This window comes from Uranotaenia lowii, chromosome 1, assembly GCF_029784155.1.
Source record: "Uranotaenia lowii strain MFRU-FL chromosome 1, ASM2978415v1, whole genome shotgun sequence".
NCBI lineage: Eukaryota > Metazoa > Arthropoda > Insecta > Diptera > Culicidae > Uranotaenia > Uranotaenia lowii.
Window position 1 is genome coordinate 55,376,390 of NC_073691.1, and position 144,179 is coordinate 55,520,568.

The following is a 144,179-nucleotide window of genomic DNA, read 5'->3' on the forward strand; positions in this document are numbered from 1 at the left end:
TTTGGTCTACTAGTGTTTGAAAAAAGTGGCATAACAATTTAAAAAATCATTTGAAACAGCGTGTCTGTGCCCAATAGTTGCACAGGCAAATTTTATGTCGTACCTAATGTTGTCCGAATTGTTTTTCAATGGTTGCACATTTTCAAAACCATCTTAAGGCTCAGCCATCATGTGGTCAAAGAAGCTGATATTTGTTACGAAAGCTTATCATGAGAACATCTACACACTATTAATTTTTTGGTGTAAATTTATGTCAAATTGGATGCACAAAATTGAAGCATCATTTTTGACGTAAAATTACACTCGGGAAAACAGAAACGCTTGAAGCCATAAACTCTCAGACAAAATTGTATGACACATTTGACAGATTATTGAATCATCGATGATGTAAATTTATGTGAAATTGGACGCACAAAAGTGAAGCCTCGTTTTTGACATAAAATTAGATCGTCTCAAAAATAATAATAAAAATTTCTTAATTTAGATTCACATGATGATTTCTTACATTCCAAGTTAACTTATTGTTCTTTTAAAGGGCTGTTCTGCTCATTCATTGGTGGCTTATTTATTCTGTATGTTATGTTAGCCACCAGAATGAGCATAACAACTTCTTAAAATATCAATATGTTCACTGGGAATGTTTGAAATCATCAAGTGAATCCAAATAAGGAAATTCTTATTATTATTTTTGTTAGACGATTAAAGTGTATATTATAAAATATGCTTCACCATTGTTCATTCAATTTGATATAATTTCACATCATCACATGACATCACGCAAACAGCATTGCGTCGTACCAATTTATAATAGAATGAGCTTTCGGAGTCAATTTTTTTGAAACATACTTTCCTTATATGCATATCCTTTTATTTCTAAAATGGGTTTTTCCAGAGATCACATTATTATTGAAAATATTGTTTTGAGAAACAATTGAGGTTATAATTTTCAACTTAATTTGAACAACGAGCTGGGGCATTTTGAGGCCACATTTGGTTGTTTAATTTTATTTTATTTACATGGTTACATTTACAAGCTTTCAATAATTATTTGACTCATTTCAATCGATCCGACAGCTTTACTCGCTTTACAGAAGCACTTTCTGAGGAGAAGAAAATTTAAGCGATTGCATTTGTGCGGCACAATCTTTTGGTGCAGTAAGGATTGTTTCAAGGAATAGTTGGTCGTCAAGAGCAAGCTAACAAAAAATAACCGAATGGCTTAGCACTGAAAGCTTCACGTAATAGGTATACCTAATGTAGGCCTTTATTTTCGATTAAAAAAAAGAACGTTATACCTAATTGAAATAAAAAGTCGGATACGAATTCGAACAATTATTAATAATAAAAATTACAAAATGGAATTCACCAGAACAAATTGAGCTAGTTGATGTGTCTCCCTATGTTCTATTAAAGGTTGTGTCTACTTACTAATGAGGGCTACCATCGGAAGTTGGCTGTTTTTGATCTGCCATAAGTTTTTGAAGTTGACAAGCATGTACTTCTTTTGGTCAACAAGAGAGGTTGATTGCCTGCGTCATATGTTCAGCTGTATCCACAGCCGTATATATCGTAATCATGCAACCACTCGCCAACAGCATCTGCGATCCTGAAAAAAAATTAGATCCCTTTGTAAAAGATTGTTTTTCCAACAAATTTGATAGCACTTACCGAAGCAGTATCCTTAGTAGAACTCCGAGTACACAGCTGAAGGAGCCTCACCAAATCCATAGCAGTTGTAGTCCACACTCGTCTCTCAAGTCGAACTGGGTTAGAATCGAGGTAACAGGGCAGTTAAGCAGAGGTGCCAGGTGTCCTGATTTATCAGGATTTGTCCTGATTTTCGAGGGAACGTCCTGATTTTCCAAAAACTCTCGAGTTGTCCTGATTTTTGAAAATTGGTCCCAAAAATGTCCTGAATTGTCCTGATTTTCATGAAAACCTTTCAAATGTAATCAAATTTGTAGATTAACTATGAGAAAATCGAATAAATCTGTTATAAAATAGTTAGACCCATTTAACAGATGGTAATCTTCAGTTCAGATGATATTGAAATGGTGTTTTTCAATATGAGTTTTAGACCAGCTAAGAAGCTGCGTACTGTTTCATAAATCAAGGCATTTACAGCATCTGTATTGCGCCTATATTTATGAAATCTATGCAGAGCTGCTTACTTTTCTATAGATTCATATATGAATCAAGCGGTGTCCTGAATAATCCTGATTTTTGGCTACGCGGTATCCTGATTTTTAACAAAATCACCTGGCACCCCTGCAGTTAAGTTCTTTCGATGTTTTTCGTTTGGAAGTCAGCCAAGGTTCATCACGAAGCTGGGGGACGTGGAATTGCCTTTGTGTCGATCCTTGAACCTCCAACCGGCAGCCAGTGACTGGGGCTTTCTTCTAAATTGCAATCTACAGACAACTTTTTCTTGGATGCTTGGATGCTCAGTGTCTCGTCCGGTTACGAGCATTTTTAGAGCATGGTTCCAAAAACAAATTTAATCACAATTTCATATTAAATTTCAAAGACCAACCTTGTAGTGAAAGGAAACATTCTGCAAAAAGTGGAGCATAAAGCCTGAAACTCCTCCGGAGCGGTCGCATGGTTTCAGTCACTCGGTGATAGATTTCTTCTCCGGATTTTCAAGTTTGGTGACGGGGGTTAGTTGTGGAGGCCTGGTTATTTTGTGGAGCCGCGGTTTCATCGGATCCTTGCTCCGTCTTGATAGTTGTTGGTCCAGTGATGCTCGCAGTTTGCGTATTTATTTCCCGCCGGTGGATTGAAGGTGCCGGCAAGACACTTGGCCACCTAGAGGTGTACCGAAAAACCCGGGTCGTTAGGGGTAGCTCCAACAACATGGATCATTTTTTACTTACCATCGCGATATCGTTGGTTTGACGACCGAAAGTGCAGCGCGAGATTAATGCGTAACCGCGAGCCAGTTTGCCTCTTGCGACGAATTTATCTAAAAGATCCGAGAACCGAAAAACGTAAACAAAACATTTGGTGTCAACTGTTACACACCAGGGCCGTAGGTAGAACCGACTCATGGGGGGGGTTTTGGTGACTTATTTTTATCTATGATTTATTGCCCAATACTGCACGAAAACAAAAAAAAAAACAAATTAGGTGTGTGACTATATGATTATTTATTTTTAAGTACTCTGATATTAAAAATTTTTGTATTAAAAAAAAAAAGTAGGAAATAATTATCATTAGATTTTCGGATCAAATTTGCTTGATGAAAAACCTGATCCTAACGGTGTGTTCGTAAATTGATTTTATCTATTGAAGTGTTTTTTCGTATCGATGCTGGCGTTCGTAAATTTAATAATGAAACCTCATTCTACTAAATTTAACACAACACTGACCCTTACTCAAATATATGAAATTAGCAAAATTTTGACTATTGGTTTCTGAAACATAAAATGTCGAATTTTGGGCGTCCTTAATATGTTAATAAGGTAAGAATGTTTTTTTAACAGCAAATATTTTTCATAAAGAAGAATCAATTCCATAATGAAAATCGTGTGGATGATTTTTAAACTGAAATTAGGGGTTTTCGGATAAAACAAATAACTTAAAATGAACCTTTTATTTGTGATTTTCAGCTGAACTGTGCTTAGAAAATAATTTTGATTGAAAATTTGAAATCTCGAAATTGAATTGACTAGCAATCTTAACACATTAAGTACCGCGAAGAAATCTATGACGAGAAACACCGAAATTCAGCATTCTATATCTCAAAAACCGTTGGATTAAATTTTACAAATTTAGCATTTTTAAGTTACGGTAAATCTTGTTTTCAGTTTTTTCAAAAAAAAAAAATGCAATTAAATTCAGTCCATTTGAGCTTTACTTCAAAGTGTAAAAAGCACACTTTTGCAAGTGAAAAAACGAGATATCTCGTATTTAGTCCGCCATGTGATAAATTCATGATCTATGGAATTCCTCAATAATTTATGTTGAATGTAAAATTTATTTACCAACTGGTTTTTTTCTGAATTTTTAACCTGCATTCCGAATCTTAATTCTGAACCTGAATTCAAAAATTGCAAAATTTGAATCTGTATCCGAATTTCCATACGATTTCTGAAATGTACAAAAAATTCGATTTTCCAAATCTAATTCCAGATCAGAATTTTATGAGCCTAGTTTTTGAGCTCTCATTCAAGAATCTATAATTTATATTCTGTAGTTTAGGTTTAATCTATATTTTTGTGAATCAGCATTAAAATATTAATTTGCAATGATCTGAATCTGATTTTTTAATTTTGGATTGCCATTTTGAAGCTTTAAATGTTTGAATTTTATGTATGAATCAAGTTTAAGAACTTCGAATTTAAATATTTTTCTTTTTTCATATTCGGAAAACTATTATCAAAATAGTGAAAATGCATATAATCTCGAAAAGCGTGATTCAAATTTGATGTGAAATGCAAAACCAAATTTGAACCAGAATTTCAAAGCAGCTTTTATTTCTAACTTCTTATGATTATCAAACTGAAAATCCATAATTCTAAACTGGATACAGAATCCGAAATACGAAAATAGGAATACAATTTTGGTTATGGGAATTATGGAATCAGAACCTACGAAATGGGTTTAATTTAATTTAAAATTTAATATTCAGACCTGAATTTATATGAACAAGTAAGAAAATTTTGAAAAAGTGGGATGGATTTTTGAGGTCTCGGCATTAGTTTTTATTCGAGATTGATAATCTTGATTCACCTTACTCTATTATTATAATTTGGTTCTGAATTTAAAATTTGGTGTGAAGAGTAGAATACCTCGCATGCTTTTTTGGATCCTCATGGGGGGGGTTTAACCCCCAAAACCCCCCCCGTTCCTACGGCCATGTTACACACTAATATCTTTCACAATCGAACTGCGTTCTTTCGTACATAATCTTACGTCATTAAAGAAATAAATTTGAGAATGTATCTTATTTTCGCATTTTCGACTTAATTTATAGCTTTGCGCATGAAATATCGATGAAAAACGATGTAAAATCAGATCCTTTTCAATTTAGATCGAATAAAATAAGGTGTTTAAGCGTTTCTGGCTCGTGTAATTTTATAAAATTTTTGGTGTGTAGTTCAAATGAAATCCAATTTGGAGACGGCCCCTTTTGAGAGGATCTTTTATATAAACCGTCCAATGCACAATGGGAAAATTTGGACCCAAAATCGAAAAAAAAACACGAAGCCTCCTCAGAAACTCACATCTGCCGCTGAATTTCCAGAGCCATCTGAGTGAAGTGTTATTTGTACTTATTTACTCAGTCTTGAGCTTTTTTCTTTGTGCGTCCTACCAACATAAATTGTTGTGTCATTTAAATTCCATTGAACGAATTGAATGGTATTTGAAACCTTTTTAAAGTGCCTATTTACTGGTAAAAGAATGAAAGGACGCGTTTGTTTTGCCTCCCTTTACCCCTTTGAAGAAGATGTGTTTTTATAAAAAGATTGCTTGCACACCAAAAAATTTTCAAAATTACACGAGACAGAAACGCTTGAACACCTAATTTTATATGATCAAAATAGGAAAGATCGAATTTTAAATCTGATGTTATGTAAAATTGAATTTCAAAACATAAGATTCTGAAGATTATTTTTTTATGACCAAAAGCTCGTGATTGTTGGGCGAGAATGTTAACAGATTGAAGAGATTATAGATGTTATCGTAATAAAGTGCTATCGAAAGTCTTAGTGAATATTGAAGTAAAAAAAAATCTCATATGGGCCTATATGGGCATACGATTCGTTCAGTTCGGTAAATTTTCGTCGTGTTTGTTGTTTTGAACTTGACAACAGCTGACAAGTAAAATGAATGTTTTGTTTGTGTTGTTTCAAAACAAATTTCTGGCAAAAATAGTGAAATAGTGCACTCAGGCCGCAGTTGTAAGGAAAGTTCAGTGGCATTTCGGCCGGGTTCTCACAGGTTGGCGGCATCGGCACCGAAATTTTGAACCAGAAATGACGAAGGGCCTACACCCTAAGCAGAATCCGAAAATCAACCGGTACCTGCAAAGAATCAATGGCTACCGATGATCATCTGAGGTTAACAAAGTGGATCTTTCTTCGATGTGTCATAAACATTATACTCCCGGATTCCTAAATGATCAAAACGGGAGAGTCATTTAAGAGGTAAGCACTATGTCGACGCCTTGTACATACATACTCTTAAAAATAATTCTCTATTTTCATTTTCAGAACCACACATCACTTGATACGGAGGATAGGAGATGAACAAGAACAACGAGAGTTTCCAAATCCCGGAAAAAAACAACAACAACTTCCAGAAGCTTGAAGCACCTCGAACTCTTCACGGCAATCGGTCAGTTCCCTGTCGGAAGTACATATTGCAATTGATCGGTGAGTTAAAATACAAGCATTGAACGAACGGAAATTGATTTGAGCTACGCTGTTGGAGTCAATACAAATGAGTTGTCTTTGCATGGTAAATAGTTTTAGATTAAATACCTACATAATTACCAGAAAAACGAAAAATTCCAATGGCACTAAAATTCGGATAGAACGCTAACTATTGCAGTTAGTTGTATGGTTATGAATATCAGTTTTATGTAGGCAAAGGCTACCAGTATGCAGAATATGTTCTGCCATACATAGTAAATATTGAAAAATTTAAATGGATTTGCAAGAAAATCTTTAATTTATTTCAGGATTTTACGTAGCTGCATAACTCCATACACCGGCCTAAAATATTTGTTTGGGAAGATGACAAAGTAGTTCGTTAGATACACCGTGTAAAACGCCCAAATGTAGTTTAACAGCGGAAACAAATATCGTCACCGGTAAGTACTATTTCAATTTTTCGATTAGGTTACCCACAATCCAGTAGTTTCAAATTCTGGTTGAATGCAGGTAGGGGAGATGAGGGCATAACGAGCACCCGAGGCATAATGAGAACTACGCTTTTCTACGAAAGTGCGTATTTTCTTAAATAAATTTTTATGAGGATTTGTTTCGTACTTCCTATAGTATTAATTTTTCACAAAAAAGGAATCTCCTTATCATCTTTACAGAGATATTTAAAAAAAAACTAGCTTGGTTCTCAAGTTACGAAAATATTATAATTTTTGAGCACCACGAAATAAGCTCTTATGATCTTAAAATAACCTTGATCTATAATGTACGCACTGCAACATGATGTACACATTGTTTTTCAATTTTTACCATCAAAAATTTTTTGATTTTTCACTTTTATCAATTTTAAAACACGTTTTTACTTAAATTTGTTGACTAGAGGCATATAGAGCACCATATTATCGAGGCATAATGAGCATTTTCTGCCGTAGAATCTAGCAGCGAATTAAAATTGATTTATAGCGCCACACCTTGACTAGTTTTCATCCGACAATTTAGCCTATTGGTAAGGTGTCGGAGAGGTAATCAAAAGACTAGAGTTAGATTTCTGTTCGAGGTGATTTTTTTCCATTCACAATTCATGATCGATTTTTTATTGTTACATTATACGGCTAGTAGCATCATCCTCCGAACAAAGCACTTAATGTATGAGCGTGCGTGAGTTGTTTGTATTCTACAAACAGACCTAGATTATTTTGTTATTGCTTTGTTTGATGAATCTACGACTTACCTGACTTCATCGAATTGAATTCGCTGCTAGATTCCCCGGAAAAAACGCACATCTTGCTCTGATTAATGGTGCTCATACTGCCTCAGGGGGGGTTCTCATTATGCCTCCACAGTGGCTGGTTTTCAGCTTTTTGCAAAATTTTTTAAAATGCATTTTTTAACGTTTTCATCTAGTTTTTCACGTTTCAGCCCGTTAGGGAATAGGCTTTTCAAGTGTCTGAACACGAAACAATAATGTAACCTCCATATTATAGCTATTTTCTATGGTTAAATAACCGTTTTCCTTAAGGTGGCCATTATGCCCCCATCTCCCCTACTTACTAAAATTTGCGCGTATGACTGAATACCTTCAGTGTAGCTTAGCTTGAAATTTACTTTTTTAGTTGTTCCATGAACGCAAGGTCGCAATCAGCATTTTTTCTCAAGGGTAAAACGCAATCAGCAAGGTTTCGTTGTATCAAGATATTATATCGCTTTAGAATCAATGTTAAACATTTTACGTCAAACGTCATGAGCACATTATAGTGAAAAGATCTAATATGCTGCTATTCGAAAGACTGTCCCATATGCATTTTTATCATTTTTTAAACTATTCGAACTCGTTCTTATAGCAATAGCTTTTCAAAATAGACAAAAACAAATTCACGAGTTTTTAACAAAATTTATTTGGAAACATTTATCGAATGAATCAGACTTTAACGTAGGTTATTTATCTTTAAAGTCATTTTTCGCGATTCGATGTTTTTACATTAACATACAGGTACCGTACCGGCCTAGAAATAACTTTCAAAGGTTGGTGTCATTAGGGCTGTATAAATAAAGGCGCTTTAAAATGCGATGCAGGGCTCAAATACTTGCATTCACGATAATGTATTGCGAAATCGCCTTCACATATGCAAATATAGGTTTTTAAATCTAACGTTTTTAAAGCAATTTAATGAAACTTAACTCGGCATGTGTAGGCGATATTCGTATTACACGCTCAATTTTTAAACCAATAAGACCTTTTATCAATCGTTCTATGATTTTTTTTTATAGACTTCAAAAGTTGTGCTGATTGAAAAGTGAATTCGCTGCCTCCGCAAACTGAATTAAAAGCAACGTATGCAGTGGGACAAACGCAAAGGCAGTGGTAGAAATACCTCGGAATGGAACAAGAAGGATCCAGTTTTTGGGCTTTTGTCCGAAGTAAAATCCGGATGTGGGACTTTTGTTCGAATAAGTATCCGAAGCGTAAAAGGTGAGTTTTGTTATTGGAAGCTCCGTAAATTTCAGCTATCATTAAATGGATCCGAAGAGCAGATAACTAATTTACTTTATTTCATTTCTTTTCTTTGAAGGTCTATGCCGGGCTTTCAAATTCCGGAACTAGTGTTACCAGCTAGTGGAAAGTTTAGAACTGAACCTTTTCTCAGAACTGACGGTTCTTTGCATAAGAAAATTAGCAAAAATTATTTTGAACCTCGGTTTGAATGAAATCTTATCAGCTTAGGCAGTAGAAGGTGACACTAAAATGAGTCCTAAATGCAAGGAATTGAGCAGCGCAGCGACCAGGGTACAAAACTATCAAGCAAGTTACGGTTTCTTAATTGAACCCGACTAGCAATTATTTACACTTGCCCTAATTTTGATTATTCATCGTGTTAATGTTCGAAGTTTTGCATCAAGATCTCGTGCTTGCCAAAGGGACAACAGTACCAGGGTAACAATTGTAAAAAGCTGTATGGAGAATCCAGGTAACAACCTATTTTTTATCCGTTTCAGAATGTGTTGGCTTAACTACCGTACTATGATGCTACCGGGTGGCTAAGCAAACCTGGGAATGATTCAAGTAGGAATGGATCTGATACCGGAAGTGGCGGCCGTCCAAATGCTGCCGTGGAGATGGTATCACAACGGATGTTCGTTTTTTTATCCACAAGATGCTTCATTCCTCCGAAATCCTGTCTTGTTATAGTTAAATGGTTCTTAAAACAATCGGACCTGCTTCTCAAGATTTCGATTTTCCTAGTGAGAAAAATCTGTGCACAGTGCAGTTTCAAAAGTATCGAAGAATCATCTTCTACTAATGATCAACAATTATTTTAATCGAATGTGCAGGGCTCTCAGCAAATGATTTTAGAAATATGTAAGTGCTGAAATGATAGTTTCGAGAAAACGTGCTGAACTGTTTATTCTATTTTGTTTATTCATAGAGGATACATTTCAATTGGAATTGAATATCATAACGGTTCATATAAACAAAAATGTAACACACCAAAAACAAAAACTGAAATTTGAAATGTTGAATAAAAGTAATTTATAATGAATGAGAACTGGCTTTATGTATGTTAGAAATTATATTGTTTTGTGTAAAATGCTGGAAAAACAAGCATCTGGAAACATACATTTTTAGAGAAATAATAGCTGTAGCTGTTATTTTTTTTAAAATTTATGGTTCCGAAATCGTATGTAACCAAAACATTACACAACACAATATAATTTCTGTAAAGATCTAAATTTATGTCAAAAGAGATGTTTAAGTTTTGTGCGTCCAATTTGACAGATATTTACATCCTCGATGGTATAATTTTATGTTGAACATGCCGTTTAATTAATGCATGATAATTTATGGCTTTAAGCGTTTCTGTCTTTTTGTAGTGTAATTTTATGTCAAAAGTGATGCTTCAATTTTGTGCATCCAATTTGACATAAATTTACACCAAAAAATTAATAGTGTGTGGAGTTCGATCGATTTTAACATAATGAATATCAATTCAAAGCTTAAAAATGGACTCAACCAATCCCAAAGTTTCAGATCGTTCGTTTGATTTATTGAATAAACCTTTTCGAAAATGAATATATTTCGAATATCTTTTTCATGAAACATCTGAAGCATTCCATAAATCTTCAAGAAACATTCATTTCATATTGAAATCTTTCCCAACAATTTTCCGGCTGAAAAACTGTTTTGATTAAATTAAGTTTCACGAAGTTAAGACTGTTTATTTTTCTGAATAATAAGAGCCAATTAACCCTTCAATCAAATATCTTCGACTTCGTCTTCGAGTTTTTTGGGATTTAGGGTCGAAGTTTTCCTACTGTACGATATTTTGACAATATTATTATCAAAAGCAAGGGGTGCGTTGTTGACATGAAATATAGTTCTTAAAGATTTTCCGTCTCGAAATTTGAGAAACAGGGTAATATTTGAAGATAGAAATATTTGTATTTATGGAAACATTAAGTGTCTTTGAATAAAGATTGAATTATTGAAAATCAACATTGGGTGCATAAAATAAGAAAATTCTGAGTGGAAAACAGTATATTAGAGCAAAGAATTTACTGAAAATAATAATAAATCCACTTATTTAGCAAATAAAAATATGTCATATTAAAAAAACAATCCGAGTTTTTTTCTCAGTTGCATGTAATCAATGAAGGTGTTCAATTTTGTATGAAAATTTGTATGAAAGGAGAAATTTTTGCATAGAAAACCATCCAGGAAATTTAAAAAAGCATGAAATGAAGTTTTTCTTCGATTAGATATTGATTTTACCTATTCTTAACCTTCATTTTTAGCCAACGTGAGAAGACGCAAAGTATTTCACAAAAAAAGTTATAACCATTTCAAAATAAAAATCGGAATCCATTGAAGAGTAATTTCAGGCTTAGCTTGCTGGAGCTTTCAATAATGTCATGTTTTTGCGAAGGTTTTAGAAATCAACAAACTCATTGGCTATGCAAAGCAGTTAATCGCGATTTTTTTATATTCATCTTGCGGTTAAACAGATTTCAAATTAGCAATCAAAAAATCTGGAATTTAAATTTTCTGTAGGACATCGAATATCGTGTCTGGGGTACAAGTAAGGTTTCGGTTATGTTCACATGAAAAGTATTGCAAGAACCAAAAAAATATACCAAAAACCAAAAGAATAGGTTTTTTTAATCTTTCAGTACATCCATGGTGATTATTGAATGAAATCCATTTCCCGTACAAATCAAAACACTTTACGCTAATTTGAGTCATTCTGTACAACAATGCACAATGGGGAAAAAGTGTATAAACCACGAAGAAATTCAATATCTTCCCTCTTAGTCGAAACAAACCCATGAAAAAGTACTTTCCTAATTTTCCAGAGAAGCGATTGGATATTGTTTCAGACGACGCACCAGCTTACGAACGGAGTAATAGTGCCTTTTAACCCCTAATTCTCCTATATTTTGTAAACAATCCCGAAAAACACTTATTTAGACTTGGAAATTTTGAACAAAAATAGACCTATCTTGTGAAACTTTTTTTGAGAAATCGAATGGAGGCTGTTTGAGCGACCGCACGCTTTGAAAAATGGAGTTATGTCGGTTTTTACCCTCTATTCCCCTATATTTTTCAAATAGTTCATCAAAAGCATATTTGAACTTCAAAATTTTGAGCCAACTGAGACTTATCTTATGCAAATTTTTCCGAGAACCCAACGGAGGCTAATTGAGCCACCGCACGCTTCGGAAAATGGAATTATGACTGTTTTACTCTCAATTCCCCTATATTTTTCAATTATTTAAAAAAAAAGCATGTTCGGACTTTAAAATTTTCATCCAAATGATACGTATCTTGTGTGAAATTTTCGAAGACTCCAACGAAGCCTAATTGAGCCACCGCATGCATTGGGAATGGGAGTTATGGCTGTGTTACCCTCGATTTCCCAAAATGTTTAAATTAATTCTGAAAATCGAGGGTAAAACAGCCATAGCTCCAGTTCGCAATCAATGCGGTGGCTCAAATTGGCTTCGTTGGGTTCCTTGGAAAAAATCACACAAGATACGTCCCATTTGGTTCAAAATTTTGAAGTCCGAACATGATTTTTTCTGAATTAATAGAAACATGTAAGGGAATTGAGGATAAAAACAGCCATAACTCCATTTTCCGAAGCGTGCGGTGTCTCAAACAGCCTTCATTGAATTTCTTGGAAAAAATCCCATAAGATAAGTTTCATTCGGTTCCAAATTTCCATGTCCGAACATGCTTTTCTGACTTTTTAAAAAATGTAAGGGAATGGAGGGAAAAACAGCCATAACTCCTGTTTTCAATGCGTGCGGTAGCTCGAAAAGGCTTCGTTGAATTCCTTGGAAAAAATCACTCACGATCTTACTTTTCCTGAACTATTTGAAAAATGTTAGGAAATTGCGGGTTGGAGGTCGTTGGATTCCTCAAAAAAAATCACATAAGTCTCATTTGATTCAAAATTTTTAAGTCCGAACATGCTTTTTTTCAAATAACTGAAAAATGTATTGGAATTGAGGAACAAAACAGTCATAAATCCATTTTCCGATGGTTGCATTGAATTCCTCAGAAAAAATCACACAAAATACGTCCCATTTGGTTCAAAATTTGAAAGGCAGAACATGCTTTATTCTTAAATAATTGAAAAATATAGGGGAATGGAGGGTAAAAACCGCCATAATTCCATTTTTCAAAGTGTGCGGTCGCTCAAACAGCCTCCAGTCGATTTCTCAGAAAAAGTTTCACAAGATAGGTCTATTTTTGTTCAAAATTTTCAAGTCTAAATAAGTGTTTTACTGGATTGTTTACAAAATATAGGGAAATTAGGGGTTAAAAAAGCACTATAACTCCGTTCGTAAGCTCGTGTGGCATCTGAAACTATGTCCAATCGCTTCTCTGGAAATTTTCACTCTAGGAAAGTACTTTTTCATGGGTTTGGCAAATCACCATACATGCATTTTTGCGTCGCACCGAACAACAGTAGGCTGAGTTGACTTCCATCGACTTGGTCTTTCCGACATTGATTTTGAGACCTGTTGCCTAGGAGCTTTCAATGAGGTCGCCGAGTTTGCTCTGCATGTCTCGTTGTCTTTGGGAGTGCGTGTCCCAGCCGATTTTGAAATATTAAAATGTGCTAAAACTGTCATACCTAAAACCAATATTTACGCCCGTACCGTTGCAGTTGCTCTAAGGGAGAAAGAATCATTTTGCAACTTAACAAGACTATTCTTTCGTAGCTGACATCGGGGGGTTAGAATCGGCTTAAAGTCGCACGTTTTACGCTACATGAAGGGATTTATTTGCAACTCTGCTCCCACGCCGTAAACTTGATTCATATTTGAACTTAAATTTCTATTGAAAGGCTACAAATCGAGCGTGTTTTGAATCTAACTTTTACAGTTTTTATTAGATTGTTCAGTTCATTGTAAAGAAAAAAACATGAGAACATATTGACACACACAGATTTCCATCTTGTTAAAAACCATCTGGAGAGTTGATTACTTTCCATGTGTATTTCAAAAAACTAGCAAAGGAAGAAGTTGTTTCCTATTTAAATGTTACACAGTGTTACCAACGGCTGGCTAGAAAACGTTTATGAATATTTTCAAGAAAAATGAACTTTTTCACTCAATGCGCCCGAAAGCTTTCTCAAATGAACTCAAGTTAGGTAAGAGTTCTTGGAAATAAATACGAATAAATCCCTTAAAGTTCAGTTATGATCCACAAAAATAGGCAAAACTACTTAATCTATTGACATTGAATGATAGACCGTTAAAACAGCTAGAATATATCATCAAAACAATTTGAGATACAGCGTGTTTTATGTAGATGCTGCGCATGTTGCAATTTCAAACGCCATTTCCAATAAAACATTAAATTTCTACGTGTTTTTTGGAGGATGTGCAACAAAATTCCTTTAATTGCAAGTAAATTGCACGTTAAATGTTAAAAGATGCTCATTGGTTTGGTTGAATGAAACTTTGGCTTACTTTTTATTTCTCCTTTCAAACGTAACGTGTCCATCATTTTTTGTTTCGCTCATTTGAATATAGCATCAAAGACGAAGCATTTTAATATAATATGTACTCATCATCCGCACGGGTATTTAAGATGATCATCATCAGCGCGAAAAGGGATACCTCTCTCAACATAAGTAATCACCCAAACGAACCAACTAAGCCGGACTTCATCCAGCAGCATTCCAAATAAACCAGCCCATGTCATTTTGCACTAATGCCCGCATGATCGATGGGATGCAATTAATCTTTCCGGGAGAGATTGTGTGTTAGTACGTGCAAATCCGACAACGAAGGGGTGCTGAATGGCGCAAGAAACCTCGTTCGGATTACATGCTCACCTATACATATTATGTGAATGCATGGGTATTTTTGTTTGGAATTTAAGTGAATGAGTTCAGCTGGAGCCGGGGTCTGGCACATGTTGCACTAATGTGTGTCGTCGCGTTTTAGGGCCGGTCATTTGGCAAAAGCGGTAATCAAATTGGCAACAGTTTTGTTATGACGAAAGTAAGAAAGTTTGTACGTGCCAGAAGAACAGTTTTCGTCAACCGTAAATCATCTGCGTACAATCACTTTCTGCGTTTCTCCATCGGCGATTCGCGTACTTATTTAATGTCCTTTCGGAGGAAGAACAAGCGAAAAGGTAAATTGATTCGTCCAAGAAGAAGAACTTATTGGCACCATCGCATCGTCGTCTCGTCAGTCAGCCAGTAAGCGTGTGGAATGGTCCCATTGGAGCATTTTGTTGGAATGTATGCCCCCGCAGGGCCTCTTCTTGTCAAGAAGCCCCTTCAGAGCTCCTACGCGTAGGTCCTGCGTTTGTCCTACTGACGCTGAATGGTTGCACAGCACAGTTAATTCATGGGATTGCCAGCAGTGGATCGTTAAATGTCTGCCACTTAAGTTCGGGAATCGATTGAACAGGGCTGCTGGATGAGAATCCGCGCTTCTTTAACATATTTTATTGTTTATTGCAGCATAAAACTGAAATTCAAGGTTACAGTGCTAAATTTCCTAGAAATAGCTGCAACTTTCCGGTACAAACAACTTGTTCACTAACTTTTATAGAAACTCGGTCTACAAAATGGAAAAGACTTCAACACAAAGAATTATTTCTTGCAATATTGTCGTTAAATCCGTTAATAAGAGTTTTCGTCAAAATTAACGCTTGCTTGCGACTATCACTTTTGACATATAAGGTTAACCATACATCTATTCAACATCTTCGAAGAATTTTTTTTTCAAAAAAGACACGAAGAGAGTTTTTCATTCCAAAAGGCATCTTTATATAACAAAATTTGTCCACTTTTATTAAAAATTATCGTATTATGGAAATAATGAACAACTGTTAGAAATCATACCAAATATGTCATATTTTATGATGAGTTTATAGAGGAGCCCGCCAGCCCACAGTCAGGCTGTGTATTCACAGTACACATCCCAAGTAACACAGATTAAGCCAACTAGCATTAGGAAGTTATATTATGGTTTAATTATGAAATTTTTTTGTGCAGCTCGTTTTATCGCGGTTTGGTAAAAGTCATGGAAAATGCTTACATTTTTGTTTCGTCCATATGTTTTCAAATAATTTTGAAAACGCTAATAAAGCTTTCATTAAACATATTGTTTTAGTTATATTTAAGGAGTTATGGATGCTTTGTTCAAACTATAATAAAACACAAACTTAGAAGTTTGCTCCAAGCTTTCTTTTGCATGTTTTATAATAGCACTCAGTGCATGATTATTAAACCGCCATAAAACTTGTGACAGTTCTCGATCAAGATGTCAAAACAGGACACGCTCAGATTAGATAGCACATATTTGAATTGGAACTCCCATTTTTACACATTTTTGGTAAGTTATTCGTGTTGTTTTTGAGTTAAAATTAAAAAAATACATCTTTGAAAACTTGAAATTACCGAAAGTGGTATGAATATCTTAACAATATGAGTATTGAGTGAAAGGGCCCAAATAGTATGAAAAAAATTTGTTGCTTGACGTCATCATTAATCCAAGATGGCGGCTTTCGTTTTTATTTTAGAAGATGTAAATTACTGAAAATATCATGAAACCTGATAAAGAGTAGAAGTCGAATTTCGTTGTCCATCGCCATCTTTAATTCCAAGAAATACTGTATATGACTGAAAATCGCATAAAACCCTTACAATATGGGTGTAAGTTGAAAGAGAGCAACAGGTAGAAGCAAGGTTGCCGAGATCACAGAAAAATCTGTATTTTCACAGAATTTTGAGCAAATTTTCATCACAGAATCTGTGACACAGAACACAGAATTTTGGAAATTCACAGATATCACAGAAATTTTGAATTTTGAATGAATTTCCTAAATTATGATTTTTTCGGCGATTGGAAAACCTATTTTTTTCTTGAATCAAAAAGGTATGATAATCTTGGTAATTTTAATTGATTTTTTCCCAACTTAAATGTAAAATTGGCCCAATTTATCATGAAATTTCAATGAAATTGAAGGAAAAAAACATCACAGAAAACCCTCACAGAATTTTAGGTTAAAATCACAGAAATTCAGTTTTTTTTTCTCAAAAACACAGAATTTTTTTCGGCAACCTTGGGTAGAAGTCGAATTTCGTTATCTGACGCCATCTTAAAATCCAAGCTGGCGGCTTCTGCTGCACTTTGTAATGTACTAAATGAATTAAAATGACATGAACCCCATGGTATTGGGTAAAAGAGCTAAACGTTTAGAAGTCGAATTTCGCTACCCTCTGTGGAAGCCGCCTTCTTGGATTTCGAGATGCACCTGATAGCGAAATTTTACTTCTTCTAATTCAGCCCTTTAGCTTATACCCAAATTGTTGGGGTTTCATGTGATTTTTCGTTATTTACATTTTTTTTTTAAAATTCAGCGAAAGTCGCCATCTTGGATTTCAAGATGGCATCTGATAGAGAAATTCCTCTTAAACTGATTAATCCATTTTACCCAATGACCATATTGTGGGATTTTCAAGTGACTTTCACTAGTTTAAATCATTTCAGTTCAGTTCAGTGGAAGCCGCCATCTTGGATTTCAAGATGACGCTTGAAAGCGAAATTTGTATTCTACTCGTTGATTCTTTTCAACTTATACCCATATTGCGGGAGTTTCATGCGATTTTCACCATTATCAGCATTTTAAAGTTCAGTGAAAGCCGCCATCTTGGATTTCAAGATGACGTTCGATAGCGAAATTCGACTTCTTCTAGTTTAGTTCTTTCACCAATTACAATATTGTTGGCTATTCATACGATTTTCAGTGATTAACAGCATCTCAAAGTTCAGCGGAAGCCGCCATCTTGGATTTCAAGATGGCATCGGAAAGAAAAAAAATATCGACTTCTTCTAGTTTAGCCCTTTCACCCAATACCCGTATAGTGGTGGTTCAATGCGACTTTTTTTCATTTATAGCATTCAAAGTTGAGCGGATGCCGCCATCTTGGATTTCAAGATGGCATCTGAAAGCGAAATTCGACTTCTACTCGCTTAGCCCTTCCACCCAATACCCATAATTTGTTGGTTTCACCCGTGTTATTTGTTGGCTGGCGAGTGAAACGTCAAATCGAAGCTTTTTTGGGGTCATTATTAAATCATAATAAAACTAACTAGCCATTTTTCTGAACATAAATATACTATTAAGCATTGAATTGACTAACGCCATGTTGGTTGCAAAATCGAAGGGCACAAAATGACGCCATGTTGATGGATTTACAATGCAAGCATTGGAAAACATTTTGTCAGGCCTATTTTCCATCAATTCCATCATGATTGACCATAAGATTTGACGAGGCGCATTTATTTTCTGATACTATTTCATACACATTTTACCTAAAATCTTGACTGGCAGTAGAAAAGATGCTCATAATATGTTCAAAATAATGGTTTTTTGGCTATTAATTTTACCAGATATTCATCAACCATTATGGTTGCTGGAAAAAATAAAAATAAAGCTCCGAGAACTCACAGAATCGAAAAAATACAAAAATTGCTCACATGTTTAATAATAGCTTTTTAAAAACTTTGGTGACCATTATTGATGACCAATGACGTTTCTAGGATAGGGCCAAATAGCCTTATTTTGGCTTTATTAGAGTCCAGGTGATGTTATAGAATGCGCTTTAGCTTTTTATGAAGCTTAATGCTATAGTCCAAACGAAATTTTGCTGACCATAATAAATATAAAATGGTTACTTGGGATTAGGCTTGGCAAAATTCATCGTCATGAGGCGTGAAACTGTGACTGTGAAGCCTCTTGGTCCGTCAAACTCAATTGACTGTTCCTTAACGAACAGTCACTTCGTTTTCCAGTCATTCATTCCCCAGTCATTTGAAGCTAAAATAATAACCTAGTCAAGCAATCGCATTCAAACGACCGATGACGAAAAAGAAACGCATTTATTATTATTGTTGCTCCTGCCAGCAAGCTCGTTTTCAGTTTTTTATTGCTATTGTTGCTCTCTGCCAGCAAGTCGTTCAATATACCTGCCGTCAGCAGCCGATCGAAGTGTGAAGAGATTTGCCAGTCACCCTCAGGAGAAATTTTGACCATGTGTAGGAGCTTCGCCAGTCGATGATGGAGAAATGTTGATTGTTGTTGTGCTTTATCCGTCATGCGAGCAAGGTTGCCGAAATCACAGAAAAATCTGTAATTTCACAGAATTTTGAGCAAATTTTCATCACAGAATCTGTGTCACAGAACACAGAATTTTGGAAAAATCACAGATTTCACAGAATTTTTTAATTTTGAGTGGATTTCCAATATCATGATTTATTAGAAAATATAAAATTCAAATATTTTCCCTTTGAATTAAAATATTTTTATAAGATATGTAATTTTAATTGATTTTGCCAAACTTAAATATAAAAAAGACCCAATTTATCATGAATTTTCTATGAAATTAAAATAAAAAGCATCACAGAAAACCCTCACAGAATTTTTGGGTAGAATCACAGAAATTCAGAATTTTTTTTCTCAAAAACACAGAATTTTTTTCGGCAACCCTGCATGCGAGTAGTGAGGCTCCGTCAATTGAGAACAGTGCCAGTCGTTTGATGAAACAAAACTAGTCGGGTCAAGCGTGACGGGCGAAATTTACCATCACTGCTTGGGACTCCAGCGGGCCTGCTGTGTTTAGGAATGTGTGATCTAAAGTCGATCACGCTTCCTATCAAAGAAGTCTGTTGTACGGCAAAGGCGTATCACCACACTTTCTTGCTTCCAATACAAAAATGCCCTAGACTTACAGTTTTCAGCACCTATCCAATACTTTATCCTACGAAGCTCATCTGATGCTTGCCTAACCGCCTGTTCTTTATTCCTTTACAAATTCTTCTACTTAGCATTTCATCTCGCCGCACGTGTCAATGAACATACTTTAATAAAAAAAAATTAAATAGGTATCCAAAAATTATCACAGAATGTCTATAAAAATAACACTAAAACTGTACCTATACAAAGGAGAAAAAAAGTTAAACTTTCACACGAAACAACCCATTTGCTTCTAAATGCTATCGTTTTATCAGGAGAGGTGTTTGTTTGTGAGTCTTCGAAAAATCCGATATTTTAAAACTTTAAAATTTCATTTAAAGGAACATGAAAATTCTTCAACCACAAACTAAATTTAGCCTAATTGAAACTCAATTTAATGGCTTTCAAACGTGTAAAACAGTTTCCTGATATTTCAACTTCAGATTTAATTAACGATGATTATCAATAGAAATTTCACTTTGACCAAAGTCACCCCGGTGATCAAAGTTCCCCCAGTTTTCACCGATGGTTAAAACTTTTGAATGTGCTTCAGAGTCTAGTAGATTTAGTTTATTTGATTTGAGCGTAAAATAAATTTGTATAAGTCTACATTTTTTGAAAAATAATTTCTATTCACGAATCAAATAAACTGAATCTCTGGAGCAAATTGAAACATTTTGAACATCGATGTAAATAAATAAAAATTTTAAATATTAAAGGAAAAAACAAAAAAATGCAGTTTAAATCTGATGATAGCAAACTTGATCCAAACTTAAAATTTTAGTATTAAGATTGGCTCTCGTAAAAACTGCAATAATCAATAATCATAAATAAAGTTAGCCAGAAATTTTTCAGTACGTATCCGAGCCAGACAAATCTGGGCAACTTTATATAAAAACTTGTTAAATCTGCCAAAACTCAGAAATTACTCAACAATAATCAAGAAAAAAAATTGAAAAAAATCTTTTATCAAAATTTAATGACAAATTTTAAATCGTATTTTAAGCTTTAAAAAACCTTTCATGATTATGTTTATAAGTCTTGCTGAAAACAATTCGTTTTTTTTATTGTTTATTGTTTATTGTTTATTGTTTATTGTTTATTGTTTATTGTTTATTGTTTATTGTTTATTGTTTATTGTTTATTGTTTATTGTTTATTGTTTATTGTTTATTGTTTATTGTTTATTGTTTATTGTTAATTGTTTATTGTTTATTGTTTATTGTTTATTGTTTATTGTTTATTGTTTATTGTTTATTGTTTATTGTTTATTGTTTATTGTTTATTGTTTATTGTTTATTGTTTATTGTTTATTGTTTATTGTTTATTGTTTATTGTTTATTGTTTATTGTTTATTGTTTATTGTTTATTGTTTATTGTTTATTGTTTATTGTTTATTGTTTATTGTTTATTGTTTATTGTTTATTGTTTATTGTTTATTGTTTATTGTTTATTGTTTATTGTTTATTGTTTATTGTTTATTGTTTATTGTTTATTGTTTATTGTTTATTGTTTATTGTTTATTGTTTATTGTTTATTGTTTATTGTTTATTGTTTATTGTTTATTGTTTATTGTTTATTGTTTATTGTTTATTGTTTATTGTTTATTGTTTATTGTTTATTGTTTATTGTTTATTGTTTATTGTTTATTGTTTATTGTTTATTGTTTATTGTTTATTGTTTATTGTTTATTGTTTATTGTTTATTGTTTATTGTTTATTGTTTATTGTTTATTGTTTATTGTTTATTGTTTATTGTTTATTGTTTATTGTTTATTGTTTATTGTTTATTGTTTATTGTTTATTTTTTATTGTTTATTGTTTATTGTTTATTGTTTATTGTTTATTGTTTATTGTTTATTGTTTATTGTTTATTGTTTATTGTTTATTGTTTATTGTTTATTGTTTATTGTTTATTGTTTATTGTTTATTGTTTATTGTTTATTGTTTATTGTTTATTGTTTATTGTTTATTGTTTATTGTTTATTGTTTATTGTTTATTGTTTATTGTTTATTGTTTATTGTTTATTGTTTATTGTTTATTGTTTATTGTTTATTGTTTATTGTTTATTGTTTATTGTTTATTGTTTATTGTTTATTGTTTATTGTTTATTGTTTATTGTTTATTGTTTATTGTTTATTGTTTATTGTTTATTGTTTATTGTTTATTGTTTATTGTTTATTGTTTATTGTTTATTGAGCTTTTGGAAAGCTTTTGAAAACGGCCATACATTTGTCCTTACTACAAAACGTCAAACATTTACCTGGTTCACTAATTCATTGTCTTAATGTTTTTTTTGCATTTTTTTTAGTCACGAAAATTTCACCGACCTAAATTTGCCAGGACTGTTGAATTTTCTACACTCTTCGTTTTTTAAAAACATCATTTTCCAGAATAAAAGGGCACTGAAAGAAGCAAAGGAGTGATTGAACTGAAAGCTTATTTTTCAATCAATCGATGATTTATGTATGTAAATCACTCAAAAATGCCGATGAGCATGTTATTGACAAAACGTCTGACCAACGAAATTGCCCAAATACTTTCGACAACCAGCAGCCAATCAGTCACTCAAAAAGCACAGTGATGACAGGCCCGTCACCAGAGCCTTTGTCAATCTGTCCATGATCCTTACAGCTCTGCAGCTCCTTCCTCCGGGATCGATCAATGGAAAGATGAATGAATATTGTTGTTGTTGTCATTTTGGCGAATGAGTGCATATGCACATTTTCGAAGGTTCCAAACTCGTGTGATGTGACATTCGGACGTGATTTCTTACATGGGACCGAATCGGCTGTCAGAAAGCAGATTTTCAGACCATCAACAATATCTAATTAACCTGTCGAAGCCAGAAAAACGACTCCAATTGAGCATTCTTCCTGTCTCGTTTCGGTCAGTTTGACAGCTGATTAAATGTAATTTCTGCGGCCGTGGCCCCATCTCGGACAACCTGGACAGCCCGTGACTAATGTAGGAACCAGTCTTCATGCATTGCATGGCAATTTTACGACCGGGGAGCGCAGAAAATCGCATGAGTTCCCGAAGCTTCACGGTGATTTCTTGAATTCTTCTACAAATAAATGTCTTCGGGATCGAAGGCCAACGATTGTGCGCGATTTTTAAGTAATTTCTTTCCGTTAATGGGATTTCTTGGTTCGCGGAATCGTTTGGGATAATTTTCGGGGGGGTTCGAATCAATTTGGGGTAGCAGTGTTGCTAACTTAATCAAATTTACATTTGGAATTAGCCAAAGATAATATGAAATTTGTCATTTTAATTTTGACGGCATGATTATCTACTATACATTTCAGAAATTTGAGCTACGTAATGAAATGTAGAAGATTTTTTTTCGAAAAATTGTCAATTGTGTATCTTTTATACCAAAATTAACACGAGCAAATGGTTATGATTTTCGTATTTGCTTCAACTTCAGAGCTTTTCTGAGCATTTTAATTTAATTTTCAATTTGAAAATTTAAATAAGTGAAATGTTGAGTGAATCAACATAGCTTGGTGCTTCTAAAAAGTTACAAAGCTGTTGGGTCTTGAAGTGTTAAGTTGCCTTTATAGTAAGAAATTTAAAATGCATTGTTATCAGTTTTTCAGTATGCACTTCAGAATCTTTCTTTTCAACATTGTAACCATCATTTGATGATTATGTTATTCGATTTATGATTAACAAATTAATAACAGACATGTATAACAAAGACAGAGCAAAAACATTTTTCCTCATTTTTTTTCGGTTGGCTCATATACTTGTTTGTTTAAAGTGATTGAATAGAAAATTGAAACTTTTCAATAAAAAGTTTTAATTTTTTTTCTTGTGATAACTTTACAAATTGAAAAAAAAACATTAAATTTCTTGATATATTTTTTGTTTCAAATTCCAATTTTTACAGAATGTATTTCAAAAATTTATTCTATCATTCATTCTTTATTCTATTTTTCATTATACTAAAACTTTCTTGACGATTTCAACTAAGAAGATACATTAAAATTTTGGAATCAAAAATTTATTTAAAAAAATGAAGGAATCAACAATAAGCTTAGATCGAGCAAGTACGCTGCAGCCCATAGCGTAGAGGATAGCGTCTTCTAAGCCAACGGTCATAAGATCGAATCCTAGTCACGGCATACATACAGTGAGCGAAATAAGAATAGAACCACTATGTGTTTTGTTTGTTAAAATATGAATTATTGAAAATCACGAACATTTTTTTTCTACCGTTCGTTCTGAATTGTTTAACGGATAAATTAAGCATAAGTTTACTTTTTTTGGACGTAGCAATTGGCGTTGAGGGCCAAAAATGTGAAAAAAGGGTGCGAAATAAGAATAGTACCACTCGAGTTCTTCAACAAAAACAAGATTATTTCTAAAAATTGAAGGACTGAAAGGTAGGCGTTGACCGTTGACGGGTGTGTTGTTTTTTTCCGCAAATTTTAGCTCCCGAAAAATAAATTCGATATTTGTGGTTTGTGGAAGAATTGATAGTTTTCGACTTGAGTCCAGTGCCTTTGAATTCTAAATCAAGAAAAAGTGAAATAACGTCGCGATAGTTCACAATTTGTGAGTTTGGGGCTTTTTTTTGTCGAACTATCTAGCCGCTGGTGCTAGCGCTACGCTTTCCGGGCTGACCCAGGAGAGCTGTACAGAAGATGGAAAACTGATGCAGATTTTACTTCAAGATAAGTAGTTTGATTCTAATTCTCATTTTGTACAAATTAAAGATTTAAATGGGAGTTTATGAAGAAAAACTTTGAGAACTGAAATTTCCTGAGTAAGGGAAGAGGGCATGGCAAATGAATCATCTTTAAAACTTGAATGCAAGTATCTTTTAAGGAAAGCCTTTTGTGCAACTCAACCAATTTTTTAGCTAGCTATTGTAATGCATGTAGGCGTTTGCAAAGGTCTGTTTTAATTTTCGAATAGCTTATGAAAGCGGTTGGCGATTCAATGTACAGGTTTTAAAGAGTAAGCAGGTTGTGAGTCAAACTGAAACTTGTTATTTCATCCGTTTATTCGAAGATTCGGTATCAAAATTAATTTCGTTTCACATAATGAAAGAATATGATAGCATATTTTGCGGTTTGAATCACATTTATCTATCAGGAAAACTGGTTGTCTTTTCGATGGTTTTTGTCGTGATTTTGTGTTGGTACATACACAATTTAATGGAAACTAAAAAGTGATTATACTTAATGGGTGATACGGTCAAAATTTGGTCAATATCAACTTGACGTATTTATATTCAATTTTGCATTTAAAAAACCTGAACACCCCTCATTTTGAAGGTGTGTGTGTAGAATGTTGCTCCTATTTTGATTTTGGAATTCATTCTTCAGTTGTCAAAATGCCGTCCAAGGAAGAAGAGCAGCGTATCAAAATTTTGCACGCGCATCGCGAAAATCCGAGCTACTCGCACGCAAAGCTGGCAAAATCGCTAAAAGTTGCCAAATCAAATCAATTCAAGCGAAACCCTAACCTCTCTCTCCGAGATGCCGCAAATAAGCTGGGTGTATCGTCTACAACCGTGCATCGAGCCGGACTATCGACTTACAAGAAGGAAGTGTAAGCTTGCCAGATTGCCCGGATTTATCCGGGTTTGCCCGGATATTTGATGCGAAATTTCGAGAAAGTCCGGTCCGGCCCGGTTGCTCGGATATCGCTAAAAAAGTCCGGATATTGCCCGGATTTTTTCACAATTTTCACAAAGAAACCAAAAAAAATCAAAGTTTTTGAGTAAGTTTCAGCAAAATCGATTAACGGTATGAAAATTTTCAACGGTTGTTTCAAATAATTTCGCCGATTTACTTTTATAAACCTTTAAATATTTAAGTGTTCCAAAAACTTTTTGGAAGTCTGCAATTACATTAATAAAATATTAATTTCATTTTTTTGCAATTTTTTATTTGCTTTTATATATAATAACACCTTAATTTTGCCCGGTTTTTGCCCGGTTTTCGGATTTGAAAAACCGAAATCCATGCCCGGATTTTGCCAGGTTTTTTTGATAAAATGCCCGGAATTGCTAGGCCCGGATGGGAGTGAAAAAAATTCTGGCAACCTTAAGGAAGTGACTCCAAATCTCCAAATCCAAATCCAAAGGAAGTGATAAACAAAATACGACGCCAAAGCGCGATCCCGGATGCTGTACACGACGATGCTGACGGAGTTTGACTGCGTGGTAATGGACGACGAAACCTACGTCAAAGCCGACTACAAGCAGTTTCCGGGACAGGAGTTTTATACGGCAAAAGGAAGGGGAAAGGTAGCAAATATTTTCAAGCACATGAAACTGTCAAAGTTCGCGTAGAAATATCTGGTTTGGCAAGCCATCTGTGGCTTGAAAATCAGCATTTTCTTAGCTTCCGGGACTGTCAACCAAGAAATTTACGCGAAAGAGTGTTTGAATAAACGTCTGCTGCCTTTCCTGGAGAAACACGGTTGTTCCGTACTGTTTTGGCCGGATTTGGCATCTTGCCATTACGGTAAAAAGACCATGGAGTCGTACGCCGCCAACAACGTGCAGGTGGTTCCCAAGGACAAGAACCCTCCCAACACGCCAGAGCTCCGCCCAATTGAGAAATACTGGGCTATTGTCGAGCGGAACCTAAAGAAGACCAAAAAACTGCTAAGGACGAGCAGCAGTTCAAGGCAAACTGGCTTTCTGCGGCGAAGAAGGTGGACAAGTTGGCTGTACAAAGGCCTGACAATTCGGATTTGGAAAAGCGGAAGCCTAACTGAATATTTTTCCTGAATTTTATACTAATTAAACTTGAAAAAGAAATTAAATTTGATTTTTTAAATAAACGATTTCACCGATTTATACACGTTTTCCCTTGACCAAATTTTGACCGTATCACCCTTTACATACCTTTTTTTTCCTCAATTTCAAAATTTAGATCAGTATTTGTAAACTTGTTAAGCAAAAATACTCATCTTACATAATATTTCTATATTGACGCTTAAACTTATGAAAATTTAAAAAAGGTTATCAGCTCCAGAGCGTTTTCAAGTTAATCTGTTTTGAGTTGATTTTCGATTAAATAAACCTTTTAGTGGTTTTGCAGCAGTCTGTTAGAAAATATGAATACAGGCTTTTTATGAGCTATTATTAATTTTCAAGTTATTGCGGGAGAAGTTGAAAAAAAACTATTTCAAATAAATATCCCATTTGTTTTCTCGACGCTTTTTGAGTCACCAAGCATCAGTGTAAAATTTAAGATGATTTGGTTGATTCCTGAGTTAGCGGAACGCGTTTCAATTTTGTATGGAAAGGAGAAATTTTTGCACACTAAATCATCCAGGAAATTCAAATAAGCTTGTTATGAAGTTGGTCTTTGGTTTTTGGTTTTAGACTGGAATTGGACTGCAAAAATCAAGGAATATTTTTCATCTGAAGTTATATATTTTTTAATTTTCCGGACATCTCTGGCGATTTTTGAATGAAAAATTTTGTTTTCTCATACAAATATCCATACAACTTTTAAACTTGTTGCGCTAATTCAGGACTGGATGGATCGCTTCCAAAAATTTTATTGCTATTTCTAGCAGCCAAAACAACCAAAAAAAAATTATGAGAGGTGTAAAATTCAAGAATTTGAAATTTCTATGCAAATCTTGCAGCGGTCTATTGCTCACTCCTGCGTTAGAGCATTCACTATAATTATTTTTATCATTTACTCTTTGAATTTTTGAAGTATTAACCTAAAGTCACCTGCTCTATGCAAGACGTAACAAAAAAAAACTAAATATCCAAGCACCCAGGACCCACTAAGACTTTCCCAAAAATATAAATTAAGCGATTTCGGTTATCCCCTTACGCCTTTAAGAGAGATTGGCAATAACGCGAGCAAAATTATCCCGTTCTGTTGATATCACTTTCATCAATCATGACCGTGGGCGAAAAGTTATAAGATGCTCTCCTGCGTCCTCCGTCATGTTTCTTGAAAGCAAAATTTCTTCGGAAAGATTGAAAAAAAAACCCCAAAGGAATTAAGGACATCCTATCGAACAATGTACCTCAACCTCACCACAAATCCGTGAACGTGTCACACCCAATGCCCGGGAAAGGTAAAGTTACCCCCCCTGACTTATTTTGTACTGCCGGATTGCCGCAATCTACCGGGCGGGAAGCTTACACTACATCAAACCCATCTTATCGAGGTAATCCGACCGAGAATCCCCTTCCCTGAGCATGGATGCAAGAAAAAAACTTACAAATCCCTATCACGACAACGACGGTATAAGTTCGATTGATACAAAGTGGGACGACGACATTCGGTCCAGAAATGCCGCCAGTCGCTGCTCGGATCCATTTGAAAGTCCTTTCATTACCATGGTCATGATGGGTTTTTTTCCTTCTTTTTTCCCCCGTTTGTCCATTGACCGAGAACTAATTCTCGGTCCTCCCCGGGTGTCACCTTCTCCAGGTTTGACAATCATTTATCATAATTGATGGTGGGCTAAGTAATGATCGCATAATAAATGATGCTACAGGAACACTCACTCGTGAGTCCCGGATCGGCGCCCCAAGGGTCAACTCAAATGTCCCGCAAAACAAGTGGAAAGTTTAAAAAAAGATGAACCCATCGAAGAGTAGATGTTTCGCACGATCAAAATCATCTTTTTTGGATTGTTTTAACTAAGCCGCCGTCGTGAGAAAAAACTGAAAATATTATTTGATTTAATAAGTCATTTTGGCATTTTTAAGACTAGAACTATTGAAAGCACCTTAATAATGTCACCTAACCTCAAAGAGAGAAAACTTTAGAAATGTTAACAAAAACACTTTATGTTGTCGGTGAGCTGTGAGCGTTCACTTTCTTTTTTCTTTTCTTCCTGACACTTGTGCTCCAACTTGGATTAGGTACTAAAACTTTTCCAACTCTGACGATTAACGGTCGGATTCTACCATCTTGTCTAGCCAAAACGTCCGGACTTCGCGCGCTAAGAATGCCACGTCTGCTGGCGGGCGTGGACAAGCGGCGCGGTTGATTTGGACAATCGGGTGCGACGACAAATCGGATATATTTGTACCGGCGAGCGATGGATTCCGGGACAACCAGGACGCGTTCGGTAAGCGCCAGACATAAATCAGCATCTTTCAAGGTTTTGGGAACAATCGTTTGAAGGTTTAATAATGATTAGAAAATGGAATAAGAGTGTGGTTTTGGACGCCTCCATCATGTTTGTAAAATGTCCCTGTTCCGACGCAGTCACACGAGCAGCGATAAACGATACGACAAATTACAAAAATATGAAGATGATTACGAATGTCAAGTGAACTAGTTTTAAGGGAACAAATACTATGTAAATATTTAACACAAACATGAACTTCACCCTACACTTTTTCACTCAACACAAAACATAAACATATTAAATGAATTACCAACACTGCACACTCACAACATAGAATAAGAGTGAGAATATTTGACAGAAAAGTGATACGTGAATTGAAACCTTAGATGTGTAAGTGACATGTAAATATTTATTTGCTTCAATAAATTCACTTTTGCAAATCTACTCGCGCGCATCAGACGCTTTTTGCCACCGAAAGTTCGTCAGTTCTCGGCCTTTTGTTTCTGATCCGCCATCGCTGGTCAAATTCGATGACCTAGTTGTTGCTGCTTACCCGGATTTCGTTCACCGTTTGGGACCCTAATCGTTGGGACATCGTACAACGGAACCTACGTCCGTACAGTCCCTATCCCGAAAAACAGCTTTTATAGATTGCATTTATGATTTTAATCATTTAAACTTGAATTTTGCACTCTTATCAATATCTATAAGGAATATTGAAGAGCTCCAAAATAATTTGATCATGTTTTTCTTATAGATTAACTGATTTCGTTACAAAATTCTAACATTTATTTTTTCCGTTAAATTATAAAAGAAATCGTGTTTTATTACAGCAAATTTTTTTAGAAGAAAAGTTATAATCCAAGCTAAGTATTTTCATCCCGTGAATTTCAAATGGAGTAAATGAAAACCGTCAAAGCGAGACCATTCATCAATGGAAATTTCTTAGACCAGACAGAACTGGGATCGGAATGAAAACGCCGTTATTCAAATTCAGTAAAACTTTTACATTCATAAGTACCGGCAGGACCAACAGATAAGTATCGTTCTCTTAACCTGAAAAGTGTAGCTTTTGCTGAAATGGTCCTAAAGTATGAAATGAAATCATTTAATTATAAAATCTATAAATACACGCGACATCAATCAAATCTTATGCAATTATCATAACCTACATAACAAATAAAAAGTGACAAAAATAGGGGACTTAAATAATTCATCCTATAACAACACTTTAATATTTTAGAAATATCTCCTTATAAATATTCTTCGAAGTTTGATAGAAGCATCTTTGCTCTGAATGGTCCTTTTTGAAAATACATTAGCTTATCAGGAATAAGAACAATTAAGGCGTATGTTTGAATAACATGCTGCGACTAAGACTCCCTCATTCTGACACCTTAAGTTTAAAGAAAATTTAAACACATTTCTCACTTAACTACAAACTCCTTATCACTGCTTCAAAAATAGAAAGAGGAGTTTCCTTAGGAAAAATCTAGGAGCAAGGGATGTGGAGGAAAACTCGATCGCACCATTCACCAAAATGGATCCTGATCTATAACCTTTCTCCACTAACACAAACCTCTACTTGGATATTTAAATATAGATTCGCAGACGTTTCAATAGTTGCTGATATTGACTTACCTTTGTTCCTGTTTTTTTTTTTTCAAAATAGGACTTTGAAACATTTGTTTTGCTGTTTCAGATCTTCCTTAATATGATAATTTTTTTTATTGGGATTTTTATCGTGTTTGATGATTTATCCCTAGAATTACTTTGACTTGTCGCGGTGGTCAAATGAAGTTCCTAACAAACTGGTCATATACTTCTTTATTCTAATACAGGCATGTCAAACTCGTTTAGGTGTGCGGGCCGCATTAAAAAATTTCTAGACGTAGAGGGCCGCAGCCAAAATCAGTTAGAAAACATAACATATTAGTTTCGCGGAGATTATATATATATATATATATATATATATATATATATATATATATATATATATATATATATATATATATATATATATATATATATATATATATATATATATATATATATATATATATATATATATATATTGTCTTGATGCTTGACATCTTTTCTGAGATACTTGTTTATTAATATCAGGTTGAAGTTAATTTGTCACTGACACTTTCATTATTGATGATAAATTTGTATCAGATAATCTCGAACGATACGAAGTTTTCATGGCTTTCATTATGGAAAACACTCCTCACATAGATAGGTACTTGCAAACATAGCAAGAATTCTGGCAACAAATTTCCGTAACTCAACGTAGCGTTCAGGCAAATAGCTGTAAAAATTCGGTACAAATTCGGTATTTTGCTTTTAAAAAAGAATTGCACTGCAGCTCTATCAACTCTAGTTGCAAATTATCAGCAGCATTTTCAGAAGCAAACGAAAATGGAGATACAAACAACGTAAATTCTTGCTCGTATGAATTTTAGTCAAGAAAACGACTTTTGAATGCATCTAGTAACGATTCTAGGTGAAGTACGTATTTACCAAATGATGCAGCCTCATTTGATCTTTTCAGTTCTTGACACGTAGAGAAGTGCACAAGGTTTTCTTTGGAAATTTGGTTGATCAATAACAGTAACTTCACTTGAAAGTTTTTTACATCATCACAAGCACTTATGATTTTTTTTGTTTTCCTTGAAGTTTTAAGTTCAAATCTTACAGGTGACCAGTGAGATCAACGGCAAATGTCAAATCCTGAACCCAGTCGTCTGCTTGAAAATGTTCAACAGGTTCACCTTTCATTTCCAAAAATAATTTTATTTCCTCTCGTAGCAAAACAAAATCTTTTAAATATTTTGTGACAGAAAAGCCAGCGTACTTTTAGCACATTTTGAAACTTTAATTGCTTTGCGCATAATGCCTCTTGGTGAATAAAACATTGAAAATAAGCAAATTTGAAATTGCTATCGGTGTCCCTTATTTTCGCAAACAGATTTGCACCATTAGTTGTATTAAAATCTTTATTCAGTACTTTTTTCAGATTTTTATAATTTTATCTTTATATTTCTTTGAACGGACAAATACTACAACTTTCCAAAAAGTATATTGAAAATCGCACAACAAAGAAACTTTGAAGCGTGCTATCTCGAAAGTAGCTTTTGTGCACTTATACCCCTTTGGCTCTGAGGGCCTCATATTGTGATAGCCATTGTTTACAAAAAACTGAACTTTATTTATCGACGTCAAGTTTCAAATTTAAAATCGACCTCTGAATCCGAAAAGAAGTCAAAAAAATATGTGCGAAGAGCAGTTTATTGGTCAGATTATAGAAAAAGATAATTTTATGAACAGTAGCTGAAGATATTTTTTAAAAACACAATTATTTTTTTCATTTTACAATTTTAATCACAAATTTAATCTCGGAAAATTTTTGATTATTTAGGATGTTCTTTTATACAATGACTAAAGTTTATATTCACGCTTATGTACATCTTCAATTTAAAAAATATCACAATATGTCTGTTGTTCCTTCGGTAGAACAAAAATAATAGATCCAAAATACTTGGAAGATATTTATGTTGTTTACGATATGAATGTTTACACACAATCCTTCACGGAAGCGGGAATCACCTCAAACTGTGAGAGAGAGAGAAATAAATTTCAGCATCGAAAAACCTTTGCATTAAGTTGAAAACCTTACATTCAACTTAAGTTTTTTGCAGTAATATTTTACATAAAATCAGTGGTGTTTTTTTTTGTGACAATTTAACGGGGCTTCGCGGGCCGCATTGACCATGATCGCGGGCCGCATGCGGCCCGCGAACCCCCAGTTTGACATGCCTGTTCTAATATGTATACTTCTCAGCATCAGCATTAGTCAGGGGATGGTAAATTATGGCCAATTATGCGGGAAGATGGGGATGAATAAACCAATCGGTTTAAAATCCCAAAAAAAAAAAATTATGCGAGAAGATGAGTAAATTTTTGTTAAAATGAGAGAAACCAGTGCTCAGAGAGAACGAGAGAAAATGTGCGAATTTTTAAACATTGTTGCCAATTATGGAGCAGTTGAGGAGTTTTGATCATAACCACCGATGCCACATTTTAATCGGTATTATCAGTGTATCTTATTCTCACCCATAAAAGTCTCAATATAACAGAAAGAGATACACTGATGATACCGATCAAAATGTGGCATCGGTGATCATAACCATTCCAAATGCAAAGAATTCTCTCTTAATTGCAATTCCCCGGGCTGCATAAATTGTATGATCATTTGCGTATCTTCTCCAAGGGACTGGGTTGGAGAGAGAAGAAACGCCAATGATCACGCAAGTTATGAAGCCAATGATTGAGATTATGTTAAATTTTGGCTTATTGTGCGGGAAAGTGAGTAAATTTTTGTTGAAGTAAAAAAAACCAGTGCTCAGAGATATAGAAATTTGGTGAATTGTTTGCAAATTGTAGTATTTAACTTTGGAATTTTGCAAATAATCCATAGATCTTCGAAATAAGCTGTTACCTCATCCGCCATATTGTTTGACAGATTTCCAGAATCATGACGTTGTTTTTATGAAAAATCGATGTGTGAGGAATTTTATCGTGGCGTTTGAGGAAATTGCTTGGGTTCGACGACAGGTATAGCGAGGGATTGGTTATTTGCTTACCGCTATTCTGTACCCCTCGGATCGTCTGTCGGAACAGTTGGACCACCAGAAGAATGCCAGCGGTATTTGCCGCCGACGAGGCCCAACACCGCCGAGGACCACGGATAGTGCCAAGGATTCGAGCTCTACTCGGAGACACGTGGTGCGGGAACCTGGTAGAATGCCGGCTCGGATCAACAGATTCAATTCCAGCGGATGCCAGCAAGGACCACCGGATAGATTGCCAGCAAGGTTTGCCGCCAACGACGATAGCTTACCCCGACACTGCCTCCGGATCACGGATTGTGCCAAGGATTCGAGCTCTACTGGGAGACACGTGGTTCAGGAATCTTGTGATTGTCTAACGAATGTCGACTTGGACCACCGGAAATATTGCCAACGGGATTTGTCACCGAAGAGGGTTATTTAATTTGAACACCGCCTACGGACCACGGATTGTGCCAAGGGTTCGTGTTGTACAGGGAGACACGTGGTGCAGGAATCTCGGATTTTGTCAGCGATTACTTTTGATGACCTCTGGATTGATTTCCAACGTGATTTGCCGACCACCAGGAATGTATTGCCCGGCCCGACATCGCCGAAGAATCACGGATCGTGCCAATGATTCGTGTCTCTACTGGCACTGGGAGACACGTGGTGCAGGAGATGGGTAGGTTGCCGGTCAATTTCAATGGAAACCACCGGACGATTTCCGTCTTCTCTCGTACACCACCAGAGGACCACGGATTGTGCCTCGGTTTCGTGTCCCTACAAGGGGACCCGGGATGGGGGAGCTTGGGAAGTTGCCAACGGATCTGTGCTGGAACCACCGGATAGAATCGGATAACTTTTTGGATTTGGTTTTATTTTTCCGTTTAAAAATTGTCGACCGTGCTTAGAGGCCGCTCACTCCCTACTGGCTTGTTGTTTCGCATCGCACCAGCGTTGCCAGATTGAAAACCGCTCAAGTCTGCAGATTTTACGATTATCGAAAAATGTGTGATTTCGGCAAAATGCAACTTGATGACCTTTTTTTTCGGTCGTCAGGTAGAATTTTCATTTGTCCGCAGAATCCCTTGAATTTTTGAACAATCCGTAGAAAATCCGTAGGAAATGCTGAAAATCCGTAGATTTCGAGCATCGACCCGTAGCTCCGTAGAAATGCTGAAAATCCGTAGAACTACGGAGAAATCCGTAGATCTGGCAAGGCTGCATCGCACCGACTCAGAGACCTCATCGCTTCTCTCCCAGCGATTTTCTCTCCTGTTCTTTTTTCCTCCTCTCCCATTTCGGAACTTGAAGAACGCACAAACGCTTTTGGTGACGTTTGACGCATCGCTGCTCACAGGGCTGGGAGGTTGGAATTGTGGGAATACGTGGGACATAGCTCAATTTTCGGGTGACATTATGTTGCATTTAAGTTAACGTTTAATTAGCGTGTATGAAGAATAAAACCAATACTAGACAAAAGATGCCAAGCGTGCAGGTTTGGTTTTAAAGCACCCAATTTGATGCAACCCAAACCGAGCGTAGAGGAAGCTGTCAAAACCGACCACGAGGAAAAGAGAACGCCTGTTTTTCAACAAGCGTTGGCGTGTACGGTCGCGGAAAAAAGAAAAGTGTGGTGCGCGGAAACTGGCCAAAGTGCCAAAGCGGTTTTGACCGGTTGCGTGGTGTCTGCGAACACAGGTGCAAGGTCCACCAAGAGTGCCCATAGGAAAAAAAAGCAGGTACGATTATCCCATAGGAAAAAAACCGATTTAACTAACAGCATTTCCGAACCGAATAGAAACCCGACAACCGTGGTCCAGGCAAGCCGTCCATCCCCGGCAAATCGGAAGGTACAACTTAACTTCATTTTCAATCCAATTTGAAGCGCTCTACTTCTTTTCCACTCCCTAGACAGAACGGTCCCAGTTCCGCAGAGGGAGAAAAGGTGCATCGGAAGGAACTACCGAGAAGGCCGCTCAAGGGCGTAAGTACCACCTCAGACCATGCTTGGGAAAAAAAATATTAAATAGATTCCGTTTCTTCAGGGCCCCTTTTCGGAGATTGAAAATCACTTCTTCACACCGTCGGAAACAACACCGCAGCCCCCTGGTAGACACCATGAGGCGCCACAGGCGTAGGGCGATCGAAGCACAAAGGCGGAGGCACCAACTAGCGCCCCAGTCGTGGTACGGTCGATGAGTGGCATTGGCAGCAGTGTTGCCATCCGTTCGGCACGAGCACCGAGCAACAGCTTACGCAGTGCTGCCAATCGACGCTCCGGATCGCCGAGCAGCCAAATAATAACTTGGAGGCACCGGGACTCTGCCGTGAAGAAAAGTGGAGGTCTTCCGGCAGGAAGGGTCCATAAGTGGAAGCGTAGTTCGCAGTAGTGCCATCCGTTCGGCACAAGCCAAAGCAGGCAACAGCACTCGCCGTGCTGCCAATCGGCGTTCCAGGTCGCCGAGCAGCCGAACATCGAGATAGAGGTACCTACGGAACTACGAAGGCAGCGCTCTGAACGCAGAGCAGGGGAGCGGTTCCATCAGCAGTACCAGGCGGTGCTACACGCAGCGAAAAGGTTTTTTATTTCAAAGGAAAGTGCCACAAAAACAAAGGATTTTTTCCTTTGGTTTTGGGACAAATAAAAATTCTTTTGGTTCAAAAGCATTTTCCTTTGTTTCAAAGAATTTTTCTTTTGAAAAATCTTTGAATCAAAATCTTAATACTTTGAAACAAAAAACAGTTTCATTTGATACAAAGTTGTTTTCGTTCGCCACAATGTTATTTAGATTTAGATTTAAAAAGATTGGTTCATTGAACCATTTTCCATTTATTCCAATTGGAGGACATATTTCCTGTTGTTTTGAAATTCCTATTAGGAATTTCAAAAAATAAAAAGAAAGAAGTTTATATGTTAAATTTATTTTTATTTACAACAGATGAAACACTTGGCCACAAACTAGTTCACTAAAATCGATCCGATCCAAATTTTTGTCGACCTGACCGCTGGATTTGGAGCGGAGTCATCGTGCGCAGCTTTCATCTCGGTTGAGGCATCCACGGAAACCATCCTTCGGCTCTGGTTCTGTAAAAACGCAATCACTTATAGAAAATCTTCGATATTCACTCTTTAATTAACATTCTTACCATACTTCATCCTGAATCCTTCTTATATAGCTAACTCTGACCTACATTTTCACACGACCAGCCAAACTTGATTCGATTTTTCGGTTTTATATTCTTCTTGCAAGGCAAATCAAAATATCTTTTGAATCAAAGGCTGAAGTTTTTATTTAAAGGAATCATTTCTTCAAGTTAAAAACATTTTCCTTTGGTTCAAAAAAAGTTGACTTTGTTTTAAAAGAAATCAGCTCAATTAACATTAATTTAGAATCAAAGTATTTGCTTAAATTCAAAATCCAAAAATATTTAGTTCAAAGAATTAATTCTTTGTTTCAAAAAATATTTTTTTGAATCAAAAACAAAAGTTTTTGGTTCAAATAAAACAGGAGTTAGATTCAAAAAAATGAATGTTTTGAAACAAAATCATTTTTGTTTTGGTTCAAAAGCCTAGTTTTCTCTGCGTGTAAAAACTACAAGATATTCCGTAGGCGGCGTTCGGATCAGTGGGCAGCAGAGCAGAGAAGAAGCACAGTGGCACTCAATCAGTGCGCTGTGGAGGCGAATTGAGTAGTGGAGGATGCAGTCTCGCTTGCCGCTAAACGGTGCTTAGGCTACAGCCAGCGGAAGCTGGATGAACACAGCTGGTATTCTGAGGCAGGACTGGAAAAGCACCGTACAGAGGAGGTCCGAGCATGCGTTCTGTAAAGTGGTGAATACACACTGATTGGGGAAATGTGGAAGTGTGTTGCCAAAATGCAAATTGCAAACTAAAGTTGATGAAAAGCATTCTTTTTATTTACGTGGCGCTGACCAGAAAGCCACCATAACAATTATCGGGCCACGGAAGCCAGCCCGCATCATGTAACTGTTCTGGGTGGGTATGGCATCGCGCTTTTGGGACACCCCAGACCGATTATCTTCCGTGATGACAGCGGAACATTGGGCCCTATTAAAAGTTCTCCTATCGGACAAAAAAGTTTTTTTTTCACAATTTTATGAGCAACAGAGCCTTAAAAATCGCAAAAATTATACATTATTAACTAATAATTATAAATCTACACTTACTCTACAAAATACATCTGGTAAGGGATCTAAATTAAACATAGATTTTCAAGCTGTTACCTTTCTACGGTAACACTGTTTGATCGGTCAATAACTGACCTGTTCGGTCATTTAGCGGCATTCTAGCATTAGTCCTTGCACCACTAAGGTGGCGAGAAATGTCATAAAGTAATCGGATATCTCCAATGGTGACAGTTCTTTCTTCCTCTTCAGAAAGGGAGTTTATCCAGAATCTCTTCTCTCGCTTACAAGCTCGTTTAACTGCGTTATTCAGCTTCGCAAGCAGGCGGGTGACTCGGTATATACCCGTTCAATTCCGACTTGCCTTTCTCCGATCATAGACACAAACTTTACCAAAAGTACCATGTCAGTGACGTCGTGATAACTGCATTCTTGATTCCACATGACCTCTCCTGGTAATAACTCAAGTTCATCTTATTTTACATAACATTCTCATCCAATATACAGCTGATATGAGGTGAAGTATTTTTTCTACACCGACTCAGAAGACTTCGCCGGAGCGTGAGGATCTGCTAAATAATATCACTTTAGTGGACGATCTGCAAAATTTCGTTTAAAACCGTACGAGCAAATTTCTGCGATGTCAAAATTCATGGAAAAGAACGTATTATGGGACTGGGAGAAAAATTCCAAAATTTACCCTCCCAGACCAAACGCGAACCCTGAACGCAATTTGATTTGATGTGCTTTGTCGAGTTCGAGTAGGTACTGACTATGTTTGCCCAATGACAGAAAAGTGAAAGTGTTTGTAATTGGCGGCGAAAAGCTCGTCCAGCTGACACGGATCAATTGTCGTCTGGCTCTCCGGAGATATTTGGCGCACAGTTCTGCCGGGTTCTGTGCGGTCACACACAAGTAGTGAGGACAAAAAAAGAATCCCAATTTCGACGACGATATTGGGCGGAAAGTTTGTTTTGTCTCAACCAGATTATGGCGGAAAAGTTTTCTTGTTCGGGAATTAAGCAATTCGTTCGTTTCTTATTTTTTGGGGAGGGTTCTGATTCTGAGACAAGAGCCATCGTGGAAGCAAATTATCTGGGATATGTTTTAACAGAAGACACTTCAACGCATTTGATGATAATAAAGTGTCTATTTTTGGAGTTATGAATTAAAGGATAGCTTGGAGTTGAATTTTTTAATTATTTTTTCCAATTTAATAAACCAGTTGAAGTAAAACTTTCAAGAGGCGCCATCTGGCCAAGTCACTCGGGGACTTTCATTTGTATTCGCAAATTATCTTCCTGTTTTTTTTTTATTGATTTCATTCGCCACCTTCGAACAACGGACGGCCGGCCTCAGACGACAAACATCGTCCAGGGACATAATCATGGACGTTAAATTAAATTTTAATTATCTCACACGTTCGTTATGTTCAACAAATGGTCCTCTCGTGTCCCAGACCTTTTTCCCGGCAACTTCGCCAGAAGATCGGCGACACAAAAAAAAAAGATTCCAAACGACATGTTGGACAGACGAGCAGGAATGCTCGAAACAAGAAAATCCGATTGTGGGCAACTGTCCGGCAACATATTGCTTCGGCCGGCCAGTTCACAGCTAAGAAGGTGGGGGTTCCACTTGTTGTTCGAAACCGGGGCAAAAATGAATGCGCTGTAGGGCGGCAAATTGAGCTGGATTTATTTTAATGGCACATCGGGAGGAAAAATTGACTTGCACTTTAATACCCTGAAAGTTTAGAAAATCAGTTAAAAGATGAAAAAATTGAATCCTCAAATCGAACTTCTTTAACATTGAGTTCCCAAAAAAAAAATCCTTCTATTGATATTGAAATTTTTATCACATTTGCAATTTTTGTCAATTTTTGTCATATTTTGTCAATTTATGAAAATTTCTGTCCATTTTCGTTAAATTTTGTCAATTTTGGTAATTTTTTGTCAATTTTTGTCATTTTTTGTCAATTTTTGTCAATTTTTGTTAGTTTCAGAAAATTTATAAATTTTTTTTCAAAATTTTGGTTATAAATAAAAAAAATTTTTTGTGAATTTTGTCAATAGTCTTAATCCTTTTTAAAATTTATGTATATTTTTGTCAATTTCTGATAATTATTGTTAATTTGAGTCAATTGTTGTCTATTTTTATAGTTTTTGTAATTTCAGTAGTTTTTCGATTTTATCACGCTCAAAAAAAAATTTCACCGTGAATATGGCGAAACCGTGAATTTGGCGAAACTAAAATTTAAAGTGGAAAAATATATTTTTATCGTCTTAAATGATTGATTATAACGCATAATGTAGCGTATACACTTTGGTTCAATAAATTTTGATCATAAGATGTTTACTAACACTGATTACTACATAAGTTGACTATACACAAATTATTGATTGCAGTTCAAATTATTCTTCTCCATAGCAATTTTAAGATTTATTCTTGACGAAAAAGCATTTTCTCAGCCAATTAAAGTGAATTATTTAGATTTTATGGAAATTCAACAGTCTTTGTTTCTTACGTCAATTTAAAAGAAAAATCCAAAGAAAACTGTATCAAAAATTATCTTCTGCCAATTAATGATTTTAATATTTTCATTATCACTTCACATTAATCTTTGATGAACTGAAAAAGTTACCTTATTGACAAATATTTTGGAATTTGCACAACTTAGACTCTAAAAGTGTGTTTCTCGAAATTTGCTTTATGGTCAGATAATTGTTTCTTTTTCATACTTTGCAGAAAAAAATCAAAGTCCCATTTACATATTTTATGGCAAAGCTAGAAGAATTTCATCTGCATAAAAAAAAATCAGTTCAGACAACACTAAATGCTGCCAAATCAGGATTTACGTGGAACCCGCTAAAGTAAACGAATATTTAATAAATCAGATAAACCTAATCTCTTTTCAAGAACGCTTTTACATTTTTATATGATTAAAAACAAACAAAGTATACAATTTTAGAGCTGCTAAGCAAGCACAAATAACAACACTAGCAATAGCGTGACATCGAAATACTTATTTCGAATATTACAAACTTTTTTAAAATCCGAATGACGATTTTACACTATTTACAGCTGAAGTAAGCAGTTAAATGACATTTTCATATTATTAATGCTTGTATACCATAACATAAATCTTGAAAAATACCATGAACAAAGACACTCTACGCTTTTGAATGAAAATTAAGGTCCTCTAAATGGTTTCTGAATGATTTATGAAAAAGCGTGATAAAATCGAAACAATAATCGTGATAAAATCGAGCGTGAATTTGGCGAGTAGTGAAAAAATCGAATAGTGATAAAATCGAGAAACTACTGTTTTTGTCAATTCTCATCGATGTCATATTCGTCAACTTACACAAATTCTCATAAACTTTTCGTCAATTGATGTCTATTTTAACGAATATTTTTTCAATTTTTGTGGTTATTTGTCATTTTTTGTCAATTTTTGTCAATTTTTATCAATTTTTGTCAATTTTTGTCAATTTTTGTAAATTTTTGGCAATTTTTGGCAATTTTTGTCAATTTTTGTCAATTTTTGTCAATTTTTGTCAATTTTTGTCAATTTTTGTCAATTTTTGTCAATTTTTGTCAATTTTTGTCAATTTTTGTCAATTTTTGTCAATTTTTTTCAATTTTTGTCAATTTTTGTCAAATTTAGTCAATTTTTGTCAACTTTTGTCAATTTCTGTCAATTTTTGTCAATTTTTCTCAATTTTTGTCAATATATGTTTACATTTTCCAAATTTAGTAATATATCGTCAATTTTTTTTTCAAATTTTGTCAATTTTATTAATTTAAGTTATTTTTTTCTTGATTTTTGTCAATTTTTGCCAATTTTTGTCAAAGTTGTCAATTTTTGTCAATTTTTGTCAATTTTTGTCAATTTTTGTCAATTTTTGTCAATTTTTGTCAATTTTTGTCAATTTTTGTCAATTTTTGTCAATTTTTGTCAATTTTTGTCAATTTTTTTAAAATTTGTTAAATTTTGTCAATTTTCGTCAATTTTTGTCAAAGTTGTCAATTTTTGTCAAAGTTGTCAATTTTTGTCAATTTTTGTCAATTTTTGTCAATTTTTGTCAATTTTTGTCAATTTTTGTCAATTTTTGTCAATTTTTGTCAATTTTTGTCAATTTTTATCAATTTTTGTCAATTTTAGTAAATTTTTGTATATTTTTGTCAATTTTTGTCAATTTTTATCAATTTTTATCATTTTTTGTCAATTTTTGTCAATTTTTGTCAATTTTTGTCAATTTTTGTCAATTTTTGTCAATTTTTGTCAATTTTTGTCAATTTTTGTCAATTTTTGTCAATTTTTGTCAATTTTTGTCAATTTTTGTCATTTTTTGTCAATTTTTGTCAATTTTTGTCAATTTTTCTCAATTTTTGTCAATTTTGTCAATTTTTGTCAATTTTTGTCAGTTTTTGTCAATTTTTATCAATTTTTGTCAATTTTTGTCAATTTTTTGTCAATTTTGTAAATTTTTGTCAATTTTTGTTGGTTTTTGTCCATTTTTGTGATTTCTTGTCAATTTCTGTCAATTTTTGTTAATATTTGACAATTTTTGTAAATTTTTTGAATTTTTGACAAATTCTGTAAATTTTTATGAGTTTTTATCAATTTTTGTCAAATTTTTTCAGTTGTAAATTTGACAAAAATTTACAAAAACTAACAAAAGTTGACAAAAATTGACAAAAATTGACAAAAATTGACAAAAATTGACAAAAATTGACAAAAATTGACAAAAATTGACAAAAATTGACAAAAATTGACAAAAATTGACAAAAATTGACAAAAATTGACAAAAATTGACAAAAATTGACAAGAATTGACAAAAATTGACAAAAATTGACAAAAATTAACAAAAATTGACAAAAATTGACAAAAAATGACAAAAATTGACAAAAATTGACGAAAATTGAAAAAAATTGTTACTGTTACTGTTACTGTTACTGTTACTGTTACTGTTACTGTTACTGTTACTTTTACTGTTACTGTTATTGTTACTGTTACTGTTACTGTTACTGTTACTGTTACTGTTACTGTTACTGTTACTGTTACTGTTACTGTTACTGTTACTGTTACTGTTACTGTTACTGTTACTGTTACTGTTACTGTTACTGTTACTGTTACTGTTACTGTTACTGTTACTGTTACTGTTACTGTTACTGTTACTGTTACTGTTACTGTTACTGTTACTGTTACTGTTACTGTTACTGTTACTGTTACTGTTACTGTTACTGTTACTGTTACTGTTACTGTTACTGTTACTGTTACTGTTACTGTTACTGTTACTGTTACTGTTACTGTTACTGTTACTGTTACTGTTACTGTTACTGTTACTGTTACTGTTACTGTTACTGTTACTGTTACTGTTACTGTTACTGTTACTGTTACTGTTACTGTTACTGTTACTCTTTTTGTTTTTGTTTTTGTTTTTGTTTTTGTTTTTGTTTTTGTTTTTGTTTTTGTTTTTGTTTTTGTTTTTGTTTTTGTTTTTGTTTTTGTTTTTGTTTTTGTTTTTGTTTTTGTTTTTGTTTTTGTTTTTGTTTTTGTTTTTGTTTTTGTTTTTGTTTTTGTTTTTGTTTTTGTTTTTGTTTTTGTTTTTGTTTTTGTTTTTGTTTTTGTTTTTGTTTTTGTTTTTGTTTTTGTTTTTGTTTTTGTTTTTGTTTTTGTTTTTGTTTTTGTTTTTGTTTTTGTTTTTGTTTTTGTTTTTGTTTTTGTTTTTGTTTTTGTTTTTGTTTTTGTTTTTGTTTTTGTTTTTGTTTTTGTTTTTGTTTTTGTTTTTGTTTTTGTTTTTGTTTTTGTTTTTGTTTTTGTTTTTGTTTTTGTTTTTGTTTTTGTTTTTGTTTTTGTTTTTGTTTTTGTTTTTGTTTTTGTTTTTGTTTTTGTTTTTGTTTTTGTTTTTGTTTTTGTTTTTGTTTTTGTTTTTGTTTTTGTTTTTGTTTTTGTTTTTGTTTTTGTTTTTGTTTTTGTTTTTGTTTTTGTTTTTGTTTTTGTTTTTGTTTTTGTTTTTGTTTTTGTTTTTGTTTTTGTTTTTGTTTTTGTTTTTGTTTTTGTTTTTGTTTTTGTTTTTGTTTTTGTTTTTGTTTTTGTTTTTGTTTTTGTTTTTGTTTTTGTTTTTGTTTTTGTTTTTGTTTTTGTTTTTGTTTTTGTTTTTGTTTTTGTTTTTGTTTTTGTTTTTGTTTTTGTTTTTGTTTTTGTTTTTGTTTTTGTTTTTGTTTTTGTTTTTGTTTTTGTTTTTGTTTTTGTTTTTGTTTTTGTTTTTGTTTTTGTTTTTGTTTTTGTTTTTGTTTTTGTTTTTGTTTTTGTTTTTGTTTTTGTTTTTGTTTTTGTTTTTGTTTTTGTTTTTGTTTTTGTTTTTGTTTTTGTTTTTGTTTTTGTTTTTGTTTTTGTTTTTGTTTTTGTTTTTGTTTTTGTTTTTGTTTTTGTTTTTGTTTTTGTTTTTGTTTTTGTTTTTGTTTTTGTTTTTGTTTTTGTTTTTGTTTTTGTTTTTGTTTTTGTTTTTGTTTTTGTTTTTGTTTTTGTTTTTGTTTTTGCTTTTGTTTTTGTTTTTGTTTTTGTTTTTGTTTTTGTTTTTGTTTTTGTTTTTGTTTTTGTTTTTGTTTTTGTTTTTGTTTTTGTTTTTGTTTTTGTTTTTGTTTTTGTTTTTGTTTTTGTTTTTGTTTTTGTTTTTGTTTTTGTTTTTGTTTTTGTTTTTGTTTTTGTTTTTGTTTTTGTTTTTGTTTTTGTTTTTGTTTTTGTTTTTGTTTTTGTTTTTGTTTTTGTTTTTGTTTTTGTTTTTGTTTTTGATTAACCAAATTGAAGATAGATAGTTTCAAGTCATTATTCATTTGTTCCGTAAATTTTTTTATTCTTTAACATTTCACATTTCGTTAATTTCGTTTTATATCCAGTATTTCCCAAGTTTTGCCTGTTCTCTTCGTATGGATATTTCAAATTACTCCCAGTGAATAGTTTCCGCCTAATTAAATTAGTTATTCCGATCACACGGTTTCCATTTATGTTCATGATGTGTCAAGCAAGCATAAGCTGCATTCCAAAAACGGGATTCATCTATTCAACTAAAATTCAAGTTCCCACACCGACCTGCTGACCTGCATATTCTTGACGAAAAAGCATTTTCTCAGCCAATTAAAGTGAATTATTTAGTTTTTATGGAAATTCAACAGTCTTTGTTTCTTACGTCAATTTAAAGGAAAAATCCAAAGAAAACTGTATCAAAAATTATCTTCTGCAAATTAATGATTTTAATATTTTCATTATCACTTCACATTAATCTTTGATGAACTGAAAAAGTTACCTTATTGACAAATATTTTGGAATTTGCACAACTTAGACTCTAAAAGTGTGTTTCTCGAAATTTGCTTTATGGTCAGATAATTGTTTCTTTTTCATACTTTACATACTAATTTTTGTCAATTTTGTCAATTTTTGTCAATTTTTGTCAGTTTTTGTCAATTTTTATCAATTTTCGTCAATTTTTGTCAATTTTTGTCAATTTTTTGTCAATTTTGTAAATTTTTGTCAATTTTTGTTGGTTTTTGTCCATTTTTGTGATTTCTTGTCAATTTCTGTCAATTTTTGTTAATATTTGTCAATTTTTGTAAATTTTTTGAATTTCTGACAAATTCTGTAAATTTTTATGAGATTTTATCAATTTTTGTCAAATTTTTTCAGTTGTAAATTTGACAAAAATTTACAAAAACTAACAAAAATTGACAAAAATTGACAAAAATTGACAAAAATTGACAAAAATTGACAAAAATTGACAAAAATTGACAAAAATTGACAAAAATTGACAAAAATTGACAAAAATTGACAAAAATTGACAAAAATTGACAAAAATTGACAAAAATTGACAAAAATTGACAAAAATTGACAAAAATTGACAAAAATTGACAAAAATTGACAAAAATTGACAAAAATTGACAAAAATTGACAAAAATTGACAAAAATTGACAAGAATTGACAAAAATTGGCAAAAATTAACAAAAATTGACAAAAATTGACAAAAAATGACAAAAATTGACAAAAATTGACGAAAATTGAAAAAAATTGTTACTGTTACTGTTACTGTTACTGTTACTGTTACTGTTACTGTTACTGTTACTGTTACTGTTACTGTTACTGTTACTGTTACTGTTACTGTTACTGTTACTGTTACTGTTACTGTTACTGTTACTGTTACTGTTACTGTTACTGTTACTGTTACTGTTACTGTTACTGTTACTGTTACTGTTACTGTTACTGTTACTGTTACTGTTACTGTTACTGTTACTGTTACTGTTACTGTTACTGTTACTGTTACTGTTACTGTTACTGTTACTGTTACTGTTACTGTTACTGTTACTGTTACTGTTACTGTTACTGTTACTGTTACTGTTACTGTTACTGTTACTGTTACTGTTACTGTTACTGTTACTGTTACTGTTACTGTTACTGTTACTGTTACTGTTACTGTTACTGTTACTGTTACTGTTACTGTTACTGTTACTGTTACTGTTACTGTTACTGTTACTGTTACTGTTACTGTTACTGTTACTGTTACTGTTACTGTTACTGTTACTGTTACTGTTACTGTTACTGTTACTGTTACTGTTACTGTTACTGTTACTGTTACTGTTACTGTTACTGTTACTGTTACTGTTACTGTTACTGTTACTGTTACTGTTACTGTTACTGTTACTGTTACTGTTACTGTTACTGTTACTGTTACTGTTACTGTTACTGTTACTGTTACTGTTACTGTTACTGTTACTGTTACTGTTACTGTTACTGTTACTGTTACTGTTACTGTTACTGTTACTGTTACTGTTACTGTTACTGTTACTGTTACTGTTTTTGTTTTTGTTTTTGTTTTTGTTTTTGTTTTTGTTTTTGTTTTTGTTTTTGTTTTTGTTTTTGTTTTTGTTTTTGTTTTTGTTTTTGTTTTTGTTTTTGTTTTTGTTTTTGTTTTTGTTTTTGATTACCAAAATTGAACCGCATGATAGTTTGTCGTAACTTTAATCCCTAGCACTACACAGTTTTCGTGAAATTCCTAATTTTTTAACATTTCTCATTTCGTTCATTTCGTTTTATATCCAGTATATCCCAAGTTTGATCTGTTCTTTTCATACAGACGTTTCAAATTATTTCTAGTGAAAAGTTTCCATCTAATTAAATTTGTTATTCCGATCACACGGTTTCCATTTATGTTCATGATGTGTCAAGCAAGCATAAGCTGCATTTCTATTCAACTAAAATTCAAGTTCCCACACCGACAGGCTGGCTGGAAGATCAGAAAAAATAAGCCGCCTCTTGCTTGAACAACAAACAAATTGGACCGACCGTTCAACTGACAGACCGTGCCCCGATTAGTGATGGATCCCAAAAATCAAGTCGATGGGTAAAAAGTCACGACCTCTTCCATGACGCGCAGACCAAAACCATCTTCCCCAAGAATGCGTTACGAGCTAACTGCTGGCTGGCAGACTGAATAAACTGGCTAACTGGCTAAGGATTGATCTGCCCAAGTGACCATCCGCAGCAAATTGGCAATCAATAATTCATACGATTTGTTGTTGGTCATCATCGAGCATAACGAGCATTTCGAATCGTTACTGATTGTGATGCATGACAGTGTGCAATTCTTTGGCGTTTGCTTCATTCCTAATGATTATGTCGTGAAAGCGCAGCAATACAATGTTGAATGAAGATGGATCCGCTTCAAAAAGCTTCAGAATAATGAAACTAATGAAAGCCACATGTGATAAAATCGTCTATGCTGGATAAAAAAGTTGTTTGTCATATACTTTCCATGCTATAAGTTCGTAAATGTTTCAGTTAAATTTTCCTGAAATTGAAAAAAAATTATCTTAATAAACCTCGTTATACCAACACCAACCCTTTTGAATCACATCGTACTTATTTTAGGAATTCAAACGACTGCAAATGGTTATTGACAGTTGATAAATTGTCAAAGTAAGAATGCTATAAGTCAAAATTTTCCTTTACGAATCTGCACTGAAGAAGCAGGGATAGAAAAAAAAAAAACAAAGATCAAACAATGGGGATGACAAGTTTGGTTAGTAAAAACAGTAGCTTTTCTCGCTTGGCACATCATCCAATCAATCATTGCTCATTGAAACAACAACTGAATGGAGGTACTCCTACGAATTGGAATCGAACCGAAAATAAGAAATAAAAAATAATAAATGCCTGTCTGAATGAGGAAAAACAAAATTGGCAGCATCAGCAGTGAGTGAAGGATAAAGTTTGGTCTCAAAGTTGCAAAAGACTTCCGAATAAATCATAATCTACTAAAGAACTTACCTTCAACGATCGTTATAAAAAAATTATGATTTGATAGACAAAGTCTTGAAAAAAAACAAAATGCAACAACGTTTTAATTTGTTAAACTATTTGTCACGGTCGCCATGAGAGTATAAGTTTCTAGTGTGAAATTAAAAAAAAAAAAACTTTCAAATAAAATTTTACCAAAAAATCTGAAAATCTGCAATAATCATGTCCCCTAAATATCCTCTAATGGTCCGGAAAATCATTCCGATTTGCCACAAAATTGTCCAGCTCCCTACCAAGTCGGAAGTTTCAAGTGCCGGGCGTTTAGCATCCTCTATGAAAACATCTGTTTTTGACGACTCGACTATCTTGGCCACTTTCTTTCGGATGACAGTCTCCCACCCAAAGACACAAACGCGCGCGCAAAAAAACCGACCATACGATTTTTGATGACGAATTGACAGTTTTATTGGTTTCCATTCGAAGCAGAAGACGCGACGCGAGTTTGGGACTTGGGAGGATTGAAAAATCGTTCGCTGTCCGACCGCAGACAGCTTCGAACCCAAGTGGGTGGAAAATTTGCCAAGACAGTGGATAGTTGCAAATCTGCTGCTGCCACTTTTACTCAAGATGGTCATTGGTCATCCATTTTCGTCATCATGGGTGCACAGTTGGGCCAAACGGCTAACGACGAAGATTGACTCCCGATGATGGACAATTGCGGGTGTTTTTTTTTGCGAAAAGAATGACAATATTTTCTTATATGTATACTAGTGAAAACTTTAATAATGCTGCAAAATCAATATTGATCATGAAATTTTATAAAGTCGTTCCTATAAGGCATTTAGAGTTTGCTTTAGGGAGATGTTATTCTCGTTCTAAGGTTTCCGTGAAAAAATTTAAGACAAACAACTACCAAACATTGAAGGCACAAGAATAAAACATTTTTTAAAATTAATAGAAAAACTCATCTTTGGAGCACAAAATTTATTTTTTAAGTTATATAAAGAGTGTTTGGATCAAAAAGTGGTAAAATGAAATTGTCCAATATTTTTCGATTAGGCGAAGTTCTGGTGTGATGGTAGCGTTCTTATTCTAGGCCCAGCCTGGATGTTTTCAGCGGCATACCATTCCATGGCATTTATTCCTCAATGGCAGGATGCCAAATCTGGCCAAAACAACACAGTTAAGTCATGTTTCTTCAGGAAAGGCAACAAACGCTTTTGTTGACACAATCATTCACGTAAATTTCGTGGTTTACGGTCCCGGTTGCAACGAAAATGTCCCTTTCAAGCCACAGGAACAGAAAGCTTGCCAAACGAGATATTTTTTGAGAGAGCGTTTTTGTGGGAAAAGTGTTTTACTTTACGGGGCTGTATGAATAGGTCTGTGTAAACAAAGTGTCGATATGTTTAGCGTTAAATATCATTTTTTGATACTTACAAGATCATTATAGGTACATTTGTCTAGATGTTGTTTTTACCTGAAACAAAAGAAGAAAGTAAATCGATCATTAAAATTTATATAAAATTGATAGTTTTTTTTTATAAAAATTGCTTAACCTTAACCATAGATGAACAGATGTACAAGTTCGAACAACAAATCTCCAGAAACTTGAAAGCCATTTAAAAAATGACGAAAAACAGTGCCACCTATTGCTTGATTTGTAACTTTTAGATGGCTCTGTTTCTAGATAGCTTTTTTGGAAGTAAGAATTTTTCGAAAGGGTGCAATGGTATTTAAACTCATAAATAAATAAATCTAAATACATTTAGATAAATTGCTCTATATAATTAGATCAACCACAAATATCTTTAAGCAGCACTAGAGAGACTGGCGAACTAACAAACAGATGTACAAGTTTGAATTATAAACTTCCAGAAACCAGTAAAAAATTTCAAATGCTATCATTTAAACAAGCGCAACCCGATATGATCTCAAAAATAAATAAATTATCATCGAAGTAGAATGGACGTCTTCAATATATTCACAACAAGGTAAATTTATCTGGTTCATTTTCCTTGTAACTAAAGAGACTAATTATCAACTTTGAAAACGCCAGACGAACAAGTTATTTCATCTAGTTGAGCTTAAAATTAGCAATCCAACGAAGCAATTTTGATTCTAGGCTTCTCTGAGCGGGCATTTTCATGGATCATATCTGTTTCTATTAAAACCTTCATGCTAGTTTGAAGCAATGAGAAAACCAGCTTAAAGCTTAAAATTTAGATAACGCATATTATAAATGTGTAACGAATCTTCAACATCGATTTCCTCGAAACTCATCAAATAGTAATCCGACCTTTTCATAACTGATTAATAGTTTGTTATTTTGTTTTGTTTACATTGCACTTTTTTCTTGACAGTTCTCTCTGGTGTCCTTGGAGACATCTAGTAACCAAAAAACATAAAATTGATTCAGAACGGTCGTCGGGATTTTACATACTTTTCAAGGCTTAGCTTGAACATCTGTTCATCTGAGCCTTGATTTAAAAATGATTAAAAATTTCCCGTTGTCAATAATATTCTGGAAAATACACATCAAAGATAAATTTTCTAACTTTTATTTTCTTGTCGAACTACGGGCCAGAACTACTACTAAGAATTTTCTTAGGAAAGTGCCTTGAAAAATTATTCTTGGCTCTTTGCGTCCCTTTTTCATCGTCATTGCATTCTTTTGTAGTAAGTCACATCACTCATCACGTTTAAAGTACTTTTGGATTATGAGCTCAAGTGTTTTAAGAAGTAGGCCCGTGCGAAGGACCTGTCCATGAGAAGGGGGCATGGGTGGAGTGCCAAAATTCAAATTTTGCTAGAAATGATAACAATTCCGTTGCATAACAATACATGGCTAATGGCTGGCCTCCGGCGATTTTTAATCCTATATCACTCTTAATAGCTAGGCCTAAGAAATTTCATCCTACGACACTATATGACGTTCACGTTTTAAAACTAATATTTAACTGTCTATTTCTATATTCAATAAACCGTTTGTTTTTAAACTCAAATCTTAACACACAAAAACATTTCTCGTCTTTAAACTTTAAGTTATATATATATATATTACTTCATTACTTATCACTTTGAAAATTTAAAAAAAAATCGTTTAGATACATATATCTTTTTTATACTGATTGGAAATGTTCTTCAAGAAACCAATTTCAGCTTCAACTTTATTTTTTGTTTCTTGTTCTTCTCATTGCCAAAATACACATTCAAAAGGGTTTTGATAAATTACACACAAGGTCTCAAAATTCTCATTTTTCTTTGGTGCAAAGAATGTAAGAGATAATTTTGGTGCCCAAACACTTTTTATAAATCGGTAAAAAATATCTTTGAAAGTTGTGCACTTTTCTGACAAAACTTCAAAATATTACACAAAGTTTAAAATAAAGGTCAACTTTCCCAAGAACTTTGACTTCTGCGAATAATACTATAGAACAGGGGTGAGCAACCTTTTTAAGCAACGGGCCACTTTCAATTTGAAATTTTTCCGACGGGCCGCATTAGAATAAAATTTTGGGAATAATAGTTTGCAGAGCTTTACGTAATTTTTTTTTAAAATGACGTATATTAGACAAAAACAAAACGGGAACAGAATAATTAAAACGAATGCATGTACTTGCATAAACATTAAAAAAAATTAAGGTGAATATACCAGCCGTAATTGAAAAGGTTTATCACTGAATCATTTTTGTTCATGATTTTGATCATTGATTTAATTGTTTTAATGGATTTAAAATGTAGAGAGAATATTATTTTTTACAAGAAAAAATCATTCGCTTCCCTTTTATTTATTAATAACGAAATATTTCGAAAGTCTTTCTATGGTTCGTTAAAAGTTTTGAACCGTTTTCTGAGAAAATCTCTTTTTTGTTCGAACCGATGCAATGGTATTTTTCTCATCACTTCCACTTAAAAGTTTCATAGAGCTTAATCATGGCAATTTTTTTTCTGTGCCCATTTTCGAAAAGTTTTTTCTCAGTTTATTTAAATTTTGTCGTGAAGCCTCATTTTTTTCCATAAATGGTGTTTTTTTTATTTGAAGTTTCGTATGAATCATTGCATTGAGCAAAGTTTCAAAATCATGAAACATTCATAATTTCACAGATTTTCATACAGATTTGTTAAAGTTACAGTTTACATTATTAATTCTGTTCTCACTGATTTCATAAATTTGATCACCGCAAATACTGTTACAAACTATTTGGGTTGAATCACACAATTACAGATGATGTTTTTGTCAAGAAATCAGAATTTCGCTGAGCCATGTCGATAAGAAATCTATAATCATTCACCCAGTCTTTATAATAAAACTTTCATTATTTCCAGCTTTAATAAAGAATCAAAATTTTTTACTCTATCATACAATTTTAACTTAGTTTAAAATGAAAAATAAAGACTTAACTAACTGAATATTTCGTTTTTTTTCAATAGATTATCTATTACATCTATGCCTTTAATAGAACTCAATTAAAAGCTTAAATCCTACAAAAAAGTCAACAATCTGGAGTATTATTGGACAATAGAAAAACAAACGAGTGACGAGCATATCAAGTTATTGATATCTATATCATTTTTTGGTTTTGTGGAGACTGCTATTTTATGACAATTAACAATAATCGTTGAAAAAATCGTGAAATAAATTTAATTTGAAAAAAGCTTCGCGGGCCGCACAAACATGTCTCGAGGGCCGCATGCGGCCCGCGGGCCGCGTTTTGCTCATCCCTGCTATAGAAGTATTCTATTGGTTATCTTTTCCCAATACTGTTAAATAATAATAAATAATTTAAAAGAAGTACTTATTAAATTGAAGCAAAAATCATATCGTTTGACAGACTTCAACAAATTTGTTAAATGAAATTTAATCAGTTTTAAAACTGTTTTCCCTAATGTCAGAAATACTTGTCTATCTTAATTTTTCTAAATTGTTGAATTTATTAATTTAGTTTAAAACATATAAACTTCATATCACCAAAACGAGACGTGATAGTAAGAAACGAATAGATATTGAATGAGCGAGTAGAATTTGAAAAGAGACATTTTCATCATGGAAAAAATTTGCATTTTCATAATCATGAAACTTTTAATAACAAGGCCGATAAAGTGAATCAACATTATATTTTTATTTTTATATAAATTTACCAAATTAATTTTTTTTTTTAATTCAAATGAATCTTTATTAAAGGCCTTTTACTTTTACAAGTTTTATTAGACCGAGGGTCATTATATAAACTAAATGGGGAGGAGTTAGGGTTTAGGAAGGGAAGAGGAGTGGGGGTAAACTTTATTGCGATTTGCGCTTCGTGAGCGGGTTAAAATCGAACAGTTGTCGCCAACTGTGTGAAGATGCTGATCTTCCACATTATCGATTGGAACGGAAGGGGGTGGCTGCGAAGTGATTCTTTTCCTAGGGGGGGAATCAGATTCCAACACAGGGCTTGGAGTTTTGGTGACTGCAGTGAAGTGATCTCTCTTCGGTTGTTGCTTGGTTTTTTCCTGCTGCTGGTGATTATCTTCTTTTTGTTTCGGTTCTTCCTGTTGCGGCGCTTGCTGGTTTGGTTGTTTTCTACGGTGCGTATATTGTGTTCTTCAATTTGTCGCTTAACGACATCGGCATAAGATGAGTTGGTGCTATTTTCTTCTACTTTTTTGCGTGCGGCTGTCAGCGTTATTCCTTGGTCGGTTTTCAATTTTAGAGCGGTAGATTCAAACATCCATACTGGGCATGACCTATGTATCAGTAGGCGAGTGGTTTTGTTTGCAATTGCGGCAGAATTTTATTTTGGTGGTGCAATTTGCGCTATCGTGATTTGATGAACAAATTGTACAAGCGATCTGGTTATGACAACTAATTTTTGGGTGGCCGTAAGTCAAACATTGCCGGCACAACATCGGTTGGGGATAGTAGGGTCTTGTTCTGACTTTCAACAGTCCAAAATTTATAAATTCCGGTACGACGGTACAATTGATCGTTAACACAAGGGTTGATGTGTTAACGATACCAGCTGCTGTCTTCTTCGTTATGCGGCGAACATTTATTATTTTTTGGGGAGCAAGCTCAACCTCAATTTCTTTTTCCTTCATATCATCAACTTCATTGCAAAATACAACGAATTTGCGCGAGTTAAGCTCCGGATGGCGACCAATTTCAATTGGCGTGCCATCTTTTAAAGCGGTTAACGTAAATAGCTTCCTACCTTGGTCCTTGCTTCTAATTTTGATGACGTACCATGCCTTGCGCTTCTCGTAGTAGCCTCCTTCCACCTTTCCAGCGTACTCCTCTACTGATCTCCCAATAACGAAAGGGTTTTTGGGAAGTATATGGCCTGGTTTAGCACGTAAAATCATGTAATAAAGCCTTCCTCGCAGGTTTTCCGTGTCCATCCATTCGGGAATGGTCCGACCAGGATAATTTACCAAATTGCATAGCATAGTTTTTTTAAACTTAGAATTATATAAATCTATAAACTCAATTATCAATAATTAAATTTAGCATATAAATCTAAAAATATAATTAAAAAAAACTTAGTTTCTTGCTTTTGTCCTTTGCAGGACTTTATATTTCAATTGACGGAAGTAAAATATTCAGAAAATAAAGTTTCGAACCATAACTGCGTTTGAAAATTTATAAACGGAAAGTATTTGCTTTGCGTTTTCAATATTTACAACAAAATTTAGAATTCCTTATTTTAATTTTAACTAGTTTCACATTTGGTAATTCAAGAAATCGCCCATTTCTCAACATGTTGTTTGTCATTGATGATGAATTAATCATGTTGTATTTCAAATATATAAATTTATCATTTTCAACTTCAATAAAATATGAAATGATCTGAAATTTATTTAAAAATTTGGTTTTAATTTCTTTTTAAATCTGGTGCTACGCCTATTTAGTGTGTTCTATTCCTGTGCACCAGTGTTTCGGCACAATAACGCTAATCCGCTATTTGCTAGTAAGTCCGCTAACTTTTCGTTAGCGGTTTAATTTTGCCGCTCAGAGACTCTTAAAATAAAGACAAAAAAAAAATTGCCGCTAAGTTTTGATTGATCTAGCGAATTAAAAAGTTCCGCTATTTTTTGGTTCCGCTAATCGAAGACCGCTAACTCCCATATATTCGCATCAAATTATTGCCGAATTAAATATTAGTGACAGAATGAACTTTTTGTCATTAATCAAGTTAAAGTGGCATTGCGCATAATTCTGTTTGCCTAATTGGATTAGTTGGAGGAATGCGTACTCGAGTTAGGGAAAAAATGTATTCAGTGTCATTTTTCTCTCTTTGAGCACTATTTTTTCGAAACATTTACAGAAAAAAATAACAATAAAAAGTGTTAAACAATATCAAACTATTTTTAACATCCCTTCATCAGCATTTGTTTTCAAAAGGTTCAGATATTTAATTTTACCGCACAGTTTTTAGAGCTTTTACAGATCAGTTCACATAAAAATAAGATAAAATCACCATTGTAGCCTTCGTTTTAAGTTCAAATAGAAATTGTAACAATGTCTACGTTTGAGAATGCTCCTGAAAGTTTAAAAAAGGGGAGAACAAATTAAAGATTTTAAATGATGATGATGAAAAATAATTCAAAAAACAAAAAAAAATGGAATGATTTGCCCAAAAGATTGTTTGCAACGATATTGCTTACCATCTACTTTGCACAAAACCGATAAATCGAGTAAATTTTTAACCAAAATTTGAATTAAAAAAAGAGATATATAGCTCCCATCTTCCTAATCCTGTTATTTTGCTCTAGTAATCGTTCGAAGATTCGTTTTTTAAAATAGTAGAACACAGAGAGTTGTGAAAATTCCCATCTTTGGCAGTTTTTGTTCATCTCATATATTGTCGCTGAATCCCCAAACCGGAGTTTTCGTCAACGACAGCGACGGCGACATCACGGACGACATGTCATGTTGACCAGACACCTTTCAAACATCTTCCGTGTGTCGGAACCAAACAAAAGAACGGGTTGTCAATCGCCGAGGTGTTTGAAGAATTCTTCATCGTCGCTGGTTGGCAAGGTTGCCAATCACCAGCGCGAAAACTTCGGATTTAAACTGCATTGACAATAATTGTATGAAAGTTTGATAAATTTATCCAATTTAAATTATATACTTGAAACTTTATTCATTCCCCCTTGGGGAAAGGAAAAAATCGAAGGTAGGAAGGGCGTGACAAAAGAAAAATTTGATATTTGTTCCAGCATTTATGTTGGTCAACAGTTAGCCATTAGCGATTAGCGCTTTGAGTTTAAAGCGATAAATTTTTCGGCACATTTAGCGTATTTAATTAGCGATCGCTAACTTTAAATGAGTTAGCGATCTAATTAGCAGCGCTAATTTTTCAGTTAGCGATGCCGAACACTGCTGTGCACTAATGTGCAAAATTTTTAGTTCAGAATAAGGATGATCATTTTGAATTATTTATTTATAACTTACCGTTAATAACATTGATTTGAAACCTTGATTTTGATTGAAGTGAATGTAAAAAATTAAGTTCATCATGTTATGTCATGTGACAGAAAGGTTAGTAAAAAAAGAAATTTGAATTGTTCTAAAATTTTCTAAAATTCTAAAATTCAGTAAAATTTTTATTTTTTTTTTCGAACTTGTGTGATGCTCATGAGTAAGAAAATGGATTTAGAAACTATTATACTTTTTGGCTAGCGAAGTAGACAATGTGCAACTCGAGACCCCATACACCCAACCTTCGGGTAGTGGTCATATCACCTCTTGTCTGCAACTCCGATTCTCTACCTCCCCGTGGTGCTAGCTGGGGTGCGAGCAACCTTAGCGGAGATCGGGTACCCAACCCCGGTGGATGCTTTGGTCGCATGCAGACTGAGTTAGGGGGCTTCGTACGCGTCTGTTCTCCATGTCAGGGGCGGCGTGCGGAGTGCAACAGCGTCCTGGTGGTGTTCGGGACCCAAAACAGCAACATCACGACGGTCCTCCTGCGAGATAGTGGGGTTAGCTGCGGGCCTTGCGAGCCTGTGACTACAAAAAACATAAGCAACGAACAACGAACAACAAATTTCGGATGGAAATCGGCAAAGACCCACGCGACGAAAAGGGACTAGCGATTGGAAACTTGGAACATGGAACTGCCGATCTCTAAATTTTGTGGGCAGTACCCACGTGCTCTCCAACGAATTGAAGAGCCGCAAATTCGACATCGTAGCGCTGCAGGAGGTATGCTGGAAGGGCTCCACGGTACGAACGTACCCAGATGGTCGTGCCATCTACCAGAGCTGCGGCAACACACACGAGCTTGGAACAGCTTTTATAGTGATGGGAAAGATGCAAAAGCGCGTGATCGGGTGGTGGCCGATCAACTCACGAATGTGCCGGTTGAGAATCAAGGGCCGGTTCTTCAACATCAGCATCATCAACGTGCACAGCCCTCACCTCGGAAGTACCGGTGACGACAAAGACGAATTCTACGCGCAGCTGGAGCGTGAATACGACCGTTGCCCAAAACATGATATCAAGATCGTCATCGGGGATTTCAATGCTCAGGTCGGCCAGGAGGAGGAATTCAAACCGACAATTGGAAGGTTCAGTGCACACCAGCTGACCAACGAAAACGGCCTCAGACTTATTGATTTCGCCGCCTCCAAACGAATGGCCGTACGTAGTACCTTTTTCCAGCACCGCCTCCCACACAAGTACACCTGGAGATCACCGTACCAAACTCAATCACAGATCGACCACGTTTTGATCGACAGCCGGCACTTCTCGGACATCATCGACGTCAGATCCTGTCGGGGCGCCAACATCGAGTCGGACCATTATCTGGTGATGGTGAAGATGCGCCCAAAACTCTCCGTAGTGAACAACACGCGAAACCGGCGCCCGCCTCGGTTAAATATCGCGCGACTGAAGCAACCTGAGGTCGCGGCAGACTACGCGCAATCGGTCGAAGCAGCGCTGCCGGCAGAGGGCGAGCTTGACGAAGCCCCTCTCGAGGACTGTTGGGATACCATCAAAACAGCCATCAACAGTGCTGCGGAGAACGTCATCGGTTATGTGGAGCGATCTCGACGGAACGACTGGTTCGACGAGGAGTGTAGGAGGGTGATGGACGAAGAGAATGCCGCGCGGGCGGCAGTAGTGCAGAGAGGCACCCGTCGAAATGTGGAAAATCACCGACAGCGGAAGAGGCAGCGAGTCCGACTTTTCCAGGAGAAAAAGCGCCGCCTGGAGGAGGAGGAGCTCGAGGAGCTGGAGCAGCTGCATCGTTCCCAAGAAACACGAAAGTTCTATCAGAAACTCAACGCATCCCGCAAAGGCTTCGTGCCGCAAGCCGAAATGTGCCGGGATAAGGACGGAGGCATCCTGACGGACAACCGTGAGGTGATCAAAAGGTGGAAGCAGCACTTCGATGAACACCTGAACGGCGCACATGCAGGAGATCAAGACGGTGGGGGAACGTACATCGCCGGCGTAGCCAACGACGAAGAGGAGCCACTCCCAACGATGAGTGAAGTTAAGGAAGCCATTCGCCAGCTAAATAGAAACAAGTCGGCTGGGAAGGATGGCATCGCAGCTGAACTCATCAAAATGGGCCCGGACAAGTTGGCCGATTGCCTACACCGGTTGATAGTCCGGATCTGGGACATAGAACAGCTACCGGAGGAGTGGAAGGAGGGGGTAATATGCCCCATCTACAAGAAGGGCGACAAATTGGACTGTGAGAACTACCGAGCGATCACTGTCCTCAATGCCGCCTACAAAGTGTTGTCCCGAATCCTACTCCGCCGCCTAACGCCACAAGCAAACAGATTCGTGGGAAGTCATCAGGCCGGCTTCATGGAGGGACGGTCTACGACGGACCAGATATTCACATTACGGCAAATCCTCCAAAAATGCCGTGAACACCAAGTCCCTACGCACCATCTATTCATCGACTTCAAAGCCGCATACGACACGATCGACCGTAACGAGCTATGGAAAATCATGGACGAGAACGGCTTTTCCGGGAAGCTGATCAGACTGATCAAGGCGACGATGGATGGAACGCAGTGCTGTGTGCGGATTTCGGGTGAATTGTCGAGTTCATTCGAATCGCGCAGGGGGCTTCGACAAGGTGATGGTCTATCCTGCATGATGTTCAACGTGGCGCTAGAAGGTGTTATTCGACGAGCGGTGGGCGAAATGCGGGGCACGATTTTCAACAGATCCAGTCAACTTATCTGCTTTGCCGATGACATTGATATAGTCGGCAGATCATCTGCGGCGGTGGAGGAGATCTACCGCAAACTGAAACGCGAAGCAGGAAGGATTGGGTTGATGATTAATACGTCCAAGACGAAGTACATGCTGGCCTGCGGATCCGAGACCGACCGAACCCGCCTGTCCAGTAATAACAAGGTCACGATCGACGGCGACGAGCTGGAGATAGTCGAAGACTTTGTCTATCTCGGCTCACTGGTGACCGCAGACAATGACACCAGCCGTGAGATCCGGAGGCGAATTATCAGCGGAAGTCGTGCCTACTATGGACTCCACAAGCAACTGCGGTCGAGAAGACTTAGCCCTCGCACGAAGTGTAACCTGTATATGACGCTTATTAGACCGGTTGTTCTCTACGGGCACGAGACATGGATATTGCTCGAGGAGGACCTGCGTACACTCGGAGTATTCGAGCGACGAGTGTTAAGAACCATCTTTGGCGGCGTGCAGGAGAACGGAGTGTGGAGGCGAAGGATGAACCACGAGCTCGCGCGACTCTACGGCGAACCCAGTATCCAGAAGGTGGTGAAGGCTGGCCGGATACGCTGGGCGGGACATGTTGCGAGAATGCCGGATGACTGTCCTGCAAAACAGGTGTTCGCCACGAATCCGGTAGGAACAAGACGAGCAGGGGCGCAACGAGCGAGGTGGTTAGACCAAGTGGAGCGTGATCTGGCGAACGTGGGGTGCCCGAGAAATTGGAGAACGGTTGCCATGGACCGAGTGAATTTTAGGAATTATGTTCGTCAAGTTATGTCGTAAGACGGAATACTATGTAAATATACTTTTTTACTGTGCATTTTTGGTACTGCTATCATTACTTGTTAAATTTGAATTTCGAAATTTAAAATATCTTATATTCTATTGACCATAAATGTCTATTTATAACTAAGATTTCAAGAGGTCAGTTATCAAAATCGGTTGAAAAATTTAGAATTGATTTCTAAAAAAAATTATGTTTTCAGAACACAAAAATTTAGGATTGAGAAAAAAAGACAAACTTATCTAAAAAATCAAAATATGTAATAGAGGATTGTTCAGTTTGGAAAGTTGGTTTAAAAATAATGGAGATGGTAAAGATTAGGTTTTAGAAGGAAATTTTTTCAATAAAAACATCTTACCATTTTAAAATTTTAATTATAAAATTTAACAGCATGTTATGTGTCTATTTTGTGATTCGAAAGAGTTAAGCTTCCTGATTTTGTTTTTCAAATCTAGTATATGTATTTATTAGATTAAAAGTTAATCAGATCTGGATGGAATCAATCATTGATATCTGATAAACCAACAAAACAGCATGAAAGACAAACACTGATATGGAATTTGTTTGTTTTCTTCCATTCAATCAAACATTAATATTTTGCAAAACTTCAGAGGAAAAATTGATTTAAAAAGATAAATTTTACATTTTTAGAAATTCGAAAAGATATCATTGGAAGTAATAATTTCAAGCGGAGTTCTAAAAAGATTATCATTGTTTTAAATTTTTATTTTCAAATATTTTTTAACGTTATACAGTTTTGTTAGAAAAGTTTTTGATGTCTATCTATTTTAAAAAGTTAGATATATCAAAAACAAAAGCTGATAGGAAAAAAACTATTGTAATTTGGATTCTGAGCGCCCATATGAATAAAAAAATAGCTATTAAGTACTATGTATCTCGGAAAAATTGAATTTTTTTATAATCAAAGTTATAAGTATGGGAGAGAGGGAAATCATGAGCCACTTTTTTCTATGCTCCATTACTTCTTTATTATGAAAGATAAAATTAAGAAAAATTGTATGTTTTTTTTACATTTCTAAAGCATCATTAGGAATTTTTTTTTATTTTTAATAAGTAATTTTTCCCAAGTTCTGACTGTTTAAAAAAAGCAATATTTTTTGGATTTCAAAATGGTGGGGAATCGTGGGCCACCAAATCCAAATTAACCAAATAACATGCAAAGTTTATGAGTTGAACCAAAACTGTTATTTCATAATACATTTAGTTATTTTAAAGTAAATTCAGATGATGAAATGAGTTGTGTATGACCGAATAGTTTCAAAAACCTGGCTCGCAAACGTTTCGACAAAATTTCTTATATTGGATTGACAAAATATGTTTTATAACTCTTCATTTAGCATAAGAAAACTTTACAGATAGGAAAAACGTTTTTTAAGTTCTGAATGTGTATAAAAACATAAAAATGTAGGATACCCCCCAAAATGTGGCCCACGATTCCCCAAAAGCTATGATTTGCAAATTGGTTTCGTTTGTGTGACTTATCGATGTTTCATCAAAAATTCCCTCTCCACGTGAAAGAACATGACAAAACTGAGATCATAGGCGTATGAGCATCTTTTTGTTATGAACTTTCGGTTCACCAGCGATGCAATTAGCGGGTTCTTGTTTGATTATGTAAGTATTTTTTTTTTTTTTTTAGCTAGATGAATAAAAAAAGCATATGATGCGCATTTTAGTCAACGACATATAGAAAAATATACTTACGCAAATCGACGGCAATGACAGCTGGATTGAGATTTTTATCTCAACACAGATTGAATAAATAAGTTTTAGTGATTACTAAACCATAGGGCTCTGGACAGTTCATTATTGAACTGAACACCTAATTTTATGTAATAATGTAATATAAATGTAATGATGAATTGGTACGAATAAAGACATATTTAAAAAAAATCTCAACACAGATCTGAGATATTCAGAGTGGCTCATGTTACCCCACTCTCCCCTAATAAACTATTGACTACTAGGTTTAACTTTTTTTTTGCTAATTCTGTTGACTATCGTGAGAGGTAAGCATCTGTCACTTGGCTACCAGCTTGCTGATGTGTTAAATTAGTATTTGATGAATGTAATTTGATGTTAAAATGGTAAGTGTCAAATTCTGGAATTGTTAAGTTGTTATAGTTCTTAAAGAAACCCCATTCCAAAGATAAGATAGTGTTTTTGAGTGTTAAGATTTAAGTTTCAAAATAAAGGGTTTTAGGAATTGTAATTCGAAATTTACAACTAAAAATTAGTCACAACTTGTGAACGCAAATAGTGTCGATTGTTGTGAAAACAAATACATATATTAGTCTAATAGTGATATAAGGCTATGATCATTTAGTATCCGGGCACTTTATTTCGGTAATATCTACGTTAATAGACCTCGGATATGCAAAGCTTTAGTACCGTTGTGTTGGTTACGAAAAGGACTATCTTGCCTATTTTTGATAGATTTTTAAGTTAACGTGTGTTTGAGATATTTACGATGAAAAAAGACTTGGTAAAAATAATTTTGCACAAATTAGCTCCTTTAACGCATTTTGCGCCTCGAAAATTGTTCATTGTTGACTTGATAGCTCATGAGCTGTTGGTTTTTTCTGATTTTTTTTTCGGACCAAATGGTTAAGAAGTATAAGGAGCCACTCCAGGATGCTCACGAAGTTCAAACCAAAGCATCTTAGTAGAACCCTTGATCTTGAATATTGTGAAAAGTCTATGGTTATTGGAGATAACTGAATGCAGACTCCTTAAATAATGCAAAAAATCCATTTCCGGCAGGCAAAAAGTGTTGCCTGACTAGTAGTCACCAAGTAAATAACTAAAAATGATCAGTTCCAAAGATCGCAATCTGTGCATCCGGTTTTTACGTAATATGACAAATGTGTCTGATGGACAAAAAAAAATATGTAAAAACCGGATGTAAGAGATCAAATTCTTCGAGATGTCTACTCATGAAAAGGTTCCAACACGATTCCAATTGCTTTTTCCAGGTGAGTTTGTGTAAAATATCATGATTTTGCAAAGGTTTTGCTTCTGTAGTAAAAATAATAGATCAATACATGACTGAAAAAAGTGTGCAAAGATAAATAAAAGATTTTCTGAAAAAGTAAGAGTATTTCTTGAAATCATGGATAAATAATTTTATTTATATTTTTATATTAAATGTCATATTTACACCTTCATTTCCTCTATAGAAAGTTTTTCGATCAAATGAATAGTTTTTAAAATACACACGTTTGTAACTGCCCGGATACTAAATGATCATAGCCTTAGGATGCAATGTAGTACTTACTAAGTTCCACCGGAGGCGAGCTAATTTTCTGACATGTTTTATGTGAAACCCTGGTAAAGTCCTTGAAACCCCACCGTTCGCAAAGTTATAGATGGTATGAAGATAATACCCCTTCCAAAATATTTAGTAATGTATGAGAAAAGTATTGATTACTATTACTACAAGCCGTCATTTTAAAAAAGCCGTTTGTTCAGTCTTTCAAAATCACCGTTGAAAAGTTCTGTGAGATAGTTTTAAATTTATCATTATTTTCATTTATTGTTCGAGCAGGAAAATCTACAACTGGGCCAGACATTAGTCTTCACAAAAGCCACATAAAGATGACTATATTTTTTCCCTGAGGATGAGACCAACCTAGTCTCGAAACGTTGGATGAAATAAAATAATCATCATTTCGAAAATAGACTGCAGTGCCGATTTCAGAAAAGGAAGTCAATACCACATCAACAAAAACCCGTCGAAATCTGAACAACATAAAACGTTTTTAAAAGATTGAGTCATTTTTTTCAATGATTAATATGAGAGAACTGCCGTTTTGCGTATTCTAGATAAAGAAAAAATAATTGTCTTTTGTATCAAAAATGAAAATTTGGGTTTTAATAAAAAAAAATGTAAAAGTTGACGGTTTTTAACAATACAATCTATTCAAGCTATCAAACAAGATCTCGAAACACGCGTCGAACGAACCAATGTACAGAATGATGGCACTTTATAATGCATACGTTAAAGAAATTGATTTAAATGTGTCCAGAAATCCAACTAAAGCTCGTGTTCAGAAATGTTTTACAAAAAAATTTAACTGCAGTATTATCGATGTTAAGTTTTAGTTTATATTCAGATAAAATGAGTTTAGTATAGGATCATTCAATAAATAAACAAACAGTTTTTCAGTATGTTATCGGCATTCTAGAGTCGTTTTGGTACACGGAAATTTCATCCTAATTTAGGCAAAAAAACTATGTTGATTCGATAGATTCATCTCTTACACAATTAGTTACGAAAACATCTCTGTTGATCTAAGTACCACTTTCAGATCGAATCATGGCACCCATTATCCAGTCCCAGCCAAACTAGCCATTCGAAAATATCTCCCCCCGAAATGCCGGTATTCGGCTCTCAGCGTCCTAAACATAACAATCAATTTTTCACAGATTAAAAGCTCAACATTAATTGCTTTTCGCATATCATAATCTGCTTTCTGACAGCTCAGATGACATGAACGCAAACAGCATTAAGCCCTGCTTGCTGGAACGAGGAAACATACATTATCCACCAAATCTCTAAAACCGTTTAGTTTAGGCCTTCCCACCTACCTTAAACCTTCCTTCTTGAAATCCAAACTTGCTCCGGACAACTCCATCCATCGGCTGACACTAAATGGCTCTCTTTATCTGCGTTTCGTCGGATGGTTTCACCTGTTCACTGAAAATATCAATATCAATCATTATTAACCGCCCCCTCAAAGCCCCTCTTTTCTGGACCCAGCTTTCTAGGGAGATAGACTCCCAGATATGTTTGTGTGATTGACTTCAATCTGCCATTCCAACAACAACAGTCGGTCGGTTGTGAGAAACCGAATAAGAAAAAAAAACAAATTCATGAGACCTACTATATTGACAGGTCGCTTCGGGCCGATGATGAATGTTGCCCTAAGTCTCGAATATGTTTACTTAATCTCACCGAGGCAGCAGGCAATTCGTTAACGATACGAGATTGGACTAGGTATCGGCAGCAGCATAATAAAAACAATAAAAATGGACCCCTAGGCGTTGCAAAAAGATTATTAATTAATTCCGATGTTTGGTTTTTTGGCAAGAGCTTCTGTGTGGTAGGCAAAGTGATTAGCGTAGCATGATTGAGCTAGATTTAAGCTTGGTTACTCCCTGTCTTTTTCTGAAGATTCCTGGGTGGCAGCTACCAGATATCACACAAACTGATATTAACAATATTTTCTGGGAAAACGAAAACAAAATTTGGGCAAATAACAAGACGATACCATATTATAAATCGACAACCAGGCTATCATACAAAATTAACGAGGCCTAGATTGTTGAAATATACGCTTGAACATCAATAGTTCTGTAGTAGAAAAATTAACGCTTAAATCTAACTAAGTTGGGAAAGGAGGTCCTTCTATTCCACACTTTTTTCAACGAGAAACGAGCCTAACATCTTCCTCTGACTCCAGTGAGGTAAATCACCCCGGGGCAAAAATTTGCCCAATCCATCCTTCTACAAGGAACTAATCACACTCACCTGTATCCGTAAGTCGCTTCCCGAAGTACCGCATCACATAGTCCAACAACAGCCCGAAGCTCAGCTGAATCCCGTGGGTCATCGTGTGCACCAGTATTCCCACCACAATCACAATCCAGCCCCAGCCACCCTCCGGATAATATCGGCGGCAGAGCAATCTCCGGGCGGCCATCAGCTGCTGAAAAGTGGGCGAGGGTGGAAGGCCATTCTTCTTGCCCCGGGTTGCCCCATTCATTTCCCCCGGATGATGCCCATTGGCCCCGTTTGGCTCGTTACGGCCTTCGTCATCATCGTTGAGGCCATCGCCGTCGTTTCCCCCACCACTGCAGGGTCCTCCGATTCCGGCCTGGGACTGGGACAACAGTGGCCACGAAAGGGCTCTCACTAGCGAAGACATTTCACACTGATTGCCGCTATGTGCCGGCTTCACTGATTCCCAGAATGCATCTTCTAAGTGGTGTAGCTGCTTCCATTTTCCATTCACACTGGTTTGGAGCACTTGCACTCTTGTTGGGTTTTAAATATGTTTCTTAGAATGTGCTTATTTAAATCATCTTCAATCAGTTAATTAACTTGTTGAGACCTTCCTTTTTATCTCAAGAGCCTTTTCCACTGACATCAATGTACGGTATTGAACAAGTTTCACTTTCTTCAGATTACTATTACAAAAAATTCAAACAGAAACAAAAATGTCATTTGCAAAATGATGAGTCCCTTAAGAAGAGTAAGCGATAAGGTTAGAAATCTTTAAATAAGTGAACAATTACACTATAAGCTCACAAAATTAGACGTTCCTAAAATATTTATGAACCTAGATATAGCAATTCTACGAAAACAAGATTCCATGTTTCTAACTTTTTATCCAACCGACAGAACGTTCCAAGAATTATCTATATATATAAAAAGCAATTTCTGTATGTTTGTTTGTTTGTTTGTCCTCTATAGACTCAGCCGTCTTAAGAGCTAGAGGTCTGAAATTTGGCATGGATGCTCATTAGGACCAGGAAGGATGAAAAATGTTTTTAGATTTTCGGATGACCCCTTCTGAAGGGGGTCGTCCATAGAAGACAAATATTGTTTTCGCGATATTGACGTTACATTTCGTCGGATCGTGTTGAAAATTTGCACATGAGTGTTTTGTAAGACGAGAAATCGATTTCTGGTGTCAAATTTTGTGTAAGGGGTCAGCCAAAGGGGTCGTCCATATAAACTGTTAACTGTTTTTGCGATATTGGTGTTATTATACATCGTATTGAGATGAAAATTGGTACACGATAGTTTTGAGTGACGTGCAATCGATTTGAGGTATCAAATTCATTGTAAGGGGCCGGCAAAAGGGGTCGTTCATATTAAATTTTCAGTAACTTAGTGATATTGACGTTTTTATACATCGGATTGGGATGAAAATTTGCATATAGGAGTTATTAGGGACAAACAACTGATTTCACTTATCAAAACTAAAATCAGGGGTCGACGAAAGGGGTCGTCCATATTAACTATTCACTGTTCATGCGATATTGTCGTTATTATACATCGGATTCAGACAAAAATTGGTACACGAGAGTTTTGAGAGACGAGCAATGGATTCCAGTTATTAAATTCAGCATAAGGGGCTGTCAAAGGGGGTCGTCCATATTAATCTTTAAATATTTTTGCAATATCGTCGTTATTATACATCGGATTGGGATGGAAATTTGCACTCGGTAGTTTTCAGGGACGAGCAATCGATTTCAGATATCAAATGTTTTGCCAGGGTTCGACGGAAGGGGTCGTCCATAAAAAATAATTTTTCACTGTTTTTAAGTAATATTGACGTTATTATAAATGGATCACTTTGAAAATTTGCATACGGGAGTTATGAGGGAAGGGCAATCTATTTCAGATATCAAAGATAGTATAAGAGGCCACCGAAAGGGGTTTAGCCTTTTTGCAATAATTGCGTTGTTATGCAACGATTGAGTCGAAATTTATACACGGGTTTTTTTTGGCACGGTCAATTGATTCCTGATTTCAAATTTAGTAGCCGACGACAGACAAAGTGATCGTCCAATATTTTTGCAATTATTACTTAATAATGACTTCAGAAGCGCATCTGGAAAATGCTTGCAATTGACTTTCATACAAACTGTTCATGACATATGCCAAGTTGAATGCGAAACGGAGTTCGTATGGGATCAGCTAGTATATACAGACCCCGTTCGTTTTTGGCAACATTCGATTTTGGCAACTTTCGATTTTGGCAACATCCGATTTTGGCACATGTGCCAAAATCGAACGGTTTTTAGAAACAACATTACAATTTAGTTTTCGTTTTAACAGGACCAATTTAAATCAGACAAATACCACTAATACGTTTTTGTGTTCTGAAATGGTGATAAAATGCAACAATAAAAACAAAAGTTTTTAAAAAAATTTATTAAGTACTAAAAAATGGCAAAAAGTTGAAAAATTCAAAAAGTTAAAAAACAAATTCAAACAAAACACTGAAAATGACTAAAAACAACTAAAAAATGATGAAGAACGAAAAAAACAGCAAATATGATAAATGAAAACAAACATTATAAACAAAACAAAATAAGTGCAAAATGCATCAAACACATGATGAAAAAAATCAAAAATTACTAGCAATGGTCGGAAATTGACTAAAAATAACGTTTTTGATAATAATACTAGTTATTTTGTAAAAATAACTGATAAAAAAGTGGAAAAAAAAACCGTTTGATTTTGGCAACATTCGATTTTGGCAACACAAAATGTACGAGCGTGTTGCCAAAATCGAACGGGGTCTGTATATATATATATATAAGTTTTCTTAATTATTTTGGAAAGTTCCAGTAACTTCAGTGATATTGCAGAAATGTTGAAAGTATGCAAAAAACTTTGAATTTCAAGAGTTACCACGCGAGAAAAAATTCTTTAAATTTTCCTCCCCTTAATCTTTACGTTACTAGTCAACTCATAGGTGGGCAAGACATAACCCAGTGTTGAATCTCAACAATAATGGTCACCCTGAATCGAACGTCACAATTGTCGATGGGTTACTCTTTGTATCGTACCCATTTTGTTGAGTGCTTATGGTTGCCAGTTTGTAAGATTTCCCCATGTATTTCTTGTGTTTTACGCGCGAAAAGTTGTAATTATGGCGAAACATGAATAAACTTTCTCTTTTTAAGTCTACCGTTAACGAAACGAGTTGTGTTTTATTTAAACCCCAAAATCCTATCCTTGGAAAGGTCTGAAATTAATCATTGGTGCCGTGACCAGGATTTGGTGGTTTTCGCTGGAGTACATAGTCCTGACACATCAGCATTATGCCACCATCCTACCGATTGGTCCAACCCTAGATTCATCACGCTACCACGGCCAGAATTCAAAGTGACGCTATTCCCGAGGAATATAACATCAACGCTACCAAATCGTTAAGCTGCCCTGGCAAGTGACCCTGGACCTCAATCCGTACGTTGCTACCTAACTGCGCGCCGATCCAAGGCCCATGTTACCCAAGTAAATTATCCTAGTTTCCGATACGTTGTTACTAACTAACTGAGCGCCGATCCAAGGCCCATGTTACCCAATACCTACTAGCTACCAAAGTTCTCTTCTGGCTCTTTGGGAGTTACTGCGCTAATCATGTATGATTCTGAACATCCATTGCCGAACTTTAATCCAACGACGATTCCAACATCCTGTCATCAAGTGATACAGTTCTTGTTCCCAATCAGTGATCCGGCTCGGATGGGTAGTACTGAATCCAAAATCAGCCATTCGAGCACCTGCCGTACTGACTGTCCGGTCAGTACTCGCTCTAAAGTACATCGCAAGTACTTTGAAGCTAGTGTGCCGATCACTGATCATTTTGGCCGAAAGATGACAATCCAGTTCAACACGCATTCCAAAGTCGATGTCCAAGGTGATCCGAAAGTCCGGAGTAGGTCCAAATCCAACAGTATCCAGAATCCAATGAACCCGTACCAGTCCAATCCACAGGAAACAAACGGACTTGTGAAAACAAGTGCGAAAATTGCCAAACAGATCCAAACCAAAACAATCCTAGGGTTACTATTATAAAACATTCGTTTTAGGTGGCCAGTATGTTGAATCTCAACAATAATGGTCACCCTGAATCGAACGTCACAATTGTCGATGGGTTACTCTTTGTATCGTACCCATTTTGTTGAGTGCTTATGGTTGCCAGTTTGTAAGATTTCCCCATGTATTTCTTGTGTTTTACGCGCGAAAAGTTGTAATTATGGCGAAACATGAATAAACTTTCTCTTTTTAAGTCTACCGTTAACGAAACGAGTTGTGTTTTATTTAAACCCCAAAATCCTATCCTTGGAAAGGTCTGAAATTAATCACCCAGTGAACATTTTGTTCTATATATTTCAGTTGTTTCTGAGATATAGATACACACTTTTGAACAATCGAAAAAAGTTGTAAGGTACACCGGGGTAAGTGGGGACGGTTTTTCGTATAGTTCAACTTAAAAAAATCGTTAAAAAATCAGCAGTGGATCAATTTTGATAAAATTGCGTTCAATGTGATGCAGAACATGTTGCTCACAAATGCTGAAGAGATGAGCTTGATAGACGCAAAGCGAAAAAAGTTATCACGTAAATTGTTTTGGACTGCTGGTGTATTCACTTACCCCGTTTTATGGGTTAAGTGGAGACGGTAAATGTTCCCTTTGATTTCTCAGGAAATTTCCAACAAATTTGTGTTTTTTTGGTTGAATACGTTACTTCATTGCTCGAACCGCCCGAAATTTTGAAAAAAGTTCATTGTTCTATTAATAAGGCATCTAGTTCAATGATTACCCAAGCATACAAAAGTCTCATAAAACAGGTACAAAAACGCTTACTCAGCCCCATAATTTGTATGAAGTACGTTCTATGTAGCTCAAAATTTAAGTTCTTATTGATACTTTCAAGTTCCAAAACATTTCTTAATGATCTTCTATTCAGCTTCCAACGGCCTTTTTATTCAGCTTCCAAAAAATCGCAAAATGAGCAAATAATCTCAACTGCACCCTTGGCATCGGTTCATATCACCTTCTTTTGATTATTTACTATGTTCTGTACATGATGCCACGCGCCAGATTCAAACTCGACAAATTGCTCAATTGCTTCTTTCCTACATTTCCTACATATATCGCATCAGAATTAACAAATTACTTATTGAAAAAAAAACTTGCCCGGCTTCGGGATCGAACCCCGACCTTCGTGGTGAGAACCAACACGCTACCACAAGACCACGCTTAGATGTTGTTCTAACTGAAACTAAAACTCGAAGTGGTGATTTGATTTTGAAAGCACATCAATGCACTTTTTGTGACTTACCAAATCCCGTTTGAGCATTTTTGTGCCTTTTAGGTGACTTACCAAATCCCGTTTTGAGCACTTTTGTGACCTTTATGTGACTTAAGTCCCGTATAACATACGTATAAATCACTTTTGCAACTTTCAAGTTCGTTAATGAGTACATATAGATCACTCATGGGAATTGGGCAAAATAAGTCACATACAAAGCACATATTGAACACTTTTGCTACTTTCAAGTTCATTCATAAGTACATAAAGCTCACTAAAGGAAATTGGGCAGTTGAATCTCTTCGTCAGCCAATATGTAACTTTCAATGCCTTCTTTCAAGTAAATATGTAACTTTTGGTTGCTTGGGTATTGTGTGTAATCCGATATTATCGAAAATATATACTTATTTTAGAAAAAAACGAGTACTTTTCCCAACTTTTCATAATCTGAATCTATATATGAATTTCTGTCTGTCTGTCTGTCTGTCTGTCTGTTCCCTATAGACTCGGAAACTACTAAACCGATTTGCGTGAAACTTGGCAGGTGGGGGTATTGGAGGCAGGAGATGGTTCCTATTATGGTTTCAGACCCCTCCCTCTCTCAATAAGGGAGGGAGGGGCCTCTCAAACAAAAGACTATTTTTTGCATAACTCGAGCACCCATCAAGCAAATGGTATCAAAATTGGCATGGGGTGGTATTTGGGTACGAGAAATATTTCTATGAATATAAGGTACCCCTCCCTCCTCTCAGTGGGGTGATAGGAAGGGGGGACGAGGGCTACCTTACAATTTTTCATGTAACTCGAAAACTAATCAAGAAATTGGAACCAAATTTGGCACGGGAAGGTATTTGGATACGAAAAATATTGCAATGATTATTTGAGACCCCTCCCTCTTTCCAGTAAAAGGGGGGAGGGGACCTCTTTCATATTTTTTACATAACTCAAAAACTAATAAAGCAAATGGAACCAAATTTGGCATGGGAGGGTATTTGGATACGAAAAATATTTCTATGATTATTTGAGACCCCTCCCTCTTTTCAGTAGAGAGATATGAAGAGGAGAGGGGGCCTCTTTCGTAGTTTTTTACACAACTCAAAAACTAATTAAGCAAAAACTGATCGAGCAAATTGAACCATATTTGGCATGTGAGGATATTTGGATACGAGAAATGTTTCTATAATAAATTGAAGCCCCACCTTTTCAGCGGAAAGATATAAATAAGGGGGAAAGGGGGTCTTCCATACATTTATTTTGCATAACTCGAGAATTATTCGAGCAAATGAAACCAAATTTGGCATCAAAAAGTATTTGAGTACGAAAAATACTATTATGAATATTAAGTTCTCACCCCTCCATTCAATGGGGAGAACGGAAGGCGGGATGGTACTCCCTTTCAAGTTTATGCATAACTCAAGAATTTACTACGCAAATAAAACCAAATTTGACATGGGATGGTATTTCAATACGAGAAATTTTTCTATGTGATAGAATTACAATCTCCATTCAGCAGGGGGTGAAGGGAAGGACAGGGGAGAGGGCTCTCTTAACAGTTTTTAAGCATAAATCCAGAACATATCAAGCAAAAACAACCATATTTTATAATTTAGATTGTTCGCGAACAATTAATTTGAGAGCCTCTTTTTTTAAAGCGAAGCTTAAGGGAACAGATAAAAATTGTCAGATCTTTAACACAAATTTATAGATTTATAGATTAAGAATATTTGTTCAAGTTGTCTTTGTGTTTCAATTCGAAACTCCAGCTGCAGCTCTAATTTTATAGCGGTTGCTTATGAATTAAGTCATAATTTGATTTAAAATAATCCCAACGAAACAATAAAAAATTAAATAATTTCTGAAAATATCATTTGATTTTGAAAGGTGTAGCAAAGCACACCGGGTCAGCTAGTGCTAAATAAAGCTAAATTGTATTAAATGAAGGAGAGTAAATTGAAAATATTTGTAAACATCAAGTATGTATAAAGCCGTCCCCACTTACCCCAGGTAGGGTTTGGAGACAAAATTTTAGATTTTTGCAAATAAACCCTTTTTTCTCAATTTTTAACCGTCGTTTCTTTTCCTAACTGGTTGTTTCGAATGTAAGGATTGTTTCAATGTAGAGTTTTTCGTCACGAGAAATTTTGCGATTGAAAAAGATAAACATCAACTCCACATTGTAGTTAAAAATAGAATATTTACAAAAAGTCACCGTAAACATCCGCAATTGTCGGAACCGTATCTCTTTTACAGTTATTGTATAGATTACAAGTAAATTCAACATTCTGCATTAAAAGTTTGAAAAAAATAGTTCACAGTATTGTTTTAATAGCCACCGTCCCCACAAAAATCAAAACAAAAATCAAGTCAGATAAATCTATTGTTGTTATATCAGTTGGACATATAATACGCGTATAGATGTCCTGAAGAAAAATTGTTAAAAGGTTGGCAATTAATGCTTTTCAAACAATAAGAGTTATTATACATCGTTTATAAAATATCATAAAAGAATTATAAAACCAAACTGGATTTTAAGTGTTACTTGGGAGTCGTATTTTGAAAAATTCATTGAAAATGTCTTAGATAGAACCAAGATAAAAATGTCCGAAAGAAATCGAGGAATGGAAAATGTTTCGATCACATCTATCAACTTGATCAATCACCGTTTGGTGGAGTATTTTCTAGATTGTCATAAGTAAGAACCCGTATGAGTGATTTTTTGTCAAATATTCTCTCAAAAAAATTTCATGCGTATCAAACATAGATCAATAAAATTGATATTTTTTCTTGGAACTAAGAACTTTGGAGCTTAAATTATCTCATTTGGGGTCGTTGAATCAAAATTTGCCATCGATTTTCCCGAACAGCATTTGAGTGCATTTGAGATGTTCAAATTTAATGCTCTAAATTCATATTCAACTTTCTTGAAGACTGTGAGTAGTTTCGACTTTTTGAAATTTCAGAAGTTTTATTTCAGTTTAGATTTTCTATTGATTGAATTACATAGAATGCTGCGTATAAATCTTTTCTATTATTCCTTTACAGTGAGAGTCTATATGACCCGAACTGTTCTTTCTAGAAATGATATCTCAGAAACGGTTAAATCAGGATTTTACATGAAATTTTCTGACTTTTCCTTAAATGAGAAGCTCTAAAATTTCCCATTTTTAGGAGATCTTAGTAGTCAACGCTACAAGAAGGACGTGTTTGACAGAGGCTCCGAAAATTTCAAGAGTTTTTAGGAACAATCGTACCCAATTCCCGAAACGGGCGAGCTGCAGAAATTTTCGATCAAATGTTTTCCAAAACTGCTCTGTGGACTTAGGATACCAAGCGAAGGGAATGGATTGCTGAACCTACGATATTTTCAACAAGGAAATGATGGAAGAATTTGGTGTGATCGATCCTTCATTATTCTTACCAGGATGGTTTCCCTCCAGGAATGCTCTTCAAACCTGATACTATCAGCCTGATAGCACAAAGCTAAGTTTTTTTTTAATTTTTAGTCTTTGAGTTAGGTTAAAATTTGATAAACCACAGTTCCTAAATTGTGATATAATTTCAGCTTCTAATGGAAAACTTTGACTTCATTTTCTTCGGGTTTATCGGTTTGAGTTAATCGTTCAGTTATGTTTCTGATTATCGATCGTAATATTTATTATATGCAGTTACATACATACATTGTACATCACTTTTTCCTGTCACGAAATTGACTTTGAATAAACTACAGAAGTCATCGGCGTTAAAGTGCATTTTCGGAAGTTTAAAATTGGCTAAAACCTGCAGTTTTGATTGGAATTTCAATTTTTGTAGGATCATAAATCCTGGATTCCATAATTTTGAAATTTGGCTAACCCTTTAATGGATAATTAACTTTTTTGGCAACACAATAGTAATATTTTCATAAAGTAAAATAAGTTTTGACAAAATTGAAAAGGACTTATCTGATACATACTTTTTTACGTTTAGATTAAATTTAGTATGTTGAAGGTTAAAGAAAAGAAAGACAGTCACTATCCTTTTTTTTAATAGATTTTTTTTACATTGATATAATATTTTTCTTCAATTTAATTCTTCAATAATGGAAGATATTTAATGTATAAAAACATTATGCATTTCTAAACTTTTGAGTGTCGTTAGGGAAGAACAATAGCGTAGTACAATGTATAGTATTTGGTTTTTCACATCATTACACTAGTCAAAAGTGTATCCTGCTCATGTCCTTTTCTCAAAACCTCCAACTTTAAATTATTTTGCTAGGATGCAGAGGTGACCTCGGTCCTAAAGCCCAAAATTGATCTTTCATCCCTTCCTACCTTTTCCAATCTATCCGTTGACTACTAGGACGTGGCCGGCACCGTTATTGATGTTTAAAGAGAAAGCATTTGTTTTGTGCATTGTGGATGAGCTGCTAATCCCAAGCACCATTCATTTGACCTTTGAGCAAAACTGTTGGCCTCGGTCAATCACGGAGTAGCAACCATTGGCGATGTGGAATTCGTTCTACTGAGCCACGCCTGCGACAATGGAGTTCGAAATGCATTAAAAGTAATGTGGAAGCAAAAATGGAATTACCTTATGATAAATAAATTCAAGATGAAGTATTTCGGGTTCCATAGTTCAAAGGTGGATGTGAGTAGTCAATCAAGCTAAGCTAATGAGAAGCTCTACAATTTCTCATTATTAGATTTTTTTTAATAGGGTTACCAGAGTCACCTAGAAAAAATCAATTACCCGGCAACGGTTATATAGACCCGGATTATTGTTTTGGTTATAAAATCAAAACTACCGAACCGATTTTCATAACTACTACCATTCTGAAATCTTTCAAATGTTTGCTATTAGATGCTTCTTAGAAAATTTAGTTTTGATTTTAATGGTCATCAGAAAACGACTTTAGCCCTCATCCGCATTAGGTTTCGTTACCCTTATCAGACTTAGGAGCGTCAATTTGACACTTCAAGCTAAAATCGTTATAACTCTTTTCATATCTAACCGATTACAACGAAACTTATGTCACTAGAAACCTTGTAATGTTAGAAACATTATATACAGTTTAAGCTACTAGTTTTCCCGTTATTCAGCGGAAAAAAACATCCGAAAAAAACATGCCTCAGAAAAGTTATTGCAGCTCATGCATAACATACTCAAAAAATATCTATCTGATGCATATGAACGTTCAAGTTATGATATACATAATGAATTCAGGAAAAAAGTTAAAAAAAGTGGTCTGAAAAACCTACTTTTCACTCGATTGCTAGTAAAGACTGTTTGAGGGATGGTAAAGTTTTAAAAATATATGACTATAAAATTTATTCTAATTCTAACATTTTGTTGTATTTAGATTTTTGATACAACAAGAATGGAATTCATTATAATTTTTCAAAGTTGACTACTTTTCACGATTTTTTTACATATTAAAATTTCATCTTTTCTTCTCATTTCTCGCCGTTTGAAGCAATTAAAACTATATCCGTTAGAAAGGAAATTTAATTTACATTCTTATGAGGTGCAACAATTTACGCTGTGAGATTTCACAAAAATATGAAAATTATAAACGTAAAATCCTTCATGAATGGCTCAAACTACAAGCAGAACGCTTCCAGCAGAACGTGTTTGTTTGCTTTCCGGTGGATGCACGAAATAAGGAGCTAGTCACGACACGCATCATTATTTCGTGCAATTTGCTTGCAGAGAGCCTTAATCACCTCCCACCGTAGGACTCGGAATGCAAACAAACACGTTCTGCTAGACGCGTTTTGTTTTGAAGCTTCCAATGCAATGCTGAAGCTTTTCAATAGTTTTATAACAACGTTTTCATGAGGATCAAGGAATTTGATGATTAAATTCCAGCCGATAGTAATGAATTGATAATGAAGAAACTGATAGAGTGACCGATTCTAGTATTAAATAATAGAATTTCAACATATTCAGAACCAAATTTGAGATATCGACTTTTACTTAAGCTTTTTATTACCCTGAGCACAACTACTCTGAAAAATTTAACATGAAAGGAAGGTTAAAGAAAACAGTTCTACGGTCTTCAATAACGTTGTAAAATCACATTTTATTTTAAAGATCAAAAGCTCACAAGCGTCCTTCAGCAACAGCGTTCCTGATTCAAGCCGATTCAAGGTTGTATTAGCGATCAAATGCTCGGAAGCAGGACTATTTTCTTGATTAACATATTTTTCCGGCTCACGACTTAACTTGACGGCCATAATTTCTAAAATTCAAGCGGTTCATGGCAGCCGTCTCCAATTTCTCGAACATAATCTAAGCATGGCTAGACAAGCGATTTGCTTCTTGTAAAAGAACGAATTACTTTAAATCTGGTTTCGAAAGAATATAAAAGCACAGAGAAAAAAGGTCCTTCCAACCAACGTGAGTTGCTTGAGAGAGCGTAAATGTCTTCTCCACGTGAAAGAACATGATAGAACTATGATCATAAGCGTAGTTATGAGCATATTTTTGTTATGAACTTTAGGTTCCCCATCGAAATAATTAGCGGGTGCTCGTTTCATAATGTAAGTTTTTTTTTCAATTTTTTTTAAGATTGATAAATAAAATAAGCATATGATGCGTATTTAAGTCAACAACATATAGAAAAAATATGCTGACGCAAAGCGACGGCGTTGACAGTTGGATTGAGATGTTTATCTCAACACACATCTTAGATATTGAAAGTGGTCCACGCTACCCCACTCTCCCCTACTTATTTTTAAAGGAATTTTAAAACATCACGTACAAAATTTTCGATTATTTTCGACCCATCTTCCCCCTAAGAAACGAATTCGTTTCGGAACGCACTCCAAAAATAAGTCTAAATTTCTGTAGACAAATTTTAGTGTTTCAGTACTTATGGTGGTTATTTTCAGAGAGTAAATGGTTCATTTACTGCTTGAATACAATATTGATAAAAAGTTAAGACTAAATTAAGTTTGCCATGTTGCTCGGATATTTAATATAAAATTTGGGTACAGTCCTGCCGGCCTGGTTGTCCGGATTTCATTGAAACATTTCCGGATTTATTCACTTCATTTGGCATATCAAACGAAAAAAAAAACAAATTGTGTTGTGTTGCCTTCAAGACGAACTCTTTGGAGCAAAAAATTATGGTGAGTTTTTGGAAGCCTAAAATACGACCTAAAATCTGTCGAAGAATTTTGATGGCCAAAAAATTGTTTTCAATTTTTTTTCTTGATTTTTGTGAACAATTTTTGAATTTTGGCAAAATTTTCCCGGTAAATGCCCGGATTTTTGGTTGTCAATTTTGAAATCAAATACCTGGATTTTGCCAGGTTTTCGTATCAAATTGCCCGGATTTGTCCGGTTCAGACACGTGCTGAAAAAAATCTGGCAACCTTAAACTAAATGATAAAAGTTAAACCCATGAAAAAAAATTGTTAAATTTAAACTAAGTTTGTAGTCAATGACTGCTGATTAACCTGGCTTCAAATATTGGTCAAGGAGATGAAATTATTTTAAAGTTCTAACAAGACTCACGTTTCTAACACGGAAAACTATTTAATAATGAATTTGTATTCCTTCGATGGGTTCAGGGCGCTCTTGAGCTCTATTGGAAGTTTGGCGGCTTGTTACTTCATGCGGATGCATTTAAATAAAAAAAATCTCCAGTGACCCTCAATGAATTCTTGTATTCTTTAATTTTGCATCATTACTTTTTTTATGGACGCACTCTGAAAGCCTAGGAAAGAAAAAACTCCGTAATCAGACCTTGAGTGTCAATTTGACACTCATCGCTTAAAACCGCTGTATCTCTTTTGTTTCTCAACCAATTTTCACTAAATTTATAGTTTTGGAAACATCGTACACCCATAGAAGAGGTTGCAAAAATCCAATGCCTATTTAGCAAATCTCTGTGCCGATAATGCGCTGAAATGTGCACTGTGCCGAAGACGGTATGTTTGAAAAACCGTAACTGGCATAAGGACTCGGCTCCCAACCAAAATGATGACCACTACATTCAAGCGAAACAAGAAAAACATTTTATGGGATTTCCTTCCTATTGGATAATTCATCCCAGAAACAAGAAAATAAAAATTAAAATCACAGCGGTGTAGTGAGAATCGAACTCAAACCACCAATTGTATCATCTTGCCAGTCCGATATTCTAACCAGTGTACTATTCGAGCTTCATGCAGGACGAGGTATATTTGTCATAGGCTTTCTGTTACCGATCAATCACAAAAAAACCCGATTTAATACACTTGACAGTGGATTGTAGCCTTTCTTCCAGAGTGTTAATTATCTTTGGATGCATATGCAAGACACAATATACTTAATTCCTGATAAAAACCGAAAATCATATTAAAGAATATTATTTAAAAAATGGATGCCCAGCCATGTGTTTCAAATGATTCAACGTTTATTCTGAGAAACCTCTGTAGTGCAGGATACGGGGATTTGCAAAAAATAGTTGGGTGGAAGCATATTTGCATCTCACTTACTCTCAATCATGAGATATGTATTAGTCATATTTGTGTCAGTTTTGTTAATTAAGGCAAATTGTCAAGTTGGTCAATTTTGTATATTAAGTTTGTATAGTTTTTGTCATTTTGGTCATCGTTATCCAATTTGTCCGATTTGTAAATATTATCAATTCATGTAGTTTTTGTTAATTTTGTTTGTATGTATGTATGGTAGGCACCTTGGGTGCACGGTCGTTCCGCAGTTGTGGCTAAGGCTTCATCAACAAGTCACCGTAAGTTACAACATATCCATTTAATAACAGCTGTATGGGACGTTCAAGGGATGGATTCGTAAGTAGGGTAACTTACGATATCCGAAGGGTTAGGATCGATTGGTCTCGAGATGTTATTGCCGAATATAAAGCTAACTCACTATGCAAGTCTCTGTAGTCCCCGTCCCCGTCCCCAAGATTTGCTTTTAGAAGAAAGCGTCTATTGAAAATTTGGTCAGTTTTGTATTATTCTATCAGTATCAGTAAAAAAATATTTGTAATTTTATTTGTGAAAAAAAAATTCAATTTTGTTATTCTTACGATTTTAATCAGTTTTGTCAAGTTTAGAAAATTTAACAGATTTTGCATTTTTGTAAAATTTGCAAATTTGGTCAATTATGTGAAATTTGTCATTTTGTGAATGTCGTCATTTTGGTTATATTTGTCATTTCTTTTTTCAAATTTGTCATGTTTGTCATTTTGGTTTAATTTGTCGAGTTTAAGAATTTTGTCAAATTTTTTAGTTAAGACATATTTATAATTTTTTCATTCACTCAGAGAGAACTTTTGAAACTTAAAAAAAAATAATGACGGTCTCTCGAAAATCAGGACAAATCCTGATTAATAGGACACCTGGCACCTCTGAGCACAAGAGAAACAACAACAAAAACTGAACAATTGTAATGCACGTCAGAGGTGCCAGGTGTCTTGATTTTTCAGGATTTGTTCTGACTTTCGAGAGGTTGTCTGAATTTTCAAAAACTTTCGAATTGTGAATTATCCTGATTTGTCAATTTTGTCAGATTTGTTAACTTTGCCGGATTTGTTAACTTTGTCAATATTGTCAATTTTGTCAAATTTGTCAATTTTGCCAATTTTGTCAATTTTGCCAATTTTATCAATTTCACCAATTTTGCCAATTGTGTCAATTTTGTCAATTTTGAAATTTTTATCAGTTTTGTCAATTTTCAATTTTGTCATTTTGGATAGTTTTTTTCTGTTTCATCAATTTTGTTAATATGTTTTGTCAATTTTGTCAATTTTCTTAATAACGATTTATACCCGACAATATTTAAAATATGTATTTTTAATATTTTTCTTCAACAACTTGTCCCGCTACTACTAGATGAGTTGATTCCAGTATGACATTTTTTCCAATAAGATTCGATTTTCCCTACCCAGCATGAGATCAGCAGCGGTATCGATTATTTCAAAAGGACGTACGGCCAAATGTAAACAAATCGAGTTGTCAGCTGAGTGAAAAAGTACCGTGCGAAGACCTGCATTACAGCTCAATTTCTTCTTTTGTCACCCCGAAATTTACAAAAAAACCCGTAGGGGGAGATAGATAAGGTTTGAAATATTTTATGTGAATTTTGAAAAAAAATCAAAAATCCGATAGATTACAAAATTTAAACTCAAATTTGGGAAGATTATTTCACCTTTTGTACTCTTGATTTTTTTGATTTATTTGATGAAAAATTACTTGAGTTATAGATTTTGTGCAATAATGCAATATGCAATTTTGTTGCACACAAAGTTTCGTGCTATTTATTCCAATTTATTTGTGTTTCGCATTATTTTTTTTATCATCCCCCCTCCCCTCGCGATGTTCTAACAGGATTTGATTAAATGTTCCGAAATTTCAAACGCGTTTTTCTCGTTCAGAGCTAACTGCTAGTTTCGCCCTTATGAAATACTACGCTAGGTTTGTTTACATTTGGCGCGTTCGCCCTTTTTCAAATTTACTACAAAATTATCTGACAGATTCCCGCTTGCGTCGTAACCATGGGTGCCAGGCGGTTTCGTCAAAAATCAGGACAACGCGATGTTAAAAATCAGGATTTTTTAGGACACCTCTTAATTCATGAAAATAATAAGAATTTCAGCTAAGATTGCATAAAGAAAGGCGCAATACAGTGCTATAAACGCTTTGATTTATGCAACAACAGTACGCAGCTCGTTGGCTGGCCAGTAGTACATATCGAAAAACACCATTTAAATATCATCTGAACTGAAGATTTACATCTGTTAAATGGGTTTAACTATTTTATAAGCTATTTATTCGATTTTCTCATACTTTAACAACAAATTCGATCATATTTAAGAAGTTTGATGAAAATCAGGACAAATCAGGACATTTTAGAGACAATTTTCAAAAATCAGGACAATTCGATAGTTTTTGAAAAATCAGGACGGTCTCTCGAAAATCAGGACAAATCCTGATAAATATGGACATCTGGCACCTCTAGTCGTAACTCCTCTAAAATTTTAGCACAAAACGTTCGCGGTTTGGGCACAGGCTAAAAGTTTGAGTCAATGCTACTAAATGGAGAAATTTTTGGCGTTTGATTCGGACGATGCACACCAACTCGATTCCTCTCATGCTCTCACGAACGACATAAGCTCGAGCGGTATGAGAGAAATTAAGATGGTGTGCTCCGTCCGCTCGCGTCCCTTATCTGGTTTCTCCTTCTAAGGGAAACCTTTGCTGGGCGTTGGGCGAAGTATCGCCCGCCATCGCTGCAGAAAAATACGGATGTCAAATGTAAGACCCTTCAAATTGATATGCACCTTAACGGCAAATGAAAGGAGCCTCGGGGTTTTATAATGGATATCGGATTAGATATCAATGATCCTGGTAACAATTGTCAATTTTGGTCATTTATGACGCAATATGTCAGATTTTGCTTTGTAAATTTTGTCTTTAACGAAATTTTGGTGACATGTGTAATTTTTATCGGTTTGTTTTCAATCTTGCCATTGGCAAGTTTAAAAAAAAACCGATTAAATTAACACATTTCACCAAATTTTGGAAAGTTGCCAATATTACAATTTGTTCACTGGCTCAGTTTGTTCTGTTTCTTTAACCCTAAACATACCGACACTTTGTATATACCTATTCATACTGCGAGCGGTCAAATGACGGTTTACACTGTTTCCGCTAAAACTTTCTTGTTTCTCAACCGATTTCTTTAAAATTTATAGTTTTGAAAGGCCAATGGGACTCAAATATGTTTCTCAGACAGTTTTCAGCTACAATCAATTATTTCAAAGTTATTTTGAGTCCAAGAAATTTTTTATGAAAAAACATGCTTCAGAAAAATTGCTATAAATCAGTTATTTAGTGCACGAAAACAATTTCACTTAGTGCCTGAGAAAGCTGAAGTTAGAATCTATATGTTGCATATATGGAAATTTTTATCAAATTTTTTTAAGTTCATGCCCACAAAAACGTAAAAAAGTTGTGTAAAACCCGTACTTTTCAATCAATCAACCGCCAAAGCTGTTCCTGTTACAGTAGAAAAATTTCAAAAAATTAATTGGAAAGTTGACGTAATTGGTCATATTTTGGCATCTTTAGATTTTGTAAAATACGAAATACATAATTTATGACGAATTTTCAAAGGTAGCTGTTTTCGAACATTTCATCAATTCGGATTTTTGATACAATTCCTACACCTAAACTCAGCTTTGCACTGGATTTTGATTATGTTATCGTAAGGTTTAGGCAAAAAAATTATATGCCAAAGAAAGAAAATTTCATACCGATTCTAGTGACGTAACTACATTACATGCTTTACAAAAATATAATAAATATATTTCTGAAAGTAAAACAAGAAAATTTGAGCGAATGCTCGTTTGTTTTTTCGTTTCCTTTCAGCCGTCTTCGTGTGCAAAATAGCTTTGTGATATTACCACCCACTGCGCCCGTCTGCCAAGCAAGAATTTGTGCTGACTTCTCAAAATTCAGAAACTACTTCACTGTTTTATTTATCATATTTTTGCTAAGCATTGCACCGCCAATGCAGTTACACCGGTTACACCATTAGAACTAGGTATGAAATTTTCTTTCTTTTGCATATAGTTTTATCGCCTGAACCTTACGTTAACATACTCAAAATCCAGTGCAAAGCTGAGCTTAGGTGTAGGAATCGTCTCAGAAAATCCAAATTGATAAAAAGTTCGAAAAACAGCTACCTTTGAAAATTCGTCATAAATTATGTATTTCGTATTTTACAAAATCTAAAGATGCCAAAATATGACAAATTACTTCAACTTTCCAATTCATTTTTGAAATTTTTCTACTGTAACAGGAACAGCTTTGGTGGTTGATTGATTGAAAAGTACGGGTTTTACGCAACTTTTTTTTACATTTTTATTGGCCATGATCTTAGAAAGTTTTTTAAAAAAACGTTCCATATGTGCAACATATAGCTTCTAATCTCAACTTTCTCAGGCACTAAGCAAAATTTTTTTCGAGCACTTAATAACTGATTTACAGCCTTTTTCCTAAAGCATGTTTTATCATTAAAAATTTTTCTAGACTTTAAAAAATTTTAAAATTATTGATTGTAGCTGAAAATTGTGTTGGAAAAATATTTGAGTCGAATTATAATATGAATGGGTATATAAACAGTGTCGGTATGTTCAATGTTTAATATGTCAATTTTGTCAACTGTTAATTTTGTCTACTGTCAGTTTTGACAATTTTGTCAATTTTGTCGAATTTGTCAAATTTATCCAATTTGTCAATTTAGTATATTTCGTCAATTTTGTGAATTTTGTGAATTTTGTCAATTTGCAATTCAATTCTGTACCCCCCCCCCCCCTCCCACCCCCTCGCAATGCTCCAACAGGATTTGATAAAATGTTCCGAAATTTCAAACGCGTTTTTCTCGTTCCGAGCTAACTGCTAGTTTCGCCCTTATGAAATATTACGCTAGATTTGTTTACATTTGGCGCGTTAGACCTTTTCCAAATTTACTACAAAACTATATGACAGATTCCCGCTTGCGTCGTAACCCTTCTAAAATTTTAGCACAAAACGATCGCGGTTTGGTTACAGGCTAAAAGTTTGAGTCAATGCTACTAAATGGAGAAATTTTTGGCGTTTGATTCGGACGATGCACACCAACTCAATTCCTCTTATGCTCTCACGAACGACATAAGCTCGAGCGGTATGAGAGAAATTAAGATGGTGTGCTCCGCTCGCGTCTCTTATGTGGTTTCTCCTTCTAAGGGAAACCTTTGCTTGCGAATACAGCGTTGGGCGAAGTATCGCCCGCCATCGCTGCAGAAAAATGCGGATGTCGGATATAAGACCTATTTGAGGATGTACCCCTTAATGAAAATCCATATCACTACAATATGGTTAGGAGCTTCGGCCCTAAAATTTTTGAAACCGGTTCGGTTAACACTGAACTGGTACAAATGTGAATTTAAAAATTAAATTAGTAATTTTACCAATCTTTCCTACTCCTTCCTCCCGCTCGTTATGTCGTCATGAAGACATCATGAGTGGGAGTGGAGGCTGTAACTTTTTACCACTATACACAGCGAGCGCGCACATCGTGTAAATGACGTCATGTATAATTTGACGTCATATATACGATCATCTTGATTTTAGTGATTGCTGGTTGTGGCTATCAAGCCCAATTGACACGTTTTTTGGTGTGATGATTTGATGATAATTACTATGAAAATTTATTTTTCAAACTATTTTGTTTTTTTTTCTTTCTTTTATACATTGAAGAGGGAAAAAAATCAAATTTTTTAAGACAAAAATCATTTTTATTGTACTTCCCAGTTTCGCAAAAACGTAGTGACAAAGTTTATAAAAAAATCACACCAATACATACAAATACACTGACATCGACAGAACTCGTCGAGCTGATTCGATAGGTACCTATAAAGGTATATCTAAGACCCATAATTAATGATCTTCCAAATCGACCGATAACTATACCTTTCTGAAAGAAAGGCAAAAACGTACAACGGCGGCTTCCCGGCGTTTGGCCTTCTTTCAATACATTCCTTTGTCTTAAGATGGAAACGGGAAAGGGAACGGGAGTGAAGGAACGGGAAACCCATTGAATGAGAACTGTGCTTTGCTTACTGCCTGCTATTACATACACACGCTACATATACACAGCTGCTAAAGCCGGGCAGCTTGGCCGGTGTTGTTTGCCGGTGAATTGAAGGAATGTTCTTGTTGTTGTTTTTGCTACATACACACGCACAGCTTAGCCGTGTTTGCCGGTGGATTGAATTAGAAGGATGATTTTGTTATTGCTTTTGCTACATTCACACGCACAGTGCTCGGTTCGCTGGCTGCCTGGTGTTGGCCGGTATTTATTTCCATCCTTCTTCGGCTTGTGATGCGATGGGGAGGGACGCGAAAACGTTTTTATTTTGTTTCATTCAGACATACGCAATTCGGTTGCGCTGGGAGGTTAATGCCGGTGGGAGCAAATCGAATCAGTGCCGGTCGCGTTATCTTCTTGTACCAATGATGCTATGAAATTGACTACACGCCATTGGCACAGAGGCTGAATTTTGGGTGTAGTGTAACTCAAATATGATTACCAGACAATATTCAGCTACAACAATTCAGTTTTCTGTAATTCAAAGTCTTAGAAAAAATCCGAGTGTAGATCAGCTACGGAGTGCTTAAAAATCACTTAGTGTCCAAGAGAGTTAAAATTAGAAGCAATTTTTCAGATCTTGCACTTAAATTCAACTTTTCACATGAATTATGTTCATCATTCCTACCGAATCTAGTAGTGTAATAACATTAGCGCTTCCATACTTTACACAAATATGATTTTTACTTCACTTTTTACATTTTTTGGTCATAATCTTATAAAAAATCAAAAAAATTCAAAAAAATATATTCGAATGTGCAACGCATTGATTCTAATTTCAGGATTGCTAAAAACAATTTCAGCTTGGACACTAAGGGAATTTATTTTAGCATTCCGTAGCTGATCTTCAGGCTTTGTTCCGAAGCATGTTTTTTCGTTTTTTTCTTAGGCTTTATTTAAAAGGAAAATTGAAGTGTATTATTATTCTTTAAAAAATTGTAGTTTGTATTTTTATCTTATTAAATTATTGAACATAACTTGATAAAATTAGTAAATATAATTAGTGTAATAGTAAATATAGTATAATGAATCTCTTCAAAGGAAATTATTTTCCATTGAGATTCATATTGTAGTCAATTTAGTTAAATAATACATTTCCTCGCACGACATTAAACAATTTTGTGTTCTCAGCATGATTAAAATTTGCTCGCGTTAACTTTTATTATCATTGCTGCCAGACATGCTGAGAACAGTAGCGTCCATTACCAGGGGGCTCAATTGAGCCTTTTGGTGTGGGGGAGTGTGGTGGGCCGCTACATAAAAAAAAAAAAAAGTGTTGTAGCTGAGCGTTGTCTGAAAAACGGATTTCGTATTTTTAAACGACGTTTCTAAAACTATAAATTTAAAAAAAATGGTTGGGAAAAAAGAGAGATATATTGGTTTTAGTCAGGAGTGTCAAATTGACACTCCAGGGACTGTAACGAGTAAAAATTTCAGGGACGGATGAGAGTAAAGAAATCAACAATCAACGTGCTGGAGTTAAAACCTTATAACTTTTTTACTCGAAATATGTAATTTAATAGACTCCCCTAGTTATCTCTTTTTTTTTTTGAATATCCACATTTAGAGTGACCGCTTAGTTTTCTTAAAGTTGTTTTCGGCTTTCAGTCTTATAGTTTGACTGAGGCCAAAAACCAAACCATTCGAAGTAATCTTGTTTATATTTTGAACTCTGATTGTTAAATCTTTTCTTATCCAGAATGTCGAAAAATTGTCTGAATTTTTAAATATCCGGAATCATGATCATGATATAGTAAATTGTGAATTTTCAATATAAATTTGATTTTTCTCATTGTAAATCCATGATAACTTCTGTTCTAGGTAGGAGTTTTCTCTGCTTCTGACGGTGGTAATCAAGCTTCATTAATTCCCGCTCGCTCGATAACAGCTTCCTAAATTATCGGAGTTTAATGAGGTCTTCGTTATCAGCCAGCAGTCAGGACCCTGATGTATGTATGTAAATAAAAAATTGCGATCAATCCCAAGATAAACATGTGAAAACGTCGCATCATAAAAGCAATAAATTTGCACTCGCCCCAAACCCGATGAAATTGAGTCAGCCTCTCCACCGAAATGGACAAAATTGATACATCAATTAGCGTCCAAATTTATGGTAATTTATTCATTATCAATTCCTTTCTGGCAACGCCCCGGCAGCAGCCGTTCGTTCGTTCTGAATCGTTTATAACGACTTGTAAATTTATTTATTTTCCCATGTCTGGCTGTAGGTTTTTTCGGGGGGAGATGTGGTCGGTTTTAATTTGAACACGATCGTGCCATTACTCCGGAGCAGAGGATTCGCGAAATCAGCCGTAAACACAAATTTGGAGCACAAGTCAGATTTGAGGTGGGCATCGGAATGTGCAATGAGCATGATTTAAGGAAGATGTTCGTGAATAATTAGTCAATCGTCGAAATGAATGTGATTCCAGCTCCAGATAACAGAAAGTGAAGTGTTAATTTTAATTGGTAAGAGATTTGCCTGTTAAAGAAAGAGATCGCTCAACCTATGTTGAGGAAAAAACGAAAATAAACAAATGTTTGCTCATCCTCCGGCGCATATCGTTAAGCGCTCACCCTTTTAAATTGCATCCGCATCTGCTCGATCACATATCGCTGGACATGTGTAACTTGGCACCATCAAAATGCCATCCAGTCAGTATCTTTCATCAAATCGGATTCCGCAAAGCCAGCTCGTCTGACAGATAGTTTAGTGCCAGCCAAGTCTTCTCTGCTGGCGAACGAGATGGCAGCACGCAACCCATCAAAGTGTCGATTTAATTGGCCCTCGGAGACAAACTCGCGCGCGCATCGAATCGCATCGCGCATTCAATCTCGTTCATCTCTTTGCTTTTTGCTTGCAGATTCCGAGCACGCCTCTCCAGGTTGTCGCGCTAAGTTTGTTCCGTTTTGTCGCACCCGTCGAGCCGTGATTGATGACAGATGGATCTTCTTCGCCCGCTGGTTTGGTGCTCAGTGTTGGTGATCGTAACCCTTTAACGGGATTATGATAAACCCTAGGAAAATCTGAGTTCTGAAAGAAAATGCAAGAGTGTTCAGTTCTGTAAGGCACTTTCAAAAAACTTTATAACTTAAGGCACTTTTGAAATTTTTACTTAAGCAAGGACTTCTTCACTCATTCTAATTGATTTTATTGTTTTGAAATTGATTATTTGTTTATTGAATTCCCGTCTGATTTGATTTCAAAGCAGTTAACAAAAAACAAAAAAAAATCTCCTGTTTGAGGATAACGGTTATCTGCTATTATATAAGTTCGATTATTTGAGAAATTGTTGACCGGAATGAAAATTGTTAAAGGGTCTTTAATAAGTATTAATAATAATAATAATAAGGCATTTTTGTTTCTTTTTTGAATACATTAATTTCCAGAGTTCTAACTGTTTTAAAAAAAGGATTTTTTTTTGGATTTTGAAAAACTGTGGGGAAACGTGAGCCACCAAATCCAAAGCGACAATTTGTTCCCAAATTTTGTATTGAATATCTGGGCAAACCCGGATAAAACCGTGCAACCTGGCAACCTTAGTCTAGCTAGACGTCTATCAGATGGATTGTTTCTGATTGGTTTGAATTGGTTCTAAAAATTGGATCAAAATATATCCGGCTCAAGGAAAAAAAAATACAGGTCCTGCACGACGGTGTTTTGTCCGATCCAATCCCAGTAACGGCTTGAGTGAGAAAAGGATGTATTTTATCACCGCTGCTTTTTCTCATCGTAATGGATGAGATCTTCACTGGATCGATGGCCATAGGAACGGTTAGGTTTTGGGAGATAAATCTCCCCTCCCATGAGGGTACAGAAAAAGAATAAGGTATTCTAATCTACACTATAAGGTCATTCAAGAATAACCGCCTCTACTCAGAACTGATGTCGAAACCTCGGAAACTAATCCCAGGATCAGAATTCTGCTTTTCGGTCTTATCGATGAAAAATTGATGTCTTTTTTAGTAGGGACATCTAAAGATTATGAAAGTAGTTGGCCCGTGAGGAACAAAAATTTGATATGTGACGATAATGCTTCTAAATAAATTCTACCCACTCATTTTCACCATCTTTCATTTTATCTAACCTTCTATCCATCTATAAAAATTTCATAATCTTTAGATGTCCCTACTAAAAAGAACATCACTTTTCACTGATAAGGCCGATAAATTAAAGTAACAAACATAAATTACGGTGATTCTTTAATCCTTCATAAAGCTGCAGCTTTTCAAAAGATTTTCACTTGATGATTGAAATTCGGTTCTGAATATTAAATTTTAATTGCGAATTTTTTTGCTTCTTATTACTGAGGTTTTGGTTCCATATGGTTTTAAAATCAAAATTGAATTTCTGTTTGCATTTTTCGAAATCGGTTTCCAGTTTAGGATTCTTGATTTTCAGTTCGAATCATCACTAGAAATAGAAAATTATTTTTAAAAAGCATCATCCCAAAAATCGTTTTGGACAGTGTTCAATGCTTTGAATATCTGATCTTAGGAAATCCTGCCGAGATGTTGTTATCAACTGTTTTATATCCAGTTTATGATGCTTTGTCGGGATTTTGAAGAAATTTTGCATAATTTTCTTCGCACCATGATGAGTGTTCATATTCACCTCACAGTTTTTCCCTATGGGGATATTATGAACACATGTTCTTATTCATTCGCTTGCACTTTTAATGCTTTTTAACGGTCAAATGAGTTATTCACTTAAAGGCTTAAAAAAATTCGTGTTAACGTAATTAGTGAATTACGTTAACACGGATTTTTAATTTTCAGATCCCTCCTACCCCTTTTAAGAAATAGTAAAATTTCATACAAACGTTCCTCCCCCTTGTATGATCTTAAGTTTTAAAATTTTGCGATTTTTTTTTCTTCTGAAAATGGAATAGTATACAAAAAAATATAACATACCGGTTGCCTTCAGTCTTTGAAAAAATGTATTGAACACAATTTTAGAAAACTGGAAATAAAATTTCATAAATTAAACACATTTTTTTCCCAAGATCATGATATTGACAGATAGGGGAGATGAGGGCATAACGAGCACCCGAGGCATAATGAGAACTACGCTTTTCTACGAAAGTGCGTATTTTCTTAAATACATTTTCATGAGGATTTGTTTCGTACTTCCTATAGTATTAATTTTTCACAAAAAAAGGAATCTCCTTATCATCTTTACAGAGATATTTAAAAAAAACTAGCTTGGTTCTCAAGTTACGAAAATATTATAATTTTTGAGCACCACGAAATAAGCTCTTATGATCTTAAAATAACCTTGATCTATAATGTACGCACTGCAACAAGATGTACACATTGTTTCTCAATTTTTTCCATCAATAAATTTTTGATTTTTCACTTTTATCAATTTTAAAACACGTTTTTACTTAAATTTGTTGACTAGGGGCATATAGAGCACCATATTATCGAGGCATAATGAGCATTTTCTGCCGTAGAATCTAGCAGCGAATTAAAATTGATTTATAGCGCCACACCTTGACTAGTTTTCATCCGACAATTTAGCCTATTGGTAAGGTGTCGGAGAGGTAATCAAAAGACTAGAGTTAGATTACTGTTCGAGGTGATTTTTTTCCATTCACAATTCATGATCGATTTTTTTATTGTTACATTATACGGCTAGTAGCATCATCCGCCAAACAAAGCACTTAATGTATGAGCGTGCGTGAATTGTTTGTATTCTACAAACAGACCTAGATTATTTTGTTATTGCTTTGTTTGATGAATCTACGACTCACCTGACTTCATCGAATTGAATTCGCTGCTAGATTCCCCGGCAAAAACGCACATCTTGCTCTGATTAATGGTGCTCATACTGCCTCAGGGGGGGTTCTCATTATGCCTCCACAGTGGCTGGTTTTCAGCTTTTGGCAAATTTTTTTAAAATGCATTTTTTAACGTTTTCATCTAGTTTTTCACGTTTCAGCCCGTTAGGGAATACGCTTTTCAAGTGTCTGAACACGAAACAATAATGTAACCTTCATATTATAGCTATTTTCTATTGTTAAATAACCGTTTTCCTTAAGGTGGCCATTATGCCCCCATCTCCCCTACAATGTAAAAATAACATCATTGACAAGCGACAAGAAAAAAATAAAAACTAAGCAAGCGGATCCGAGACCGACCGAACCCACTTGTCCAGTAATAACAAGGTCACGATCGACGGCGACGAGCTGGAGATAGTCGAAGACTTTGTCTATCTCGGCTCACTGGTGACCGCAGACAATGACAACAGCCGTGAGATCCGGAGGCGAATTATCAGCGGAAGTCGTGCCTACTATGGACTCCACAAGCAACTGCGGTCGAGAAGACTTAGCCCTCGCACGAAGTGTAACCTATATATGACGCTCATTAGACCGGTTGTTCTCTAATGGGCACGAGACATGGATATTGCTCGAGGAGGACCTGCGTACACTCGGAGTATTCGAGCGACGAGTGTTAAGAACCATCTTTGGCGGCGAACAGGAGAACGGAGTGTGGAGGCGAAGGATGAATCACGAGCTCGCGCGACTCTACGGCGAACCCAGTATCCAGAAGGTGGTGAAAGCTGGCCGGATACGCTGGGCGGGACATGTTGCGAGAATGCCGGACAACTGTCCTGCAAAACAGGTGTTCGCTACGAATCCGGTAGGAACAAGACGAGCAGGGGCGCAACGAGCGAGGTGGTTAGACCAAGTGGAGCGTGATCCGGCGAACGTGGGATGCCCGAGAAATTGGAGAACGGTTGCCATGGACCGAGTGAATTTTAGGAATTATGTTCGTCAAGTTATGTCGTGACTCGTGAGACGGAATACTATGAAAATAAAAAATAAATATTTGTGAAATCATTTCTTACGTTAGATTTTTGGAAACCACCCCTCCCCCGCCTTCCAATCTTGTTAAATATCATATGCGAACTTGTATCACAGGAATAGTTTTTTTATAACGAATACCGATTTGAAGGCCTTCCAAAACCGGTATTTTTGATCCGTCAAAATAAAGACTGATCAATGATACCACCAAGCATCAATTTCTAAACAAAGACGAAATCGATTCTTTATTCAAATTTAAAGTGATCTAATAAATTTCTGCAACCATGTTTTACGTTCATAGAAGTCCAGTACTGGTTTAAAAAATATGAAACATGCCACATTTCGCTTAACAGAAAAAATCGAAAAATATTAAAAAAAAGTGATCAATCTTATCGCGTTTTACGGTACATTATGAATTACGATCCCTTCAATGAAGATTTTTTTTCTTTCAGTTTGGTTAAGAAAACTCCTGCAGTATCACAAGTTTTTTATTTTGATTAAATTGAGCTTGAAATTTTGTCAGGTGAGAGTTTCTTTTGAACCAGTCGATTATATAGAATTGACAAGCCTTGCAACAAATGACAGAAGATTTGATCTAGTTTTTTTTTTATTGAAACTATCATCTTATGAGTTTTTTTTAATCTGCTGTGCAAATGTGTAGGTTTCAATTTCATTAGGCTTTCACTTACGTAATATAAAGCCCAACCACGATATTCACGTGGAGCCGGGATCGCCGATGTGCAGACAATTTAAACTGATATAAAAGCTATAGAGTAACCCCACTAAGCCTTAAATTTCACACGTATGGAGAGTAGGGAGTCCCAAAATTGCATAACTTCTGGGAATCTGGGGGCTCACCCTCCAAATGGTAGATTAGGATGTGCAGGCAGAACAAACTTTTATATGAAGCCGACTGAAAAAAATTATGTTTGGAGGTTCCGCAAGCGCGATCTTTGAAAAAAGTCCACTTTCAAAAGATGTGATTTTAAATAAATTCTGGGTCCAAAAATTTTCATGAAATTTATATATTTTATATTTTTTTAATTTTGTTCGAGTTAAATACTATACGTAAAAAATGAAAAATGAACCAAATTTGTATCAAAATGTAAAACAAACAAGCTATTTCCAAGAAAAAAAATTTTTTTGATCCTAAAATTTTGAATTGAACTGACCAAAATGTGTACCAAGCGTAAAATATTTTTGATACCAATGCCATCAAAAGATGCGGATTTTGTGCACTTAAACTTTGCTGAATAAAACATGTTGTTTGTATCATCGTGTGAAGAGCTATTCACGGTTTAATGCTTAATAAAAATCACAATTTAGGATATTTTTTAATTTAATTTATCAAATTGTCATAATAAATACCTACTTCAAAATCAAAATACTTGCAAAAAAAGACTTGGATGGTTTAAGGAAGTCATCAGAAGGCCATATGCCAAATTTGAGCGGAATCGGACAACAGGAAGGGGTTGCACTGAATCTCAAGTGTGAAAGGGATTCTGAGACATAGTGTTCTAAAGAAGCATAAAATACTGGGTTTTCATCATACATTTTGTCTTTATCAATCGACTGCTTGATTATGTTGATTTTATTAAAATTTAAATTTAGACTAACATTTCATCTGAAGACTGCAAATCGATTGGACTTAAAACAAAAAAGTTATGGCTGTTCAAAGATTGTATTTTGGTTACAAATTGTCCTGTAAAACGCAATGAGTAAAATGTACTCATTGTGTGTTAAACGACAATTTGCCACAAAAATACAATCTTGGAACAGTCATAACTTTTTTGTTTTAAGTCCAATCGAGTTGCAGTCTTCGGCAAAATGTTAGTCTTAATTGAAATTTTAATAAAATCAACATAATCAAGATATCGATTGGTAAAGACAAAAATGTATGATGAAAAACCAGTTTTTTATGCTTCTTTAGAACACTATGTCTCAGAATCCCTTTCACACTTGAGATTCAGTGCAACCCCTTCCTGTTGTCCGATTCCGCTCAAATTTGGCATATGGCCTTCTGATGACTTCTTTAAACCATCCAAGTCTTTTTTTGCAAGTATTTTGATTTTGAAGTAGGTATTTATTATGAAAATTTGATAAATTAAATTAAAAAATATCCTAAATTGTGATTTTTATTAAGCATTAAACCGTGAATAGCTCTTCACACGATGATAAAAACAACATGTTTTATTCCGCAAAGTTTAAGTGCACAAAATCCGCATCTTTTGATGGCATTGGTATCAAAAATATTTTACGCTTGGTACACATTTTGGTCAGTTGAATGCAAAATTTTAGGACCAAAAAAATTTTTGTTCTTGGAAAAAGCTTACTTGTTTTACATTTTGATACAAATTTGGTTCATTTTTCATTTTTTGCGTGTAGTATTTAACTCAAACAAAATTTAAAAAAATATAAAAGATATAAGTTTTATGAAAATTTTTGGACCCAGAATTTATTTAAAATCAAATCTTTTGAAAGTGGACTTTTTTCAAAGATCGCGCTTGCGGAACCTCTAAACATGATTTTTTTCAGTCAGCGCCATACAAAAGTTTGTTCTGCCTGCACATCCTAATCTACCATTTGGAGGGTGAGCCCCCAGATTCCCAGAAATTATGCAATTTTGGGACACCCTAATGTACATTGACAAACCCTATCCTTTTGTTCTAGTATTGCATATCATTTTATTTTTTTTTTCTACTGAATCGAGGTTTCTGGCAAATTCAGTTTTCAAACTTGCCAAAAACGTCATTTCTTTAGATTGACAATATATCGAGATGATGAAGCACACTTTTACATGGATTTTGGATAAAAAATGGTGGCTCGGAAAACGTGGAAACTCGGATGAGCGGGGCTCTACTGTACATATTTCATGCTATCTGAGGTGGCACCGAGATATTTCAATTTGATCAAATACTGTGTCTTAGAGGTTATGTGACTTGCATGACAATTAGAAATTTTCTTTTAAAATAATCTCTATTTTTTGCATTTAGATGGCTGATTGCATACTTTAAGGCGTTTTTCGCGCTTACTGTTAATATCGACTAAAATTTGCAAGCTGCATTCCTTTCGTAGTGTTTTCATATGATGTGAAACAACTTCATAAAATAGAAGAAATCAGAAATTGGTTTTTCTGATCGAATGTCTTTCAATAAAAAAAACGAGTACTTTTAGTAAAATTTCACAAAAAGAAGAATACGCCCATTTCTCGATCGAAAAAGAGTACATGTACTCTTAAAAGAGTGTGTATGGTATCCCTAGTCCATGGCCCGCTTTAGGCAGTAAATATTTAATTAAACATTTATGATTTTGAAATTTCCATACAAAGCTTTCAGCGGTCTGTTGTACATATGTTCATCTGTGTCCATTTGTCCTTTCTTTCATCGCTGAGCATTTCATTGGCGGGGACAGATATTGCAACAAAATTTGATCTCGTAGAATACCTAAACTATATTTACACTTTTCTAAGTGTTCTGTCAGAGACATCCTTTTGGGTGTCGTACGTGAACCACTGATAAACTGATGTAACTCCCTAAGCAAACGAAAAAAAATTTATCGCCCAAAGCTCTGCATGACATCTAGCTCATCATTTCCGAACCATAGGCTCCTGTGTGAGCATTTCCTATTCCACTAGCGCCATAGTGATCAACGGTATAATCACTAACTATTGAGATGATGGTTGATGAAAAGGGAGCCCATTGTTATATCAGGTTATCAGTGCGCGAATCACAAATGAGAAAGTTTTCCAAAAAGATTAGTTGCAACCTTCTATTGGCCATTTTATCATCATCATCATCATCTGTAGTTTTCATTCCGAATTCTTAACACAGCCTTTTTGGCGTACTCATAGATATTTTTTTAACGAGAATTGGATTTTTCTATTTTTTTTTGTTTAAGTAGGACTACAGAGAATAGACGTACAAGCTAGCCAACGAAACTTGTGGAACATTTCCAACGAACCAAATTTTGATTTTTGACTGGGCCTCCAGATGTCTCCAAACTACCAAAGAGAACTGTCAAATGCAAACTGAAAAAAAATAAAATTTTGGTTAGTTTTGAAAAGTTCGTATGAATTGTTTGGCATGTTACAGGAAATATCTGCTGAAGTATCGTAACACTTTCGTTCGGTTGCATAATAGAAGAATATCTTAAAAGTTAATCGCTATTTCCTTCAAGCTAGAAATGCTAAATTTCGAACAATTGGATGCAAAAGTGATACTTAAAAGTGATCCGCTTTGTGAAGTCTATAATCAGTTATGATGGTAAGACTGATAGTCAAGAATGTTTCTAATTGATTGGATAAAGCCGTTTCGTCTTCAAACGATAACAGTTCAAGAAGTGCAAAAACTTTTTGTAAAACTGTTAGTTATTTCGACTGCCTCAGTGGTGCAAAAATAAAGGAATGAATGAATGTTTATCACCGGTTCTTTTCATACGGTTTTTACTTGTGGAGTTTATTCGTTGAATGAAACATTTTTTTTATTCTTAAATATACGTAACGTTTCGGGTTACTCTGGGGAACATCTGATGATGAATGAAGAAAAGTAACCCGTTACGTTTGTTTAAAAAAAAGTTGTTTGACTTACCGAAAAAAAAAACCGTATGAAATTCTGTCCAGTCAAAAGTAACTCTTATTGCATTTATCTAGCAATAAATTTAACCCGTCTATTTTAGAGCGGCATTAGTTTAATTATATTAATGAGTTCATAAACGTTCACACCTTTTCGAAAACTGGGCACTTGAAAACTTGATTTGTAACTTTTGAACGGCGTAATAGATGGAACTGTTTGAAGTAAATTTTCAACGTATTTTTTGGATGTCAGCATTTGAAATTTTACACACATCATTGAAGATTTTTTTTTTGAGTTTGTACGTCTGTTCTCTGTGGTAGGACAACATTGACATTCTTCCTATGGGAAATTGTAGTAGGATTGTTTAATCTTCAGGAAAATATCAATCTCCAAGATCCATTCAGATGGACGGTCATAAAATCGATCTAACTAAAAAATCGGAGCTCGAGGATCGACCTCTGATAGATTTGATCATTCCAGATTGAACAAAAGAAAGCTACTTTAAAAAAAAATCAGTGAAGAACTCGAAAAATGCAAAAAAGAGCTCATTACATCTAAATCTGCAAACAAAGCGGTATCGATTTTTCTAAAGGGTGTATACTCCAAATGTAAAGAAATTGAGGCTGGATGAGAAATTACTTTTGAGAACTTACATTTTCGATGTACTTAATTGTAATATGAATTATTTGTGTTCGGTATACAGTGGGGAAAATTCGTTTAAACGCATGCTATTTTTGTTAGATTATGCTTCATGAGGCGATCTAAAACATGTCAACAAAACTGTTTACTATTAGTCATTGGGTGTGCAACTTAAAACTGTAATGACTCAATTTGAAAATTATTGTGTATTTTGTGTGTATTTATGTGTGTATTTTGAATACGATACAAAATTCGATTTTGGGATGGAAAATTCGTTTAAACGCACACCATGAAAAGTAAGCATTTCGCTTACCTGCGATATCAAAACTTTTGCGTTCTGGTCTTGGTCTTGGTCTTTTTGTCTTGTAGTAGTGTAAGTGCGCTTTGTTCTGCTTTCTGCTTAGTCGATTCAGGCATTTTGACGGTGTGATTTTTAAAATGGCGAAAGGTAGATACTTGAGTGAATCGGAGCAAAAAGTTGCTCTTGAACTAAAGAAACCCGGTATGAGCAATCGTGAAATAGTAAGGAGAATAAACAGATCCGAAACAGTGATTCGAAATTTGCTGAAGAAAGGTGAAAAATACGGTGTAAAGAAGAAAACCAAGGGAAATACCAAAATCAGCAATCGTGAACGAAACCGAATTCTGGAGCTGGCTCGAGCTGGAAGGTACAATGAAACCGAAATTAAGAAGGAACTTGGACTCCCAATTACCAACAAGCGAATTACGCAGATACTGCGAGGTTCTGGACACTTGAAGTACACCAAAAAGGCCAAGAAACCGAATTTGACTCAAGCTCATATTCAGGCGAGATTGGATTTCGCCAAAAAGTACATGACTTGGAGAAATGAATGGAATAATGTGGTGTTTTCGGATGAAAAGAAATTCAATCTAGACGGGCCTGATTGTTGTTCATACTACTGGCATGATTTGAGAAAGAAACCGAGGTTAAGCTTACTCGAAATTTTGGAGGCGGGACGCTTATGGTTTGGGGTGCTTTTTCACGTCACGGAAAAACCCCTATTGCTACCATTTCTACCAGGATGAATACAGAAAGGTACGTGGAACTGCTGGAAGACGTTCTGGTTCCATTTGCTGAGGATATTATGCCAGAAGACTTCATTTTTCAACAGGATAACGCAGCCATCCATGTCAGCAAGACAAAAATGCGATGGTTTTTGGAGCGAGACATTACGGTTTTGGATTGGTCTGCTCGCAGTCCAGACCTAAACCCGATAGAAAACCTTTGGGGCATCCTAGCTCGGCTTGTGTACAAAGGTGGAAAGCAGTACGGATCTGTTAAGGAATTAGAGGCTGCTGTGAGAGAATGCTGGCTATCAATTCCTGAAAAAACGCTTGAAAATCTCGTCAATTCAATGCAGAACAGAATTTTTGAAACTATTCGCCAGAACGGAAGGCAAACTAAATATTAATCACTTTTCACTGTTAAAATGTTTGAGTAATTTTTGATTAAATAAATAAAAACTTAAGTGCGTTTAAACGAATTTTCCTCATAAAAATCTATTTATATTTTTAAACTGCGACCCAAAGATGGGTCTTGACTCAAACATTCAGTCAGCGAAACTTTTGTTTTTTGTAGAGAAATGAATCCAACTTAGATGAAATTTCAGGGACTAGATAAGAGAAAATCGATGTTGAAAAACATGCGAAAAAAAAAATTCGCCTTGTCTCCCGGTAGGACTTGAACCCACATCTTGCGCCTCTCTGGGGCCCATGTATTAACATTCTACTACAGGAGACCAACCTGGCGTATGAATATTATACTGGTTGAGTGTCGATGTCTATCGGAATGAAGGGAATAGTTCTCCCACCGAAATTGGCTGGATATCCAAATACGGCAAACGCATCATTTCTCATCATAACTGACAACCCGTGCAGGATATGAGAAGGCAATGCAAATCTTGCCGTGCTTAAAAATGTCCAAACTTGATTCCAACTACCGTAAGATGAAATGATGGGAATAGAAATAGACCAAGAAAAATGATTATGATCACATGGGAGAACTATTCCCTTCGTTCCGATAGACATCGACACTCAACCAGTATAATATTCATACGCCAGGTTGGTCTCCTGTAGTAGAATTTTAATACATGGGCCCCGGAGAGGCGCACGATGTGGGTTCAAGTCCTACCGGGAGACAAGGCGAATTTTTTTTCCGCATGTTTTTCAACATCGATTTTCTCTTATCTAGTCCCTGAAATTTCATCTAAGTTGGATTCATTTCTCTACAAAAAAAATCTATTTTTGTCTCTATTTTTGTCACATAAGAACTTAAATTTGAAAACAATACAGTTATCGACTATTCTTTAGAGTACCGTAATCCGGGGTAAGATTGATCACTTTTTTCAATATTTTTCGATTATTTTTTCTGTTAAGGGGAATGGGGCATGTTTAATATTTTTAAAACCAGTACTGGACTCCTATGAATGTAAAACATGGTTGCAGAAATTTATTAGACTACTTTAAATTTGATTTAAAAATCGATTTAGTCTCTGTTCAGAATTTGATGCTTTGGGGTGACATTGATCAGTATCTATTTTGACGCTTTTTATCGAGTTATCTTGATCATAGAGGATACAAAACACCATCATAATATTTACAAATGCTTGTTCATCAATTTGATCTAGTTTTAAATGTTTTCTTTTAAAATAATTTATAATAAATAAAAGAACAAAGATGCTGCATACATTTAGGGGTAAAAGTTATAACAATTGCTAAATAGTTTAAGCTTCAAAATACAAATGAAATTTTACCTTCACACGTTCTCCTAGGCCCACCCACTATTATCATTTTCATTTTTTCTTCAAAGTTAACCATTTGATAGAGTTTCTATCCATTTTTCCAATACGGGCTAACTCTTGGCAAACGTCCTTTATTTTTAAATATAAGAAAATTATCATCAAATGACTATAAAAATAGCACTATAACTATACATATACAAAGAAAAAAAGTTGTTCTTTCACATTCAACAACCCGTTTGCTTCTAAATGTTTTTTCTCATCACCAGGAGAGCTGTTTGTTTGAGAGCCTTGCAAAAAATAGATATTTTAAGATTTTGAAATAACATTTTTACTAACAGAAAACAAATTTCAAATACAAACAAAATTTTGCCTACTTGATACTAAATTCATAGGCTTTCAAACGTAGAAAAAAGTTTTCAAAAATTCAAAATACAGACTTAGTTATTGATGATTATTTGGAGCAATTTCATGTTGATCAAAGCTACCCCGGTGATCAATGTTACCCCGTTTTACGGTACTCAACATTTGGTACTGATTTGGTTCAATTATTGTAGGCTGGTTAACCCGAATGTTTAAATATAGCTGTGCGTTTAAACGAATTTTCCTCACTGCATTATAAAAAAAAAATTTTTTGCCGAAAGCTTACTTCCAAAAATTATTTTGTGCAGGGAATAGAAAGTTACAGCTGTTTAATTTTGAAGGACCGACTTTTTACGACCTTGGGGTTTTAACACTTATCACCTAAAATTCCATTTAAGATTTGTCGTATTTTACACTGATTTTTGACGAACAATCTTGTTTTAAAAAAAAAGAAGGTGTCAATCAGCCCCAGGCCCAATACATTTCAAGTTTCTGTCAAATTTTGTTTGTGTTTCAAATTTGACAGAAAAGATTACAATATTATTCGTTGAAATGATATGATTCATAAATGTTTATTGTGTTTTTTTTGTTAATCCACAATCATGTCAATCTCGGTTGAACCATAAAATAGGTTTAGAACTTTTTTTTTGGAAATGACTTGAAAGCACCATGAGGGGTACTCAGCTTACTTTTGATCCTTTTACTGGAGCTTGGTATTTTATTTTCAACATTCCAAAAAAACTTCCATCCAACGCACTGGCAAAAATCTCACAACTAACCCACGACCTTGTAGAAATTCCACAGAAAAAAAATCACCAAAAAGCGTGCACAAAACAAATCTTCCGACAGATTGCAAATGACTCTCGACACCTACGCACTTTGGGTTGAGGCGTCGATTTTTACACCCCATTCAAGCTCTGCGAGAGAAACTGCTGCTGCGTGCCACTAGATAATGAAGTGCTTGACGGCACGCGAACTTACTTGTTGTCGTTACTTTTTCGTCTCTGTCGCCTTGTGTTCTTTTGCAAAAATAAATCAGCCGTTTGAAGTTTTAACCACCGGCACCGGTGTGTTGGGGTTGTTAAAAATTAAATGAGCTATAATGAGCTCCCCGTTAACAGTAGGGTTCCATGCGTAACGTATCGTCGTCATACAGAAGTTACAATGTACATTTAAGAGGTCATCATTTTGAAATGAGAGGTCATAAATTTACACTACCTTGGTTAGTACAAATTGTGAGAATTTCTCTTCTAAGACATTGAACCAATATTTTCGATAATGCCCAGAATATTGAATTGTTGAGCGGATTTAAATTTAATTTAAAAAACAAACCCAATAATAAATTATTCAAATATTTGCAATGCTCTATGCAGCAACCAAGATGCAGATCTGAACTTGAGCCGTTCTTATTTTCCACCAAATATTCAGAACGATTCGATGCTCCCTAATTCAAGCTCATAAAATTTCCAATTCGGTAATCGGTAAAGCGCAAATGGTAAAAATCCGATTCATTGATTCGGCATTTCTTCAATCGAATGCAAAAACCCGACAGTTAGCTTCGTGTGTTTTTCTCACTGGAATTACCCTTTTGCCATTGCATTGTTTTCACACAGGATTGGTGAATTATGGCACTGATACTATCGGAACGCGGCACCAAGGAGCATTTTTGGTTTTGCTATTTCAGTATAATTCTTGGTATTTGATGAAAATGGCACGGCTGCGGATATTCTAGAACATGAACTACATTTTGAGATTGCTTCAGTTTTTTTTTGGGAATCTGGCTTTTAAAATTATGTCTTGATGTAAAATGTTCAATCAGTTAATATTTTCACATTATAATTAGCAGAATTTCAATTTTTGTCTTTTCGCTACGAAAGGTACCGTAAACTGGGAGAAAATTGATCAGTTTTTTAATTCATTTTAGAATTTTTTGGAAGGGGTTGCACTTTTGTAACACTAAAAAGTTTTAAAATACTTACTGAGGTAAGGAGTATAAAGCATGATCATTGATAGCAGAATATTCAAACGACATTAGTGACTATAACTGAATGTTTGTAACAAAATCAGTTTTATGTTTCGGTGTAACTTTGATCACTATGGTTTTAAAGTATCTCAACATCTTCGAAATTGTTATTTTGATGCCAATAAGCACAGAAGGCTTAAAACATCAGTAATTTTTTGTTTGGGCTCAATTGAATTTTTCAATGTTTTCTTTGAAAAAAAAATATACTCAAAAGATGGACAAGGTTGCTGCATACATTCAGGGGCAAAAATTAAACAATATAAATTTATGGTTTTAATTCATTTATAGAACCAGAACTACACAGAAACAAATCTAAGCAAACAAGTCCCTAAAACAGCTAAAATCTCTAATCTATCAGTTCAATGGCCAAGATTCCATCTCAAGGCAGTTGGCATAGAAGACAAAGATGCTATCCTCTAAACTGAGGCTTGCTAGCTTTCAACAAGCTTCAGATTGGTTCGAAATTTGACAATGACAAAAAACGATAGTTTTGATTGCATTTTGGGATACAATTTTTTCGTTTGAACAAATTTGTTAAAAATCGGTATGTGTAAAAAATCAGTATCCGGTATATACCGATTCTTGATCGAAAAGTTCCTCAAAAATCGGTATTAAAACTGTTAAAACTAGAAAATCTATATGTGTGGCATCGCTTCTAACATGTGCTCTCACCTCCTATTGATCTCTCCTGTTTCTTTATCACCTCCCATCGACTCGGGATTTTAGCCAATCGAGCAACATGATCGTTTGCTTCAGTCTTGCCGATACGTAAGGCCAAATTGGTGAAACAATCAGTGTTATAGATTTTTCAATAATTTCTACTTTTTACAGCATAGTTTCTTGCATAGTTCAGAATTAAAAAAATATTATTCCTTAGCTCTTCCTCATTCCTTTGAATTTAATTGAATAAGGTGAGTAAAAAGTTTTGAAAAATTTGCTGAGTATATCTACTGATTTCGATTTAAACAACTTCAATCTGCGAATCTAAAATATTTCATGCTAAAAATATTCTGAAAAGATCATTTTCTTTATTTGTTTATCAAAGATTAAAAAAAACTTTATGAGCTCTTTAACGAATCCCAAGTTATACATGTCATTTTACAAATAAAAATAAAACACACGTTGTTGAAGGCTGAAAATGTTGGAGAGATTTTTGAGATATCTTCAATTTTTTCCTGAGCTTTTTCAAATCAGTTCGAAATACTCATTTTTCCAAAGTGCAAAGAATTCAAAAACTAGTTTCGAAAAACCTAAGGGCGCTGAACCCAAATGCGTAATAAGTTATTTTTGTATCATTTCTCGTTTTGGTGATAACTTTTGGAAATAGGCAATCTTTTATTTATAAAATGTGTGCACAGTTTTGGCTTAACAGAAGATCATTACAAAGAGTTTTCTTTTTGTTTATTTTTTCCAATTCTGTGAGATTGAGGAATTTGAAATTTGTTAAAAATTTATGAACCAAAATTGTCGTCAATATTTTTTTAAAGCATAAGTCGAACCGTTTTGCAGTCCTTAACAATGTTGATGACGAATTGGAATCTTTAATGTAAAACACTTATAGACTTTCTTTAGAGAAAGCAGAAAAAGTTGTTTTCTTTGGAAGACTTATGCTTCTTGAATTTTTAGTTAGATTTTGTTTATCACCTCTTGTGTTTTCCTAGACTTGAGATAGAACGCTTAAAAATAAAAGAAAATTTAATAGGTAACATAACAACTATTTCTGCCATCCATGCAACTTTTTGTTGTAGTTTGCTACTGGAGATTTCAATCTATTTAACAATTTTGCTGAAGAGTGCAGAGTGTTAAGATTTATATTAAAAAAAAATTCTAAAATTCGTTCAGGATTAATTTTTTTTAAATTCTCGTATTTTACAAAATGGGGAATAACATAAAAAATCATTTGTAGTTTTTTTTCACAGACATCAAAATTACTTAGTGTCTTGAATAATATTTATTTGTGTTATTTAAAACCTTTATTTCAAAAATCTTCTTTTATTTGTGAATATGCATGTAGATTTCTGGAGATTTATCTAAATGTATATCGCCAAAGCGTTTCATAAAAAAACCACATCTATTAATACTTATTTTCCCTTCTTGGCTCTGAGATGAACGCAGAATCCGCTTTATTTATCCTTTTTTGCTGGTATCTCTTGTGTTTAACAGTCAAACTTGAATCAAGAAATCTGGAGAAGATTTTTTTTATTTTAATCGTTTTAAACAGGAAATAATATACGCCAACGAAAAAAAACACATTTTCAATGTTTTGTTAGTTTGTAATTTTATGAAACAAAATTGAAAATTAAATTTCATAATTGTCTAATAATTATAACAAAGATGAAAAGAAAGATGAGAAAGTGAAAGTTATATGGTTCTAAAGTGCCTATTGGAAAGCTGTTCAATTCTTTCAGTCCTAATATGACTGCAATTTTAATTTCCTAGAGGCCTAACGTCTTTTTATCGTTTTCAAAAGACCGGGATCTTTTGATCCTTAAATAATAATAGAAAAAAAATGGTTTTTTTCCACTCCCCCTCAGAATATATTGTTTTTAAATTCTCGTATTTTACACTATTATTTACTTTTTTTTCAGACAGCGCATGAGATGAGTTTAATCGCAACATTCGGTTGCTTGGGTCAAGACGACCAAAGAGCAGTCTGAAACAATTTCAGCTTAAATGTTCTAATTTGTTACTGTATTTAATTTTATTTTTGTTAACGTGGTTAAAGAAATAAAATTTTCCGATTTCCGGACGGTAATTGGAATGGTTTTTTTTTCAATGTAAAAAAAAATAAAAAATGTTTTTATATTTTCTTATTGTAATACATTTCAAGAATGTTGTGTCAAATTTTCAAGTCAATCGAAGCAAAACTGAGAGAAAGAGAGAGAGAGAGAGAGAGAGAGAGGGGGGGGGGGGGGGGGGGGAAGAGAGCAGAAACTTCCAGCAGAAAGGCATCCTGTGCTCCGTCACCGGCTCATTTTTCGATATTTTTCTACGAAAAAATTACTAAATGTTTTTAACAATGCTTTGTATATGCAAACAATTTGAATACATTTGTTTGAACGCTAGCTCAAACTAGAGTTTTGAGGTGGATCATATGTGCTCCATGATTTTAATAAGTTGATACTCAACAAAGTTATAACAAAAAAACTTGTTTTTGTAGGACCACCCTTGTACACGAGAAATCATCATAAAACCTAAACGGTAATAGATAGACATTCAAAGTCTTCTACAAAGTTTCATCAATTATGTTGTTCTACATAATTGCTGAACATAATACAGCACTATTGAATTACAGTAAAAAAAATAATTTTCGTATCTAAGTAGTTTTATGAACCACCCTTAAATTGTTTCTTTCAAAAGAGCCTTGTGATGTTGTAAAACTTTGTCTCGGACACCAAATGTCTTAAACCTAAGGCGAGAGCACAAATAATTGTTTCCCTCTAAATTTCATTTCTGGACCACTGTGAATTGGGAAGATAACAACACATAGGGTGCAAATGAAAAACAGGAAATAATTGAAAAAACATGGAATTTCATCACTTCATTGATCACAAACTAAAACGATCCTATTTGATAAAAAACTTCTTTGGTATACGCATCCCTCGAAAGTCTATTTATTGAAATATTTGAAATTTTCATTTTTGCCTTCAACAATGGCCACCATGGCACTTTGCGCAAGGAAAACAAAACATGCCGTTTTTTGAGAAAATCACGAACTTTAACAAATATTTCGAGACATGTGGTCATTTAAGCAGATGAAATAACTATCCTGAAGTGATTTTGTTTGTTGACGAAATGATTTTCTTGAGTATTGATAAGAAGTTTCACAAGAAGAAAAGTACGTTTTGTTCCCAGTGTATCACCAGTGATCCACTTTACTTACTCAAAAATTTATTTGTTTTAGTTGGAATCTAAGTAAACCATTATTCGATTCTGCTTGCATAAGCAACCTTATGCACGTCGGTAATTTTATTTGCAGGAAATCATAAAAACTTGTCAAGCTATTGAACAATAAATGACGACTTGATTTGAATTCGAAAAAAATCCGACTTTTTTGCAGCTTTTGATCTGCCAAGCAAAACCTAGCTAACCGATTTTCTTCAAATTTCGTGCAATGTTTCTTCACTCATATCTACAAATCCGGTGAAAAAATGGTGTTGATCCAAAGCGCCCAGTTAAAATGCGAGCTGTGCAAAGTTGTGGATCACCTGTGCTACCATGGGAAGGAAAGGGTTAAGAATATTTGCTTTGAATATATGTGTATGAAATATCCACGCCTTTCAGAGATATTTAGGTTTATGTTATTTTTGTTTCAAAATAAAACCATGCATTTAAGAGTCAGAACTGAAAGATACTAGGCAATAATTTTGAAGTTTATTTACATTAAATTTTTAATTTGAAAATCGTTCAAGATGTTTTATATCCTTTTTTTAGCTAAGTAAAAAATTAAGGTTTGATTCTTTCTAGTTATGGTACAAATTTTCGTAAATTGTAAAAAAATCATCTGGAACTAAATAGTACCTATTGAAAAACAAACACTTTTCTATCCTACTGACAATCCCCTTCCCCCTCATTTATTACTGACTACTGGGACATGGTAGGCGCCGTTATTGATCATTTTCAAAGAGAGAGAGCATAAGTTTTGTGCAATGTGAATGAACTGCTAGTCCCAAGCACCATTCTTTTGGCCCTTGCAAAAAACTGATGGCCTCGATCAATCACGGAGTAGCAACCATTGGCGAGGTAGAACTTGTTCTGCTTAGCCACGCCAGCGATCATGGAATTTGAAGTGCGTAAGTTGGACACAGTCAAATCAAATATATCATTTGAAGTTTTAAAGGAATGCTCATATCTAAGCACTTCAAGTTCAATGATTTAAGGTGGATACGAGTAGTTAACTAAGCTAAGCTCCTAGTTGTCCCAGTCCTTGTCCTAGTCCTTGTCCTAGTCCTTGTCCTAGTCCTTGTCCTAGTCCTTGTCCTAGTCCTTGTCCTAGTCCTTGTCCTAGTCCTTGTCCTAGTCCTTGTCCTAGTCCTTGTCCTAGTCCTTGTCCTAGTCCTTGTCCTAGTCCTTGTCCTAGTCCTTGTCCTAGTCCTTGTCCTAGTCCTTGTCCTAGTCCTTGTCCTAGTCCTTGTCCTAGTCCTTGTCCTAGTCCTTGTCCTAGTCCTTGTCCTAGTCCTTGTCCTAGTCCTTGTCCTAGTCCTTGTCCTAGTCCTTGTCCTAGTCCTTGTCCTAGTCCTTGTCCTAGTCCTTGTCCTAGTCCTTGTCCTAGTCCTTGTCCTAGTCCTTGTCCTAGTCCTTGTCCTAGTCCTTGTCCTAGTCCTTGTCCTAGTCCTTGTCCTAGTCCTTGTCCTAGTCCTTGTCCTAGTCCTTGTCCTAGTCCTTGTCCTAGTCCTTGTCCTAGTCCTTGTCCTAGTCCTTGTCCTAGTCCTTGTCCTAGTCCTTGTCCTAGTCCTTGTCCTAGTCCTTGTCCTAGTCCTTGTCCTAGTCCTTGTCCTAGTCCTTGTCCTAGTCCTTGTCCTAGTCCTTGTCCTAGTCCTTGTCCTAGTCCTTGTCCTAGTCCTTGTCCTAGTCCTTGTCCTAGTCCTTGTCCTAGTCCTTGTCCTAGTCCTTGTCCTAGTCCTTGTCCTAGTCCTTGTCCTAGTCCTTGTCCTAGTCCTTGTCCTAGTCCTTGTCCTAGTCCTTGTTCTAGTCCTTGTCCTAGTCCTTGTCCTAGTCCTTGTCCTAGTCCTTGTCCTAGTCTTTGTCCTAGTCTTTGTCCTAGTCCTTGTCCTAGTCCTTGTCCTAGTTCTTGTCCTAGTCCTTGTCCTAGTCCTTGTCCTAGTCCTTGTCCTAGTCCTTGTCCTAGTCCTTGTCCTAGTCCTTGTCCTAGTCCTTGTCCTAGTCCTTGTCCTAGTCCTTGTCCTAGTCCTTGTCCTAGTCCTTGTTCTAGTCCTTGTTCTAGTCCTTGTCCTAGTCCTTGTTCTAGTCCTTGTCCTAGTCCTTGTCCTAGTCCTTGTCCTAGTCCTTGTCCTAGTCCTTGTCCTAGTCCTTGTCCTAGTCCTTGTCCTAGTCCTTGTCCTAGTCCTTGTCCTAGTCCTTGTCCTAGTCCGTGTCCTAGTCCTTGTCCTAGTCCTTGTCCTAGTCCTTGTCCTAGTCCTTGTCCTAGTCCTTGTCCTAGTCCTTGTCCTAGTCCTTGTCCTAGTCCTTGTTCTAGTCCTTGTCCTAGTCCTTGTCCTAGTCCTTGTCCTAGTCCTTGTCCTAGTCCTTGTCCTAGTCCTTGTCTTAGTAATTGTAGAACGTAAGAACGACCCCCTTGGAATAGGGGCTTCCTCAAATCAGACAAAATTTTACATTCCGTTTCATAATATACACCCATTAAGTCTACTGATCTTAAGACGGCGTGGCTGAGCCTATTGAGGGCATAGAATAGGAAATAACTCTTTTATACATGTATTGAAATTGGTTTAGTTATGTAGGGGAGATAAGAGCATAACGAGCACCCGAGGCATAGTAAGAACTCCAATTATCCACAAAAGTACGAATTTTCTCAATTAAATTTTCATGACGAACAGTTATGTAGTTCCTATAGTAATAATTTTTCAGTAAAAAAGAAATCTCCTTATCATCTTTACAGAAATATTAAAAAAAAACCAACTAGATTCTCAAGTGATAATATTATAAGTTTTGAGCACCGGAAAATAAGCTCTAATGATCGTTTAATCATCGTGATCTAAAATGTACGCACTGCTACATGATGTACACATTGTTCTTCAATTTTCACAATCATTAAATTTTTGATTTTTTGATCGGGGCATGATGAGCATTCTCTGCCGTAGAATCTTGCATCGACCTGGAATTGAACTCGAGTCTTCTGATTACCTCTTCGACACCTTACTAATAGGCCAAATCGTCAGATGAAAAAAGTCAAGCTGTAACTCTATAATTCAGTTAATTTCATCGAGTTGAATTCGCTGCTAGAATCTACGACAAAAAATGCTCATCGTACCCCGATTAATGGTGCTTATACTGCCCCAGTGGCGGTTCTCATTATGCCCCTACAGTGACTAATTTTGAGCTTTTATCAAAAAATTGTAAAATGCATTTTAAATGCTTTTATCTCCTTTTTCAAGTTTAAGTCCGTTAGGAAATAGACTTAAAGTCTGCTTCATTTAATATTGGAACAAATTCTTTTGCTCATTGTGGCGCTCCGAGTGGACGGATTTGGAAACTTTTTTCACCCACGTGTCGGGAAATTCATTACCTTTCACCATGTATTTATGTCATAACACCAAACGATAGCATTTTGTAAACAACCGCCATGGAAGTCGAACGGAGAGATCAAATTGTGCACAGTTTTCTTGAAAATCCATTGTTGTCGGCATCGAAGCTAGCTAAACAGCTTAAAATGCCCAGAAATACCGTATGGCGTGTTATCAAGCAGTACAAGGAAACATTGACGACGGCTCGGAAGCCGCATTCGAAGCGTCGGAGTGGAACTGTCGACCGGAAACTGCGTGGGAAAGTCATCAAGGCCGTCAAGAGGAATCCCAATCTTTCAGACCGCGATTTGGCCAATAAGTTCCAGGCCGCTCACAGTACGGTGCGACGAATTCGTCTCCGGGAAGGAATAAGGTCATTTCGAGCCAGCAAACAGCCAAATCGGACGCTGAAGCAGAACAATGTGGCCAGAATCCGTGCTCGAAAGCTGTACGACCAAATGCTGACCAAGTTCGACGGATGTATTCTGATGGACGATGAGACCTACGTGAAGGCGGACTTTGGGCAAATCACAGGTCAAAAATTTTATTTGGCGACGACTCGGGGGGATGTACCTGCAAAATTTAAGTTCGTGTTTGCGGATAAATTCGCCCGCAAGTACATGATTTGGCAGGGGATATGCAGTTGTGAACAGAAAACCAAAGTCTTTCTCACTGACAAGACAATGACATCAGAAGTCTACAAAAAAGAGTGCATACAGAAACGGATTCTGCCGTTTATTCGTGCCCACGACCGTCCAGTAATGTTTTGGCCGGACCTCGCAAGCTGCCATTACAGCAAAACGGTTATGGAATGGTACGCAACGAACGGGGTCAGCGTAATACCGAAGGACCTCAACCCCCCAAACTGCCCCCAGTTCCGGCCGATAGAGAAATACTGGGCAATCACGAAGCGGAGGCTTAAGGCAAAGGGAAAACTTGTTAGGAACATGACTCAAATGAAGAACTGGTGGAATCAAATCGCCAAAACGGTGGACGAAAAGGGTGTGCGCCGCCTAATGTGCCGTATTACGGGAAAAGTACGAGAATTTCTTCGAAACAGCAATGAATAATTTTTTTAATTTTTTTTTATGAAAGAGAAAAGAAAATGCTACATTTGTATGAAAAACAAATTATGAATTCGTTAATAAATGACTGAACTGCACGCAATTGTTTGTGTTCCAATATTAAATGAAGCAGACTTTATTTTAGTGTCTGAACACGAAACAATGGAGTAACTTAGCCGCCGGTCATGGCCTAGAGGATAGCGTTCCAGTCTTCTGAGCTAGAGTCCATGAGATCGAATCCCGATCACGGCACATATAGTACTCTTTGTGTGGTCTGGTGGTTTTAGCATTTGTAAGATGCTAGCCATAATATCCTTGAAAGATGTACGCCTTAGAGTTAAGTAAATTAGATTTCTTCAAAGAAACATGAAGTTTCACTGAGATCCTATATGTGTGTGTTCGTTTTTTTTTTTTAAATTCACAAATTATAGCTGTTTTCTATGGATAATTTAGCGTTCTTCTTAAAGTGGCCATTATGCTCTTATCTCCCCTATGTTCATATGTAACTAGAGAAAAAAAAATCATTGGATATAAAACATCACAACAATTTGTCATTGAGAAAATCGAGGGTAAACTATAGAGCTCTGATATTGTCTCTGTAAAGTCTGTACCAAAAATTTACAAAATCTAAATAAAATTTACAAATTAAAAAAAACCCTAAAAAACCAAATGATATGAAAAGATGATAAAATGTCTTCATATTTTTAGGTTTTTTCTGCACCAGAAATAAATAACTTTTATTTTAGAAACATTTGATGGATTAGTAGAGATTCAATATTTCATACCGTAGGTTCTCGTTTAATGCGCGAGTCGATTTAAAAAAAGTTGTAAGATGATAAACACTGAATTCGACTTTATGCGTGATGCTTGTTCACTTGAAATGATGATATTCCTGTATTTTATCCCTCTTCCATAAAAAGCGCGCATTTGATTTAGTAATACATTCCACAAACATAATTCAATTACATAATTAACAGAGACATTTCTTAACATTCACTTGTACGCACTAGACATTCTTCACTTCCGAGCAATTTCCATAACTTTTATTTGCATTTTCCCACCCATTATCTCACATTCCGATTGATGCGAATATCTCACTAATCAGCAGAAGCAGCAGCAGCAGCAGCATCAGGAAAAAATACACCATCCACAAATTACCGGTGGCGGTCGATTAAAATGCCATCATCAAATGTAAACTCTACACTCTCAATTAATTCCATTCCAACTTTCCACACCCCCGCAAATCAACCGTTTCAAAATCCACCACAACACAACATCACAATCAAACTCGGCGGGAGCCATATGGAATCATCTTCTTCTGGGTCAGAGAGTGAAGGCGAAAAAAAATGACACATCATCAACATTAAAACAAGCAGCCAAACATAATCAAATCCATTCCCGAACTATTCCGGGTAGACCGGCGCGTAATGATGAATGAAAGCCACCCACAATCGAATTTTGTCGGTGGGTACCTCCAACTTCCGAATCGCTGCCACCGGCTTTGCCGAAATGTTGCGAATCACGTTGTTTCCTTCCTTTAGAGAAAAAAAACTTCCCGCCAAACGGAACGGAACCGCCGAAAATCTTTTCGTCGTCTTACCGCACGCGGCCCATTCAAAAACAGCTCGAAAATCGACGGCGGCGACGACGATCGACGACGTCTTGAGAAAAATTTCGCGCGCTCCCCGACAACCGCGAGGATAGATGTTCCAACCCCTAACGCGACCGATTATCAACTGAAATTTTGCAGAGCCGCTAGGGAGCAGAAGGTCCGGTGTTGTTGGCTCCATTCATATTCTACCGTCATTCAGACCGTGCGTTCGTCCGTCAGCAGTTGGGGCCCAAACCCCAAAGTGCGCCAAAGTGAGGAGAGAGAATTTGCTGCTTTCGTTTTGGAAGTACCTACCTTGCATACACAGCATGATGGGGTTTTGGACGAAGGGAGAAGATCCCCCTTTTAGGTGGAGACCAAACGGCTCACTGACAGCATTCCAGCTTGAATGGACCACGTTGTTGTCAGAGTTGCCAGCTACTCAAACGAAAGTTCCCATCAAGCAAAACCATCAGAAGATCCAAAAAATTGTTAGCAGCGAGAAGCAGTTCAACGAGAAGCAGGTGGCTGTGAGAAATGTGATGGCAGACGTCGAACGAAAGGCTCGCCAATTTGGACTTGTTCCACCGGAATCTTAGCTGAGTATCTTTTCCGTCTTTTATACATATTTTCGAAATGGCTTATCGTTTAGTTATATTCATTAAAAATTTGTTTATAACATTCAGCCTTATTCTTGTTTACGACGTATCTGTCGTTCGTTCGAACGACAGATCGAATCGATCGAATTCGAAAAAGATATCCTTGTTTTCGTTCGAATGCGATACTTTCGATTCTGGTGTTACCAGATCAAGTTAGAAATTTCGAAGAACAGATAAATGTCAAAATCACAACAAGTTAATCTAAACAAAGGTTTAAGTTCCTCCGTCGATTTTACCAGCTCCTGAGAAAAAAAACAATTATGCCGGACGAGTCGAAGCACCCGGTATACCTGTCCGCGGCTAAATTTGGCCAAAAACGCCGGACTGAACAACAAGAAATCCTCGGAAAGATACGGAAATGAACAACCTCCTTGAGGGCTAGATCGGTTCGGATAAACGCACGGATCTATCTGGCACGGTAAAAATTTATTTAACAGCAGCAGTAGCCGCGATTGTTGAAGATTTGTGTTGCTTCGAAACTATAAACAATACAAGAAAAGTGCTAAATTCATCAGAAACATTATAAAAATAATAATAAAAGTGATTTAAAATGATCGAAATTGTCTAAAAATCAAAAATAGTAGTTTTAATGTAGTATTGAGTGGAACAAAATCGTTCGATTTAGGCAATATTCTATTTTGGCAACACCAAAATTTCTCGCGTGTTGCCAAAAACAAACAGAGTCTGGTTCTTCTTGTATAGCCCTTTCATCCAATACCATTATTGTAAAGCTTTCGAGCGATTTTTAGTCATTTACAGTTCAGTGAAAGCCGCCATCTTGAATTTCAAGATAAAGTAATGAGTCCAACTTAGATGAAATTTCAGGGACTAGATAAGGGAAAATTGATGTTGAAAAACATGCGAAAAAAATTTGAGTCCAACTACCGTAAGATGAAAAGATGGGAATAGAAATAGACCAAGAAAAATGATTATGATAACATGGGAGAACTATTCCCTTCATTCCGATAGACATCGACACTCAACCAGTATAATATTCATACGCCAGGTTGGTCTCCTGTAGTAGAATGTTAATACATGGGCCCCGGAGAGGCGCAAGATGTGGGTTCAAGTCTCACCGGGAGACAAGGCGAATTTTTTTCGCATTTTTTTTTCGCATGTTTTTCAACATCAATTTTCCCTTATCTAGTCCCTGAAATTTCATCTAAGTTGGACTCATTTCTCTACAAAAAAAAAAAAGTTTCGCTGACTGAATGTTTGAGTCAAGACCCATCTTTGGGTCACAGTTTAAAGATAAAGTAAGAAAGAGGAATTCAACTTCTACTGGTTTTGCCCTTGAACCCTATAAAAATATTGTGGACGTTTCATGCGATTTTTAACTATTAACAGTATTTTACAGCAAAGAGGAAGCCGCCATATTGTATTTCAAGATGAAGTCTGGTCGCGAAATTCGTCTTTTCTTGGTTCAGCCCTTAACCCAATACCAATATTGTGGAGATTTTAAGTCATCTACAGCATTATAAAGTTCAGCGGAAACCGCAATCTTCGAATTCAAGATAACGTTAGATAGCTAAATTCGACTTCTACACGTTGATCGCTTTGAACCCATATTGTGGGGGTTTTATAGATCTTGGATTTCAAGATGGCGTCTGATAGCGAAATACGACTTCTATTCGTTTAGCCCTTTCACCCAATTCTCATATTGTTGGGGTTTCATGCGATTTTAAGTCATTTACAACATTTTAAAGTTCAGCGGAAGCCGCCATCTTGGATTTCAAGATGGCGTCAGACAACGAAATTTGACTTCAACAACCAATCCCTTTTCATTCGAAAAGTCTGTCCTCATTTACTGTACTAATGATTAACAACTCAGAAATGAGGAACTCATCCTAAGCGTGTAATTGGTTGGCTTGCGAGAGAAACTTCAAATCTTAGCTTTTTATGGGGTCATCATTAAACCATAATAAAACTAATTAGCCATTTATCTGACCATAAGCAGGCTATTAAGCATTGAATATTGATGGATTTACAATGCAAGCATTTGAAAATATTTTTTCAGGCCTATTTTTCATCAATTCCATTATGATAGACCATCAGATTTGACGAGGCGCATTTATTTCAAGATACTATTTCATACACATTTTACCTAAAATCTTGACTGGCAGTAGAAAATATGCTCATAATACGGTTAAAACATTGGTTTTTGGATATTAATTTTACTAGATCATATCTCAATAATGCAATCATCCATCATTCATCAACCATCATGGTTGCTGGAAAAAATAAAAAAAAAACTCCGAGAACTCACAGAATCGAAAAAAAAACAAAAAGTGCTAAAATGTTTTATAATAATAGCTTTTTTGAAGCTTTGGTGACCAAAATTGATGACCAACAATGATTGGTCATGATGACGTTTCTAGGATAGGGCCTGATTTTGGCTTTATTAGAGTCCAGGTGATGTTATAGAAAGCGCTTAAGATTTTTATGAAGATTTATGCTATAGTCCAACCAAAATTTTGCCGACCCTAATAAAGCAAAAATTATTTGTATTGTTGTCCCTAATTGAACTTTTCATGACAAAATAAAATGTATCATTGTCGTTGTCGCACGCTCAAAACGAAGATAATTTTTTTTTTGCTCATTGATCCCGACATTATTTTTCTTTAACATTCGTTTGTTGCTTTTGAAAATAATAAGGATAAGCCGTTCCGCAAACACCAAATTTAAGCTATCGGATCGAAACTTGCGGCATATTTCAGAAAAGTTTTTGACCTCCTCATGTAGGGAATCCATAGGAAAATAGATCTGGGGACACTGAGTCATGGCCATGGCCAATCTGGTCGGTTCCGGAACGAAAAATGTATGCCGCAAGATGAAGGGATCCAACATTCAAAGTTATCGGAATGAGACTTGCAGCATATGAGAAGAACGATCTTGGCCTCAAGATGAAGGAAATTCATAGGAGAAGCGATTCGGGGACTCTGGGTTGTGGCCATAGCCAATCTGATCGGTTCCGGAACGAAATATAGAAAGTTACCGGATCGAGACTTGCGGCTCTTGAGAAGAAAACTCTAGACCTTAAGATGAAGGAAATTCATAGAAAAATCGATTCAGAGATAGGGGGTCGTGGTCATGGCCAATCTAGCTGGGTCGGCAACGAAATATTTTAAGATTATCTGATAGAGACTTGCGGCATATGAGAAGAATGCTCTTGGCCTCAACATGAAGGAAAATGTGGGGAGAGACATGAGAAAGACTTGAGAAGAGAGCCGTGAAATGTCATGTCTCATTTCTCACTTCTTACTTTTCATTTCTCACATCTAACTCCCTATTTTCCTTCGCGTTCGGACCAAGAGCTCTCATCCAATATGCCGCAAGTCTCGATTCTATATGTTTGGCCTTTTTAGATCTGGAACTGGCCAAATGAGCCATGGCCAAGAACTCTTGTCCCCGAATCGATTCTCTTCATGTTGAATTCAAGCGCTTTCTTCTCATCCGATCCGATAACTTTAACATATTTCGTTCCGGAACCGGTCAAATTGTCCGTTACCCAGTGTCCCTTAGCTATTTTTAACATGGGTTCTCTTATCCCACGTAATCATAGCTTGGGCTTGTGATATAGCTCAGTTGGCAAGTCTGTTGCTTCCTGAGCGGATGTCCGTTAGGTCGAGCCCAAGAGTAAATATCGAACACAGTTGTACCGGATAAGTTTTTCAATAACTGTCCGCCAACTGGAACGTTGATAAAGTCGCGAATGCCACAAAGATGGTAAAACGACTATAATCGAAACAAAAAATAATCATAGCGGATTGTCTTAAGTTTTAAATTTCGGGACAATTTCACATGCAACAACACGACAATTCTTGATTCACGGAAAAAAATTGAGTGGTCATCCCAAAGACGCTGTCATGATAATTTTACCATTTCAGCGCTATAGTATTTTCAACCACGAAAAGTTTAACATCGATTTTGTGAAAGTGCGTATGAAACAATATTGAAATTACTATGTACCTGGTAATTTTCGATAACTCTCAATGTTTGTTGTCGAAAATACTATGGTCATGATAATTTCATCATAATTTCTATCACAACTACCGTCCCCATAGTAATTTTGACATTGTGGCACCAATTCATATCAACAAAATACTACGCACATCGTACTTTTGAGAACAAAACATATTTGACTCAAAAACATAAGTGCGTATGATAATTTTACTATGGTAAACATTCTTGTTGTTTACACTAATTCAGGATCATTAATCATCAAACCCGTTTGTAAAAAAAACTAATTTTGAGCTGCTTTATAAGTACATAAATTTGAAAATCATTCCAGAACATCGGGAGAACACACTAACATTGACCGACGTGTGTCGGAAGTGTGAATTTTCATGTTTCAAATAATGTCATAATGCATGCATGCAAATAAACAAACAAACATACATAGTAATTTTACTATTTAAATCAAGCTCCTCGCTCCTCCTAATCTTTATCATAACACATACTAGTTTCATCATGAAACATATTAATTTTACTAGGGACGAAGTAAAACAATGCATCATTTCATTGACAATTTTACTAAAACGCAGTCGAATCTACTATGCGCAGCCAAATTGAGCACATAGTAAAATAGCTATGCGTAAGGTATTATAAACAACAAAACATATTTGACTCAAAAATATGGTCGCCTGTTGTTCGTTTAAACCACGGATTTAGTAATTTTACTATGCTTTTTTTTGTGTGTTGCCTATTTCATTTTGTCATGATACACATACGGGAGAGACATATAGTTGTTGCACAGAGAGAATAAAGAAAACACCAAGCGTATACTTTGTCGCTTGTTGTGAGACAATATCAGGGACAATTTGATTCATTGGTTGAGCGCCAACCGACGTTGCCGATTTGCAGGAGAAGGAGCAGTTTTACAGTCAACTGAACAGCGTGGTTGAGAAAATTTCGAAGGGTGACATTCAAATCCATTTGGGCGACTTCAACGCAAAGATTGGCTCCGACAATCAGGACCTTGAGCGCATTATAGGGCGCCATGGTCTAGGACAGATGAGCGAAAACAAAGAGCTGCTTGTAGAATTTTGTGGCAACAACAACATGGTGATCGGTGGATCGCTTTTCCCCCATCGACCAGCACATAAGGTCACTTGGGTATCCCGAGATGGCCGAACAGAAAATCAAATTGACCACATCTGCATCAGTCGAGAATTGAGAAGGAGCCTTCTTGATGTCCGCAACAAACGAAGCGCAGACATTGCATCTGACCTTCACCTCATCCTTGGCGAGATACGACTAAGAGTTGCGCGTGTCCAACGGCGCGAGGAGAAAGTAGGGTGTCGATACAACGTCCGCCGGCCGGTTGGAGAATCCAGAGGTGAAAAGGGCATACTTTGAACAGCTAGAGTCCCGAGCCTCGGAATTGCTGACAGATGGAACAGTCGAAGAACAGTGGTGCGGAATCAAGAATGCATTTATCACGACGAGCCGTGGTACTCTCGGTAAAGTTTGTGGAAGAAGAAGTGAAAGGATGTCGGATGAAACTTGGAGGATGGTTGATGATCGGAGAAAAGCAAAAGTCGGAATTGAGCAGGCATGTACCGGGTCAGCCAAAGCAGCCGCCTGCTTACGATATACGTAGCTGGAAAAGGCAGTTAAACAAGCTTGTAGACGAGACAAGAGAGCCTGGACAAACTCCCTAGCCGAAGAGGGAGAAAGAGCCGCCGCCAATGGAAATATCCGATTACTTTATGACATTTCTCGCCGCCTCAGTGGTGCAAGGATTAATGCAAGAATGCCGCGGAAAGACCAAGCAGGTCAGTTTTTGACCGATCAAACAGATCAGCTCAAACGATGGACCGAGCACTTCGAACAACTCTTCCGAGTCACGAATAGCGATGGCCAACAGAACCCGCAGCTCGAGGCGCCAACAGTAAGTCGCATTAATGGCGTCAACTCGGAAGCGTCCTCGCTGGCTGAAATAGAAGCGGCAATCAGAAACATGAAATCCAACAAAGCACCTGGAATCGATTGCATTCCTGCTGAAATGCTCAAAGTCGACCCTACCTTGTCAGCACAAACGTTGCACCGTCTTTTCGCTGACATCTGGGATACTGGAACATTCCCGGCCGACTGGATGCAGGGTATCCTCGTAAAGGTCTCGAAGAAAGGAGACCTGACCGAGTGCGGTAACTGGCGTGGCATAACTTTGATCTGTACAACCCTCAAAGTACTCTGCGAAGTGATCCTGAACAGGATCCAGGAGAAAATCGACGCTTCACTCCGACGGCAACAAGCTGGATTCCTACGAAATTCGACGACCTCACCGAAAGCTCCAAGGCAGCAGGTCTCAAAGTCAATGTCGGAAAGACCAAGTCGATGGAGATCAACACTGGAAATCCCTCTAGTTTTATGGTAACTGGACAACAGGTTGAGAAAGTGGAGTGCTTCCAGTATCTTGGTAGCCAGATTACGCCTGATGGTGGTACTAAAAAGGACATCGAAATCCGGATCAGAAAAGCCCGATTTGCATTTGCAAGTCTCCGGAACATCTAGCGCTCAGATATCTCTACGAACGAAAATTCGAATCTTTAACTCAAATTCCGTATTGCTGTACGGGTGCAAAACTTTTTGCACATATGCGGTAACGACGCGAAAACTGCAAGTTTTTGTAAACCGCTGCACAATGGGGAAAAAAAGTGTACATACCGCGAAGAAATTCAATATCTTTCGTGCTACATGGCCAAAATCTATGAAAATATACTTTCCTTTTGTGAAAATTTACGGAGAATCGATTGGACAGAGTTTCAAACGCCGCACAAGCTTACGAAAGGAGATATAGTGCCTTTTTAACCCCTTATTCCCCTATATTTTGTAAACATTTTAGAAAAACACTGATTCGAACCAGAGAATTTTGAATGAAAACAGACCTATCGTGTGTAATTATTTCTGAGGAATCGAATGAAGGCTGTTCTGGCCTCCACACGCTTCAGAAAATGGAGTTATGGCTGTTTTTACCCTCAATTCCCCTATATTTTTCAATTATTTCAGAAAAAAGCTTATTCGAACTTGAAAATTTTGAACCAAATGGGTTGTATTTTGTGTGATTTTTTCCGAGAAATCGAATGAATGCTGTTTGAGCCCCCGCACGCTTTGGAAAATGGAGTTATGGCTGTTTTACCCTAAATTTCCCTCAATTTTTCAAATTGTTAAGAAAAAGCATGTTCGGACTTGAAAATTTTGAATCTTTTGGGACGTATCTTGTGTAATTTTTTCCGAGGAATCCAATAAAGGCTGTTTGAGCCACCGCACGCTTCGGAAAATGAAGTTATGGCTGTTTTTACCCTCAATTCCCCTACATTTTTCAACAATTTAAGAAAAAAGCATGTTCGGACTTGAAAAATTTGAACCAAATATAATAAATCCTATGTGATTTTTTCCGAGGAGTCCAACGAAGCCTACTTGAGCCACCGCACGGATTAGGAACAGGAGTTATGGCTGTTTTACCCTCCATTGCCCAACATTTTTGAAATAGCTCAGAAAAAGCATGTTGAGACCAGATAATTTTGAACCAAAAGTAAAGTATTTTGTGGAGTTTTTCCCGAGGAATCGAATGAAGGCTGTTTGAGCCGCCGCACGCTTCGGAAAATTAAGTTATGGCTGTTTTACCTTCAATTCCCCTACATTTTCAAATTGTTAAGAAAACGCATGTTCGGACTAGAAAATTTTGAATTATTTGGGACGTATCTTGCGTGATTTTTTCCGAGGAATCCAATGGAGCCTGTTTGAGCCCCCGCACGCTTTGGAAAATGGAGTTTTGGCTGTTTTTACCCTCAATTCCCCTACAGTTTTCAATGGTTTAAGAAAAAATCATGTTCGGACTTTAAAATTTTGAACCAAATGGGTTGTATCTTATGTAATTTTTTCCAAGGAATCCATCGAAGCCTATTTGAGCCACCGCACGGATTGGAAACAGAAGTTATGGCTGTTTTACCCTCAATTTCCCTACATTTTTCAAATTGCTCAGTAAAAGCATGTTCGGACTCGAAAATTTTGAACCAAATGGAACGTATCATGTGTGATTTTTTTCGGGGAATGCAACGAAGCCTATTTGACACACCGCACACATCGGAAACAGGAGTTATGGCTGTTTTACCCTCAATTCCCTTTCATTTTTTCAAAAAGTTCAGAAAAACCATGATCGGACTTGAAAATTTTGAGCTAAACGAGACTTATCTTATGCAATTTTTTTCGAGGAATCCAATGAAGCCTGTTTGAGCCACCGCACGCTTTAATATAGTGAGTTATGGCTGTTTTTACCCTCGATTCTCCTACATTTTTCAATGATTTCAGAAAAATGTAGGGGAATTGAGGGTAAAAACAGCCATAACTCACTATTTCAAAGCGTGCGGTGGCTCAAACAGGCCCCATTGGATTCCTCGGAAAAAATTGCATTAGATAAGTCTCGTTTAGCTCAAAATTTTCAAGTCCGATCATGGTTTTTCTGAACTTTTTGAAAAAATGAAAGGGAATTGAGGGTAAAACAGCCATAACTCCTGTTTCCGATGTGTGCGATGTGTCAAATAGGCTTCGTTGCATTCCCCGAAAAAAATCACACATGATACGTTCCATTTGGTTCAAAATTTTCAAGTCCGAACCTGCTTTTTCTGAGCTATTTGAAAATGTAGGGAAATTGAGGGTAAAACAGCCATAACTTCTGTTTCCAATCCGTGCGGTGGCTCAAATTGGCTTCGTTGGATTCCTTGGAAAAAATTACATAAGATACAACCCATTTGGTTCAAAATTTTAAAGTCCGAACATGATTTTTTCTTAAACCATTGAAAACTGTAGGGGAATTGAGGGTAAAAACAGCCAAAACTACATTTTCCAAAGCATGCGGTTGCTCAAACAAGCTCCATTGGATTCCTCGGAAAAAATCACGCAAGATACGTCCCAAAAGATTCAAAATTTTCAAGTCCGAACATGCGTTTTCTTAACAATTTGAAAATGTAGGGGAATTGAAGGTAAAACAGCCATAACTTAATTTTCCGAAGCGTGCGGCGGCTCAAACAGCCTTCATTCGATTCCTCGGGAAAAACTCCACAAAATACTTTACTTTTGGTTCATAATTATCTGGTCTCAACATGCTTTTTCTGAGCTATTTCAAAAATGTTGGGCAATTGAGGGTAAAACAGCCATAGCTCCTGTTCCTAATCCGTGCGGTGGCTCAAATAGGCTTCGTTGGATTCCTCGGAAAAAATCACATAGGATTCATTCCATTTGGTTCAAATTTTTCAAGTCCGAACATGCTTTTTTCTTAAATTATTGAAAAATGTAGGGGAATTGAGGGTAAAAACAGCCATAACTTCATTTTCCGAAGCGTGCGGTGGCTCAAACAGCCTTTATTGGATTCCTCGGAAAAAATTACACAAGATACGTCAAAAAAGTTTCAAAATTTTCAAGTCCGAACATGCTTTTTCATAACAATTTGAAAAATTGAGGGGAATTTAGGGTAAAACAGCCATAACTCCATTTTCCAAAGCGTGCGGGGGCTCAAACAGCATTCATTCGATTTCTCGGAAAAAATCACACAAAATACAACCCATTTGGTTCAAAATTTTCAAGTTCGAATAAGCTTTTTTCTGAAATAATTGAAAAATATAGGGGAATTGAGGGTAAAAACAGCCATAACTCCATTTTCTGAAGCGTGCGGAGGCCAGAACAGCCTTCATTCGATTCCTCAGAAATAATAACGCACGATAAGTCTTTTTTCATTCAAAATTCTCTGGTTCGAATCAGTGTTTTTCTGGAATGTTTACAAAATATAGGGGAATAAGGGGTTAAAAAGGCACTATATCTCCGTTCGTAAGCTTGTGCGGCGTTTGAAACTCTGTCCAATCGATTCTCCGTAAATTTTCACAAAAGAAAAGTATATTTTCATAGATTTGGGTCATGTAGCACGAAAGATATTGAATTTCTTCGCGGTTTGTACACTTTTTTCCCCATTGTGCGCTGCCTGGGGAATACCATAAGCGCGTGGTGGCCTGGCAACTGGATCTCAAATGTGGAACTATATCGCCAGTGACATCAAATGGCGATAGAAATCGAGATTCGAGAACGTAAGTGGAGATGGATTGGGCACACGCTGCGTAGATATGAGAACGAGATTTGTAGTGAGGCGCTAGAATGGAATCCAGAAGGACATCGGAAAAAATGAGGCAGAAATTGAAAATTTTCCTTATGAGTTTATCCCAGAAATCTGTTAAAAATATTGAGTCATAAGGTTTATTTAATCCTTGAGTTGGATTTGTTTGTTCTACAGCCATCAATTATGTATAAGGATTAATCTAAAAAATCATCAAATCCAGGTTAAATAATTCAATCTCATAACTAGATGGAATTAAAGCTATTAAATGACTTTAAACATTTGACTCCCGGGGAAAGATTCCCTGAACGCCGACACAGCTTCCCCACATTTGCTTAGTGATGACTAATCATAAAATTTGAACACACCATCAACATCGTCCAATCATTGGCAGGCAGTGATGATAATAGTATCCAAACCGAGGTTTTTCCCGATTTTCGTCTACCCGGGAGAAAACTGCGAAAAAAATTGATTGAAACGATGAGTTGGAAAATTTCGTTTTCCCCTCCTTTGGGTTCGGAGATGAAATTAAATTTTATGGAAAAATCAACAGTCACAAAGTTGTGTTTTCTGCTTTGCGTTGAACTCTTTTTTTGGTGTCTCCCGCGAGTAAACAGAGAATTATAGGGGAAAATATTTTCAATGTAAATAATTGCTCATTCCTGCTTGGCTGCAGTTTAATTTCTACACCAACCAAATGGACTGACAGCAAACTGCAATCCTATGACCCAGATTCGCTAGGGCTGTAATTCAAAATGTGTAAACCAACTGTCGAGTTGCACGTGGTCGTTTTTGAGTAAAAGGGTTTGAGTTAAACATACGCTCGCAAATGTTGAACATTTTTAGGATTGGGCAAAGTCCCAGTTCGAGATAACCAAACCCAAGCGATAGTCCGAAGAAAGTGAACCAACAATTTAATAGTTTCTTCCATGTGGAAGAAGGGAAATCAATTGACGTTTCGCCGTTGCTCAAGTTTTGCGTTCCGGGGCCAAACTTTCGCGGTGTTCTGCAAAGTGTCATTTGTTTGGAAATAGTAAATCGTTCCACGCTTCAAAAGACCACTTTGTTTACCTATGATTCGAGACGAGACGCAAAACGGGTTCGCGTCTCCTTGGGAGCTGAACCATGATGTATTACGGTCCGGAATCGGATTAGGATGAGATCATTACACTCGATACAATTTGTCACACATAAGAGACTGAACAAATTTGATGTTTTGGTGCACACGAATGTGCAATATTTTTGTATCGTCAAGATCTTTCGAACCATATATTGTACATCCGTGCGCATCAGAAATTGAAGTTTGATACATTTTTGCCATGTCTTCTCATTACAAATGAAAAAATGGTTTTGGGGTGAACACTAGACTTCTGCAAGAATTAACATATCCAACAGGTTTAAAGGAAAGCCTCGAACATAAGTGAAATATTCAGAGAAAAAACTAAAATTTTTGGAAGTATTTCAACAAAACGTCCGATTATTGAGAAAAATTTTGGCTTTGAAGTCAGCTCCCAAAACGTCCGATTACCGAGCGTGACCCATAACTAATGGCAAAAGAGGTTTTTAAAGTTCGCATTGATTCGATGTTTGGTAGAAACAAGTTTTTCAACCCTTTTTCGTAATAAAGTTTTCAGATCTGGAAAAAAGATTCAAACATGTTTCTCTTATATTTATGAGTTTCATTTATCATCTCTCTTCAATCTTCCCTATATCTGATGAGAGCTTCAAAGCATCAGGAACAAAACTAAAAGAGTTGTCATTAGTGCACCGTGGGTCAAACTTATCATATTTCTTTCCAAAAAAGGTACCCAGCCAGTCCTCTTATCAAATCATCAATTATGCCAATGGACTGAGCCGTTGTCTCATCTTCCTGAATATGGTACAAAAAAACACTCCAAACGAAAGAGCGCCAGACCCCAACTTGTCGAATGTTTTATGACCATCATTGACCCAAAGCGACGACGAGATGGTGCCAATTAACGGGGTGCCCCGCTTTAAAATGCACTGTTTTATTGCTTTTCGATAGTAAATCGACACCCAAAAAACTGACCGACCGTCGTTGCCCGTCGACTAAAGTGCCGAATCCTCCCGCTAAATAGTGGGTAGGATTTTTTTTTTCGTTCTCGAAAAGGACTTACCGAGTCAAAATTTTATACTTTAACTTATAAAATTAAGCCCGCCGACTTATTTTGGGAGATTTTTGGTGCCCATCACATGTACCGTTTTTTTTTTCGATCTGAAGAACTTCCGAAAAAAACGAACATTCAACACCCAAAAAACAACACCAGACCATCGTCGAAGTCAAAAGCTTACCCCGAAGATTTAGCATATGGCTGTCCCAACCAAAGCCAAAGACTGGGCCGACCATATTATATTAGTGTAATTTAATTTATTATTATTACCGGCACTTCATTATCGAGAGTTACCCATCTGCAGTGGAGCCTCCAAGGCTTCTTCATTTCAACAATCTTGTTCCTTCGAAGTCGACTTGATTTTATCACCAGGAATTGGTAACCAAAAAGATAGCGACGACGGGATGAGTGAGCGAGGTGATAAAATAATTAAAGAAATAATCACATGATTCACAAAGTTTGGTCACATTTTAAGAGCAGCTGGCCGTGGGGTCGTGGGATTCCTTGTGGGGGACATGACGTTATCGCGAATGTATCTGCTCTCAAGTATCTAGGTGATGTAGGACAAGGAAATTTTGGCGTCAGTTAATTTTTCGATCGAATTTTTGATTGAATGAATAAAAGTTGAAAACTCTTACCCAAGCAACCAAAAGTCACATATTAACTTGAATGAAGGCATTGAAAGTTACATTTTGGCTGACAAAGAGAATCAACTGCCCAATTCCCTTCAGTGAACTTTATGTACTCATTAATGAACTTTAAAGTTGTAAAAGTGATTAATATGTACGTTGTATGTGACTTGTTTTGCCCAATTCCCATTTGTGAACTATATGTACTCATTAACGAACTTGAAAGTTGCAAAAGTGATCTATACGTACGTTATATGCAACCTTAGTCACATAAAGGGCACGAAAGTGCTCAAAACGGGATTTGATAAGTCACAAAAAGTGCATTGATGTGCTTTCAAAATCAAATCATCTCTTCGAGTTTTATTTTCAGTTAGAACAACATCTAGGCGTGGTCTGAAGAGAACTGGCACCCATGGTTCAAGCTGAAGGTGTTTTTAGTATCAGTTTTTATTAAGTCGATTTTCAGGTGTTAAATATGTGATTTTGATAAATATTGTCATTTGGAGCGTGGCTGAAGTGTTTGTGCTACTGACGGTCTAAGAGGGATAGGTAAAACTTTCGCAGATAACAGGTAATTTAAGAATTCTTATTTTCATCATTTTGCAATGGTTGTGTGATGACGCGTCAGTTCATGGTGGTTCCATAAAAACAAATACCGTAAGTGACATACAGATGTCACTAGTTTAAAAAAGGTTCGAATACCTGGTTCAAACGTCACCATGTAGAAATATTCTTTGCATGTTTACCGACATCTGGTGAGTAATTTCGTTTTTGTGCAAGCGCTATCTAGGGAGTGATTTTTTTTTAAATGTCTGTTAGATATGTAATTAGAATGATACTTAGAACTGTATTTCTCTTTCAAGTTTAAGTTATTGAAACACATTTAAGCGATAGTAATAAGCTTAAATTGACATAAAACGCAATCAAATTTAAAAATCCTTTAACCTGAAACAAGTTGACATAATTATGTCTAAAGACGGCGCTCTTTACATGAATGGTGAAACGATAATAACAAGCATTTGATGTAATTATTATTATTATTTTTATATTCTAGATGACGGATTCTAAATAACTGGTTACCATCGCATTATTTTGAAATTTTCAGATTTTTTAATATCTGTTAAATATATTTTTAAATTTCTCTAATTTACAGGTTTCAATCCAAAAAAAGTCATTGCTTTTGTAAAGAATGGTACTTAATATCTTATTCTGAAATGTTTCTGAGTTTCATATGTATATGAGTGAAAATTTTCTTCATTATTTTTGCAAAAGATTCAACTTATTTTCATAGTTTTCAGTGTCAAAATTTATTTCTTATACTCTTAATGCTTTTCTACATTTTTTATTAACTATACAACATTTCTTTATGCTCAATATATAAATAACTTACATGTTCTTCTGTTACTGAACTGTTAAAATTGTGTCTTTTTAACATAATAATCTAAATTGTTCTAAGTGTTGCTGATGAAACTGACACGATGAGAATGGAATTACTTTTAATTTATAATTCAGCCTATAATCATGGATTTTTTCTCATTATATTCATTCAGACGGATTATCACAAGCTATGCTATCAATAATCATGTACATTTTTTCAGCGTTCATCGACAAAATGAACAAATATTCAGAAATTTTATTTTACTTTTTTTTAACTTTGTAGGATTCGCCATCAGTTATAAATTTCAATTCTTATGCTGTTTTCATTCAATGCATGTTTCTAACCATAGCCACATTTTTCAGGTCCCATGGTTATCCTGTCAGTGTTCATATTACATCACTGTGCTACGGTCGCCAAGGTTTTTTATAAATGATTTTTATTTTTCAGTTGAATCAAGCGGACACTAAATAGACGCGTCATTTTAATTTTTTTTTATTTAAATAATATCTTTCAAAATTTGAAATAGGTCACATCGTTTTTTTTTTTCTAAATTGTTTATAATACTATTCTGTAAAAATTCTTTAAACTCACAATTCATTCATATTTTAATTCAGCCAAATAGTAGTGCCCGTAATATTTATTTATTATATAATAAAATTCTAATGCTGGATCTACATAACAACTTTCATTTCTCTTACAACTGCTAACTTTGGTTCTCAAATGTTGATCGTTAGTACAATAATTAGATCATTACAATATATTTTATTTATGACAGCGATATGTTATAACATTTACATCAATTTCAGTTTTCTGCAAACAGAAGTGCCTAAATATCAACAGCTACCGAATCTGATTTTTCAGGACGTGTGTCGAACATCTTGAAGAACAACGTCATTATTTTCTTGGCGTTTTTAATTTTACAGGTGATTTGAACTCTCTTAATCAAAACTGTTCAAACTTCAAACTTCACACAATAATTTTCATATCTTCTATATTACGTTATATTTTTTATGTTAATTGTTTTATTCTTCTATATAAAATATATTGTAGAATACTATACTTTATTATATTTTTTTATACGTTATACTGTATTATATTATATTATTTCGTTTAACTACATTTTATCGTAATATTTGAACAACAAGGGCAGGGGCATCTGGGTATCCTCGTTTTACAAAAAGAACGGTTACCGTGTATGCTAGTTTCCGTTTCGAACACTGGACGTTCCTCAATTTATGTCAAGGGAATTTGGCATGGTTGAGAAAAAGAAAGTGTTTGATTACTTTTTGTAAAATAAGGACGCACTCTTTTTTCGGAAGCCTTGGCGGCGGGATTATAATTTGCATGCTATCTTGGTTAGTCAACAACATGGTGATAGCTTCTCGAGACTTTTCCCTTTTTCACCCTGGATACCGTCAGTGCCTCTGCTTACGATTCCATTCCCTTAGAAGTCTCATTGGGTGGTTATTATTGTGTTGCGTGGTAGCCAAGATGGACGTATGGGTTATTTTTTTTTGCCACAACCGCGGCGCTGCCGTAAACCCAAGGTGGATACAATACATACATACATACAAAACAACATCTAGGCGTGGTCTTGTGGTAGCATGTTCGATTCTCACCACAAAGGTCGGGGTTCGATCCCCAAACCGGGCAAGTTTTTTTTCCAATAAGTAATTTAGTAATTGAATGACCATTCTGATGCGATATATGTAGGAAACGTAAGAAAAGAAGCAATTGAGCAATTTGTTGAGTTTGAAATCCGGCGCGTGGCATCATGGTGGCACCGGTACACAGTAAATAATCAAGAGAAGGTGATATGAACCGAAGCCAACGGTTCAGTTGAGATAGAGATTTTTTTTTTGCTCATTTTGGAAGCTGAATTAAGAGGCCGCTGAAAGCTGAATAGAAGATCATTAAGACTTGTTTTGGAACTTGAAAATATCAAGAAGTACACAATTTTTCTGCTTCTCCTTTGGTTAACAGGCTCAAAATTTATAAAATTTATATTTCTTGCCAGTTAACCTGTTTTTGCTTTGATAATGTTTTCATATTGATCTTCTATTTTCATGTGGTTCTTGTTGAGACATAGACGAAACGCCGTTTGGAGCCCGTAGTGATAAGCTGTCAAAAAATTGAAGAGGTGGTAATACTTGGCACGTTGTCAGCGATGAGTTAATTCGGGTTATAATTGCTCTACAGAGGAGTACCTGTCCTCGAACGATATAGGATTCTTCCAGGGAAGCTACAATGATAAGACTCTATCTTTTGCAGTATACTGATCTGCTAGGTAACCTTAGACTTAACTTCTCCGTAGTCGAGCGTCACGAAATTCTCTCGGGTAGAGTGGCTCTTCGTTGTTGGTGATTGAACCACTCGAGTCGGAGTACGACGACGATTTCTCCGGGTATCAACTGAGAAGTTCTGTAATGTCCCGGACGTGTACTGAGACAGTTGTGAGTCCAGGATAAGCTGCTCTCGAACGAATCACTGGGCCAAAGGTCAAATCAAGGGCCAAATAATCATATAATAGCTTTGTAAGAGTTCTGGTGACGCATAGAATGTGTTCTAGCTTTTTATGAAGGTCATTGCTTGAGTCCTGAAGGAGTTGTACTGACCGTAATGAAAATGTTACTTAACCCAAACAACCAAAAATCCCATAAAACAGTTACAAAAAAGCTCACTCAGCCACATCATTGATATGAAGTACGTTCTAGCAGCTCAAAATTTAAGTTCTTATCGAAACTTTCAAGTTCCAAAACAAGTCTTTTTGGCCCTCTATTCAGTTTCAGAAGCCTTTTAATTCAGCTTCCAAAAATTTGTAAAATGAGCAAAATTTTTTCTTTCGGTTCATATCACCTTCTCTAGCTTAATGGCATCAAAACAATAAATTTGAAGATGTTGAGATACGTAAAAACCATTGTGATCAAAGTTACCCCGAAACTCGAAATCTGGTTTTGTAACAAATATTTAATTATAACCACCAATATCGTTTGAATTTACTGCAATCAATGATCATATTCAATAATCCTCACCTCAGTAAGGCTTTTAAAGCTTTTAGGTATTACGAAAAAGCAACCCCTTCCAAAATATTTAAAAATGAATTAAAAAAGTGATCAAAGTTCCCCCAGTTTACGGTACAAAAAAGCTTACTCAGACCCATCACTGATATGAAGTACGTTCTATGCAGCTCAAAATTTAAGTTCTTATTGATACTTTCAAGTTCCAAAACAAGTCATTTTGGCCCTCTATTCAGCTTCCAGAAGCGTTTTAATTAAGCTTCCAAAAAAATGTAAAATGAACAAAAATTTTTCTTCCGGTTCATATAAACTTCTCTTGATTATTTACTATGATCAGTACATGGTACCGCCATGATGCCACGCGCCGGAATCCAAAGTTTCCCGAGATTTGTTTAATTGCTTCTTTCCTACATATATCGCATCAGAATGATCACTCAAGTATCAAATTGCTTATTGAAAATAAAACTTGCCCGGCTTGGGGATCGAGCCCCGACCTTTGTGGTGACAATCGCACACGCTACTTACCACAAGACCACGACTAGATGTTGTGCTAGCTGAAACAAGAACTCGAAGAGGACACATGATTTTGTAGCATACCTACAGGGCCACCCACCCAACCAGACACCCAGCCAGCCTGGAAGGAAGCACCTAAATGCACTTTTTGTGGCTTAATAATCCCGTTTTGAGTACTTTTGTGCTTTTTATGTGGCTTAAGTCTCTAACAATGTACATATAAATCACTTTTGCAACTTTCAAGTTCATTAATAAGTACATAAAGATCTCTCAAGGGAATTGGGCAGCTGATTCTCTTTGTCTTGAAAGCCTCTTGTAACTTTGAAAGCCTTCATTCAAGTAAATATGTGACTTTTTGTTGCTTAGGAACCTTCCAAAAAAAAGGACTATTAGCCGGTGGTTGGGGTCATACAGACCCGGATTAGTAATTTGGCTGTATCTTCAAAACTGCTGAACTAATTTTCATCCCAGCAAACATTTTTGTAGGTATATTTTTCATCAATTTTGTTGAACGTTTTAATTACATTAAAAAATGATCGTATGAAACTCGAAAAAACAGCATTAACCTACGAAAGTGGAGGCAATATACATACACTGCCGGCCAAAAGTTTGGGATCACCCTCTAAAAAACATGCAAATTTTAATCGTTCATATACCAGACGTCTTAGGACATATTGCAAATCTTCTGATCTCATTTGAAAGATAATGAACAATAGCTATTTCAGAGGTATTTGGCCGAGAAATAATGATTTAGTTTTTTACCCCAAACTTAACCTAAAGTTAGACCATTTTCAAAAAATCGCACTCAATATTCAAAACCGATCATCTCGGGATAGGGTGGACCAAATTTAAAAATAAGAGTTGCATTAGAATTCTTATTCTTTACTTCTTAGAACACAATAAAAAAAATTGTGTGCAAAAATTTAAGAATTTGCTTTTTATTAATAAAATACACACTTAAGTTATCGTCCAAAAGTTTGGGATCACCCATTAGTATGGTGTTTCGGCCAAAAGTTTGGGATCATTCTTTTAAAAACATGAAAATTTATCTCATTCATATCTATCTCATCTAACATCGTATTACAGATCTGAAGGGTTCATATGGAAGCTTAGGAATTGTAGTTTTTTCAGAAAGTCATTCAAAAATTATATTTAACAGTTAACCATAAAAAATCAACCTGAAATCAATTGTTTTTTGAAAGTTCACACTTATGATTCTAATTTTTTCAAGGTTCTAACTTTATCCCCCTATAGCGGGATAGGGGGCGGCTGAGACCATTATTGTCCATCTTGCCATTGTATTAAACTTGAGGCAAAAGACAAAATGAGCAAAAAAAAGATGGCGTTTTTGAGCAAAGATCGTGACCATCCCGGTTAAAATAACTTAGTTTCAAATCTAAACTTTGGCTGATATAAAAATTCATTTAAAGTAAAAATAAGTTTATTGTTTCCGATGTTATATGCCAGGAACCGAAATATAAGAAAATGAGAAATTTTATTGAAATGATTGATTTTCTTCTGTAAACCATTTTTTTACTGAATAATTAGCTTATTTTATTTTCTGATCCACTATATTTAATGTGTTATGTAAAATCCCTAAAACTAGTTTTAAATATCCTCACAAACTATTGTATCGTTCATGTATTGTATTTGCTACATTCATCGATGGGTTTTTATGCCTTGTGCTTTTCCCATCTCATCCATTTAGACTAGTCGTTCGATGGATTAAAAATAAATAAACAATAAACAATATTTAAAAAAAATATATTTTTAGCTTTATTTTAAAAACTGGTCTGATAAATTATTCAATCCATGAAAACCTGGAAACCAATAGAAACTAACTTAAATTAATTTTTTTTTGTGATATTTTTATCACATTTACCCTAATCCACTCTTGAGTGTCAATATGACACTATTGGAAATTTGGCGGCTTGTAACTTTCCTCGGGTGCATCAAAATAATACAATATTTTCGGGGACTCTCAATGAATCCTTGAAATCTGTAATTTTGCATCATAACTTTTTTCATGGGCGTACCCTGAAAGCCTACACTGAAAATAATTTTCACCATTTGCCAATTCCTGTGAATTTTAAGTGACCGTCAAGTGAATTTCAAGTGAGCGGCGAAGTGAATTTTAAGTTAGCAGCAATGTGATTTTTTGAAGGTATGCTCAGTAGACTGAGTCGATTTGGGGTCATTTTTGAATTTCTCAAACCCTGGGGTCTTAAAAGCTTCGTTTTGGTCCAAAACTCATCCATGATTTTTTGCAGAATTTTTAAGTAACGTTAACATGAGAAAATTTGGACTTTTAGGTTTGTATGGGAAAATTGAATATTTTGTACTGAAAAATCAACATCATTTTTGTTTCTTCTGTGGAACCGAGCCAGCTTATGGTTTTCGTGCCAATTTATAAATTCTTTAAAGGAAATTTTCTGCTGAACAACTTTGTCGAATGTCATAACTTCGCAGTTTCTTAGACAAAAAAGTTATTAGCTGTTTAACAGGTGTATGTCTTTTGGCATTGATAAACAATAAATTCAACATACAACACTGCTTGTGCCCCGCGAAGTATTGCATGAAAAGTGGTCATGCAATACCTCGCTAGGCACCCGGCAGTGGTGTCAATTGAATTTATTATTTATCAACGACAAAAGACATACACCTGTTAAACAGTTAATAACTTTTTGTCTAAAAAGATACGAAGTTGTGATACTGGACAAAGTTGTTCAGCGGAAAATTTCCTTCAAAGAATTTATAAATTGGCACAAAAACCATTAGCAGGCTCGGCTATACAGAAGAAACAAAAATTATGTTGATTTTTCAGTACAAAATATTCAATTTTCCCATACAAACATAAAAGTCCAAATTTACTCATGTAAACGTTACTTTGAAATTCTGCAAAAAATCATGGATGAGTTTTGGACCAAAACGAAGCTTTTAAGACCCCAGGGTTTGAGAAATTCAAAAATGACCCTAAATCGAATCAGTCTAATGCTCAGGTCGTTTATACACCCAAAATAATATAGAAATTAATACTACGAGATTTTTCACGTAGACTAAGTTTTTTATGCATCCCATCGATTCTACGTGCATCTCGTAATATCTATCCCACATAAATGACTCAGGAATTTCACGTAGAATCTATGTGAATAGCTAAAAATGCTTTTTTTAAGCTCATTATTTTGTAAGCGTGTTTTTGTTACATGTTAATTCTTATGAGAAATTGTACGTGCATACAGTCGGATGATAGCATCACGTTTAAAACTTCTGTCAGTTTATAAATTCACGCGTTTATTTTTCGGTTTCGGTGGTTTTTTGGCTCTGTTTCGTGCGTTGTTCCTCAACAACTTTGACCAAGCTTATAGTTTTTTAAACGTAAATATGTTTTTCAACTTATGTAATAACACCACTAGAATTTCCAACCGAAATTGGTTTTCTGGTGAACATAAATGTATTGCAAAAATCTGACGTTAATATACTCAAAATACATTGCAAAGTTGAATTTAAGTGCAAGAAAATCCGAGAAATTGCAAATTGACAAAAGTTCCAAAAACAGCTACTTTTGAAAATTCGTTCAAAAGTGCTGTAATTCGTATTTTGACACCCTTAAAATGCAAAACATGCCAAATGACGTCAACTTTTTAATCCTTTTTTCAAAATTTATGTGGTGTGACGGTTTTTATACCACTTTTTACATTTTTGTGGTTATGATCTTAAAAATTTAAAAATATATATATACGTTTAAAAGCAACGTATAACTTTTAACTTCAGCTATTTGGGACACTAAGTGCCATTTTTTTAGCATTCCGTAGCTGATCTATAATCATTTTTTCGAAACATTTTTATCAGATTTTTTTCTTAGACTATGAATTACGGAAAAAGTTATTATGTTCCGGGGGGCAAAAATCGTAAAATAAAAGTCGATATACCTCAGATTGTTGAAATATTTTGAAATTGTATGATTTAATATTGGAATTGGTCACCCTGTCAGTCTTTTTATTATTGGTTCAATAGTTGAAATCGAATGTACCCAGCAAAAATGAAATCTCAATAAAAATGATAACTCAAGTCATTAAAAACGTTACTGTGACTCGTAATTCCAACTAACGCAAGTAAAAGGTCGTAAAAATTGTTACACGAAGTCGGATTAAATGGTTTAAATCGGATATGATAAAAAGTTCGCCATGTTTGCAGATTTTGAAGACGATTTCGAAGACTCTCCTTATTTTTCTCCCGCGAGGGTCAGATGAGAGAACAGCTTTGTTGATCTCTCTGTGTCCAGCAGTGCCATCAGATTGCTTAAACTCTGATGGTGTATTTGCATGCATTACCCAATGACAGGGCAGCAAATATTGTTGCTGGCAACGGTTCGCATGCGTTGAGAGAAAAGACTTGGGCTCTCTTGCATTCTCTCAGTATGTATGTATAAGGTGTCGAATATCTTCCAAATCGTATACTCTTATCGCTTTAGCCAGAAGTGGAAACTATGTATGTATATTGCCTCCACTTTGGTAGGTAAATGCCGTTTTTTCGAGTTTCATACGATCATTCTATAATGTACATGAAACGTTTAACAAAGTTGTTGAAAAATTTACCAACAAAAATGTTTGCTGGGTAATCGAACAGAAAGGCAACTTTTTTTACCGAAATTTTTCGATTCTCATATACTTTTATGCTATAAAATCAATGAAAAAAATGACCTTTTCATATAACCAGCTGTGGCATGTAAAACCAAGCACTTTTTTTTCAATATGAGGTTGCAATCTATTTCAATTCATATCAATGAATACATTTTCAATACGGCTTTAAAATAAAGGAGTTATCTTTGATGCAAAACAACAATTTTTAAGGACTTTTTGGCTTTAAAGCTTCCGATAGAATTGGCACAAAACAATTGTCTGCATTTCAGTTGTGTATTATTGAATTTAAGATCTTTTTTTAGACATATTTAGCAATTCTCCATACTTTTAAGAAAAAGTACTAAAAGAACCTGGGATAAAACTATTCGACACGGTTTCTCAAACTTTTCCTGTAACACGGCTAAGAGATAGTTGCCTTGAGTCTCCTCTTCATGATTACCCAGTATTTCTCAATAAGGCGTAACTGGGGCCGGTGGGGGGGTTAAGGTTTTTCGGATCAAATGGACCCCTTTTTCTGCATAGCATTTTAGAACGTCTTTGCTGTGATGACAGCTTGCCAAATCTGGCAAAACATTACGGGATGGCCATGGAATCGGGTGAACGGCGAAATTCGTTTTTAGAGAAATTTTTTTTTGGTATAGTTCCGACGTCATTGTTCTATTTTTAACGAAAACTTTCGTTTTTAGCCACAGCTGCAAATGCCCTGTCAAATCATAAATTGGGCTAGAACATCCCTCCGATCCATTACCAAATAAAATTTTTAACCTGGGATTTGCGTGAAGTCAGTCTTAACATAGGTTTCAACGTCCATCAGAAGAAACCTATAGAACTTGGTCAGCACCTGGTCCTACATCTTTCGAGCTCAGATTTTGGCCACACTATTCTGTTTTATGTTCCGATTTGGCTGGTTGCTAGCTCGATACGACTTGATTCCTTCCCGGAGTCGAATTCTTCTCACGGTACTATGGGCACATCTAATTCTCTGGCCAAATCTCGGTCCAACAGATAGGAATTCCTTTTAATCTTTTTTCAAATTTGTACCATAAAGTTTCCGATCGACAGTTCCACACCGACGATTTACTTGAGGTTTCCGAATCGTCGTCAATGTTTCTCTTTACCGTTTGATAACGCGTCGTATGGTTTTTCTGGACAATTTCAGCTGTTTAGCATAACTAGATGCCGACCTCAATGGATTTTCAAAATAACTGTGAACAATTTTTTTCTTTCTTTCAGCTTCCATATTGATTGTTTACAAAGTACACTCGATTTGCGGAACGTCCAAAATACATACGTGAAGCTGACAAAATTCCCAATACGTGGGCGCCAAGAACTTTCAAATCCGTCCATCAGGAGCGCCACAATATGAGCAAAAGTTTGTTCCAATTCTAAATGAAGCAAAGCTTTACTTGCATGGATGCAGAGTTAACCTCGGCCCTAAAACATAAATTTATCCTTTCATCCTTTTCTCTCTTTTCCAATCCATCCATTGACTACTAGGACGTTGCCGGCGCCGTTATTGATGTTGAAAAAAGAGCATCAGGTTTGTACCATGAGAACGGAGTAGCAACCATTGGCGATTTGGAATTTAATCTTCGTAAATTTAATTTCGGCATATCGGTGAAAGTTTATATTCTTGAAGAAAGAATATAAGAATTGAATGCCTTAACCTGTACAATGAAAACTGGTTGGTCCGAAGTTTACATGTGGTGAACTCCGGACTCCTTTCGTTCTTTTCAACATCTGTAAAAATTTTCTCCTCACTTTTCTATCCATCTTTATCAATTTTCAATTCTGATATTCTTTCTCCAAGAATATAAACTTTCACCGATATGCCAAAAATAAATTTACAAAAATCAATTAACGGTGGTTAACTTATCTTAAGAATTTGTTCTTCTGAGTCACACAAACGGTCATGAATTCTAAATTTTCAGATTTTCATAAAAAATGTAGAACGGAATAAACTTCATTGTTATGAAATGTAACATTGAGAATTCGCAACACAGTAGATAATCCCAATCAAAGATTAACAAAACTTACAAAGCTTACATGGCCAAACATGGGCCAAACTTTTTATAATGATGAATGCAAAACTTCCAAAATTTAGAAAAGTCAGACGACTTATTTTGATCAATTTTTATGTGAAACCGAGAAAAGTAACACTGATAGAGTTGAAGCTTCAAAAACAGAATGCTAAGAAACCTCTAATATTCAGTTGTGAATTTACACTTTAAATCGGTAATGGTTTTAAATCCATAAAAAGTCGTCAATGATTAAATTTTGTGCTCAAGAGTTACTTCAATGCTGAAAATAAAGTTATAATAAATTTAATAATGCGTCACATTTAATGTCTCCAGTAGTTGGCCAATCTTAACCAGCAGGGGAAAAAAGAGATGTCATCGAACCATCGCAAAATTGGCAATATTTATATACACTATTTATAACCAGCGTACTCGCTGGTCAAGTTCTATCCACTTATGACGCTAGCTGGCTGCTGTTGATGTTAACAGCGACAACAATTTTCCTTGCCAGCGACTGAGATCAGAAGGAAGGAAGGACGAGATGGAAGGAGGTCGAAACTCCATCGCGTTCCCTCTACATCAACACCACTGGTCAATATGGACGATGTCATAAATTATCCGGATACCCATCTTTAACAGCGATGCTGCTGACTTCTAGAGGTTTGGCTCTGGCAGCAAATAGATAGATTCACCTTTCTTGATGGCACGTTCGACTGGTCAAAGATAGAAGATAGTTGAGATGGTACAGAGGATGGACGTGAAAAACCTTAAATATTGTACTAAATAACTGCATTTTTTGGAAAAAGTTTAAAAAAAATTTCAACGATTGAAATTAGTACTGTGTTTTAAACACATTTTTACATAAATTTTTTTTTATCATTTTCATGCTTCAAGTATGACGGATTGCTCATCCATTTTATCAAAGATCTGTGAGAATAACCCGTTGAGTAGTTAACTAACTTAACACAACTTTATTAGCCATATACTCTCTAGGCCAGATATACAAGAATTTGTAAATCAAAGAAATCAAACACGCCAATTAATTACAAAAAATAATCTCAGACTTTGATCTTATGTTTTCCGTTCTGAAACGTACGATATCTTTTAATGCATTTTTTTATTTCTAGTGTTTTAAAAATTTTTTACTTCTACAATTGGGTATTTTATCATGTTGATAGTTAACTATCTTCAACAACGAACATCTTTGAAAGCCCCCATCTTTCGCTCCATAATGGTGGAGCAGCACCCAGTCAGTACCCTCATTGATAACGCTTTTCTTCGGTGGGTATTTTCCTAAAGCGTCCATTGTGTGGAAAATTTTATCATATTATGACGATACTATTTGCGGAAGAAGAGAAACTGAAGCTGATTCTGGCCAGAAGATAACCCAAAGCACTCGATATGTGTACCTTCATATATGCTGCTTTCATGATGTCCACACACCGTCTAAGGATCATCGCGCCATCATCTTCATCTTCCTCATCATCATCGTCGTCGTCGTCGATGGCTGGCTGGTTCGACACATTTGGACTGATATATGATGGGCACCCAAAGGGCTGTAAAAGGGCTTGGGAAGGTGTCAATTGTCTCGTTCGATTGACTTTTTATGGGGAATCAACTTTACACCAACCCCCTTTGATAGAAGCTCTTAATTGGTTCACTCTGTTACCTACTTATAATCATGTGGCAGCTACACGAGTTATGAGCACAATCCATAACTTGGAGCTTGACAGTTCACTTGAAAAAATGCTTGAACAGTCCTCATCCAACTAAAATTCCGTGGAAGAAAAGCTCAACACAATTCTTATTTCAGAGAACAAATGCATCAGGTAAACAACGTTCTATCATAACCAGTCCATTTTCTTTTACCATGTATCATATCGTGCAATTTCGGTATACAGTATTTAGACTAAGCTATACAGATTACCCAGGTTTTTCATGAAATTTTCGAGACAAGTCTGGTCTGGCCCGGACGGCCAGATATTGAAAGAAAACTACCTGGATTTTGCAAGATTTCATTCACATTATTTAGAAAATGTTGAAACCCACGATTAGGCAATTCGCGTATTGACGACCGCTCTGGTGGAACTAGCAATCGCTAATGTAGTGTGCAGTTATGTAAGAATCTTGCTAAGAATGCGAATAAACGATAACTTTTGGGGATGAATAAACTAATTCGTTTCAAATCCCAAAAAAAAAAAAAATAAATCTATATACCCACCATACCTTCAGTTAGCACTTTTACTTTTTTTTATAAAAAATCGCACAGTTTATTTTCATACATCCTTTTTCTCATTACATTTTTTTCATAAACTTATGAGCAGCGATGCCACACATACACTCAGAAAAATCCTATTATGTATGCCATAAGATTTTCTTATGAAGTGGAGCCATAAAAAATAATTAAATTCATAAGATTGTCTTATGATGGAAATGAACTCAAGGGATGAACACCGGTTTCAATGAGGGCTTGTTGTTTTTCATAAGATATTCTTATGGGAAAAGAAAATTTCGCGTATAGTAAAAATAATTCAAGATTGTTTTTCAAATCATTTTATTTTTGATAATATTGGTTTGAAATAATATTATTTATTTATTGGTCACTGTCTACGGCAATTTAATGTCATACAGACTGATTACTTAATCTTATCTTAAAACTATCTTTACTTACATTGAAATCAAAATATACATACACTTGGTTGAACAATTTACAAGATATGTCAAACGGGTTATAAAATTCGTTCCTACCATAGTTGTTCAATCTCAGAGGCTCAAAACCCCGTAAGGAACGAGAAGGTACATGAAACGGTATCATTTCCACGAGGCTAGCACTATCAATATTACCGGATATGACGTCGAATATAAACAGACGACGAAGTAGTGTAATACGTGAACCAATCGGTTCGATGTTTAAAATTCCACATCGAGCATGGTAATGTGGTAGGCGTTGAGGTTCGTTCCATGGTAGGTTAGGCAGTGCGTATCTCAGGAATCGCTTTTGAACTGACTCGAGTAGCTTCAATCCTCCGATCGTGTTTGGTGCCCAGACTTGAATATTGTACTCCAATCCACAGCGAACAAGCGAGCAATATAAAGCTTTGAGAGTTGTAGTGTCACTGAATCCTTTGGTATTCCTGACCAAAAATCCTAGGACTGTTTTTGCTTTTGCCACCGTTACAGCTAAATGTTCCTTGAATGATAGCGACTTATCTACAATAACACCGAGATCTCGAATAGACTCAACTTTTTCAATAGCCACGTTATCAGCTGTGTATTGATGCGAAATTGCAACCCTACTTCTGGTGAACGTAATAATCTTACATTTTTTAAGATTCACTTCCATCATATTCATTTTGCACCAAAGCATAAGCTTATCGAGGTCCTGCTGTAGTGACAGGCAGTCTGTGTAGTGAGCTATTGAGCGGTACATTTTGAGATCGTCTGCATAGAAAACTAATTCGGAATCGATAAGTTCACAAAGGTCGTTCATGAAGAGGTTGAACAAAAGTGGACCCAGATGGCTGCCTTGAGGAACACCGGATGGAACCATCATATTTCGAGATTTGTTCGTTTGACCTTGTCTGACGAAAGCAGTTCTGCCTTGAAGATATGATTCAAGCCATTTCACCAGCCAAGTTGGGAATCCCATTTTGTCCAATTTATCAATCAGGTGTTTGTGAGGTAGTCGATCGAAAGCCTTTGAGAAGTCCACGTAGATTGCATCCACTTGCGTCTTATTTGCCAAAGAACTGCTAACGAAGGGGACATAAACCATCAGGTTTGACAATGTTGATCTCCTTTTTCTAAAACCGTGCTGACATTCATCAATGATATGGGATGAAACTGTGCTCATTGCGTTAAAGATCAACAGTTCGAAAACCTTCGCCAAGCAATTCAATATAGAAATTCCACGGTAATTCTCTACAAGGTGAATATTCCCAGATTTATGGATAGGTGTTATTGCAGCAGTTTTCCAGGCTTTTGGGAAGGTTGATGATTCCAATGATTTATTAAAAATTATGCTTACTGGGAGTGCCAAAGAGTTACAACATCGTTTAATAAATAGCGGGGGGAGACCATCTGGTCCAGCTCCCTTTCGCTCGTTTATTTCTTTAAGAGCCTTTGTCACGTCGCTTGGGCTAACTCTCATTTCGGGAATGCTGATATTAAACGATTTTACTGCAGTCAAATGTTGAGTGCTAACGTTATTTTTGTGATCAACGAAAGTGGTTTTAAGAAACTCTGTGCACAGTTGAACTGCCTCAGTCATGTCAGTTGATTGACGATTTCCATACGACAGATTCAGAGGAAGACCAGAATTACCTTGTTTGTTTCTTACATAGCTCCAAAAAGATGAAGGATCATTTTTGAATTTACGTTGGATGTCGGCTAGGTAACGATGGTAACTGGTATCTTTTAGTTTTAAGTACTCTAACTCTGTTGCTCTCACATGTTGCTTTGACACGTCCGTGGGGTTGCGTCTATATAGTTTTTTAGCTTTTCTCAAACGATTTTTAAATTTGGATAACTCCCGATTCCACCATTCAAATTTTTTGGAGGTATGACAACGGCGCACGGGTACGTTTTTGCTCAAAATATCATTTATATAAGAGTAAAAAGCTTCAGTCGTTGAGTCTACGTCAAGCATACTGGTGGCTAAAATGGTTGGCCAATTTACTTGCTGAATGATAGTATCGAGCTCGTCAAAGTTGCAGTTTCTAAAATCATATCTTGTATCGCTGCCCTCGTCAACATTTTCGAACATGTTCGAGCAAAATGAAACTATGAACGAAGGGTGATGAGCATCCTCACGCATAAGTGGCTGCGGGGATTCAAATAACTGGAAACTGGTAGAGTCGCTAGAGAATGCTAGATCCAACAGACGTCCGTTGGAGTTTTTAATATTGTTTATTTGATGCAGTCCAAAATCCGTTAAAGCGTTTATCACAATGTATTCCTTTGATTGTAGTAAATCAGGAACATCAAAGTTCAGCTCGGTTTTGTAGTGACCGGGCCGGGATGTTCTTCATCACACGCCATGTTTTCAGTTCCGCTTTTCGGAGCTGAGAAATTCGCGAACCGTCCGTTCTCGTCGAATCTTTTTTCTTAACTCACGTTCTTCCTGCTCAGCATCACGCATGGCACGAGACGAGACTTGCCCGAATAGGATTAGTTCACCAATACATTATCAGCGCTTGCAGCTGATCTTGCTCTTCAACCGCTTTCGCTATACAAACAGACAACCGTACTCTCAGTTCCCTCTCGTGTCAACAATGATCACAAACACACGCTTAGGTTGTGCTCGCAAGTAACGACGCATAACGCTTACGCTTATTTCTTATAGCGCACTTTCCAATGATTTCAACCTACATTAACTATGGGCTCATATTATTTTACGCCTTATTTTCTATCCTGATTCCTACATCCGCCTCCTTGCCTACTCTTGAAATGGCAAAGTCATTGTACAGAATCAGCTGATATTCCTTTTAGTTTTCAGTCTATGTCCGTTGGTATCTTAAATTACTTTTATTAATTTTTATTGAAAGTCAGTGAATCATCCCTCTTATTTTTTTAATGACAAACTTTCCGTTTTGGTATATAAAGTTTATTTATTTTGAAAATGTTTGCTTTTTTTTCATTTTTTTTAAATCAATGAACAATATCTTCAAAAACTTTAAATGTTCAGTTTGCAAATTGTTGGAAACCTCGATATGAAAACATATCCTTTAATCTTTAATATATTCAAATTTTTAAACAGCAAATTTTAATTTTCCAATTGCGATTACTTAAAAATATTACATTTCGCTATTTTAAAACATTTTTTTTTTTAAATCTTCCAATTAAATATTTTGGATTTTCAATAGTGTTTCCTCATTTTCTGATACTTATTTCTAAACGATTTTTTTTCAATTTCCTTTTGTTGAATTTTCGTTATAAATTCTTAGTAAAAAATTTCAATTTTCATCTCGATTTTTTCCATTTTGATTGAAAGAGTCAATTTCACGATTCCAATTGCTTATTTCGAATTAACAATAGAAATTCAGTAATACATGTAAGGTTTTCGATATTTTTTAAATTTAAAGTATAAGGTCTTTAATTCTTCAATTTTAAATTTAGAACTTTCATATCTTATTTTCAGTGTCTTATTTCAATTGCAATTGCGAGATTTTCCGATTCACGATTCTTATTTTACTGTTCTAATTGTTGTTGTTTGTAGTAACATATTTTAGTTTAACATACCCAGTTTTCCATTTTTGTGTTTTCTATTTCTTGATGTTCACTTCCTTATTGAGTACAACTAGTTTCTCCATCGCAGTTTACATGTTTTAATTAACCTTATTTAATAATTACAAGCTCAATTTTCCGAGTCAAATTTTTTCATTGAAAGGTTTCCGGTTTTCAATTCTCTGCTTCAGTTTCCCAATAACATATTCCCATTTAATAATTCGCTTATTCAATTTTTTTTGAAGAAAAGTTCTCACGTTGAAAAACATTAGGAAAAATATTTCGCTGATTAATAAGCTTCCAAGAATTCTATTTACAAATTTCGTTTTAAACATTTCATCTTTATTTTTCTTAGTCGAAACTTTTCAGAACAATTAATGTTCATGTGCTGTTCATGTTTAAAATATTTCGATTATTCTAAACATCAATAATAATCGTAGCGTGGATCATTACAATGTAGTTGTTCAAAGCGTGTGGAATGTGCTAGCCAATATATTTTATACTAATAATTTTATCTCTTT

General features: G+C 35.5%; 1 protein-coding gene and 1 long non-coding RNA gene across 3 annotated transcripts; both read right to left on the reverse strand.

Annotated features, from left to right (window-relative positions):
* Positions 1–857: 857 nt before the first annotated feature.
* On the reverse strand, positions 858–3,014 carry LOC129753230 (uncharacterized). 2 transcript variants are annotated; one of them, XR_008738919.1, is made up of 4 exons: positions 2,877–3,014; positions 2,172–2,808; positions 1,669–1,939; positions 858–1,606 (listed from the first exon to the last, which is right to left on the reverse strand). It is a non-coding gene; the product is annotated as an uncharacterized LOC129753230 (long non-coding RNA). The 2 variants fall into 2 exon arrangements; XR_008738918.1 differs by having other exon boundaries at positions 1,669–2,808.
* Positions 3,015–35,842: 32,828 nt separating this feature from the next.
* Positions 35,843–111,611, reverse strand: LOC129760287 (uncharacterized). The gene is made up of 3 exons (XM_055757924.1): positions 111,537–111,611; positions 65,346–66,059; positions 35,843–35,913 (listed from the first exon to the last, which is right to left on the reverse strand). The coding sequence occupies exons 2-3, from the start codon at positions 65,740–65,742 to the stop codon at positions 35,843–35,845; spliced, it is 468 nt and encodes a 155-aa protein (XP_055613899.1). The 5' UTR covers positions 65,743–66,059; positions 111,537–111,611.
* Positions 111,612–144,179: the final 32,568 nt, after the last annotated feature.

Coding starts and splice junctions, on each gene's coding strand:
- LOC129760287 (XM_055757924.1), bottom strand. CDS start 65,742: ATGTCTTCGCTAGTGAGAGCCCTTTCGTGGCCACTGTTGTCCCAGTCC. Junction 35,914..65,345: donor GAAGCGACTTACGGATACAG/GTGAGTGTGATT, acceptor CGCTGCGTGTAG/CACCGCCTGGTACTGCTGAT.